The sequence below is a fragment of the Patagioenas fasciata genome, chromosome 2 (assembly GCF_037038585.1).
Source record: "Patagioenas fasciata isolate bPatFas1 chromosome 2, bPatFas1.hap1, whole genome shotgun sequence".
NCBI classification, from domain to species: Eukaryota; Metazoa; Chordata; class Aves; order Columbiformes; family Columbidae; genus Patagioenas; species Patagioenas fasciata.
Window position 1 is genome coordinate 26116436 of NC_092521.1, and position 144179 is coordinate 26260614.

Sequence of the window (144179 nt, forward strand, 5' to 3'; positions counted from 1 at the left end):
GTGGCTGTCCGTTGTCCCTGGGCCCGATTAAGCATAGCCTTTGCATGAAGTGTCTCCTTCCAGATGACATCAGTGTTGTTCCCTACAGGAGTGTACTAGGACGCTTTGGGGCACGATGACCTCTCAAGGCTCCTCCCATCACCTTGTTGCTGTATTTCTCTCCTCTGATACTCCTGTTTCCTGCCTGCTGTCTGTCTAATTTCTAGTCCCTTTTCTAATTTCAGTGTAACTCTTTTTCTATTCTTTTTGTACTAGTTCTGGTTTCCCACCACAAGTCCTTTTGTGCCAGTTTCTGTTTCAGGACATTTCTGAAACTACTTACACCTTCCTTTGTGCCAAGGAGCTGGTTGCAACATCACCCCCTGACCATGGTGAGAGGCCTAAGTGCCCTCTTATTTATTTCCCCCATGTTCCTGAAGCTTCCTCCCAGTTCAGTTTGAACAAACTTGTGACTTTGTGCATTTCACAGTCTCCAGGTTTTTCCTGTGAGTTCTGTTTCTCCCACCCTGCTTAATTCCTTTAAAGGAGGCTCTTTAATTCACCCCAATACCGCCTGCATCTCTTTTATCCTTCCCATGCAGACCTTCGGTCTGTGCCAGATCTCCCACCTGTATCACTCTTTCCATCAATGCTCATATTTTATTTCAGAACATCAGCTTTTTACAACTGGAATGGGAGAATCAGCAGAGCTGTATCATTTTGTTGGAATGTGTTAATGGTTACCACCAACTGTTTTAAAATCTAAGATTATTGCTGCTACTAACCAAATTCGGCTTTCTCCACTGTCATCAGTCAATAAATAACTCTCTACCCACACCCAAATTGTTCCCCGAAATCGTGGAACTGGTTGTGGCATTCAAACATTGCTGCTTCAACTTGCAGCAAAGAAATGCCACTGACTTGTAAGCTCAGCCATGTGCTCAAATCAATGACATTGGATTCAGAGCCACCTGAAATTGATCCTGCAAAGCTGATTCTCCTCACATCCAGAGCTGTAGCTGTTACCAGCAGGGAGGGATCCACTACAGATAAAACCATAGGGCTGGAATTCCCCCACTAGCTACTGAAGCCACTCACACTAGCTGACCTGGTTGCAATACTGTTCTAGGAGAGAAGCTGTCTGACTGGGACTGCGTTCCTCTGGCACAATGCTATGCATGACGATGCCCATGTTTGGAGCAGATCTGCAAAGCTACTCTCATATAGAAGACTCCAAAGAGCCTGTGAGCATAACCAAAATAAGACATGGCAGGTGTCACTAGCAGTTATAAGGCACTGTGCTGCTTTAGCAAAATACTTATACACTCAGGTTTTGTCTCTCTACCTACAAAATTTATATTTAATTCTAGGAATTCAGAACTGTTTATCCATCAGGGCAAGAGACGGTCCCAGCTTGGAGCAAGAATGAGAGCAGGCAAACCTGCTAGCGTGGCCAAGGAGGCCCTTTAATTATGAAGTTCTGAAATGTTTCTGTGAAAGGATTTGAAGTATTTTAACCACATCTGTTGAAACAGTATGAGGGGGCAGTACCACGTTTCCAGTGGATTTGGAAGCAATTCAGGCTGATGAGTCTCTCTGCACCTCTTCAGGTGTGCCAATAAAACTAGTTGTGGAACCACACGCTGTGGCCCAGCTCCCCAACACATGGTGTGACGACACAAACTTCCTGAACTAGTTTCACCACTGAAAATGGATATATCAAACCACACCCTTGTTTAAACTGATGCAACATTTTCATGTGAAGTCCAGCTTAGAGGTCTACTGCTCCTGGTGCAAGTGAAACTCCAGAGCACTGAGAGAGCAGCAAGCTTGCCTACCAAAACAAAAAAGTACTTGCCAATTCCTGGTGCATGCACAAAACAGCTTATTTAATTAAGAAGTTGTTCCAGAAACAAGACACAGATAATAAGGTATAATTATGACCGTTAAGGAAAGCACAGGTATGTGGCTGAGGCTCCAGCAGGCAGTTCGAGATGTCACACATCCTTTTCAAGGCTTCCTCTAAAGGCACATGGCACAGTTTTACTGTTACAGAGCTTGTACACAAACCTTGTGTAACCAAACACCGCTTGCATAAGATCAACTCCACGGGATTCTCCTTTGCCGTTGAGAAGGGCATCGGCTGGTCAACAGCAGGAGCTGCAGAAAGGCTGCAAGGACTTGTTCTACTCGTACTTGAGAGAAGCAACAATCTTTTACATCTGAAAAGGGTTAGTTTTAAATACAGAAAGGCTGCAAAAGGAATTTCTCCAGCAGGACTAAGTTCAGCTGGCGCTGAGCCGGAGTTCAAGTGTGACACCCAGCAGAAGCCGGGCAGGGAGCAACCCGAGTGGCACCCGGCCGCGTTCAGGGCGATGGACACCGAGCGGCGCCTGCGAGAGCAGTGGCAGCACCGCCGCCTGCACACGGGCTCGGCCTGCGGGCAGCAGCGCTCCCGCCGCTGCCTCCAGCGGGCAGCCTGCGGCGGGGACAGCGCCGCGAGTAGCCCGGCACCCCTCCGTGCGGGCGAGGGGACAGCAGGCTGGACGCCGCCGCCCCGGCTCTGCCACCCCTCAAAGCGCTGAAGGCGGCGGAGAAACGGCTGCAGTTCGCCTCACCGCCGCCGCCGGGTACTGCAGTGACCCGGAATCACTTGTGCTGGCGCCCGGAAGCGCTTCCCCCTCTCCCGAGCCAAGATGGCGGTGGATACCGCGACCGAGCTGCTGTTTTTAGACACGTTCAAGCACCAGAGCGCGGAGGTAACGCGGCGGGGGCGTCTGGGACCGCCGCCCCGCTCTTCTTCCCGCTGCTGCTGGCGTCCTCCTGCCCGCGCTGGGGCCTTCCCGGGCGAGGGCGGCTGCGGGGCGGGGAACGGCGTTGGGCGGGCGAGGCTGGGTAGGCCCGGCAGCGGCTCACGCCTCACCAGGGGTCTGGGCAGGAGGGAGCAGCCCCTGCGCTGGTGCTGCTGGGCGGAGATCTGCCCCTTCTCCCCACTTAGCTCAGAAACCTTTCTGAGGCCGCAGAGCCGGGCCCCGCGGTGCGCTCGGCCCTCTGTTCTGGGCTAAGAGAGGGAACGGCCACGGGCAGGAGCCAGGATTTAGAGGCAACGGTGGGGAGAACCTGGTGGGAGACTAAGAGGGTAAAACTGGTTGAAGTGCTGCATAGGGAATGAAGTCAGGCAGAGGGCCATACCCATTCCCTTGAGAAATACCGAAAGCTTTGCTGTAGTTAATGAGAAGGGTGGTATTTCTGGCCGTGTGAGACTGTAGAATGTTCCGTTAGGTTTATGCAGCGTGTGTGCATCCAGAGCAAGAGGAACATTTCCAGCCTACTTTAGCAGTGGGAGTTCATACATATGTTCTGCTTTGATGCTGTTGGGATCCTGAGCATCCTTGAAGCGGGTTTGCCTAGGGCTCTGTGTTCTTCAGGGTACAAGAAGGGGACCATGAGGGGCAAAGCAAAGTGTAGTGTCACCTGAGAAGGATGTTCAGTTCATGGACAGGTGTTAGGAAAGGCAAATGAAGTATTTTGAACTGATGTTGCAATTAAAAACAAACAGGAAGCTATTCTGCAGTTCTTTCTAGCTGTCAGGATCAAAGAGATCCACATGTCTTTTAAATTCTACTATTTAAGACAGTATTTGGCAGGACATGCTGGCCACTGCTGTTCCCCTGTGTAGGAAACCCTAGCCACTTTTTTCTGTGCCCGCCCCCCCTGGACAGTGTGTTCTCTGATTGAATGTTTTTAATTGTGTATAATGTTTTCTGGTACTTTCATTCTTGCCAGTGACATTTTCCAAACCCAAACCATACTGAATTTTTATTAAAGAAAAAGTAGTATTTTACATGCTGTAGAAAAGCCTTCTATATGTTATACTAATTCTTCAGCTAAATGGATTGTGAGTCTTGCCTTGGAACTTGGATTTCTTGAAAAGTACTGCTGAGTTTTCTAAGAAAGTTATTTGACTTAACTATGCAGTTTAATGTGTTGAGCAGTTATGTAGTAGTTTGGTTGGTTGTGTTGTGGTTTTTTTTTTTTTTTCTTTTTAATGTTTTGGAGGGAAACTGGACTGGATTCACTTGTCATCCTGATGGTGTTGCTGTCAGGGCTTAATCCCATATAATTTAAGCAGGAATTTGTCTGTCTTTGGGCAGTGCTGCTGGGAACGCAGCCCCCTCAGCAGCAGCCCTTCTTCCAGAAACCTGAGCCTCCATGTGACACATACACCTTTTTTTAAAGGCAAAGCAAAGAGTTGCCAGAGCCCTTGCTCCTCGCAGGCCACAGTCACCCTGTTCCTGTTAATAAAGCCACGATCCCTGTCGCAGCGGGTTCCTTTTGTTCTACTGCCCTCCTCGTAATACTTCATCCCTTGGGCTGAGCCATTGTGTTTGTTTGCTAAAAAGTGTTATTGTTATTAAATAACAGAAATATGTGCCCCAAAGCACACACTGAAATATTACTTTTAAAACTTGTGGCTATTTATTTGTTTATTAGTTTTCTAAAAGTCTTAGTACTTTCTTGCCTTATGCTGGTAATTTGGGGTTTCTCTTGCTTTCTGATTGTGTTGGAAGTTATATGACTTTTGGCTGCAGATCAATTTTTTTTTAAATTTTCTTTTTTTAGTTCTGTTGGTAGATAGATAGACACTTGTATCAATAGTGTTTTGGGTTTTATTTCTTGCTAGTGCAGTCTTTGCTAATCCAATTTGCTAATTGGAAACATGTAACGAGAAATCTGATTCAGAGCTGCTGTTCTAGAAAGTCTTGATATGCTTACAGTTGGACATATAGTTGATCTGTGTTTACTATTTTGGAAGTGTGTATATGATAGAGGTGATGTATAACTACAATAAGAACTAATATAGTAAATTTAGTGAGAGGAGACTTTCAGCATTAATTTGGTGGCTACTACATGAGAAATCACTATGGTGTTATGATTACTTCTTATTTTGCTCAAACATCTTTTGGGAGTGCTGAAGCATAATATGTCTTTATACTTGCTATTTCTGTGTGGTAAACAGAATGTTATTTTCAAATGGTTTTCAGATGTTTTTGCAAAATTGGAGAAATAAGTGTGGTACAGAATTTTTGTACAGGTCTAGTAAAACAGATTTTTAGTAACGTTATTTCTAATATTACACTTGAAATAGAACATTTGCTAATGTTTAAGGTTAAAACACACATTTTCTTTAATTATAATATTGATATGTTTTATTAAAAGGGAACCATATACTCAGTCTTTTTTAAGTTCCAGTTTTTACCTTTACTAACGTACTTTCTGTTAGAAATAAAGTGTTAATGTTTAAAAGATAAACGGAACCGATCATGTAAATAAACCACTAACGCTTTCTATAAAAAATAATGTTAATTATATGAAAAGTGCCAGAAGATTATAAAAATAAACATTTTCTGTTTAACAGTGTTTAACATTTTGTAGAACTGAATTTTGTAATTATTAAGATTGCAACCTTAATTTGGTTAATAAAGAACATGAGTACGTTATGTTATTTGCATTTTACATTTCTTAGAGCTTTTTTATTCTTTGTTTTGTAGCAAAGTACCAATGTAGATGTAGTTCGTTTTCCATGCGTGGTTTACATAAATGAAGTGCGTGTGATTCCTCCAGGAGTGAGAGCTCATACAAGTTTGCCTGACAACAGGGCTTATGGGTAAGTGTGAGATAGTAGGTATCTTATTCAGGAATGCCACCTTCTTATTTTTTCTTGAACTTTTATATCTCAGCAGAACTTCCTATATAAAAAGGTAAAATGCATGTATGTGTCTGCTGAACTTGTAATTATTTTTGGGAATTATTTAAACAGTATAATTTAAAGGTGTTTTGTTTCTTTTTTTTTTTTCCTCTTGTTAGTCCTACTTACTCTGATAAGCAACTTGACAGATTTAATTTTTACTTATGTTCTGTTTCCAGAGAGACATCCCCACATACGTTTCAACTGGATTTGTTTTTCAACAATGTCAGCAAGCCAAGTGCCCCTGTTTTTGATAGGCTGGGGAGGTAGGTACTTTCAAGATTAGTGCGTGACTTCGTTATCTACATTTTTTTCCTGAGAATTTTTTAATGCAGAAAATACACAATAGAAAATCTGTGTCTCCCATGATTTTCATGTTTTGTCTGGCTTTTGCTAGTTTGTGTTTTTGCCCTTTTCCTCCAATCAGTGTGGGAGTACAGAGGTTCATGCTTTAAAGAAGAAAATATTATTTTTTTTTAAATGAAAAGTATTTTTAGAAATAAGTGATTTTGCACTCTTGTTTTTGAGAGCATTTATTTGTTCAGTGTTTTATTATTGGTTTATGTGTTTAGTGCTGCTGTGTTTTATTTCTGTAAACATGCTTTATATTAATGGAAAAATAACTTTGTATATTTTACTTAACAGCCTTGAATATGATGAAAACACTTCAATTATTTTCAGACCCAATGCAAAGGTAATGCAATGTGATTTAAACTCCCTTTTCGACATGTCTGTCATTTAGGTATAAATATGGTTGCATGTGGTACATTAGCTCTGTGTAAAGCATTTATTGTTTAAGATCTTATTCTAAAACCTGCCGGTAGTTCAGGTACTGATCACTTTAGAGTCTGCATCTATAATGGCATGAGCTGTAGATTTGATGGCTCGACCATTCCCATGGAGCTTTCCAACACAGCTATCCACTGCATATGAGCAAAAATGAATCAGAGTGTTGTGGCTGCAGCCCACAGCTAAGCACATAATTTTCAGTTTACTTCATTCAGATTGTGTTTGTGTGACCCACAGTAACGTTTTTTCCGTGAATAGGCTCTAGTGGATTAGGCAATATATTGCAAAGACTTGAATGCTTTCAGAGAAAGATTATTTATTTGTTATAATGATTGAAAACGTTTCAGTTTTCAAAATGTAGGGCAAAGAGATACTTTAATGGTCGGTTTTCCTTTCTTGTTTTTATGCAGATACTGATACAGTGATATTAAAATCAAATAGCTTTTCTGAAGTTGTCTTGTGTTGTTTTTAAGTGCTTTTTCTGTTTTTAAAAAAAACAGGTCAACACGGATGGATTGGTTCTAAGAGGATGGTATAACTGTCTGACTTTGGCAATATATGGCTCAGTTGACAGGGTGATAAGCCATGAGAGAGAGTCACCTCCTCCACCCCCACCTCCACCACCACCTCCCCAGCAACAGCCTGGTTTGAAAAGAAACCCAAAACATGGTAAGGGTTGTGAGAAGATACATATTTTTTTTAATCAACAGTATAGTATCCCATCTTAACAAAAAACCGTATCTTTCACATTTGATATTTCAGTGGCTTTATGTCTTTGTCATTTAGTTTTGTATTTTGTTTTGGATTTATATTGAACGGTTTTAAGTAGATACTTTTCTAGTGCTTTTTTGAGAGTGGATAGGTATTAGAATGGCCATGAATAGAATCCATGAGCGACTTTTTGCTTCAGTCTTGCTTTTAGATTTAAAATTACAACTGTCTTGTTCAGGGCACAGCTATTGGGCTGCATAATTTGGATTCTCTGTGTAGTAAAAAATGGTTGGAAACTGCAAAAACTGTCAATTGAGATGTAAATTAAAAAAATAGCTCAGATGTTATTGTTAGGCTTATAATATTGCTAGTGCCAAAGTCAGAAATGGCAATTACCCATGTTAATTTATTAACAGTATTGATTTTTTTATATAATGCTGTATTAAAGTTTGCTTATTGATGTAGTTCTTGTTTACATCAAAAGTGACTTCAGCAAACTGCCTCATGTACTGCAGAGGCAGAATACAGATTAAATAACAGCTGGAAAATGAAGATGTTTCCTAGTCAAAAGTAGCACTGAAAAATTAAAATTTCCTGCTTCTATTCCTGCGATTTCACTAAATGCAAGTTTTTATTTTCACAATAAATATAGTTGATGGAGAGAAAGAAGACCAGTTCAATGGCAGCCCTCCAAGACCACAACCTAGGGGACCGAGGACACCTCCAGGCCCTCCTCCTCCTGATGATGATGAGGATGAACCTATGCCAGTGTCAGGTAGAATGAGAACAGGCTGTTTTATCTGCAGCACATCACTGCTTAGTGGAGGCAGAATTCTGTGTTCCTACCTGGTGTGAGGTTTTCTGTCTGCTGTTGTTCTTGCTGGACAGATTCAGTTTTAGGAAAGGGATTTGAAAGAAAATCTGTTTCCTATGTTAAATGGTATCAATTTAAAAGTTAGTAGATTTGAAAATATCAACTGTTGACCAATACACTTCTTGAACATGCTGCTCATATTTTATATAAATGTTCTATTGACTCTGCTATTCATTGTCCTTTTCCTCCATCTCTCTGCAGCATCTACTGAGTTTTGTGATCTCCTTATGGGAGAACTCTTTACATATTTCTTTATAGTCTTACTGAACTAAGTGATTGTTGCTAGTGTTCAGTCAGATCACCTGAAGATTGTCTTCAATATGCTTTTTATTGTATCTCCACTATGTGTAATGCAAAATTCTGAAACATATTCTTGAGCATTGGATATCAGAGAAGTACTCTTATTTCTTAAACTGTGTATGTTTTTAGTGGTTGGGGAAAAAGAAGATGATGTGGACCATAGGGAGGACTACTTTGAGCCCATTTCTCCTGATCGAACATCTGTTCATCAAGAAAGCCAGTATTCTGATGATGGAGAAGTGGAGGAAGATCAACCAGAAGAAGGAGAAGATGAAGATGATGTGGATGTTGAGGAAGAGGAGGATGAGGATGATGATGATGAGCAAACAGTAGACAGTATTGCTGATGATGAAGAGGATGAGGATGAGGAAGATGAAGATGAAGAAGAGGGTGAAGACGAGGAAGAAGGCGAAGGTAAGTTGTAAAAAGTTAAGAAAAAAAAATCAGGTTTATGAAATTTTGATGGCAGTACCATTATCATGACTAAGTGTGAGGAGAGTTGGATCCTGTGGTCATCTCACCATTGCCAACCTTATTTATAATGCTGACGTCTCTTGAGAACAGTATTTTGCCATGGAATATTTATTCATTTGTTCCTGTATAGTAAATCTTCCTCTTAATTTGTGTAAACAGAGGGAAATAGATACAGCTTTTATAGGTGAGAATGAACATTTGATCTTGTTGTCTTTTTTGTTTAAAAAGGTAGGAAAGTGGTGAAAGAAATTATTTCTTAATTAACAATCAAGTAAAGTTTTTTATCTAATAATGTCAGTAGTCATCTTCTTGCATTACGTAAAGTTCCCACCCATGCCTGTGCAAAATTTCAGGCTAGAAGTTTTATGATAGATGCAATCATAGGAAGAGAACTGGACAGTATTCTTGTAGTAAAGTATACCCTAGTTAAACTTGTTGCTTTATACATTCTTTTAAATGTCTCTGTTATTACATTAAAAAAAAATCTGTCAACTGAGGCTTTGACTTATATCTGGAGAGAGAAAGCTTTCTGTGTATTACTGTATGATTGTTCTATAACCAGTAATATTTGCATTAAATAAATCATTACTTTTTATTTTGAGCAGATTCTCAGCAGTTACAGGCCTGGTTTATCCATAATATATTTTATTTCATAAATGAATCTTTTTCGTTTTAGGCGATGATGGATATGAGCAGATTTCAAGTGATGAAGATGGAATTGCTGATCTGGAACGTGAAACATTTAAGTATCCAAGCTTTGATATTGAATATACTCCTGAGGATCTGGCATCTGTGCCTCCTGTGACATATGAACCTTTTGAAAGGGAGCTTGGACCTCTTTTATACTTTAGCTGCCCTTACAAGACTGTATTTGAAAATGAAGTTGGTAAAATAAAGGACCAAGACCCAGAAAAAGAAAATTCAGGGGCAGTCGAAGCCTCAGTTAAATTAACTGAACTGTTGGAATTGTATCAGGAGGAAAGGGGTGCAAAGTGGGTCACTGCATTAGAAGAAGTACCAAGTTTAATAGTAAAAGGATTGAGCTACCTGCAGGTGAAAGACACAAAGCAAGACTACATTACCCAGCTGGTAGACTGGACCCTGCAAGCTCTGAACCTTCAGGTAGCTCTCAAACAGCCCATTGCTTTGAATGTCCGACAACTCAAAGCTGGGACAAAATTGGTATCGTCTTTAGGAGAATGTGGGACTCAAGGAATAACGGCACTCTTGCAGGCAGGAGTTATTAATGTGTTATTTGAACTGTTGTTTGCAGATCATGTATCATCCTCCCTTAAACTTAATGCTTTTAAAGCTTTGGATAGTGTTATTAGTATGACTGAGGGAATGGAGATGTTCCTCAAGGGTGGTGTAGATGTACATGAAAAAAGCGGTTATCAGAAGCTCCTGGAACTCATACTCTTAGATCAGACTGTGAGAGTAGTTACTGCTGGTTCTGCAATTCTGCAGAAATGTCACTTCTATGAGATTCTGTCAGATATTAAAAAGGTGGTTGATCAGTTAGCAGAGAACACTCCTTCTCTTCCTAATCACTCGGAGACAGAACAGGACCAGGACTTGGCAGGGCTTGAAAGAACCAACCAAGAGTATGAGAATGATGTGGAGGCTCCTATGGACATGGATCATCTTTTGGAATCTTCTAATATAAGCGAAGGAGAGATGGAAAAACTTGTTAGTCTTCTTGAAGAAATCTTCCATTTGATGGAAACTGCTCCTCATACAATGATTCAGCCACCTGTGAAATCATTCCCAACGATGGCGCGCATTACAGGCCCTCCAGAAAGGGATGACCCTTACCCTGTCCTGTTCAGGTATGGCAGTTACAAGCTTGTTACAGATTTGTTTTTTTAAGGATGACCTTGCTGACTAACACTTTTCTAGATGTTTCACTTTATATTTTATTGGAGGACTCTGGATTGTGCTTGTAAAGTCTGAGAGAGTCTGATAGTTAGTGTACATGTTATTTTGTTGGCTTTCCATCAACCTAGTATGCATATAACAAGAATCAAGAATGTTAGGGATTGGAAGGGACCTCGAAAGATCATCTAGTCCAATCCCCCTGCCAGAGCAGGAGTTTACACAGGAAGGTATCCGGGTGGGTTTTGAATGTCTCCAGAGTAGGAGACTCCACAGCCTCCCTGGGCAGCCTGTTCCGGTGCTCTGTCACCCTCACTGAGAAGAAGTTTCTTCTCATATTTAAGTGGAATCTTTTGTGTTCCAGGTTGAACCCATTACCCCTTGTCCTATCATTGGTCGTCACCAAGAAGAGCCTGTATCCATCCTTGTGACACTCACCCTTTATATATTTATAAACATTAATAAGATCACCCCTCCGTCTCCTCCAAGCTAAAGAGACCCTCTTGTTATTACAGGCACTGTGCTAGCACTTCAGTTGCATTCACAGATCCCAGTCAGTTGTGCTGGTCCTGTACAAGTACATATTTGAAAATTGTTGTAGATGACGAGAGTTTTCTCTTTGTCTTGGAACACGCCTGTGCACATGGATCAAACAAGCCTGGATACCTCTTTGTGCATGCTGAGCTGGTGAGATGTGAGCCAGCCGTGCTTAGAAGTGGTGCTGTTGTGTCTGTCTGGGTCTCCTGCGTGGCGCGGGAGTCATCGAGGTCTGCCTGCCTTCAGCCATTTAAAGGATACCATGGGTTATTTCTGTTAGCAAGTTTCTGTCTAAAAAGCCTTTCTCTAAATGCTAACAGTTTTCTTTGATAGTAGTGGTGTAGGTCATGGCTGATTATAAGTATCTACATTCAGAGTCTTCAAATCACCTCTTACATATGCTGTAATGGTTGATTTCTCACCATATTTAAAACATTTAGTGCAGTGTTGATGATTCAGATACAGCAAATTTAATAAAATATAAACTCTTTGTAGATAATGTGAGGTTTTTTGGGTTATTTTTGAAGATCAGAAGTTTATATTTAGGCATTTCCTGTAAATCTTACAGCAATTATGTTCCATAAGATTAAAATTTTGTACTACTTTACGATTAGTTAGTATTTCTCATAGTCTGCAGAGCATTAAGTACTGAAGTTAGGAGGCATGTAATTTTATATAATGTTATGCAGTGTTGACAGATGATTGTAATATTACTGATTATTTTCCTGTTTGTTTTTTATTTTTCAGATATCTTCATAGTCACCATTTCTTAGAATGCATTACTTTGCTACTATCTATGCCAGTGACAGGTGCACATCCAGGTGTGCTTCAAGCTATACGAGACATACTGCGTTTCCTGGCGCAGTCACAGAAGGGTCTTCTTTTCTTTATTTCTGAGTATGAAGCAACAAACTTGTTGATTAGAGCACTTTGCCAGTTTTCTGATCCAGATCAGGAGGAAGGTCTCCAGTCAGATGGTGCCAATGAAGATACTTTTGCTCTGTGGCTCCTACATTCAACACAGACATTGCAGTGCATTTCAGAACTATTCTGCCACTTTCAGCGGTGCACAGCCAGTGAGGAGACCGACCATTCGGATCTGCTGGGAACACTTCACAACCTTTACTTGATTACCTTTAACCCTGTGGGAAGATCTGCTGTGGCTCATGTATTCAGTCTGGAGAAGAATCTCCAGTGTCTTATTACTTTAATGGAGTACTATTCCAAAGAAGCTTTAGGGTAATTTAAGCATTTACTTATATTCTTTAGGTTTTTACATTCAAAAAGTATTGTATCTTTTATGAATCAGTAAATTTAAAATATTTTTTCTTTTGGATCACGATCTTTTTGTTTAAAAACAAGACAAAAAACTTCTAAATAGAAGAATGTAATAGAAAATGAGGCTTATCATTTGTGATCAAGTACTTAAAGGCCAGAATCTGTGTAGTTCATCCACAAAGGCGTTGTGATACAGGTCAGACTTTTGGCTGTGTGAAAAACAATCAGTAAGTAGGCAGTTTTCATTCAAGCATAAAATTTGACTGAAATGAGCAAAAGATTTGAGTGTGGAAATGACAATGGACACTTCCTGGTATGGGACTCTTTCAGTTCTGTAACTTCTTAGAACTGTTAAAAACAGTCATGGTTTTCTCTGAACAGGCTCTGTTACTACTTTAGGGAACAGTGTTTTTAAAGCGAGACAAAATTTTGGAAAAATTTATTTGCTACTTCACTCCATTCACTGCTTTCAACTCTCATCTTTTTTGGGTACTCAGATAAATCTGAAGTAAATGTAAACAAAAGCTTTCCATTTATTAAAAAAAAAGGAGAACTTTTTTTGTTGTTGTTGATAATTATATGGGGCAAGCCTTGGTGAAAGTAAAAGTTCTGTAGGTGGATTTTTAGGGGTCAGAGAATGAAAATCTAACAAATATCCAGTTGCACTATTTGAGATCTAAAGCAAATCTTTCTTGTTTCAGAGACTCAAAGTCTAAGAAGTCTGTTGCTTATAATTATGCCTGCATCCTTGTTTTGCTGGTGGTTCAGTCTTCCAGTGATGTCCAAATGCTGGAACAGCACTCGGCGCCTTTGCTGAAGCTTTGTAAGGCAGACGAAAATAACACCAAATTGCAAGGTACAGTATGTGTCATTATCAACGGAATTGTTTGAATGTATAGTATAAACCTTTTATATGTGGGTGATTGATGCTTCACAATCATCTGGTTTGGATAATGTATAGAATGAAATTCCTTTTCCAGCTGCATCCGATTAGTTGAGTCACTGAGATAATGTGTAATTTTTTTCTGTTAATGAGAGTTAAAAAGGAATTCTTTAAATTATTTTTCAAGTAATATTAACTACCATGAATTTTGGATAATTACAGGAGGTTTGAAATTAGTTCTGTGTTGAAAATAGAGCAGATTTTAGTAAAACTGGACTAACAGTGAGCTGACTCTTTATTTTTGTTGTTTCCTTTAGTGATGTAACCTTATAGGATCTATATATACTAGTAAGTAATCCTGGGACCGTTTTCTTGCACCTAGGCCAACTGGCATGGAATAGTCCGTGCTACCATATTAATAAATCTTTTGACCTCCAAATTGTGTCTCGGGGTGTTCCCTGTGTTGTGTTGGCTCACAGATCAAGCCCAGGTCATTTGGAAAAGGCCTGCTGGGGACTGCTCTGACACCTGAACTGAAGCTCTGATGTGCATAGTTGTACTGTACACTGCTTAACAGACTTATGTGGACATACCAGTTATTTTTTCCAAGACTTAAATGCAGTGAAAGAATCACAGAATGTCAGGGATTGGAAGGGACCTCAAAATATCATCAAGTCCAATCCCCCTGCTGGAGCAGGAACACTTAGATGAGTTTACACAGGAATGTATCCAGGCAGGTTTTGAATGTCTCCAGAGAAAGAGACTCCACAATGTCCCTGGGCAGCCTGTTCCAGTGCTCTGTTACCCTTACTGAGAAGAAGTTTCTTCTCAAATTTAAGTGGAACCTCTTGTGTTCCAGTTTGAACCCATTACCCCTTGCCCTACCGAAATCAGAATTCTTCAAAATTTTAGTTTAATTCCCCCCTCTGCTATGGTTTTTTATCTTTTCTCCTCACCTGATCATCTGTTTCATGAGAAACGGGACTAGTTTATTAAACCAAATCATGAAATTAGTCAGAGAATAGTTGTCAGTTCACATCCAGTCGACGACCTTCAAAACTTCACATTCTTTTAAATATTTTCAGGAACAGTAGGTTTTAAAACTTTAAATCTGTTGTCCCCAAAAGTGGGGACTTTAAAGTTATTCTGGACTGAGAGACACTGTTAATCTATAAGGATTTCTAGAGAGAATGTGTGTTACTGGTGCAGAGATTGCCTACGTTTGTCTATTTATTAGGAATTTCATATTCAGTTTGTAGTAACCTGTAATGTACATTAAGGGGAACGTGCTTTGATCCTTACTCTTGGTGACTTTTTCTGTAGCTGACAATGGGGACCCATCGTATCTTTTAAAAAATGTTTAATTACAAATGATAACTTGAGAATTACTTGAGTGTTCAGGTTGACTTGAGCGAAATTTTGTCTGTGTGCATAAGCTGTATTGCCTGTTCTGAAGTTTTATTTTTGTTGATGCTTTTTATCTGGATACAGCTGCAACATATGCCTTACAAATTTCACACTTAGGCTTAGTACCCGTTGAGTACATGTAGTATATTTTTATTGCAAAATGTTTTATATTCATAAATGCACCGACATGTTACTTGATTAACTCTTTTTTTTTTCCCCTCAGAGCTCAGCAAGTGGCTTGAACCTTTGAAAAATCTTAGATTTGAAATAAATTGTATTCCAAATCTCATTGAATATATCAAACAGGTTAGTAAAATACAGGTAGATGCTTTTAGTTGTGCTCTGTAAGCTTAGACCTTTTTCTAGTTTGATATTTTATCTTAGGTATGTACTAATATATGATATTTGAAAATATGTACTATTACCCGAAGTAGATGTTTTTATTAAAGCTTATGATCTAGGCTAGTTCTTGCTGTCAGTTATTTTTATTGAAACAAAATCTAAGGTAACTACATGATGCAAAGATCCAACTATTTAAAGATTTCTTTCTTGCCATAAAACCACAGTGCAAATGTTGACCCTTGCTTTTTTGCTTCTGCCGTGTTTGTGACTGCTTTCCAAAAGGTAGAATAATTGAACTTAAATTTTGCGCAATATGTACAATAACTAAATACAGTACTTGAACACTAAGCTAGTGGTATACTTGTTGTAAAGTCCTGCCTTGTAATATGGGTTCTTTATTTTTTTGTTTCCTCTCCTCGCAAAGAATATTGATAGTTTGATGACCCCCGATGGAGTTGGTCTTCCTACTGCACTTCGTGTGCTTTGTCATGTTGCATGTCCACCACCACTGGTACAAGGTATGGTTGATGTATTTATATTGCTTGACACAGAAATCTTTGTTTTCTGAGTCTTCTACTTGAACATGTCTAACTATGATTTCCCAGGAGAAATGCAACATTTAGAAATGTTATTTCTTTTCTGTACAGGTCAACAGAAAGACCTTAAGTGGAATCTTGCAGTTATTCAGCTCTTTTCTTCTGAGGGAATGGACACTTTCATCAGGGTATTGCAGAAGCTGAACAGCGTCCTTATTCAGCCTTGGCGACTCCATGTCAACATGGGCACCACACTTCACAGAGTTACTACTGTTTCTATGGCTCGCTGTACTCTTACTCTCCTCAAAACAATGCTGACAGAACTCCTGAGGGGTGGATCTTTTGAATTCAAAGACATGCGGGTTCCATCGGCACTTGTTTCTTTACACATGCTCCTGTGTTCTATCCCTCTCTCAGGGCGCTTAGATAGCGATGAACAGAAAATTCAGAACGACATTGTTGATATCTTACTGACTTTTACACAAGGTGTTAATGAAAAACTTACCATTTCAGAAGAAACTTTGGCAAACAATACATGGTCTTTAATGCTGAAGGAAGTTCTCTCTTCAATTTTGAGAATTCCCGAAGGCTTTTTCTCTGGACTTATACTGCTTTCAGAATTGTTGCCTCTTCCACTGCCCATGCAGACGACTCAGGTATAATTTAGATTTATTTATTTTTTAAAGGATTTGAATTACATATAACCTGTAGACCATTTTCGTAGTTGTGGAAGAAAACAGGTATGTGAAAAGATGAATTAAAGCTTCTGCAAAGCATTTGTGTTCATATAGATTCTTTGAAGATACACCTTTTTCATTAGAAACAAAATTGTTCCTATTTGGAACATGTTTTTAAATTAGTGGTTGTATGTTGTTGTTTTGTTCCTTGTAAAATTATCTAGACTCCCGTTCTGTTACTTAAATGAGTTGGAGTTTGGAGTTAACCCGGAATGCCAAACTCTTGGTATATTAAGGCTTTCCTTTCTTTTGGCATGGATCTTGAATTTGTGATCTTTAATAAGTAAGCATAAAAGGCATGTGACAACCCATGGTTCTGAAGCTGGAATCGTGCCATGTCATTCGGTGTTAATGAAAATGGCTTTGTGTGTCTTCGAGGCCAGTATTAGTACTTAGTCTTTGTTTATACCTTATTGCAGAATTCAGGTTTTATGAAAAAAGTTGAAAGGGAAATCCTCCTGTTCTTCTGTTCCTGTAGGTAATTGAACCACATGATATTTCAGTGGCACTCAACACCAGGAAGCTGTGGAGTATGCATCTGCATGTTCAAGCCAAACTGATACAAGAGATAGTTCGATCTTTCTCCGGTTCATCTTGCCAACCTATTCAGCACATGTTGAGACGTATTTGTGTTCAGTTGTGTGACCTGGCTTCACCTACTGCTCTTCTTATCATGAGGACGGTATTGGATCTGATTGTAGAAGACCTACAGTGGTATCTTTGTTTTCTACTGCAAAGATTTCTTTAATGAACGATTAAATTTATCTTTCTTCTGTGCAGTACATTTAGCAGGAGGAAAATACTTTCAGAAATATTACTTATCCATGATGAACTGAATGAATTCTCAGTCCACTGCCATATGCTGTGTCCTGATAATGCTTAATGTTGCCAAGAAACTATCTCATACATTTAAGTTTTGATGTAGATGGTTTCACATTGTATGTTTATGGTAAGTATTGTAGGAAGATTTTCTCCAGGCTGTCCCTTGCCTGTGAAGAGCTTCTAAAGGATCTACCTGATATAAATAAGAAAAGTAGGGCAGCAAAGTTTGCTATTCTGGGTTTTGCATACTAACAGGAAAATGGGTAGGTGTTTGTAAGCTGGAGGAGGTTGGATACTACAAATTCAGAGGGTTTGGAAACAATGAATCTTGTTTATTTAGAATAATTATCCACAGAATTAGATACTGTTTAAATTATATAAAAGCATATTTATCCGTATACAATGAGATGCCATGTAGTGTGTTAAATGCATTGCAGATTAGTTAATTTCTGATGCAAGCAGAAGTCATTTAGTGAAAGTTGAACAGTTTTCAAAAAGTAAATTGTAATTTTAAGTATGTAAACCATTTTTTTTTAAAATGCAGAATTAGATGACTCCTGTAATGGTTGTTTTATAGTTTTTCAGATTACTTTAAAAGCTTTTTCAGAGTGCATTGATATCTTTTCAGCAACACAGAAGACAAAGAGAAACAATACACTGGGCAGACCACTCGATTGCTTGCTTTACTGGATGCCCTGGCTTCACATAAAGCTTGTAAATTGGCTATCTTGCATCTTATCAATGGAAATACTAAAGGTGATGAAAAGTACGCAGAGGTTTTCCAGGAGCTCTTGGCTTTGATGCGATCAGCTGGGGAGAACGTCACTCATCAACAGTGCGCTGAATATGTTACTTCCATTTTGCAGTCCCTCTGTGATCAGGTATTTTCTATATTTAATGCATAATGTGTGTTGATAATTGTAGGAGACAATTTAAATGAGATTATTTCCTAGGTGCTTTCTTTTTTCCAAAATAAAAAAAAAATCAACATTGTTAAAATACAGAAAGAAAAAAATGTGTATGGTTGGCTCCTTAGGTAGACTTGCTGGCTTGTTGCTCTTGAGTGTAAATCTAATTTTATGTTATCTCCCTTGCATTATGTGCACTATTCTAGTAATTCATTAGAGGCCAAGAACTGAATGGCACAAAGATTGACTTGTCCCCTCTGCTGAGAGAGGGATGTAATTTCTCCCTATGGGCCACTGACAAAACTTGAGTTGTCACTATTCACTTCTTACCCAGTTGAATAAATTTATGTATCTCTTAGCTGTCCAACTATAAAGATATATATGATATGCTGCTACCAGAAAACTTGGCCATTAAAAAAAAGAACCCTAAGTTACCAGAGCAAGGTAAGAAATGTTATCTGAAAACTGAGTCATAGACTGGCATCGGTAGTTTCTCGTTGGTTATATGCATAGATTTGCATGTCATTATTTGCTTTACTAGTTGCATGTATTTATTCGCTTTATTTTTTACCCACTTAGGCAAAAGACATTTGAGCATTGTTGGGCAGTAGAGAATAATCAGTAATTTGCATATAAACAAGAGACCTTTGCCCATGCAAATTCATTGTGAAAGTAAATATTGTTTTATTTGATATAAAATGTGGAGGAGCAGTAGATCTTAAACTTCCTAGGTGGTATCTGCAGCCTCCTAATTTTCGCAGAACCACGAGATCATAGAATACCTCAAGTTGGAAAGGCCCCATAAGCATCATTGAGTCCAGCTCCCTGCTCCTAGCAGGACTACTTAAAGTTAACCCACATGACTAAGAGCGTCATCCACTCTGTCAGGGTTGGTGCTGTGACCACATCCCTAGGGAGCCTGTTCTAGTGACCGGCCACCCTCTCTCAGTGAAGAACCTTTTCCTAATGTCCAACCCGAACTTCCATGACACAGCTTTATTCCAGTTCCTCTTGTCCTGTTGCTGGTCACCAGAGAGAGATCAGCACCTCCCCTTCACTGCTTTCCACGAGCAAGTTGTTGGCTGCTGTGGGGTCACCCCTCAGCTTTCGCTTCTCCAAGCTGAACAAGTGCAGTGAGCTAAGCTACTCCTCGTGTTTTGCTGAATGTTTTCAGATTAAGGAACGGTTTGACTACATAGGCAAGAAGCTGTATGCATATTATCCAGTGACTGTTTGGCTTCTAGTTGTGACTCTGCTATCACATTTCACCCTTAGAAGTTTTTGTGATTTAAATACCAATAATGGTTTGTAACCCTTAACAGAACCAATTTTAAAAGGATACTCTGGATAAGTATTTTATCACTCAGTAATGACTGAAATACTGAAATAAGATGAAAAAGGGGTAGTGAAAGAACCTAGTTCTTCTGTGATTTATACTTATTGCTGGTATTCTGAATGCATTTTTTTACTCTGCGTATAATAATTTTTTTATAGGATATTGCACTCATCTTACCAAGTTCATCAGAAGGCTCTGTGTCTGAATCAGAGCAGCTTTCCAACTCCTTACCAAGCAAAGAGCTAATGCCCTTAATTTGTGACTCTCTGATGGAAACATTAACTAATTCTGAGAGCAGTTACAATTGTCTGCTGACGTGTATCCGAACAATGATGTTCCTTACAGAACATGACTATGGCTTCTATCACTTAAAGAGGTATGGTATTTTAAGATACCTGTGACAACTTAAAATGATTTAAAAACTTCTTTAGTGTTAAATCATTTCTTACTTATCTAGTAGGAAATGTTGAGGATAAGGCAGCTGAACCGTCATTTCTTTGGACTTTAATGTTTTACTCAGTATTTTGGTCTTCCTTCACTTCAGGTTTTACCTCTGAATCATTTCTGCAGTATACAGACAGGAGTACTTTCTTTCAAGCTACAAACAAAGTATTGAAACAAGATTTGTACACTCTATTTCCCCACTCCAAGGCTGGAGGATTAGAATGAGAAACAGTGCTTCTGTCTTTCCCCTTGGAGTCACTCCGAGCTCTCATCTGGGACACCAGAGAGCTGTCTGTCATTCCTTCTATTTTGAGAGGATTCAGTGTACACTTCCTAGAGTTTTCTGACCTTCAGGCAGTTAAGGCTTTTGAAATAAGTGGTGTGTATTTGTGGTGGGTTTTTTTTGTTTTTTGCTACTTTTTTGGACTCAACTCCCTTTTGAGTAGAATACATACATACATTGGACAGTGCTGTGATATTTTGGCACTTAATTCCTTGTCTTGTATTTGGACCTTTTTGTGTCCACTGAAGGTGAGGTACAGACAGGCAAGAAAGTTGTGAGGTTTCCAAAGAGAAAAAGGTAGTGCCTGGAGCCCTGTCAGTGAAATGTTGTTCCAAACACTCTTCTAAGCAGAGCTGCAGAGCTACAGAACTGTGCTGCTCAGACTGCAAGAAGCGAGACAACCTGCAAATGAAAAATAAGCAGGTTAAAGATGCTGTTGTTTCTCTGATCCTATATGTCGAACTGTCAGCTTCAGTGTGCACAGCCTTGCTGGTTCTATGTTGATTATTATTTATTATTATTATACCTTTCTGGTTTGTTTCTGCAGTTAGGCATCATGGGATACAGTGAAATTGTAAAAGCAAGCATGATCCAGCTTTATACATAAGGCCCTTGTGCAAGCAAATATTTCTGTACTCCTATCCCTTTTCTGCTAAAGATGAAAGTGTAATTTCTTGCAGGTTTTAGAGGTATCACTGTAGTATGTATAGCTGCATATGTGCAGACTGAAATATCTGCAGATACCACTGATAAGAGCAATGGTCTTGTACAGAGAAAATAATGAAGCTCCAGCTTTGCAATCAGAACTCAACTCGAGAACTGTGAAATTTGCATATATGTTGTTTTCTTATAACAAGTTACAGGTCACAACATATGCACTAATAAAGTATTTTCCCTCTTTTCATAAAAACAGCTCTCTAAGAAAACACAGCAGTGCTCTATACACTGTGTTAAAGCGAGTAATAACTAGTTTTAGCAAAGACACGGGTGAACTGGCCTCGTCTTTTTTGGATTTTTTGCGACAGATCCTAAACACTGACACACTGGTAAGTGAATATGTATTGAATACTTACACAAACTCAGCTGCATGTCTCTGAAATCTGCAGTGTGAGGCATTCAGGAATAATTATTTCAGAAGGCAGTTGAATATGCAGATTGCTGTGTAAGGCAATCATCAGTAGTCCTTCACTGCTTTCCATCAGTAGTCTTAGTGCTATCTTTATCTTCAGCAGGAAGAACAGCAGATTGGTTCATGTTGATTTCTTAAGTGAATAGCAAGCTATTGTGTCTGGGTTTTAGATTCTTGGCATCCTGCTAGAGAGGTGCTGTATGGATGTGTAGTATAGAAGGAAATCTAAAATAGCTGTTAATTTTCTGATACAAACCTCAGCTTGTATAGGAAAGGATTGCATTCATTTTGATGCAGCATCTAAACTTGCCTATTGAAGTGTACATTATTAAAATATTTTTCATAATATGTTTTAAAATCAAGATATTACTCTTGTTTTGCTACATTTGCTCTAATGTACATTAGAACTCTCAGGGGTTTGCAATCCAAAAGATGAGTATTTTTGTATACTTATTTTTCACTTGTTGAATATTTCAGGGATGTTGTGGAGATGATGGAAGCCTTATGGAAGCAGATGGTTCTCATCCAGCCAGAACGCTGGGTCTGACTACTGCAGAGTTAAAACATCTACTGCAAAACAAAGAAGAAACCCCAGAAAACCTGCTGCTTGATCTGGAGAAACATGTTATGGTAAAAGAATTCAAATAATCAAGCTGCTGATGTAGTCTTCTGTCTGAATGCATTTTTAAAACAATATAGACTATACCTCCTTGATAAGAAGGGTGAGCAATTTTGTGGCTATGTTGTGGAACTGGCAATAGCTGTTACCATTGTTTTAATACTGATATCCAAAATCACCTATTCTGGTGCAGGATGGATTCTGAATTCATTGTGTTTGTTGTGGTAATGCTGAGAAGTTTTGGGTAGGTTTGGGATCCCTTTGTGCTGAGAGTATTTGCACACTTGGAGAGCACAGGCAACTGTGTGATGAAAGGCAGCAAATGTGTACAACAGAGTGCTGGATAGTGGTGAGCAGATTGTTAATGTAACACTGCCTTGCTGTGGCTTGGTGTTGCTGGTGACCAGTAACAACTGGAACACCCAGGAGCCACCAGTGGGGCTGATATTGCTGTGGCTTGGTGTTGCTGGTAACCAGTAACAAGTGGAACACCCAGGAGCCACCAGTGTGGCTGATATTGTTGGATCTTTTCATCAGGGACCTGAAGGAGGAGTATGTCTTCAGTGGATTTGTGGATGACAGTAAGCTGGGGGAGTGACTAAAGTGACAAACAGCAAAGCCTCCATCCAGAAGGACCTCAATATACCTTTTAGGATTGGTTTAGCAGAAAGCTTGTGTGGGTCTTTAGGAAAAATGCAAAGTTCTGCAGTGAGAGCAGGATAACCCCATTTCTTGATGTGGGCTGGGTGATTATGATGGATGTTAGGTGGAACAGGGGCCAACAGTGCCTGGTCACTGCAAGTGAGGCATTGTATTCTGAACTATCCTGCAAGGAGCGTGGTCTGCAGATCAAGGGACTACACTGTCTTCTCTCCCTGGGATGCTGGTGAGCTGTTATGTGGAATGCTACATTCACCTCTGGCCAGAGTTGCCCTCTTGCCAGTTCTAGAGAGATCTAGGAGAACTGAAGAGGGTTCTACCAAGGTGGTCAGGGACCTAGAGCACGTGTGCTTCAGAGAGACGAGGGAGTGGAGCTTGTTTAGTCTGGTGAAGAGTGCTTACGAGCTATCTCAGAGCTACTTACATTTTTTGGGGGAATAGTAACAAAGGCAGTGGAATCAAACAGCTTCTGGTAATTCCAGATGATAAAACAAGGGACCATGGCCCCAAGTAGTAGCTTCAGAGGTTCAGGTTGACATTGCGGGAGGAGGGGGGAATCACTGAGAGAGAAGTGCAGCACTGGAACACATTGCTCAGAGTGACTGTGGACTCTGTTACTGGAACCTTTTTCAGACATGGCCTGAGTTATGGCTGACCTGATCTGGCTTTGATGATAGTCCTGCTTTGAGCAGGGACGCATTAGACTAGAGGACATGTAGAATTCAGTAGTGACATTTCTGTGATTCTGATTGCAAACCTAACTCTGATATTCAAATCTAATCCTACATAATAATAATACAGCTGGGCAGCAGATAGCTAATTAAGAAGAGTCCATAAAAGAGCTTCTTAACAGCCTGCTGGTCACAAATGCCTTTTCTGTCCCTTCCCCAGCTGCCGACATCTGTGGCAAAAAATTAAAAGCCACAGCTGTGCTGAAGGAGAAATAGCAGACACTTGAGATGTTAGAATGCTGTAGCCCAGAGCCTGTTCATGAAAACCTGGGAGGATGCCTTCTTTGGGGCTGTGTTGTGGAGGTCATTGCATTCACTGGAAACAAAGACAGGAATGTGCATGTGGTGACATGGTGTGTTTTACAGCTTACTGAGGAGCTCTCTGCTGTTGTGTGCCTGGTTGTCTTGGTTCCACTATATTGTGGATAAATAGACTGTTTTGTGTAGTGTGTCCCCCTCTGTTGTTTAATTAACAAAAGCATGTTTTTTGCTCTGAGGAGGGGAAAAAGTTCTGACTTGTGATGTGTTGACTTAGGATCGTTCTAAGGAAGATGATGGCCTTGAATCCTTACTGGACAACATTGTTGGAGTGAGGCAGATGTTGGAATCAGCAGGTGATTCTTGTCCTCTGAGTGACCAAGATGTAGAGCCTGTTCTTTCTGCACCAGACTCTCTGCAGAATTTGTTTAACAACAGGTAAAATGGTTAAATGTTTGAGCATACTACCTGTGATTTACTTAAGAAAATACAATAATTTATGCATGAGTATATTACAAAAAGGATCTAAGCAACACTGTTGTCACTACTACTGACTAGTCCCAGTGTATTTATGTTGTGGTTTAAAGAGGCAGGCAGCTAAACACCACGCACAGCTGTACATGCTCCCCAACCCGTGGTGGGATGGGGGAGAGGATCAGGGAAAAGGTAAACCACGTGTGTTAAGATAAAGTTTAACAGGACAGAAGGGTGCTACACAATGCAGTTGTTCAGCACCCATCATACAATACCCAGCCAGATTGTGGGCAGTGGTCCCCAGCTGACTTTTCCCTGGTTTATATATTGAGCATGATTCATATGGTGTGGAATATCCCTTGGCCAGTTTGTGTCAGCTGTCCTGGCTGTGCCCCTTCCCAGCTTCTTGAGCATCACCAGCCTCCCCCCTGAAAAGTCCTTGACTTGGTATAACCAGTGCTTGGCAACAACCAAAACATCAGTGTATTATCAACACCCTGCTAAATCCGAAACACAGCACTGTACCAGCTACTAGCAAGAAAATTAACTCTATCCCAGCCAAAACCAGGACAATTTAATTTCATGCCTCAGGTTCTGTAATGCTGCATATGCTTGTAGGTAGTTGTAGTTCATAACCAATCAGGCATTTGGCATTGTTTTGTTGCAGGACTACATATGTGTTGGCAGATGTAATGGATGACCAGCTGAAGTCCATGTGGTTTTCACCCTTTCAGGCTGAAGAAATAGACACTGATCTGGATATGGTAAAAGGCTTCGTTAACATAACCGAAGTGGATTTAAAAATGAGGCTTCTGAGCTCGTAGCATCAGAAATTCATGTGGTCAAATGGTTTGTTTTCCTGACCTCACCCACATACAGAGGTTGGCATTTGTTAAAGGTTGTTGTCAAATGCCTTCAGGTTCACTCAGAAGCAGCCACAAAATTGGCACCTTCTGCAGTGCTCTAATGCAGACGTCATCTCCTTTAGAGGAGCAGTTGTTACCTGTTTTTGCATTGCTGCTCCAACATAGATAAAGAATGCGATATATTTTCTTTTTGTTGCTTGTCTTCTATCATTGCAGTAATACACAAAGAACCTGATAGTTACACTCTTTTTTTTAATCTTTGCTCTGATGTGACAGAAGTGGAACAAATGGCAGTAGTACATGAAACTACTTGCACTAAAACTTATCACAGTATTTGAAACTTGATTTTTATATTTTAAACTTTAAATGGAATTTTGAAAAATATACAATGACATTATTTCTTTTAAACTAAGCAGTTGACAGTGTCTTAATTTCTTATGTGAGAAATAATGGGTTTCTGTTGACTTCATTGCTTTCATTCTTTTTTAGTTTTATTATTTTAAAATTTAAATGGAAAGATAGTATTTTCGTTTCTTAAGCAAAACCAAAACTATTGATTCCTGTATAAAAGCAGCATGAATAAATTTATTGGACTGTGGCTTTAGCAAAAGAGTGCCTCAGTGTCAGTCATCTAGTGACAAGACAGATGTTCATACTTGACAACTCTGCCCTTGACTTAGAGATTCTGAGCCATTGAGACAATTTTGCTGCAGCTCTGCTTCTTTTTGTTTTGAGCTCACTGCTGCATTGAAAGGTAGAGGGTGGAGCTTTTTTGCTCTAGTAGAAGTACCCTCGCTGAATCTCATCCATCCTGGTGCAACATTTTTTCATCTTCAGAGGTGCTAATAATGATGGGCATGATAAAATTAAACTCTCTCATTGCAGGTAAAAGTTGACTTAATTGAACTGTCAGAGAAGGGTTGCAGTGACTTTGACTTGCAAGCTGAATTGGAAAGGTCATTTTTGTCAGAACCATCATCTCCTGGCCGCACAAAAACAACAAAAGGATTCAAACTCGGCAAGCACAAGCACGAGACCTTCATAACATCAAGGTGAGATGAGTTAAATGAGTAAACGGTGTGTTCAGCACTGTTTTGTATATTCTCAAATTATGAGATACCTTTCAAATTCTGCCTCCAATATGGAGAATGCCTTATGTTCAATATGACTTCATTTTTACGTTAACTAAATAAATCATGGTTTGTCATGACAGTGGAAAATCTGAGTACATAGAACCGGCAAAGAGAGCTCATGTTGTGCCACCACCCAGAGGAAGAGGCAGGGGAGGATTTGGACAAGGAATTCGACCACATGATATCTTCCGTCAGAGGAAACAGAACACGAGCAGGCCACCCTCCATGCACGTGGATGATTTTGTTGCTGCAGAGAGCAAAGAAGTGGTTGCTCCAGATGGGATACCACCAGCCAAAAGGCCACCAAAAGTGTCACAGAAGATTTCTTCACGTGGTGGGTTCTCGGGGAATCGTGGAGGACGAGGAGCTTTTCACAGTCAGAACAGGTTCTTTACACCACCTGCTTCAAAAGGTACGTTGTCTCCTGTATTAAAATTGGAGTAAATGAATGCTAAAAATACTTCAGTAATACTAACCCAATTTACTTGCAGTGAATCATCCCTGCTGTGAGGTGTTCCTGAAGCAGTGTTGTTTAAATAAGTTGTTGAGCACTAGAAAAGGTTCTCTTGAGTGCTGTGGAATTGAAACAAGGCTGCGAGTTCTGTGTTGCCTCTCTCTCCCTCTCTGTTACAAAAGGAGTTGGCTGTTTTCTTTGAACAACTGTTGGAGTGCTTCAGAGATGCAGTCAGAAAAATAAAAAGCTTTCTCTACCATTTGTGACATGAAATCAAGCGTCACAATACATCTCTGGGTTTAATGAGGCTTTTGAATAAAAGGCTGTAAGATCCTGACAAGAATAAGATGTAATTTTCAGTGAGCCTGGAGATTCTAGATACAGAGTGTTTATTTCATATATAGACAAGGTTGCATTCCTTTCCCTTCCATCCCATAATTAGAGCAAGTCCTTGCACAGTAGAAACAGAAAATACTTCCATTTAGTAAGGCTGTAAATATTAGGATTTACTTTACCACAAAACATTGAAGTATAGGACGTTATCTTAATATACTAGATAATGTGAATTATTTTAAACCTGTGTTCTTATCTGAAGAGTGGATATTTTCCCACAACAGTCACTTGTAGACTTTCAGTCAGAACACCGAGGGTATGTTGATGCAGAGTAGCTTTATCTGTTTGAATTATGTAAGTAGTATTATGTTTACCACCCTGAGTATTGTGAAGATTGAAATGAAGGAAAAAAACAAAGGAGTGATGTTTGCTCAACAGCGTGTGGGTTTTTCTCTCCCTATCTAGGAAGTTACAGTCGACGTGAAGGCGCTCGAGGCTCAAGTTGGAGTGCACAGAGTACGCCCAGGGGAACCTACAATGACAGTAGAGGTGGTCAAAGCAATTTTAACAGGGGTCCACTGCCACCACTGAGACCATTAAGTTCAGCAGGTACATGGTATTCATATGGGCATCGAACTATAGAAAATTCCTTGAATTTCATTTTTGCTTTACAAATGAAACCATGCAAGGATGCTGCAGACACCTTGAAATTCGGCAAATGTTTTAAGCATATATGAACAGTTGTCACTGAGACTGTGTCAAACACATGCTTTCATACGAACTGTCCTGTAATCCATAAAACTTGCTGAATTGAACACTTGATCGCAGAATCTTAATTTCGCATTCAGATTTTTGCAATTCAGTTGTCTTCGTACCTACATGGTAATTATAGAGCGAAGCAAAGCAAAAATGCTTGCCTAAAAGAGAAGTGAAAGTTAAGAGGAGAAAACAGACCCCGTTTGTGTCTCATCTTGTTTTTGTTCCTTACGCTTTCAGAGCAGCTACTACGCCTAGGGCTTCTTTTTTTTTTTTTCCTTTTTTTTTCCAACTGAGTATACTTTTCTTTGCTTTAAGGCTACCGACCGAGTCCTCGCGATCGTGCTTCCAGAGGCCGGGGTGGAATTGGACCGTCTTGGACAAGTGCTAATAGTAGTAGCAGTGGTGGCTCAAGAGGAAAGTTTGTTAGTGGAGGCAGTGGAAGAGGTCGTCATGTACGTTCCTTCACGCGGTAAAATGAGACCTAATGGAACAGCCCAACCGTGTGGACTTCTGTGAAGAAGACAAAGCAAGCGTGGCACCAAAGGACCAATTCAGAGTTACCGGGATCTGGAGGACACCAAGAGAATATTTTTGTCTGAAGAAAAGTTTTTGTTTGATACAAGACTTGAAATTTCAATAAAATTCAAGACATTTTGTGTACAATTGTAAATTTTTTTTGTTCCTTTTGAAAAAAATGTTTTAATTTTTTGTGGACTTCAGTAGACACCTCAGTAAAAAGAACCTCTTTAAGACTTGAAGGACTTCTAAAATATTCATTGTGCCAAAAGAAAGGTACAGGTGTTTTGTGTGTGACTTCTTACTGCAAGAATATTAAAAAAATATATATGTAAGGCAATTTTAGGTTTTTCTCTCAGGTTTAGAACCATTAGCCTTTTCTCGTTGTTTTGTTTTGTTTTGTTTAGCCAGTCTGAGTTATTAATGAATGAGGTCCATCTAACAGTGGTTGAAGTAGTGGGTGATATAAGATTACCTGAAATTAATTGTGAAAGAATACAAATGTGAACATCATTTATGTAGGTTTTGTTGTACATCTTTGGTAATGTGATTAGACACTTAAGATCCCACACCTGTTAAAATTAGTAGAAAATCTGTCATTGACTTCAGGCAGAATGAGACAACACTCTAGTGTTTACTTTACAACTCCAGCTCATGCATTAGGAGCACAAGAGTTACTTCATTGGAAAACAGAGAATGCTTTGAGGATAAAAGGCAAGAAACTGAACCCTTAGAGAGCCTGGAGTTAATTACTTCCCGCCTCTCTGCTGCCTGGGGTAGTTGAGGAGAAGGTCTAGAGGCAGATGTAGAAACTGAACCACCACACAGTGCAGCAGCAACGCTGAACCTTCCCTTTGAACAGATGGTTTGGATTTTTGTTTCTGTAATTAGACTGAGATATAGTGCAAAAAGAAAAACCTTGCGAAGTTGGAACTGATAAAGAAATGTTCACTAGATTCAGCACTAAATGTATTTTCATGTTAAATGCAGTGATTGAAGCCAGCTTTTTACATGTTTGTGTTCCTTTGGGCTCCATGAGATTTCGTGGAATTAACTGATTCTCAGTAGCCTGCTACTGCATTTTTGGATGGGGTGAGGAGTAGCAGCTTGTTTGAAAGGCCACGTGGAATTTTTACAAAAGCTCTGTTTTCACTGATGCTTTGGTCTCTTGACATTACAGAAGTGCTATAAAGGGGCCTTCATCTACTTAAATATGGCCCAGTTGTAATATTCTTGTTTCATGTAATGTTAACTTACTCTGGAGAGCTTGTCTGCCTAGACTTGTAAACTTTAACACCCTATTTTAAGTGTTTCTAAAGTATGGCAATACTTTAGGCTGATTTTTTTTTTTTTGGTGTTTGTTTTTTTTTTCTTTTTTTTTTTTTTTTAAGTTTTATCCTGCCTGATTAAATTAAGTAGGTTTTTATTTGGACCACAGAAGGCCCCTGTTACGTGTGCTCTTGCTGTGTGGAGATGTGGAGACCCTGGGACAGCGTCCTGCTGTTTGAGAGCCGATTACTTTGCAAAGTCAGTTGACGTAACCTATGAAAGCAGTAAACCTCTGTTAATTGACTGGGTGCAGTTAAAGGGAATAGTATCGGTTCACAAAAGTACACGCTTTAACATTGTTTAAAAGAACGTGAAAAAAGGTTTGGATTGGAAGCTGAACGATTTTCTGAGTGGTAAAATAACAGGAAGATGTAGTTTAACTAATAATGCAATTGTAATGAGTAAAATTGGTGGAGCTCTCACAGGCATGACGGGTATTAATGTTTTTTGAGGAGTGCTGCATAAATTTTTTAAAGCTGGCTGGCTCCTTTAGACCGGGTGTTTATGGTTGGTTTATTTTTTTCAGAAACTTTACTGTGTTGGAAACTAGCAGGGATATGAATCATTTGTTTTCTGTCAGGGAATTTGGAATGAAAAGTGTCAAGCATGGAATAAATATGTAAATATTCAGTAATGGTTCTTGAAAGTTTAAAATACATGGCATGTCACACTAGTCATTTTCGAACTAGGATGAAATAAAGGGTTGGTTAAATTGTTTGATGTATGAAAGCTCTGTAAATTTAATTGAAAAAGAATTATACATCTATCATGTTTTGGTTTTTCAAATGAGTTTAGTTCTGTGAGCTTTCAATGCAAAGTGGTTCCTTTCTTGGGTAAATTCAACTTGAAATAATGCTGTTTAAACCTTGGAGTTATTTGCTTTGCTCTTTTAAACTGGATTCCTTCCATGAGTAAATAACACTTTAAGCATTAAATTTTGCTTTTTATACTCTGCCCAAAAAGAAAGTTTCAAGTTTTGTTTCCTGATGGGAGCACCAGAACTCTGGAAGCAGCTCATGCTAATGACAAAATACAGTTTAATGAATCGCACACTTCCCTGATGAGCACAACGCTTGGGAGGAGCAAGTGTGGCAGAACAGACCCCAGTGCGATCCGCAGCCCCATGCTGGGTGCACGCACCGTATGCGCCCAGGGTGGGTGAGGAGAGGAGCTTCAGCCTGAAACGTGCAGGAATTGCCTCTGTTCACTGAATGTCTTGGTTAACAGATGGACAAAGGCATTCTTTGTGTGTGGGATAAGGCTGAGACAAATTCTGTGCTCTTTTTTTTTTCTTTTTACCTTCAAACTCTTCAGCAACTCTGCAGTCTTTATTGCTGTATACCAGCTGCAGACCCGATGCAGGTGGATGGGGACAGGCACATGAATGGGTTATCTGCAAGCGGGTGTGCTGCGCTCCGCAGGTGTGACATGCAGGCTGTCATGTCAGCCTTTTCACCACTGAGTAACTCCTGCCACCAGGTGCGAGAAGGTGTTTGAGCCGGTAAACACAGAGCACTGCACACAGCAAACGCGTGCTCCAGTGCCCTGTGTCCTGATTGCTCGTGTTTAAGCAAATGCACCCCTAGGTTACAACTGAACAACAACTCGCTGGTTTTCTTATTTGTTCACATGGCTTAGTGACAGTGTTAGGTTAACAGCTGGACTCTGATCGTGATAGTCTTTTCCAACCAAAATGATTCTATGATTCAAATCCCATTTGGGCTCTTGTGGGTATGAAAAACCCACATTAGGGATGAGATCCCTTCAGCTGATGGACGGTGAAGTAATTTTTCCCTTCTTGCCAGTTCATCATCCTGCCGTCTGTGCAGGACCAGAATGTCACACTCTTGGAGTCCCAGAGTTTTCAACTGCTGCCAGCTCTTCACCTTCAAAACAGCTGCTCAGCCCATTCAGAAATGCCCAGCCATGAGGCAGGAGAAAAATCCTTGAGGAAGGAATAGCATTTGACGGAATACCTGCCTTTATTGCTGTATAGTGCCTCGATTTGGCAAAATACAGCCGCACCTCCTCCAGTGCACTAACCCTACAGTGTAGTTTATTCGTGACCTCCCCCATGGTGCAGCCAGTATACCCACATTTTGCTATTTCATCTGAAGAAGAGACTCGAACTTCCCTAACAGAAAAAATTGAAACAAACTTCATTAATTATGCTAGAGACTACTTTATTAATCCAACTTTTATACAAAGTGTACTTCAAAGTGGTACAAATAGTGTTACTGTTTTACAGGCTAGAGATTAAGATCTGTTAAGCACTGTTTTATCCTTCTTGTGTATATAAAGGTAGAAAATGTAAATAAATTGGCAGTGAACCATAATGCTGGAAGACAGTTCAATGTTTATTTGTTAAGAGAAAGTTGCATAGAATTGTAGGTCTTTATAAAGGCATCTATCTCTGTGGTAAAATCTCCCTGACCTATCATACTTCACCCAACCAGCAGTATGGGAGAAAGGCAAGGCTGGTACTGCTCCACTTAAATACTGTCCAGCGCTTCCATGCAGAAAAGCACCATGCCAGAAACATCCAAGAGGACAATGCACAGAAAATGTAACTTGCAAGGCTGCCCATTTCTGTAAATCTGAGGAACTGTTTGCCACCTGGGATCAACTGATACATTACACTTCTTAAAAACACCTAAGAACAGTTGAGATAAAACCACTTTTGGCCAGTCAAAATACTTCACTATATTAGGTAATTTGTTTAACTATGTAATTCCATTCCCTTTTGTGCTGACAAGAAACACTTGTACATATGTGGTACTAAATTAACTTCCCTCATGAGACTGTTAATCTAGTACTAGAATTGTACTGAAAGCTGCCACCTTAATTAGGAAGTCCAGCAAATTTCTTCCTTGCTGCTCCTGCACTCAACTCAGATGCATCATTCTCAGTTCCACACCTTCTCTTGAAACTCATCTAAACCTACGAGAAGCTCCCTCCAAAACTTGCTGTTCCTGCTCCAGGCAAAATAATCCTAGCACCAACAATCCATACTGGCCAAGTCCATTGACAGGGTTTTGCTTTGAGAGGAGTGCAGGTGAATGAAATGCAGATTTAATGCTGAATGCCTTGAATTTGACCTCTCAAGTGGAAGAGTCAGTCTAAGGGAACTAGATTTGTAACTGGCCTCTTGTGTCTTCAGAATAAATATCTAAATGTTGATTTCTTTCAAAGGCAACCTTACCAGTTGCTTTAAAATATTTTGTAAAATATATACTTAGTATTATTTTTTTCACCCAATTTAATGTAGCAGAAGGATTTGCTCAATTGCTTGTAATACCTTGTAGTCTCACATGCTCTACTTAACAACTGGCTCTCTAGGAGTTTTGTTTGTGAATCTCCCAGGTTTGGTACTATTACATTTTGTACCCACTTAACTGTGGATAAAGATTTAATCTCCTTTTTAACTCTAATGCTGTGGTAATTGTAATGGCAGCAGCCACTGCACAGGCTGGCGCGGCTGCCCCACGGCGCTGGGGCTGAGGGAAGGCAGCCGGGCTGCACACGCTTTCTCTCCGCTCCCTTGGCTCCACAGCCTTTGCTCTCCCTCTTTCAGCTGCAAAGCGCTATTAGAAGCAACTAAAAATACAACTGTTTGCTCCGTTACTGCTCCACTTGAGTAACAGTTCCACCTGTGAGAAAACGGAACTGACTGAAGTGTGATTTAGTAGGAGAATACCAACTTAGTGCTGGAGCCCTCCTGTAATGCACTTTAAGCAGCGCCTCTCATATAATCCTAAAATATGGTCTTCACTTACACCAAGTCTACTACAATATTTAGACCCTTAGATTTTATAAAAAGGATTAACAAACTATTTGAAAGAAAGAAAGAAAAAAAATCCCTTGTTTCTGCCATCTGCTATTTAGAGCTGCATAATATAAGAGCCTGGAAAAGCTGAAAGTAGATAAAATATTATCGCAATGGGCTACTGAATTTTCACCTAGCCAGTTATAACACAGGTAAAACGATGACCACACTTCAGCAAGTGCCCCCCTGTAAGTGGTTCATCAGCAGAGGAAAATATTAAGTGCAGAACAGTTTATCAACACAGAGGAAGAGGATTAAGCTTAAATTAACGTGAGCGATCTGATGCTATTAGCTACTTTGTGCTGATTTAAAATACCTCTGCAAGGGCTTCTTGGCTGCTGAAGGAAACCAGAGCTGACAGGTCATTCCAGCAGCAGGGAGGTCCAAAGCGCTGCCGCATTTCAATGCTGAAAGTTCATACTCCAGAGCTGGCAACTAGAAGCTGCACAGACCGCAGAGCAGAAAGTCCTTCCTTACCACCTAGAAGGTGTTTTGTCCTGTAGTTTCATGTCTGTCACTTAGGGGACAGACAGCAGAGCAAATGCTAAGTAAATACAAAATAAACCCTGTTTCCTGTTCTAGAAGGAATTCAGTCATAAATATGAGAGTCAAACTCCTAAAACAAACAAACACAGAGATCCCATTATGGAGAAAGCACTTGCTTTGTCCAGTGGTCAGAACAGAGAAGATTGGGCGATCACTTCTGCCCTCCAACTTGGGAAAGATGATCCAGCTCATCTGAGTTCTACAGGATTTTGAAATTTTTTCTTCTTGCACATTAAGCAAAGCAGATCAAGTCACATCACAGAACCACACAGTTACAGTACACAGAAAAGCACCGTCTGACTCTAATAGCGTGAAATCTGGTGTTGCCAAGAGGCTTCAAAATCAGTGTGAATGCTGAAGCAGAGGCACAGACCACAGACACCAACACCTTGCTTATTTAGAACATAACATCATAAAAGCATTTTTACTTCCTACCTACAGCTTTAATATGCACACTGATACACGTGAATTGACCACTGAATGTTTAGTGCTAATGAAGGTCTTCCCAAATTATAGCTACTGTTTTACTGTTTCAGATTGTTAAATATGGCTGCTTAAAAGATGTGCTATGTCATGAGTTGGTGAGACTGCTACAGTGACCTAAATACCGCCAATGATTATAATTTGATCTTGAATATATTTGGACATAACTCTTCCTATGAATGTTTTCTTTCAGTAAAAACCAAAACAAACCAACTTTCACAGCAGAGTTATTTCCGTCAGATTTCAAATGCACAAGACCTGAACGTGTGTACATCTGCTTCAATGATAATAAAGCAGGTTAGAAGGATTTATTAATGCCTGAAATTAAGACAGCTCTGACCACAAGTCCCCATAATGCAGTGTACGTGCTAACGGAGTTGGCCGCCTCTCTCTTTGGTTACGCTGTTAGCCATAAAAGCGTTGCTCTGAGTGACAGCGAGGCATGCACAGTAATGTATTTGCTTTCTAAATGATACAATTAAGCTTATTCAGATTGTTGCACCTGCACACATTTTCCTGAAAGTTCAAAACTGATTTAGCACATTCAGTAAACAGGAGGCCAGGCTGTCCCCTAGTCACTCCACTGAAGAGCTGGAATGGAGGACAGAATATGGCTTAGCTACACCACAGAAAACACCACGGACAGGCTGTGCGAGAAGTTTAGAGAAAAGTCTTTGAACCGTACAGACTTCTTACGCAGTCCTTACGGACAAATGCCCCCTTGATTCAGTATTTATCGGTCTGTTAAAAAATCCTAGTTCTTACACAATCGCAAACTTGAGTACTAATAAAGACGTCCAGAGTCCAAGTGACTGTGCAAATATTCATCTGTTGTGGATATTAACGTTCAAGTGGCCTTAAACCTGCCAAAAGAAAATTAAGGATACTCAAGGTATTTATATATGCTTGCTGAGTATCGAATGGGCTGGTCTCAAGCTTAAAGGACTTTCACATACAAAAAGCTCCAAGTTACACATCTATTGAAAAGGTTTTAGACAACTCTGTTGCCTTGGGCTTTAGTATTAAAGTGTGTATCAGCCTGGGAAATTAGAGAAACTCTAAATTAAAAAGTCAGCCTCACCTGAAGCTGTTCCACAGCAGTTGAATTACAATTTAAAGTGCTTTCTCTCCACCTTTGAAATAGACCTTCCACAGACTGTAAGCAAGCAAAATCTACTCATTTCTATTATGGACTTACTAATTCTATTTATTCCCAAATGCCACTACTAATGATTACATTTTCTTTCTGTTCCAAGTCTAAGCATAAACTAGATTTTAAACAGACTATAATGGACTAGGAAGGAAACAAGCTTTAAGTATCTTTGACTTTAAAAGGCTCTGGCTTTCAGGATTGAAAGACTCCTATAAATAATGCACTGAAGAGACTATAAATCAAGTCTCCTTCCCCTTTTTTATAGAAACATTAGTTAAAAATGTATTTAGTTTTAATGCCCACTGTTCCCTAAGAAAAAATTTCCCCATCTGTTTTTATGCCCAAGAGGAAATAAAAGTCATAATCTAGATTTTAAAATAAATCAAGTAAATCAGAAGTGATTTACCAATTATTCATGGAAAGTAGAAAAGTTTGCCAGATGGTCCCAGAAATCAGAAGAAAATGCTTTTTGAGCTTACTTCTGTTTAGATAACTGTAACTTCCCGAGGTTTTCGTTTGACGCTCTCTAGTCGCGTCAGAGGGCGGAAATTTGTTGACTTCCTGCTTCCTTCTGTAGTAGTTAATCGACAGTCCTTCTGCAGACCCTTCAGCAGCTCCATTAACTCCCGTTTTTCCAGCTCTGCCTGCTCCAGCTCCTGGCGATGCTGTCTCTCTGCAGCCATCAGAGAGCGTACATCTGACATCATTCGTGACATCTGACTCTGAAACACAAACACAAATTTACTGCAGGAAACCAACTCTTTTCTAAGAGTGGTGGTATGAAGTCGAATTGGCAGGGTGATGGATTCTAAAGAATAAACAACACTGAAATCATTTTTGATAGTGGAACAAATGTAAATTTCAGACAGAATCCAGCATTCACCTTCAGAATGGTCTTGTTCCAAAGACTCAAAGAGAGTTTTCCTGAAAGTGCAAAAAGTTTATTCTGAAGAATAATAAACAGTGGCTTTACTCAGTTGCTGCTTGTATTTTCTATTTCAAGATCCCAACCAAAATAAGGTTTTGGTTATGTTCCAATACGTTCTTCAAGGATTTAACATCAAATCCAGTAAAAATAAAAAAGGTAAGTATAAAGCTCATCCATTGCTATGGGCTTTAGAAATCATTATTCTGTGATATAATAAGAACTGGATGAATGAAAAGATGCAGTCCTTGCACAAGGGTACCCAGGTTAGCTCCAATGCATTTGAAGCAGGTGAAGCACAGGAATACACCAGTAATCTAGATTATTCACCTGACTTCTCCCCAGAGCTGCTCAGCCTGGCAAAGGACTGTGCCAACATCTCTTCTGCTTCCCATACTTAACCTAAGTCTCATCTCTGTGAGACTATAATTAGAAAATAAGACAATACTACTGGCAAAAGCAAAAAGCTAGACTGATAGAAGGAAAAAAAGAAAACAAAATGATCATATTTACCTTTAGTTCCTCAATTTCATTTTGCAGAATACTCTCTTTTTGGACCATATGCCTTCTCTGTGAATCTAACCTCGACTCCATCTCATGTTTTGCCTCCTCCACTCTGCAGATCATTTCTGACCTAAAAGGTTTATTTCTCCTTGGTAAGTCTTGTAAGCACAGAAAATAAGAGATTTTCGAATTCCAGAAAGCCTCTACAGGACACCACTCTAGGGGCATGATAATACTATTTATTCATTTAAATAAAACTAACATAAAAAAACGCATGTGCCCAGGGGATACTAAAGTGACCACGCACAGCCTACATTTGGGACAACTGTATCATATTCTTGAAGCAATTCTATGAGCTGAAGAACATATATTTATGACTTTAAATGATTTACTGCCTTTTACCTGTAGTGTACACCTGCTTAGTATTACTAAACACATGCAGTCAAGATAAGAAGCGTGAATACTATACTATGGCTAAACATGTAATCTTGTCACTTTTATGGTGGACACTAAATGATAGTGTGCAGCAAACTATTATAACAATTCACACAGCTTCACAGTCAAAAACTTTCTCTCCCTACATTAACTTTCTGAATTCAGACACCAGGCAGCAGAATTCCTTGTGTCTCAGTGCATTAGACCAGATTTGAGCCTGACTTCCCAGCAATCTTCAAGAGCACAAGACAGACAGTGAATTGAAGGACAGAAATGGGAAGGAGCATGGGAAAACTGGAAAATCACAGAAAGCTACAAAAACATATACATGAGGAAAAAGGATGCCAGTAAGAAGAGTCATATTCACCAACTGTTATGAATCTGCCAAAATTTTAGTAAAAATTGAACATTACATCCTCAGAGGCTTAATCTACCAGTCTGTAACTGCCAAAATAGTTAGAGATCTTTATCTTCTGGATCTGTAAAAATATAAGCTAAATACAATTATTAAATAATGTGAATTTTGGTCTGTAACATGCCAGTGGAAAAATGAAATTGCCAACTTCAGTCCAGTTCTTGTTAGGTATTTCATCATTTTATATGGGCAGCTCACAGTCTTGTTCAGCAACATGAAATGGTATTTTAGGACTTATAATAACTTGGACCCACAAAAATAATAGCAAAAAAAATCAAACAGTAAGAATTTAAAGTTAAGCTGACACATGCTTTAGCCCATTAGCATCAAGTAATTAATCGACTATTTAACACATACCAAAATCCAGTGCTAGCATTTGAAGCGCTTTAAGCAGTGATCTTAGGCCCAGACTAACACAAACATCAAAGAAACAGAAGATTTGTACCGAAGTAGTTCTAACTCTGTTCTCAGCTCCGCTACACAATTATGCTGTGCGTCTTCTGCGCTGAGAATGGTGTAACCGCAACCATTGGGGCATTCACAGCTCCGATATTCGCACACTGCCAGGTGACCATCTAAGTTACGTCGTTCGATCTGAACTGTACAACCTGAACAGGGAACAGTAAGGTCAGTAAGGTAAGCCAGTCATTTACAACTAACGAAAACATTTTTATTAATTCCAAACAAAAACAAGCAAACAAGCTGCAATATCTTGAGCTAAGCAACAGTGAATCTGTTAAAACAATGAAAAACCTGATTTCTTTAGAATACAAAATGCAATAGTTTTAACACACATACTAGTAATAAAACACTCTTGCAAAGTCATATTAATATCTGTCTATTAACTGAAAATGCATATTAAAAAGTAGGTATTTTCTGTGCAGTCTTCTGCTGCTGGTCTGGCATTAAAGCAACTTCCATAATGACAACAGTGATGCCAAGCTAAGACTCTAGCAGCTTGTCTGCACTTCTACCACAAATCGCAATGACTGGAATTGAAGAAGAATGCACATGTGTAAAAACAAGTTATGTACCACATCTAGAAAAAAAGTCCAAGGACATGTAGCAAAACGGCAGGTGAGATGGAATGTAACCTTGTTTTTCTCAACATTGGTTGGTCCTGCGTGTAACATACCAGAGCACATAAATAAACAAGAACATCCATCTATGAACATTTAATAACTGAACATTTCCACAGAAATTCTAGGATACAAACTTTACAAATCTGTAGTGATTAAAACCTAGGGAACCAAAAATGAACACTATATAAATTCTTGTCACATTTAACACTCTAAACTTGAAGTTTGTATTCTTAACATTTAATCTTTGAAGCACTGTTTGCTGTAAAACACACTTATATTTAATTTGAAGATGAAATTGAAGTGAGAAAATGGAAACAATGGAACAGTGAAACTTGCCAACAAACCACACCAGGAAATTGCAAAAGACAGCCCTTTAGAAGAGCTTTACTAATAAATATAATGATTTGTAATTGAGATACTCAAAATACACTCTGCTGGATTCTTGAGGAAGAATTCAAGAACTGTAAGAGTCCTCACAGGCTGCACGGCAGACAGCAGAGACAAGGTTCCTAACTCTGTAAATGCTGCTGCTGTGGTAGGAAGAAAAACAGGTGAATCTGAAGCATCTGCAGGAGTCACTTACTGCTGAGAGGAAGAGTAACTTCCAGTAGAGCAACTCTAGCACCTTGATCTTCTTATAATTGATTACAATGGCAGACTTGACTATGCCCTTAGCATCATTAATTAGAAATTAAATTTGTCTAAGAACATACAACATTTTGAATAAAATTGACTGGGAAATTTTACCAGGATGTTCCTTTTTAGCTGTATGTTTCTTCCTCAGGAGGTGTAGGTTTGTTTTAAATAAAAATCTTAACATGAACACAACATCTCTAACCGTAGTTCAGCTTAAAACAATTCTTATTTCCAATATATGTTTTTGTTAAAACCGCAAGAGAGCATGAGTGGCTGCACATGCAGCAGGTAACTGGATGTTTTATCAATAAAGTGTGACCCACTAGTGTTCTGTAGGTGCTGTGACTTGATTGCAGCATCAAAATGAGCAGTCAAAATTGAAAGACAACCTCATAACTTGACAGAAACCAAAACACACACTCTCCTGTATTTTCAGAAATTTGAAGTCCATCATACTCATTCATTTTGGTTAGTTCTTAGATAAAAAAACGTAGCTAATGAACATAATTGCCATAAATTGGTGATACATTTTGTTCAAAAAGACTGCTGTAAAGATCAAGCCAAAGCTTTGAATTTCTGTTTGTTAATAACAGCCATTATTGCCATTCTGTTGACAAAAAGATGACAAACACATGTTTTCTGAATATAAAGGACTCAACTTCTTTGAATGTCACTCACCGGCATTGGAGCAACGTATCTGACTGTATTCACACTCCCTTTCATGCCTGTCTATAGACTCCAGAGAACAAATCATTTCACAGCCGTACTCTCTGTTTTTGCAATGCAGCTGAAGACGGTTTAAATCATTTTTCATATACCTACATGCAATAAAAAGGAAATGTTATTAAATCTGGGAACATTATTGAAAAATTTGTATTTTCAGCTTTTGGCAAAAGAAAGTAAGATTCTAATCTCTGTTAGGATAAATTGTGAATAACATTTAATTTTATTTTTTTTAGAATTTGAGGGACTATATTGGAAAAGAACCGGCTTAAAAACCCCAATGTTAATGGAAAATTCAGTCTCCAAAATTAAATGTGCAAATGAAATCTTCATTTTTGAATAATTTTTTAACTGTGACCTTTCACTAGCTCAGCAGGTATTACCACGAATAAACACTAGGGCTACTTGTTCATCATTTAAGTTTTGCGTTTCTAAATATGTCAAACCAAACCGACTACAGTGAGTCCAGACAGAACTATCTATAAATTAAACTCCAGGGTTCTGTTTACCCTGTACCTCATCTTTCCACACAGTAAAATCTCATTATTAACAAAACCACTGGAGTACTAATGGAGTTAATTCAACGTCTGTGGCTGAAGGTTTTAGACACATAACTGTTAATCTGAGCAAGATTAGACAATGCTGGGGTTAATCAGCAAGCAGCATCTACTGGCGAAACTCTGTGCTGGCAAGAAATACGGAAGACACTCATGGAAACAGCCTGCTTTACATGACAAGGTGGTGCAAGCCAGGTATTTTACAGCTAAAGACCTTTCTAAAAAAGTATTTGAAGGCGAGAGGTTTGGTTCACCTGTACAGGAATTCTTCATTACAAACCCCACTACAGTATCTAGGTAAGACTGAAAAGAAAACCAGAAGATATACAGTGTTCAGTGACTGTTGTCAATAGTTGCTTTGCCTGCTTTCTCTAACAAAGTATGGGAAAGTTTTGGTGCTGTAGCAGACCTGCATTCAGAATAATATCCAGACAGATATCCAAAACCAGCATTCAAGATATAAAAAGGTGGAGAACAAATAAAGTGGTCTTTCTCTTTTGAAATCTTAATACCTTGAAAGTCAGTTATAATAAATAGAAAATGCTAATACTTTCATGCAAGTTTCTGCCATAGGCATACTGGATAAAGACAATTTGAATGACAGTAAATGACAATAGATGAAACTGTACAAGCAAGGTGAGATATCCTAAATTTGTGCAATTTCAACATACAGCAAGATTATTGTATACCTGTAGAGAGGTCGTAGCAAAGATACATCAACCATTTGTCTGTCTTCAGGGCAGTTGCTGTGATGAGTCAGCCATCCATGTATACAAGCAGTACAGAAAGCATGTTCACAAGGAGCCTGTAATGGATCTTCTAACACATCACGGCAGATGGAGCATAATAGGCCTTCATTGACGTAGCCAACGAAACGCTCAATATCATAACCCATGCTCTCCACACACCTTCAACCTGTTAAAACGACACAGAGAAATAAAGCAGTCTGTCCTCAATCTGTGTGGCTAGATTCACAAACAAGCCGGGAAGCAGTTCTAGAAATACAGAGAACGTGAATAAAGAACTTCACAGACGAGAATGCAAACACTTACTTTGGAGATTTAAGTAAGAATTTGGAGGTTGTACTGCTGGATGTCGGAATTCAATTTTTGTATCAAGATTCTCTGAATTCTGAAGGTAAAGATTTTAGCAGACAGTTGAGCTGTTACTGAACATAGTTCTAGCAGTCACTGTGAAACATCCAGTTTCTATTGACTTGAATTCTACCTGAAGCAGAAACATCATAGAAGTTCAAATGCAAATGTCTGTTTTCCAGTTTCATGTCTTATATAGTGTGTAACAAACTTCCAAAACAGTGTCCTTACAGACAATAGCTGCGGCACTTTCAGCCAGCAGATTTTGTATTTATGAACTACACATTGAAAAAAAGGCTAAGATTCTTGACTCATTGTAGACTTCCATTCCAGAGGGAACAGCATGAAATCTCCACATGTCTAGGGAAATACTTAATATTCACAAAGAAAAAGATGCCAGAACTGCAGCTAACCCTGAAATCATGAGGAGCTACTGTCTTCTCCTACATGGTCTATTTTATAAAACTCAGTAGCCTTTAAATGGATTTGAAAGCTTTGTGAAGAACTAACAGGCAATCCGCCTTCACCAAAATCCTATAATGAAAATCCTAGTAGAATTTGGTAAGACTCCACAGAACTCACTTAGAAGAATACAGTTTAGGCTTCACATTCCTCAACATACAAAATTACATTTTTAACCTTACTGAGACTCATGAGAGAGGTTTTTGTTTGTTATGAGGTTTTCTAAATAAAACAGAAAATGAAGATATCCTACCTTTTTAGATTTTAGTACATATACATATAGTTTATCCAAATACTTCAGAAACCGTTTTGTCATCAGTAAGACATGTAGTATTTCCTTCAGTTTCTCTTCACTGCTTTATTATGCCTATGAGAAAAATTAGAAAGAAAAAGGCTCAGTAGTGTTTCCTAAGTTACCGAGTCTATGTCTAACCAGCCAGCTGCTGAATAGATACTGTCCTAACAGCCCATTAAAACAAAGCTTTCCAAAGCTGGCCACTGAAAAAGCTACAAGTGAACACAACAGAACTGACTAGATTAGAGGGAAATAAAGCCCCATCAGTCTCTCTTTCAATTATTACTGATGCAGATATTTATCTCAAAACTGAACACCCTGCTGCTCTTTAATTTTGAAGCCTTCTGCCTAGGTTCGTAACATTGAAGACAAAAGAATTCAATATTATTTAAAAGAAGGAACTGAAACCTGGTAAAACTATATTCCTTAAAAAGATGAAAGTTTCTTATCTAACCTGGTTTTATCTGGGCATGATATGCAGTTTATTTTTAAAACAACGCTATCACAGTCAAGTTCATTGTATTGACAAATACCATTGCTCTGATACATAGCATAGCTAAGGTTGTTTACTTAAAACAAAAAATTTAAAATTATGTCATCACTTAAATCCCTGAAGTTGATATCTAGCAATTGCAATATGACATTCAAAGAGAATCCCAGTCTTAAGTGGAACTGTGTCAGAACAATAATGATCTCTAAGAACTAATGTAAAATTTTGCTTTTAAGGGAAAAAAAACTTTGCAATTCCTCTACATTAATACAAAATAAACCTGGAATTTATATCTTATATTTCTCTGAGTATCAAAGCAGATCTTTCCCAGTTATGAAAGGTGCTTGTGTTAGAAGGGTATTTGCTAAAATTAAAGTTAGTAAAACCTGTAATGAGAGCACACATAACAGAAGCAAACAGGCATATACCCAAATGCAAAAGACATCACCTGCTACATGGTTTCCATATCGTGCTTTGTTTCTACTGGCATTTTTATTACACAGTCAACACCAGGGCTTGCCAAGATGCCTGAGCTGCCTTTAGATAAGCTGGGACACGGACCAGCTGGGTGACCTAGTGACAGCGTTGCCACAGTAGCAGGGAGTGCAATCCACACAGGCTCCTGACAAGGTCTCAGGCAGACTTCACACACTGCATTTACCTCTGTGCTTCTGTGGCTACGTTGTCATCAACACAGAAACTAAATTTACAAGTATCTGGGATATGCTATTCCTTCAGCCACAGCATTGACATTCTAGGTCCTAAAAGAGTCTGCTCAAGAAAATATCATATTATGAAGATGATAATGATTTTTACACTGTTGTTTCCTTTTATGTTTTCAGAGGTCTTCAACAAAGACAAGAAATTCAAGACTTTGGTAATTCAGTGTGAACACAACGAGCATTGTTTGCACAAAGCTGTGATTGTAAGGACATCAAGGACCACAATGGAAGGTTTAAAAAGTAGCTGACTTCACATTCTGCTACTGATAATTGGCATTGTTGTGTACTATTTCCCAATGCTGATGAAAGCGTTGAAACATATGTTTATGCTGGAGGACTGTTAAACAATACAGATAAGTACTATGATTTGAAGTGTTAGCCTAAAATTTTGAATTGGCTTGGTGGATCCCAGAGGACTCAGATTTTACAAAACCTTCATCGAGATACAAGACACGTCAACAAAACTGAGTGTTTTTGCTGTCCTAGGGTTTCTGTTTTACTGAAACTGCAGATGCTATAAGCTACATATTGCACACAAGTTGCTGATCCATGAGCACTAAGTCTTCAAGACACTTTTTGCTGTATTTTAGCAAGTTCGAAGTCTATCAGAATGCAGTAAAGAGTATTTTTATCAAGTGTCAAACAAAAACTTTACTCGTGCCTGACAGAAAAATTTAGTGCAACAAATCTATCTATCTAAAGCCCCAACCTAAATGAGAGTTCAAATGGGAAGTGGATGGGCACTTTGAAGCAAAAAATACAATCAAGGCAGTTTCTGATGAGACCTTCAGTATGCTTTCAAGACTGATGTTGAAGCAGCACCATCCCACAGTGTCAGAATCCTTGTTGCTTTGAGTCTGAGACCTACGACAATGACTGTCCCTGAAGTCCAGGACTTCTTCCAGCAGAAATTTCCTGACCTGACAAACTACAGCTGTTTTACCTTCTGACAACTTCAAGAGACGCACTTCAGTCAACGGATAAGCAGATGGATAGCACTGGATGAATGCCACGCACTCTAGCAGTACAGATCATTTTCCTCAGTACTTACACCATGAAATGACATAATTTTCAACTTCTGCTCTTCCCCAGAAACTTCTATCTTCTTGACTATTACAATTCACTGATTGTCACACTTCTTTTTTGTTTGCACCTACAAACGACATAATTTATCACTGCTTTCCCACATTCAACTAACATCTCAAATCTTGCCTTGTCTTTGGTTTCTCTGGTCCAGAATTTTGCCTATCACCTGGCCACTATCAGCGACACTGTACACAAGGATATCTGGAACTTCTGGGTGACAAATCTGGAAGGCAGAAAAAACACAAACTATTACATGCTATTTGCTTTCCATTGTTTCACATATATTTCATTTCTCCCCATAGTTTTTGACAAGCAAAAATCTCCTCCAGAATTCACAGGTAAAATACCATTTTTAGTAGCTGCCATTCCACTTTGTTTGCGAGGCCCACATCTAAAACCAGCTTCGAGCTATGCACTGCGCTGCCTTCAAACACAGATTTTGTGTGGGTACATGGTGAAGACTGATGGGAGGTAGTTCCCAACAATATAATGGCATCGCTTGCTACATGTCTTGACATCAATCAATGCTATTCCATTGTAAAAAACAGGACACTGAGATCAGATGAGTGACTTGCATTTATTCATCAGCAGTAGTCTCTGGTTTTTAAAAACTGTTTATTTTCGACGTAACAAAACAAAGCATAACTGCTTGAATAGCTGCAGTGAATCATAACAGAACTACAGATGTGCATCACTATGACAGCACTTTCAGAAGTGTCCTGCGGCTGGAAAACAAACAATTTATGCAAGGTCTGGGGATGAGGTAACTGTAAAAACACTTGTTTCAGTTTCTATCTTCATGAAGATACACTGTACTTTAAATCCTGCTATACAGAAGCAATGTTTTAGGATGTCTTACGTCACTCTGCTACAGTCACCTTAAGCCACCTTCAACCCAGCATTAATGTCCAAAGATGCAGATTCACCCCTTCAACTGTGACAGTACAAGCTGCTTCTACAGTGGTAGTGATGTATCATACTGGGTAAATGACCTGTGTCAAAACTGAACTGGAAAAAAAATCTTTGACAGTTGAACTACGGTGGTCCAAGTCAATCTATCTGCTAATTAATGGCCCCCTAGCCTCCCTCTACTTCTTTCCTTGAATCAGTTAGAACACTTCATTTGGCCCTTTCCTGAACTACGACTTGGCTATTTGCTAGGCTAGATGTTCTTGTAGATGGCTCAGCAGAAGCTCCAGTGACTAAGGAAGAAGGGCAAGACAGGTAATGACAAACCGCAGCCAGGGCAGAAAGGACAGAAGGCCACAGCGGTGGCGGAGGTTCAGGCTGCCATAGAGCTATGCCCTCAGATCAGCTCCCCAGACTGGTACACTGTGGAGTCTCACAAACATTTGTGTCAGAGAACGGGAACAGAAGAGGATAACAATGAAGGGACAGTTAACACCAGTTTACACTGATGTAAAAAACTGACTTAACAAAAGCTTCAATAATAACCAGCACAAGATATACAATTAGTTTAAGTCCTATGCCTTTACCAGGAACCACCTAAGAAATCGGAAACAACTTTGACAAAGAACATTTTTACATAACCCTTCCACTTGCTGTCTTGCTGCAAAACCTACTGAAAACGGAGCGACACAAACACCCATCTCCCGGACCAGCTGCTGGGCTCCCAGGGACTGGACTTGCTGCACAGCGCCGAGCCCCAGGGCAGGAGCGCTCCCCAGAGGCTCCGCTGTGGACGGGGCTCTGCACAGGCCCTAGGTCGGGCCTGGGTGGGCTCTTCGGGAATGGCCAACGATCGCGGTCACAAAGAACGAAACCGGCCTGGAAGCCCCTGGAGCAGCAACGTAAGGCCGAGCAGCCGCCCCCAACTGCTCACTGGGGCGGCAAAGCCACCGTCGGGCCTGCCGACAGCGGGCGACCCCTGACAAGCGGCAAGATCCCCGGGCAAGGTCTCCCACTGCACGGTCCCGCTCCGCACAGTCGTCCGCCCCGGCCCCACTACCGCCGGCAGGCGGCTCCAGCCCAGCCCGGCCCGACCGAGCCCGCAGGTGGCCGCAGTCACCCGCTCGCCCCGCTCACCCCGCCCGGCGCCGCCTCGCCCCGCCGCCGCTCGCTGTCGCGAAGTCGAGGTTACTTTTGCGGCCACTCTCGCTTGACGGCCGCGCGGCGCGCGGCACGCGGCAGGAACGCAGCCTCTCCGCCATGCTGTGTGTGGCAGAACGGCCTCGCGCATGCGCAGCTCTCAACGACGCCAAGAACCTCTCGCATGTCCGTGCCGCGCACGCGCACCTCAACGCTTCCCCGGCGGAGGGATTGGGTGTGCGCACGCGTGCTTGGAGGGAATGCCGCCTTCGGCACATGCGCGGGGCGGGCTGAACGGGAGCGGCGGGACAGTTGAGTGTCCGCGCGGCGGGGCTGGGCTGAGCGAGGTACGGGCGGGCCGGGCCGGGCCGTTTGAATAGCACTGCTTGTTGTACCGGCTTCAAATCCTTACGCTTTCTACTCATTTGGAGGTTGGTTTTTTTTTTTTTTTTTACATTATTTTTTCACTAATATTGATATTCAAGGGGATGCACTCGCGTTCTGCAGTTTAACTAAGTGAAAGTTAGTCGTCGCGTCTTTGCAATTGCTCACAAGCCCCATTTCACTTCGTCACCTGTGCCGGGAACGTCTCTTCGTACTTTCCAGAGAGCAGCTTGTTGAGTTTGTGCCAGGATGGGAAACGAAACCGCCTTTACCAGGGCTCTGTGCTCGCCGAGTTGAGCTGAACGTGTGACGCTTTGAGACAGTCTTTGTGTTTCATTTTCATGCAGCTGCTAAGATGCTTTTAAGGAGAAAAATGCAACCGAATTCAATGCTTCTGAAGCCGGATGCGTTCACGAGATGCTTTAGGCTGTGGTTTCACGGTACGCTTAATTTGGTGAAGCCGGGTTGCTAATTAAAGGCAGGAGCGGGGGTTTTGCCGTTGCTTCCAGCTGTTCCCGCAGCCTCACCTGGCGGTGCTGCGGGCACCGGCGATCCAGCAGGGTGGTGCCTGTCCCACAGGAAAGGGCCTCGTTTGCTTGTCAAGTGATTCAGTTGTAATGTGGAGCTATTCCTTGCCCCTGCTACACCTGCTCTGGTTCCATCTAAAAGATCTAGTGTGAGTCCCTTGTTGCACATCCATAACAGTCTTTTTTTTGTATACTACTGTAAAGATGCAAAACACAAACCTTTTATTAGCTTTTGTATTTTTTTTTGTATTTCATAAAAGCTTAATTTTAAAGACACAGAGATGCATTGTTGGAAGCAATGATACATTTTAAAAAACACAAACCCCTAATGGTTAGTCTGGTTGCAAGTAGGTAATACTGGTAATATTCTTAAATGTTCTTAAGTTTAATGAGAGTGAAGTTACTGAGTTATCAAGGGTCATATCTTTAAATTTCTTATTAACTTGTGAATCTCTTAATGAGTCTGGTTTTGTGGTTTAAGACCAAATGAAGGTGCAAAGTCCAAATGGATTTGGAAACCAAACCACTTTAACCACAGATATGTGCAATTTATGAATTGCTTAGCTCCCCTGTTCCACAGGGGACGTGACAAGCCCTGCGAGTGAAGTGGGCAGGGTTGGTGTAGCAGTTCAGCTGTGCTGTGCAGGGTCCTCATGCAGAGTTGTGGGGTGTCCTGGGTTGTCTTCCTGAGGGTGACCATGCAATGTAGGGTTGGGTAGAGAACTTGTTCTGGTTCACATGGTACCTGAGGCTGGCTGTGGTCAGTGCAGGCACTCCCTGACTGCTCCTCTGGAAGGCTCTTGACACCTTTGCATGTTTCACAGTGACTGCTAATTGTTTACACTACAGGTACTCCTGTTGCAATAACCAAGTTACTCCACTATTGTGAAGGTTTAACTGAAGTTCATGTGCTCACCCTGATGTTATGTAGGTCTAACTTATGTGAACTGCTGCTGGCACAGCTGGAGACCTCTTTCCTTGTATTTTTAATAACAGCTACAGTGGAAGTAATAACAGTTCAGGCCATTTTGCCATTTTTAAGTTTAGTAACAGCATCATATATATGCTATCTGTTCAGAAATGAAGGAGAGTGTCTGCATGTTTACAAAGTATTTGGAGACCACTCCCTTACTACTGTGCACATCTCGGAAAGAAAGGTTGTTGTGCCCTAGTACGCCACTGGAGTGCAGAGTAGCGTCAAAAAAGTGCAGAAACACACTGGCTGTTGCAACAGGATGCAAACACACCTGCTTTCAAGATGACAGAGAAGTTTGTGTCTGCAGTCTTTATTATGGTTTACTTTTACCTAATAGCTGGGAGGATCAATTAAAATAAACAGGCCATGTAGGAATGGAGAATTAAACCAAAATATGTTCTGTAAATTGCTGTACCATGCTTGTCTTCATCATTCTAGCTACTGGATTATTCTTCTGGAATTTTCTTGTTTTGTTTCTACTACTTTGAAGTATTTGGACTCTAACTTCTTATTCTAGTGGTTGTAAAAATGCTTTGTCACATTAACATTGGTGTATGCTTGATTTTGTCCTGAGGTCATTTATGTCTTATATTTTGAGGGGAAACCTTTAATACATTCCTTACACTGTTCAAGTGGACATAACATGGAGTGATAAACTCCACGGTGATTTTGAGATAATTTTCTGCTGAATTCTAATACTGTTATAATGAATCTGAATTACCAATATAATTGAATGTGTAATGCAAGATACTACTCCCAGATATGAAACATACCTTTAACATTTGTTGTGCACTAATGGGCTCTTCAAAATTAAAAGTGTTTAGAACAGTTAGTTCTCTTTCCAGTTGTCTTTCTTTTTATAAACTGGTGTTTGTTAAGTAGCCCTACATTGTACATCTCCAGGGCATTTCTTGCTATTGAGACCTGCATTTTTGGCTTTTCAAATGAAAAAGGAAGAGTGAAAAATTCTTTTTTTGAGAGTTTCCAAATAAAAAAAAAAGAGTGAAAAAAATGAAAAACTGCAAAATTTGCTGTAGTTGATCTTTCTTTGTATTTAATGCATTGCAATGATGCTGCTTGTTCTGAAGTTGTATTATGCTTGTGAAGTAAGATTAATATTTGAAAATCTTTTAGATTATCTTTTATTTTGTTTTTAAATAATGCTTATGTTGCTATCTGTAGATATATTTTTCTATTTAAAGCCTGTTCTGACTACAGTTGATTTTATCTGCTTCTTTCCTTCCTTCCTTCCTTCCTTCCTTCCCCTCCACACTCCAGAACAGCACAACCAAATATGAGGCGATCAGCAGCTCCAAGTCAAGCACTGGGAAATGTAGCTAAAAAACCAAGGTTTATACCACCAGGAAAAAGTAACACAATTTGTCTCAAGACTGAAACTAAGATGGACCAAGGAATGAAATTAAAGGAGGTAAACATAACAGTGCACTAAAAAGTATACTTGTTTGTACAATATTGTTACTAAAAGATAGCATCTGAGCTCACCACAATCAATCTCTGCTAAAATAATCAGTCTGTTCAGAATAGATTTTGATACCTTTGCTCTTGGTACATTTCATCTTGTTTCTCAGGTAGGCTTCTCTCACTCTGTGAACTAGATGCAGAAAAATGTTTTCAAATAAATAAAACTAATCAGTATTGAGCCCAAATACAATTCTCAGTGTAGCTGAGGTATGGATTGCATCTTTGTTGGATTCAAATGTTTGAAATGCTTTGGCAAAAACAGTTAAAAAAACAAAGATACTTAATAATGAAAGGTCAGTACATTAAGTTGGAGTTTTGCTGCAAGGAATTTTCTCTAAACCTGTAATATCAACCAAGAAGGCATTCCAATAGTTATTGATTTTATCTACAGAAGACTTCTATTAAATTAAATTTATAAACTACTTGCACAAGTGGTGTTTGATATCATATGCACGTGCTTTTTTTTGCGAACACTGGGATGCATATATTTGTGTAGTCATGTATGTGTTTATGTAGACAGTTTGATAATAAGGATTAGTATCTATGAAGATCCTTTTCTCATTGCTCTTTTCTCCATTTCTCAATTTCATGAAGGAAATGCTATTGTGAATTTGTTTCTCTTTTGCAGATGGATGAGAAAGAGGGAAGCGCTTCTTTACTTTCTAAAATACATGGCCAGAATCAAAATGAAAATTTTACACAGTCTGTGGAGTCAGCTGGAAAAGTAAAGACTACAAAAGCATGTTTCAGCGTTAATAAGTGTAGCAAGGTGGAAATGAAAACACTAAATATGCCGAAAGCTGGTAAGACGCTCTTTTTTATTTACTGCCATGTATCATAAGAGAATTTTAAAGCTTATGAATGATATGCTACTTACTAAACTTCTGTGAAATACTAATACAAGGATCATGCATCAGTGACATTATTTGGTGTTCTATTGGGTAGAGAGCAAAAGACAAAAACATTAAATGATTCTTTTAAATGGAAAAGCAAAGGATGTTGATGATTTAGAAGCCAGTTGGTAGTGCTGCTATTCCGTCTGTCTTCCAAAGGAGTACTACAGTCAACTCACTCTAATCCAGAGTAATATCAAGATGAGAGTCAGGATATCCTAAACAGTGGAAAAGTCCTGTAATTTTGAGACCTTGTTGGTCTCATGCAGAGAATGGTAACTGTTTGGAGTGGATTCACATTTTTCAGAATTCATGAGGGTTTCTTCAGTGCAAGATCTGAGCTGTTTTCTTCAGTGTCTCCAGTGGGCACTCAAGGTCCAAGTCTGGGCTGCTCGGATACCCTGGTACCCCGATACTTAGTACCCCCGTAATTAATATTACTTCAAAAAGCTTGGTAGTAAACACTGCAAAGGTACTGAGGTATCTGAACTGTAGCAAATGCACTTTGATGGACCAGAATGACTCTGTGGAGTTGAGTGTTGTAATTTCTTGCTCTTCACATGCCCTGATCACAAACAAAGGAACGTCCTGCGTTGTGTGAACGCAGGTGTACAATCTCAGGAGCCGAGTGCATCTTGCAAGTGTTGCACTTGAACTGGGTTACCAACCCTGCTGGATGAAAATCACTCCTCTTGGAGTCAGCTCTGGCATTTCAACATCTGTCTATGAGGAAACAACAGTGAGTTAACTCTAAATTACATTGATAATGATCTTTCTCTTTGTCTTTGGGTTCATTTAATTGATAGTACTTTGTGTAATGAGTGGAGTTAATTGATAGTACTTCGTGTAATGAATAGAGTTTTCAAAGAGCATTTCATGACTGCTTATCACCTTGATTCCATAATGGTTGGAATTATAATTCAGAAGGCTTTAACAAAGTTATATTTGATTTTGTGATAAAAGCTGCTAAATCTAGAAGCCAAATAGAAGGAAGCCATAGCTTCGTGTCCTAAGGTCCAGCCAATAGTGAGGCTGAGCATGTATGTCCAATAGGCACACTTATGTACAATACATATACACATACACACGTGGCTGGTAACACAGGCAACACAGAGAACATGGCACTCAGGGGAACACAAGCAGTTCCCTTCTCTGGATGATTAGGGTGAAAGCCTGTCTGTGGAAAATAAATGAATATGTCTATATATAGATACACACACAGAGCAAATATAGATTCCTCCAGTAACTGACCTTATGCACTCAGTCTGTTCAGTAACTGTCTCCTTGATTTGTTGGACACCCCAGCTGCAGGCACGTAGGCATATGAATCACAGAGGCCCCACAGCTCCCAGTCCAGCTGCTGGCACTCTGACCTGCGCTCCCACAGGTAAAAACACACTAGAGGTCCCTCCAGTAATTTGCCTTAGACACTCTGTCTACTTAGTGGTGGGCTCCTGGAGCCACTGGTGTCCTGGCTGCCTTGTGTACAAGAAATGCAAATGTACAAACACGAATAGCCAACCCCCAGATGTCCTGGTCTCTCCAGTAACTCACTTGGACTTCCCAGTCCTTCCAGTAGCCAACTCTCAGACCTACTGGTCTCTCCAGTATCTGATCAAGCCTCTTACCCTACTTGGCAGCTACTCCAGCCCAGTGTTTGTGGTGATCACACAGTGACACATGCACCCAGGCAACGTGCATGGGCTCTGGCCTCACCATTTGCTGGCACATCATGTAGCTGGGCCCCATGACCTGTGCGTGGTCCAGCTCCAGCTGCTGACATGTGCACTTCCATGCACACACACGCAGAATAGCTCCCCTTTACTCAGGAAAATATTTAGAAATGTAGTTTAATAAGAAGATGGGACAGACTGTGGCAATAGGAAACAGTGTGTTGCTGGACAAGCACACTGACCAGTCATTTGTTTGAAGGTGGTCGCTTTTTTCCCATTATTTTTATGTGCTTGTTCCTCCCTGAATGACCTTTGTCTGGCCTTTTTTGTTGTCCTTGTTTTTTTCCCTTCAAAAATCTCATTATAAGCCTCATGTAATCTCCAGATGCCCTTTCTAGCATCTTATGAATTTCACACCCCAGTCAGCAGCAGCCCCCTTCATTCTGTAAGGTGCTCTGGAGAGCTCTTTCCATCAACTCTTCTCTTCTTGGGTTTTACTCCCAGAAAATGGGGGTTGATCAGTTCCCTGTGATAGCCCTGAGAGGATGCTGCCATTATCACATTATGTGACCCACAGTATATGCACTCTGTGTGGCAGAGCTAAGGTGGGAAAATTCAGCCTCCTTGCATATCTGAAGTCTTTATGGTCTTATGGCTTTTGTGTTTATCTGCTGCAGGCTGTAACTTCCAGTTCTTCTGACAAAGTTCATGCTTTAAAAAAATTTACAGTGTGTTTGCGACAAGTTGTTTATGTGGTCCTGCTGCCCTATAGGTACTTCTGCAAAAATTTGTGTCTGCTGTTTCTGTCTGGCAGTGCACTTGAAATATAACTCATGGATTTATTTCCAAAATAATCTGAGAGATCAGCAGCACAACGAAAGTGTTGTGAAGTGGAAAACACACCAAATGCCTTTTCAGTATCATGTATTCTGGGTGCAGCTGGTGTAGGTTCTCTGTGATGCCTTTAGAAAAATAACCAAAATGATGTGGAGTGAGATGGAGTGAGCTGTTTCTGTGGTCGTCGTGGTGATACCTGAGTGACTGAACAAGCTGTTTTGTGCCAAAGTCTTTCTATGTCTGTAGAAGGGGACTAACCCTGCAAGTCTTCGTAAAGCTACAGTGAAATGTGGTATAAATAATGTCAGTGTTGGTTATGGTCATCAGGTTCACTGGTGGTGCAAGCACTGTACTGTGGAAACAATCCTGCATCAAGGTGCTGTTAAATCCTAAGTAATTTCTTAATAACTTAGATTTTCCAAGACAACTTCAGCCCTTTACGTCATTTTCGCCTGCTACTAATTAGAGCTAATGTAGTAATTACATAGATTGTGTAAACCATAACCTCCTTTGTAGTATGAAATGAAATTTTTTTGTCAAAGCTGTTTTTGATATGAAATTCAAAAGTAATGGAAACCAATTGTGAAAGCCAGAGTCAGTTTGTGTTTTTTATTATTACTAATATTGTAATGGAATTATATCTGACTGCCAGTCTTTGCCGCCAAAGAACACTTCGCTGTTAAAGGGGCATTGAAGTAAAGAAAAAGTCTGTGTGTATGCATTATTTTGGCTTATTGTCTCCATATCATTTAATGCAGATAATAAACTGTTTGTTAGCTTTAAATCATGCTCAAAGCTGCTGTGTTTGGGTTTCCAGTGCAGTAGTGGAATGTGTAAATAAATACCCCAGTTTCCATTGGAATTCTTGTGAAACACCTGTGGACCATTGGACAACTGCGCTGTTCATAGAGCTAATCTTTCGAAACCCAGCCCTGAAAATGCTGCACATTCTTTCAAAAAGACTTGTGATCTGACACATGGGGTTAATTTCCTGGAGAAGTAAGGATTTGATTTGATAGCATCAATCTAAAAATTATGAGTATCTGGCTTAAAAAATACTTGCTTTTCTAGGCTTCTTCTCAAAATAAACTTTTTCCTAAAATTACACTAATACAAGTGTAAAGGACTCTGAAATTCTACGAGATGAGATTATTCCTAAAGACTTTTTAATAAGACTGTAGTAACTGTTGTTGAGTGAAAAATACCTATGTATTGTAATTTTAAGACAGTTTTAATTCTAAGATATTGAATGTGCTGTTCAACAGGCACTTTACTGATGGTGATTATGACTTATGAATATTGCAAAATGATATTTTCCCATAAATACTATCTTTGTAGGAAAATGGACTTTACTATTGCTTTATGAATCAGAGTTTGCTTGGTTTTAACAGACAAATAGCATGAGAATTTTTTTGGTACCTTTGTTTTGTATTCTGAATATAGTACTTGTTGACACTGACAGAGGATGTGTGGAGGGCAGGTAACTTATTTTACTTCGTCATTAGTGCTTTTTCTCACATGCCTCTAGAGAATTCTATCTGCACACTCTTTAAAAAATGGAAGTTACTTTAGCATTCCTAAACTATTTAACAGTAATTGAAAACAAAATCATACATGTGTTTGGAAGGATATTATTTCAGCTCTTAGAAGTGCTTGGTTTCTATTTGTCCTCATTACATTCTGAGGACCTATAAGCAATAACAAAAAAAATACAAATACTTTGAATTTGAAGAAACAATGCACGGGCAGATCTCTGAACTATACGTAGTGTCTCCTCAGTGTTGCTAATAAACTGGATTGGCCAGAACTGAAGTTTTTACCTACATTGTCTTCTTCAACTTAACGTTTTTAGTACATATTACTTTATTTATATAAAACATATATAATGAATTTATGTTTATTATCCAAGTTTGCAACTTGCTTTCTGTTGTTATTTTTGATCTACGAGTGTGTTGCTCTGTTTTTTCCTTTGGGCTCGCTCTACCTTGCGTGGAAATGAGTTGCTCTTTCACCTGCATATTTAAACACAAGATTCTAATTGGACTGAGATTTCATTGTTTGAATCTCATGTAGATGAAAAGAAAAGCTAGATATAGAGTTTTATTCTGTTCACCTCCTGTTTGGTTTTTGGTTCAGGAGTACTTTGTCCTTCATGCATCACTAACACCTGTTAATGGGTCTTCCAAGAGGAACTTTGTCAGAAGTCACACTCAAATACTGTCTTTGAGCTCACAATGAAGACAGGTTGTAACTGTATTTCATAACAGTGTTAATGTGCTCACCCTGTGTTTCTTGACAGATGTGGATGAAAGTTTTTCATGCCTATGATATTAACTGTATTTATTATTTGTTTATAGTTTTGATTAGATTTTTCTCTATCTTCTCTTGAATGTTATCTATAGGGTTTAGACTCTTTGCTCATTTAAAGTCAGTTTTATTTCATAATAGGAATGTCCATTAACTCCTTCAGCTTTATAGAACATTGTTACAGGTTAGTCTAATAACTCTTGTCACTTGACATGAATGAAAACCCTCTTAACCAATTAATTTGAATTTATAAGCAAAAATTCACTTTTAATTCTGTTATTACAGTAGTAATTGATTGCCTATCACTTTTAATCAGAGGATTAAAAAAGTTATTTTCAGGATTTGTCATATTGTCCGATTTCAGTCTAACTGCCTACTTGTGGGTTCTAGATAACACAACTAAAAACATTCAGGCCTGACATATCATAATGAAGCATATTATTGCTAAAATTACTTCGATATCTGCAAAAGCAGAAGTATTTATTGTAATTTCTGTTATTTAATTCACTTCTATTATTGCACTTCACAGACTGAACTGGAAAAGGTATTCCAGTCAGAAGTATTTTTACTGTCTATTTTAGTGGTGCAGCTGCATATAGCTGCAGTTCAGTGGGACCTTCAAATGTTTTTATAAACAGCTGGTAAAGCAGTTCAGTCTTTGGGTAAAAGATACTGCATGAACATCTGTAGCTCTTAATAATTACCAAGTACACCTTTGTACAACTAAGGTGTTCCTGGATGCCGGAGTGCAAATAACTTATTACTGCATTGTTTGCAAGTCAGATTTTACAAGTTTGTAAATTTCATTATACTTGATTCTTCAAAATAGTATCAAATTATTTTGGTAGCTCTTTATGATTTCAAGTGATCTTCTTCTCCCTGCGATGTTATAGACAGAATAGTTTGTGAGAGTGAATAGACAAATGTATAGACGAGCTATTTCTCATTTCAGGATAGTTTCTTTACTGTTTAGGTGTCATCTGTACATGTTTGATCAGTTAATCTCAGGAGATGGGGACTGGTAAAGAAAACTAGATTGATGTAAGTGTATCAGAAGGGAAATTGTTCACATCTCTGATCTGACACTGTTTATATAAGTATTCATTTATACATCAGTCATGGTGGGTATACACACAAATTGTCACCTGTTGTCCCAGTACCCCACTGCCCAGCAGTCACTGTGTTGCAGGTAGACTTGCCACTGAATCTTCTGTGATTACTTAGTCCTAGATAGCTCGTGTTTTCTGGTCTGCAGCTCTGGGGCTCTCTGGCATCTCCTGATGACACCTTTTGCTTGGTGTCCTTCCATGGGACGCGAGAGGATGTTTTCTATTCTGCTGCTACATAAAACCTTCCCTGGCATTTCCCCAGCTGGTTATGCACAGAGTTCCCCTTGGTTGTAGTCATGCGTTGTGTACAGTTATGCATGGAGATAGTACAATACTAAAGCTGGGAACAGCATTTTAGCAAAGTAACTTTACTACTCTAATCTTAAAGTGTTCAAAACTCTCAGGACTTTAAAGAAAAAAAAAAAGATAAGAGGTCTGACATTGCTTGTTCTCATGACCCTTGAGGGTTTTTTTTTTTTTTTTTTCCTCTTTCTCTTCCTATAGATTCATCATGTTCTGTGTGGCAGTGACCAGAACTACATACTGAGCAGAACACTGTCCTCAAGGGCGTCTATTTCTGTGCTCAGCAGGACCAAACGCAGCAGCCATGAATTCCCTACTTCTTTAAAGTTTGTCAGGGAGAAACCATTGTTGGGTTGTATCAATAGTCAGATAACATGGAGTCAGCGGCCACAGGCAGAAAGCAAGCAAAGGGATATAGTGTGCTGATGTGATACCCTAGCCTGTTGAGGAAGTCACAACCATAACCAGGGTTACTCATCTTGATTTTGGGCTGCCCACTAGCTGACTGAGAATACACACTGTGGTAGTAGAATTAGGAACCAAGATTGAGAGGGGAAGAATGAACTAAAACCAGCTTTACCACCAAAGGCAACATATTGTATAACGTTCAGTGACCACAAAGCTGCGATCCTGGACAGAGTGACCCTTTGCAGTGCAGTATTAATGGGCTGCTGTAAAACAAAACCAGGCTTGCATAATTCTACTGTTAGTACAACATAATTTATAATTCGATATGATCATATCTTGCTGTTATGTGAACAACTAGGCTTTATGTAATGGCAAATGATATAACCAGGATATTCACACATTTGAGAAAAGAGCAGTGAATTGACAGTGAAATATACTTTTCATTTGTCCTAGTTAAGTGTGCTCTGGTATGTGTATTTGAACTAAAGTAGATAATGGAGGGGAGAAAACCAGAAACCAGACTGGTATTACATGGACAGAAAATACAGAAAAGCAGAGCTATATTAGATGTAAGATATTCGACGTTTTCCAAAAAAATCATGGGGTTAGAGTGGAAGTTTTGCAGTAGTAACTTACCTATTGACTGGAATGGAACTGTTATGGCTTCTTTATAATGAAAAAAATATAAATTGCTACGTTCTTTAATTTTCAGTAGTGAAACATCTACTACTGAAGAGAGTTGCACTACATGTAAAGATCTTTTATGCATTTTAGTTTAATTTGTTAAGTTAGTGAAAATTAAGGTTTGTAAACAAGGAAAAAAAAAGACTTAAATACTCTTTCTTGTGCAGTGACAGAGACTTAATTTTGAAACTGCATATATAAAGGAAACTCCCCTTTCCAGGTGGTGGTGGAGGATGTGTTGAGAAATGAATTTACTATTCCAATACATTTATTAGAACTTAGCTCCTGGGAGTTGCATGCGAACCCAAGGCATATAGTCTGCAACACAAAGAAAACTAAATTATCTAATACTGTAACTTTAAAAATTAGGAAATACTCTGTATAGAGACTATTTTCAAGGATTCAGGTTTAGCAGTAATAATTCTTTCCGTTTCCTTATCCTGAGGGAAGTTGTAGACATAGTTTCTTCTTATTTTATTCTTATCAAAATGTATTTTCAGGCTGTGTGTGTGTGAGGAGTGAAGATGGGCAAAAGAGGAATACATGGTCTTTCTGAATTCCTCCGATGTTTTTCTTTTCCTCTCTCCCACTCTTTGGAAAGCCCTAATTTGGGGCATGGGAGTTGGGTTGGTTGGTTTGTTTTTTGCTCCCTCAGCCCACCTGTCTCCAACACATATGAAGGTGGATTTAAGGAAAGATGGAGAGAATTTAGCTATGAGATGGAGGGACAAGAAATGCCTTATTGAAGGGAATGGGAAGGCTTTTTGAGCTATCATGAGTATTATTACAGACTTGGCTTGGATCCCTCCAAAGATAGTCGCCAAATCTTTCTGTGGTTTTCGTGGCAGGATGCGAACCCCCCTCTCTCCCCCCACTTCAGTATGGAAGGAGTAGGCACATCTCCCTCTCTCTCTGCTGTTTGAGGCTAACAGCTTCTTTTGTTTGGCCCCAGAGCACCCAGGCCAGGGCCATTAGGAGAAGGGATTGCCGAGGCGCCAGTGAGCCGCTGGGCACCTGTGGCCAGTGTGGGGGATGTTTCGAGGCTTCAGGGGCACCCCGCAGCTCGTGTGGGGTTGCAGAGAAGCTTCTAGAATGCCTACAGTCAGGTCTGATCAGCCAGTATAAAAACGGGACTCTTGTTGAGACTCCGCCCATTGTCATGGGTCTCTCGGAGCACGAGCAAGATGCTGTCACCGAGAGTCGCCCTCCCCGGGATGGAGACTCCGCTTGCCTTGCTGCCACGGGTGTGAGTAAAACTTCTCGCAGGATTGCGAGTGTATTTATCCTTTCCGTGCACATACGCACGTGTAACTTTCCGTGCTTAATACAAGCACGTGTACTTCCTGTGCACATTTGCATGTGTACTTTAAATTATTTCCTTGCACAATCGTGAGTGTATTTTCCTCCCGTGCTTCCACATAAGCACGCATAAGTAAATTAACCCTCGCAGGATTGCGAGTGTATAATAAATTTACCCTCGCAGAATTGCGAGTGTACACTTTCCGTACTCACTACGAGTACGTGTATCTCTTTAAGAATAATCCCGCACCGTGTTCAGGTAAGTGTGCACTCCTCCCGGACTCAGAGACTGTTCCGGCATTGTTTTGGGTGAAGCCAAGTGCATGCACTCTGTAGACCGCCTGTTGTATTAGTTGCTGCCCCTTGATAATTTTCCTCAACTGATATCCGAACCTGTATTTAAGTCACTTTTGGAGTGCTAAAACTCTGTTTCTCACCGATAAAAATTGTTTTGGACCCTGTTGTCCCTTAAACTAATCTTGGGGTGCCTCTCTGACAGTTGTGCTCACAGAGCCAGGCCAGCATAACTGGAGTTCAGCCCCAGCTTTTGGCTTCAGGCCTTAATTTTTCCTCTGAAACAAGCTTTGTCACAATATGACTTTCCTAAAATCAAAAAGATAGTGGTAAGATGGTTCTCACTGTCCTCAAAATTTCTGTTTAGAATGGAAAAAGCTACTCCTATGTCAAATGCAGGACACAGTCCATGGGGGAAGTATTTTGAGGTTAGTGTTTAAAAGCATAATCTCAAAAATTTTTATCTCTATGAAAGATGGGAGAATATCAGAAACTTGGGTTCTCTTACACTGTTTCTTTTCCTAGAGGGTATTTTGCTCATGGGGATTTAAGAATTTAAGCAAAATACCCTGAGAAAATCATATGTTCAAATCTTTTTGTATTTCTCAGCTGCTTCTGATCAGTCATCAAAAAGCTTGTTGGAAGAGAGGATCAGAGAAGATACAAGCATGTATTAGGAACTGAATTTGTAAAGAATAGTTCTCTTAGCTTTTTTTAAGGACTGGATTTATAAATGGAAGAGTTAATTCATAGTACTGTATAGTCACTTGGTATTATAATTTACGATCTTTAAGCCAAACTTAGTATGAAGGATGGTTACAGATCTGAATGTGTGGACCTTGGAATGTCATGCTGAGATGAAGATAAATTCTTTAAAATTGGGGCAGGGGGGAGGGGGCATTTTAATTGTCTAATTAGAGTATTGCCCATTTCAGTAGGCTAAATGTTGAGAGAATACACTTCGAACCCCTGTGCTGATGTAAGGCAGTCAGCTTTTTTGCTTGGAATTTTAGCTGGTAAGAGCTCTAGACTAGGCCATGTGTAATTCAGGATAGTTTCAAGAGAGTGGTGTGAAAGTAATAATTACATGGTTAATGTCTGTGTTTTCTGTGCTTGTCAGGAGATACATCCACCCTCATTCTTGTAGCTGTTGCAAGAACTGTTAGCAGTTTAAATGTGCTAGATGGTGATCACAGAAATAGATGCAGGGAAAAAAAAAAGGTAAAAGTTCCCCTTGTTCTCCCCACCCCCAGTGCAGGACACAGGTGTAGAAATGTTCAGAAATAATTGTGCAGGAGAAAAGAAAGGAGTGGTCTGAGAGGTTCAGGCACAGCATGGATAAGAACAAGAAAGTGCAAAGTTCATGGTGAAAGTGTTGATGAAGATGAGGAAAAACAATTAAGTGAAATGAGAAAGCTATCTGAAACACAAATGATCTAAAAGTATTTTTGAGAAGTCTGGTGAGAATGTATTTAAGCACCGTAACTTCCAGGTGAAGTCGTCTTGCAACTTTTGGCTCCCAAAACTTTGTCATACTCAACCTTCTCCGTAAAGTTTTGGAAATTATGCATGAAACAACTGTCCCTATGAGAGATCTTTGGAGTTGAAAACTTTGTCACCCACCCTTTGCTGCAGCAGGCAGATCAAATGACACGGCACTCTCTTGCTGTCGTGTCAGTAAAGAGGACTATATGATGACCTAATGGAACTTTTGCAGCCCTTACTACCTATAGACACTCTCAAGTCATCTTATGCAGCTGCCAAATTCATTTGCAAGAGTGAGCAACTGCCTCAACACTTGCCAAATGTTTCCGCTGCCAGTATACCCAGTATATTCAGTGATGTGTAACGTGCCCCCCATCATAGCTGCTGAATTTTCTTACAGTTTCTCGTAAACGCAGGGGCATCAGGGTTTCACTTCAGCTTTGATTCAAATCTTGCCATCGTCCTCCTGTTCTTATGATTTTCAGGTTCCTAGGTGATTGCACATGCTAAACCCAGGTCTCTGCAGAGCTAGTTGGCTTGCATATCATTAAATAAGAACAGATGTCCTTCAGACTTATTCTGGGGCTACTACTTCATGGGCAAAGCACCTTCGCAGTGTTTATTGATCCTTTAACTGCTGATTTGATATTTTTTTCACCAGAAGGTCCCAGCTTGAATAATTTAAGCCAGTGTCATTTCCCGTCAAGTTTGCTGTCTGATCCAAACTACGTATTTCAAGATATATTCTTTCTTAGGGCATCCTTAATTCTTTCAGATGATTTTTTGACTTTGAATCATGTACTTTACAGTGATTTATTTAAAAGTCTGTTGTGGAGAGATTCTTCCTCAGTTCTGTGTGACAAAAGACCCTTCCTCTCCCTCCACCCAAGATGCCCACCTGATTTAAGACAATCTCCTTTACAGGGTGTTCAGTCTCATAATGTGCCTAAATTTAAATGAGCCGCTTTATGCAGTAATTGGCCATGATACAAATCTGTCACTTGTAAAATTTGGGCCCATTGAGCTTTTTCAGCAGTTCATAGTCATTTGGGTACTTAAATCCCTGACTGTATTATAGCTGTGATTCACTCATCTCTTGATAGCAGTCCAGGATGAACTATTTGTATAATTTTTTGGTATTAATGGTAGACTTTTCCACAGCAAAACCCCCAACTTAGCTGTTACCTGTAGTTTTGAGTCTTACTTCCCAGCTGATGAAGTTTTGCAACCTTAGCAAGGGGCTGTTGCTCAGTTTTTGAAGCATCATGCTGATTTTCCTTTCCCTAGAAAAATACTCTGATCTCTTCTCACAGCTCCCATTTCTCATGAACTTCCAAATACAAATATTTCATCCATTTGAAAACTGGATTTTAAAATATTAATATTTAAATTGGGAAGCATCTGTTTTGTTTAAAGGAAAGAATCAAGCAAATTAAAAAAATGCTGAATCCAAGACTTGTTTCTTTTTAGAATTTTGAGCAAATTAGTGAATTCCACCTTGAAAATATGAAGGAAAAATAAGCTGTACCTAGTGCATAGCATTAAAACAGGAGGTATAGAAGGTGGTGAAGTGACGTGAGGGGTTCATGTATGGCTATTTTCTTCATCAGTGACCAGAATTTCCTCCCTGCTATCTGTGGTTTGCTGTCCCTGCAGTTATGCTAATACAAGTTTTTGTGGGGTGCATTGCAAACCATATTCCTAAAACGATCCAGATAGAGTCTGAAGAAGCTTTTTCAATGTATTTCTTTTGTGAGAGTTATTTGTCCTGTGGCATACTGGAGAACTGCTGGTGGTTAAAACTAACCCAGCTCAGAAAAAATGATTAATTTGCAAACAAATTGGTTCCCTGATCTGACTTGCCCAGTAGATTTGTGAGTGCTCGTATCAGTGAAGGGGCAGGAACATAGTTGGGGGTAAGCAGAAATTCCTGTTTTGGCAATGTCTCACATTTATGTTGACTTAACCCAGTTATTAAACTCTATGCTTGCCAAAAAAGGAAAAAAAAAAAAATGGCTAGCCTGTAGCTGGATCATCTCCCTGAACTGGCTGTGCGCTGTGCTGTGTAAGTGCTGGTGTTGGTGGAAGGTGTAGGGCGAAGGGTGGACTGCTGCAGCATTCCTTCTTTTGTAATTGTCTTCGAACTACACCTATTGTTTTAGTTCAAAGAAGTCTATATGGGACATTAATATCCAGGCTTCTCACCTGTTCTGATTTCTCATCCAAGTACTGATATGACCTTAGGCTGATAAGCAGAGCTATTTAAAAAAAAAAAAAAAAATAAATAAAAGAAGGAAAAAATCTTGGTTGGCAGCCAGCTTTGTTTTTACAAGGGTTATTTTACACTCTTGCAGAACAATATGTAATTCAGGCTGATTTCTTCAGGCACTTGCTCAAAAGAAATCTTTGTAGCGGTATCTCACTATAATTGCATTAGTGTGGAAACCTGGTCTACCTAGCAACATGAAGCTGTAAGGTGATCGAGTAATACAAGTTCAGATAGGTCTGTGCTAGGAGCTGCTGCATCTGGTAGCCCAGGGCAGAGGTGACTGCTGCAATTCCTTGTGACCAGGTCCACAAGGATGTATTCCCAAGAGGCAGCACATGAACATGTGTACATACTATATGTATATATATGGCCTGCCACACAGAAAATGTGGCACTTGCACAAACGCAAGCAGGATCAGTGGCCTCATCCTTTCCTTTTGCTGGCAGACTGGGATGAAAGCCTGTTTGTGGGAAATACATACATGTATGATAGGGATCCTTCCAGCAAGTGGCCTCAGGCTCTTACTGTGCTCAGCAGCTGGTCCCTGGATCCCATGGACTCCCAGTTCCTTACAGACCTGCACTGGGTCTCTGGCAGCTGGTCCAGCTTGGTGACCTTACCAGTGGTCAGTCCCCAGGTGTTCTGGCCCCTCTAGCAGCCTGATCTCAGACCTTCTGGTCTCTCCAGAGTCATGGCTGCTCCAAGTCTTGGCTCTCATGCCACTTGTTGGCTGCTCTGGCATGGTGTTTGCCAGAGGTGACACACTGACACAGGAGCCAGCAGCACACATGGGCTCTGGCCTCTGCTTGCTGCACCCCAAGCACCCCTGTGACCTGTGGCAGCACTGTGGCTGCTGTGATGTGCACTGCCATGCACAGTCACACAGCAGAAGTTCCCCTCACCCGAGAAATCAGATACAAATGTAGTTTAACAAGCAGGTGGAACAAACTGCAGTGATCAGGCACAGGGCATGGCTGGACAACCCTACTGAGCAGCCACCTGTTTACATGCATCTCTCTTTTTATGCCTTTTTCCCCAAGTGTTTTCCTATGCTTGTTCTGTCCCAAATCACTTTCTGTCCCTTTTCTTGCCTTTGGTTCTTCATGGACTTGGTCTGTCCAGGTCTGATCCCCAGCCCAATGGGCTGCCTGTGCTTCCTACAGCCCCGTGAGCAAACAGACTGAGGACTCTATTTCTTTCATTTGGGTTACCGGGGTTCCTCTGCTTGACACTGTTCATCTGAGCTCCCTGTGCCTGTGGGGGCGAGCTTTTAATCACAGAACCTGACACTGAATTCTTTCTTTTTGTCACTAAAAAGTCAAGAGACTGGGCAGCGCACAACTGCTTCCAGAGCAGAGGGTATGGTGTAGGCTCGCCTCTGACCCCTCAGTTCTCATACTGCCAGAGCCTAAGCTATCTGTGGCACATTCTACTTTTTTTTTCAGTTACTGAAGAAGAACCAAGTGCATAAATTACCAAAACCAACCAACCAAAACAAAACCCCACCAGCTTTCTGTGCTTAGTATTAGTGAAGTGCAAAGTGTGGGGAAATAGGGATGGATTAGGTGTTTAAAAGTGATGTTTTTCAAACAGTGCTTCTAACCACATAAGTATATTTTTTCTCAAATTGTAGTGTAATGGGCTTCAGACTATAAAATGCTTTATTTAACCTTGGCTTGAAAGCGATTCCAGCAAAGTGGACTGGTTGCAATTTTGTTAGGTAGTATGGACAAGCCAAGTCTCAGAAACGGTTCCAAAAGTGCTTCTTATTCTAAATGCTAATTGATTTTTAGCGGTTAAAAGTCTTCCTTTGTTTAGTTTGAATTTGTTTTGAATACGGCTTGTGTTTTTGTTGCTTTTTCCACACCCCCCCCACCCCGCCTTGGAGGAAACAAGTTTATACCTAGATCTTTATAGCCTTAAGATATTTTAAACTATAATTAGATTTCTCTTTCCTTAACCCCCTTCCAGGCTCCCTTGTTTCAAGGCTGGACATGTTAAGCTTGAGAAGCTTCGTAGTCTCAAATGGTGTTTATTTCCACCCCTTTGACTTTTTCAGTCATGCACGTCATTTTTCAAACTTGGCTTTTGCTTTTTGTGTTTGAGAGCACCTTTCCTTACATCGACAGGTTTTTCTCTGATTTGTTAATTTAGACTACAGAAACGTAAAACCCGGCACGTGTTTTTATGTGAAGACTTGGCATCAGGTGATACGTTTTTGAGGAAACGTTATAAACGTATGAAAAAAAAATATTTTTATCCCTGAAGAACGCCTGGAAGCATTGTTATGAAGTAGGCTGTTTCCTGGTGGATATGATGAAAATCCCGGTATGCACAGCCCATAATGCCGCCAGTGAATGCCTCCGGACCGCCGGGGCCTCCCCTGCGCGCAACGCCGCGTTGTACGCGCCGCTCCCGGCGGCCCCGGGGCCGCGGACACCGGCGCTGCAGGCCCGGCCCAGCCCAGCCCGGCGGGCGCGGCTGCGGGACCAAGCGCAAACAAAAAGGCGCTTCGGTGCTGGCGCGGCGGCTCTGGGGACTCACTCCCTCGCATTCCGCCGCGGTTCCCGCTGGCGGGGGGAGCGGCCTCTTTAAGAAGCCCCCGTGTCGGCAGCCGCAGCGGGCGGCCGAGTGCAGGAGAAGCTCAGCTTTACTGCGAGCCCGCGCCTGAGTGTAACCTACCCGGCTGGAGCAGGCGCCGCCCCTGAGTGACAGCAGGACCAGCACTATGCAAATGGCGGCGGGCTCAGGGCGGCTGGGGGCTCTGCCACGGAGCTCCCCGCACACGCCGCGCCCCGCAGCGCCCCGTGCCTCGCATAAAGCAGTTGTTGCTTTTTTGGGGGGACACCGTTACGTGTAAAATCATCTCGAGCGCGGTTTCAGTTTGAGATGTGTGTGAGGTTGCTGGGGAGATGTGTCAGAGCTTGTTACTCAAGCTAAATTAGGTAATTTTTAGCTGGGTAACGTGCTAATCTTTAAACCTTTATGTTTGTAAATCCCGCGTATGTCTGGTCTCTTCATACAAAAGTGTATTTTGCTTGTTTCTTCTCGTCTTCTTCAGTCTGAAGCCTTATGTAGGTCAGGCTTGGCTTAAGCAGATTTCCTGAACCTGCGTCAGCTTAAGCTGAAGGAATTTTAATAAACCCTCCCTTGTAGGCGTGGGCCTAAATGAGACTAGCCTAGTTAAGCCTGATCTTTTTCTGTTTGTGAAAAAGAGCTGAGCAGAGCTAGGGACTGCATGGTGGCTTCAGCAACGGCTTCCTTAATTCAAAGCTAACAATGGTTGGGAAGGCCAGATCTTCTAATTTCACCTTATCTGAAAAGCTTGATTTGCTAAAACTCGTGAAGCCGTACGTTAAAATTCTCGAGGAACATACCAATAAGCATTCTGTAATAGTGGAAAAAAACAAATGCTGGGATATCATAGCTGATAACTACAATGCCATCGGAGTAGATCGCCCTCCTCGCACTGCACAGGGCCTGCGCACGCTGTACAAGAGGCTCAAAGAATATGCCAAGCAGGAGCTATTGCAGCAAAAGGAGACTCACTCAGACTGTAAAAGCAGCATTTCCGAGCCAACCAAGAAAGTTGTGGAGATGATTCCACAGATTTCCAATGTGTGTTTAAGAGACAGGAGCGGTGTTCAAAGGTGAGACAATTCTTTTTATTTTGTTACTGAATGAAAGTTACGGCGCCTCCTATCTATGGTGTAACGCTTTGCTTGTGGTCAGGCTCTCCTAAAGGAAATGTTTATCAGAGAAATTCCCAAAATGGGGAAACAATGACAAAATAATATTGCTTTTTTTTTAATGGGAAGCTGTATGGTGACTTAGCACTGCATTCATTTTTTCAACTCTCTCTCAAAGCCTGTTTCAGAGTCTTTGTCATACTCTGGAAAGTGAGGGTTAAGAGGGAATCAAAGAGAAATAGTAGCTCCAACCTCTACCCCTCCCCTACCTTTTAATAGGCAGATTATTCCAACGCTGGCAAAGTGATGGCTATTCTCCTCCATTTAAGGTAATACTGCAGTCATTTTGCAACATATGGAACTATTACCAGTTTATATAGGGTTTGTAATAAAGTTAGTTCACAGAGCTGAGAAACCTTAGTCATAAACTTTATTTCTCTCGTTTACTCTGATGTTTCTGTGTTATGTTTTAACTGATCCCAATCATTAAAAAAAAAAAAAAAAATTGGAGTCCTCACACCACAGTGCCTTTGTGAGTGCAAATGATTTTTAAATTATACTTTTTGTGCATTGACGGTAATTCCCTGAAACTGGAGCAAAGCTAATTGCAGTCTAAACTCCAAGCAGTTCTGTATCGTACATTAGGTAGTTCAAATACAGGGAGAAACTGAGAGGTACAGTGCTAGAAGTTTTCTTTTATTTGTAGTTTGTTTTTTTTTGTTGTTGTTGTTTGATTTTTTTTTTTACTACTCAGTAAAGTGAGACACACTGTCTAGATTTGAGCCAGACATAATACAGGCAGCCAGCATGCAGGCTTTCTCCCACAGCTGGCTAATACCCCTCATATCTGACTTGCAACACTTTGCTGGTTCTGTGTTGGTCCTTTAGGGATCAAAAAATGCCTGGGTCAGATTTTGGTTCCTCCAGGTACAAAAAGCAAGCTAGGGAGGAGGGGGAAAAAAGTCAAGTAACTCTGCAGCAACCTGGAAAAAGCTCTTTTCTTGATTTCCCAAGCAGATTAATGGGAAGTGAACTTTCCGTATTTTAATCAGATATACCGATAACCGGTGCAGCAGCGTAACGCTCTAAGAAAAGCTGGCATGCGCGCACACGCTGAATTGGATTCATGGTGCCACTGGTTGAACTGAATGGTAACAATTGTCTAAATCCCAACATGCCAGATGCTCTAAAAATATGCTGTTGTGGGTCCTTTGCGTAAAGAAGTCTGAAGCAACTGGGCTGTGCTGCTGCTCCTGGTGAATGCCCCTGGAGGAACTGTTCCAAAGAATTCTCTGGAACAAAAGGAGGCTTTTAATTGCACTAATAAAGGTTGCAGTGTCTTGACTACCAACTTTTGTAAGGAGGAAAAAAAAATAGTGTGAGAACTTTGGTTTGTAGATCGGCTTATAGAAAGCACTGACGCTTTTTGTGAATGATTAAGAGCTAATGATCTCCATAGTTTGTCTCCTATAATTTAAATATTTTTTGCAGTCCCTTATGGATATGAGAACATTGACTTTATTACTGCTTATCCAAAATGGTTCCTAGGAACAGCCAGTGCACTGTGTGCTGGAGGAGAAGAATATAATTTAAAAGATTTTTTTTTTTCCTTGTCAAAATACATCATTATTTGATAGTTCTAATTTTAACTGTGAGTTGCGTTTTACCCTAATTTTCAACACCCTGTATTGGGTTTTAACTCGCCAGGATATGGCACAGGTTTTGTAGGAGGGAATACAGCTTATTATGAATCCAAATTCTTAATCGCACCTTTAAGCAATTTCTAGCTTGCTGTGATTAAACAAAACCTGGTGAATCATGGGTGCCTGCAGGGTTATAAACACCATCCCCCAATTGTGGTAACTGTTGTTTGTCTTTCAGTCAAGTTGTCAGAAACATTAGTAACCACCATGCAGGCGGCTCTTTTGTTTCTCCTTTCTTTCTCTCTTTGCTGTCTATATTGTTTTCCTTTTAAGAGACTCACTCTAAGGGAAAAAAACCAAACGAGTTACCTGAAGATTTGGTGATTTTCTAGTTCTGTGTGGATTATGCTCAGGAGATGGATTTTTCAGTGTTCGGAGGCTCTAGTCTGTGTTAGACTAAATTTTACCTGTCTTTCTTCTCTTTAACCTCTCTCACTTTCTCTTTCTGCTCTGTCTCTGCTTCCTTTTGTCAGGATGACCTGCTTCTCCTGCTGGTTGTTTCCACTTTTCTCGGGCTAGAAGCTGGCCAGGAGCCAGCAAATAAGGAGAAGGGAAACTGTGCTAGAAGCTGTGGTTGTGAAGGGGGGGAAACCCGGAATTACAGTCAGCACTGAGGAACACAAGTGAAAATTTGTGTGCAGGATAATACTTCTGATGCTTCATGAGAGGAGGAAGAGGAATGTGAGAAGGGGGTATGTAGGAAAAGGTGAAGCTTTGTGACGTGAGGAGGAGGGAGTAAGGTGATGTAATTGATACTCTATAGGCAGCTCAGGTAACAGTCAATGGAATTAGGAGTATCCTGGCGTTTTCTTCAGGGAATAAATGAAAGGTCTATTTTCAATACCTGCTACAGATGAACCTTTTTTTTTTCTTTTTGATCTTTAGTGAAAATAGTTAGGGAGGTTGACAGGATTAATTTTTGGAAAATATATTGCTCTGACCCTGTTGAACGTTGTTACAATTGAGTTATAGACAAGCTTTCATTCTTTTATTCTAGAAAGTGCACTTTCGTGGTAATGGATGGCAGGCTAGACAGTGGTCTTTTGGAAATTACAAGCGTGATTGCTTATTTATTTTAAACCAAGAGTTCTGAAGACTGTAGGCAGTGCAGAAGAGATCATCATGCCACTTTTGATTAAGGAGTTAGTGCATTCACACAAGAAATAGGAGGTACAAGTTAAACTTCTCCTTTGCTTCTGAGAATTTGAATCTGCATCTAATGCTAACCAGGACAGTGTTTTAGTAATCAGATAGTGTTTCTCAGTTTGTGGATTGTAGGGCTTACACAAGGAGTTTAAAAGGTGTAAACAAGCACCTTCCACCCCCAAAATAAATAGACAGCAACTCAAGTCCTTCAGGGTTGGGGAGCATCCATGAGTGTTACAGTAATCACAGATCCACTTGCTGCCTCTAGCTGCCAGCACCAGCTCAGTTCTTCAAAGGTTGGGGAATGTCTCATCTCTGCAACCACTAGTTACAGCCCCTGTTTTAGGCATTCATGGCCATGATGATGCACTGCCTTTGGTATCGGTACCAAGTTAATATGTTCTGGTTCCCATGTTACATTATACTGCCTTCCCAGTCGTGCTGAAAGGATTCTTTGTTGATCTGTACTGTAAAATAGATCAAGAAGCTGATCTGGCTTAAAGCGTTGCCTGAATAGCAGACTGATGTGCAGAAGTGTAGGGTTTCAGGCACAACTGATGGTTGAGAAGTGGCAGGAACAGCTTGAGCCATTATTGATATCAAAGCTTATGTGATGTCAGATCACAATTTGAGGTGCTGCTGACTCAGGGGTTTACACAAACAAAGATGTGGGGGTGTACTTTCGAAAAGAAATGCACAGCCATATAGGCTGTTCTTAATGGAAACATTTCTGTGTCTTCTCTTGAAGCTTCAGAAAAATATTGAGATCATGGATTCAAACAGGAGGAGCCAGGATTAGCTTTATTCCCTAATTTACTGACAGGATCATCATTTGGGCTCTGGTTTCTTCGCCCAAGGCTCTTTGTGTAATTTTATTCAGTGATTGTTTTACATTAAAAAAATCCAAATACTTGGGTGCATGAATCAGAAACAGGGAACACATTAGAACAGGAGGAGGTAAGTTTGGGACATGGAAATGTTTCTGCCACAGTCTCTACCCAACCTAAATTAATGCCATTTTGAAATCACATTATGTATCACGTAAACTCTTTCCTCTGTCACTTGCATGACTTGCTGCTGCTGCTTGGTTTTTATCTCCAGTGTCCCAAGAAGGGCCTGCAGGATAGTTGTGTGTTGGCTGCGCTGCCTTTCTGGCAGTAGCATCTCTGTGAGCCAGGGCTGTACGCGTGTAGTGGAAGGAACAAAGGCGTCCAGTGATGTTCACATAGTGGAGTCCCAGGCATGGATAGCAGAGCAGCATTTCAAATGCAGCTTTGGTTACTTACAGCTACACCTTTTAAAAATAGTTTTTAATGCATTATTTAAATATTATTTTGTGTGTTCTAGTGCTAGTATCGATAAAGAAACAATTGCTGGTACCAGTTCACCACAGGCAATGCTGGATCACCATCCCGCGGCAGTCATGATGGACTTGCAATCAGAAGAGGATGTCAAACCTCCTCCTTCTTTGATTATAGACTCGCATCAAAATGAGAGCTTAGAACAAGAGGAAGAACACCAGCTGGTGCATATTATGGAAAGGTCTCCTTCAACATCAGTATCTTCAGTTGACATGAGAGTGATGATGTCTCCCTCTCCTGTACCAAGAAGAGATGATTTTTTTAGGCTTGAGGTTGGAGAGCGCTTTAGACCGATGTGTGCGTATGACCCACAAATGTTACAAATGCTGAAAGAAGAGCATCAAATAATATTAGAAAATCAAAGAAAAATAGGTCTTTATGTCCAAGAGAAAAGGGATGGTTTGAAAAGAAAGCAGCAACTGGAAGAAGAACTGTTGCGAACGAAAATCAAAGTAGAGAAGCTTAAGGCAATACGACTACGCCATGATCTGCCGGAGTACAGCAATATCTAAATATTTTATTACTCCTGTCATATTCTTTGAAATACTTAATAATAAATGCTGTCGCCCTAGCAAAATTGTTCCCTATGTTAATATGGATGGATCAAAATCGGGGCTTGAGAGATGAAAGTGTATTTTCTATGTTGTTGTTTAGGTATCTTAGAAAAATACCTTGTATGGGTTTGAATGCACCAGCTCTTCTGGTCTGAAGTATAATCAAATCCTGTATATTTAAGTGTTTAGGTTGATAAAAATCCAAACATTAAGATTATTTTCACTCTATTATAGTTGTGATGAGCTACTGGCAGTTTAGCTCAGCTCTTTTTAAAAATTTTGATCCAATGCATTATTTTATTCTAATAATTACCTGTTCTTTAATATCTTATTGAGGTTGTAGGTCAATACATATAAAAAGGAGGAACAAGATTCTGTGTTTAAATGTCTTATTCTTTTCAGGTTGGTAAATCTTGTGACAGCGAGATTTTGCTGATATATCAGCTTAGAAAACAAAATTACTGGATTGTTATATTTTTTTGATGTTCAGTAGACAGTTGAATAACTGTACATATTTTAAAATGTTAATACTTTTTATTTTTTCCAGTGGAGGAGTGTTTCCATAGGATGTTACCAGAATAGAGACAACGAATGCAACGCTTGGTTTTTAAAACTGCATGCGTGTGTAATTGGTGTGTACAGTTACCATGATCGTATATTCAGTTATAGTGATTATACTGGTGATCAACCACAAAAATGTCTAATTTCCTCATTTGCATGCATAATTACTACAGTGCATGTGCAACCAAGACAGTTGCAGGTGCCTTTGATCATTATCACTATGACTATAAGCTACGGAAATGAAATAGTTTCTGTATGTAAGTAACATGACTTGAAATTAACAGAAGATTCTTTGTTATTCTGGGTACCTTTTATAAATGCTGTTGTTCTGGTCTTTTGATTAGGTTCAAATAAAACGCTCAAAATGAAAAAGAAATTGATTCTTTTGTCTGTCCTAGTAGCAGCTGTTTCCTCTGCAGTCATGATCAACATTCATAACTGGAAGAAAAATACCTGGAAAGCATAAGTCCCAGATGATTCATTTCTTCATGATTTGTAGTCTCCTGCCTGTGAGGAATGAACCCACAGCTGCCTTAGACCTCTGGCTCCCTGTTCCCTGGAACAATACTTTCTCCTTTCTCTAACCTTTAGCACAAGAAAAGGAAATGAAGCACTGCATCAAGGAACAAAGGAGATGTAATTTCTCCTGTTCTTCCCGTCTCAGAGGGCCCCAACAACAGAAAGAACAAAAGCAATAGGAAGGAGAATATTTCTTCCTGCAGCTGCTTAGAACTGTTGCTCCTGTCACCACTGTTTTTCCAAATTTACTTCTTTCTCTATCCGTGCAGAACCTCAGCCTGTGAGCACAGGGCGCTGGTCTGCACCAGCAGACTCTGGATGAGGTAAGCCTTGACACCTCCTTCTCGGTCTTCTGACTGAATCTGGTTACCTTTGTAGCCACAGGGGTAAACGCTTATTAAAAACTGAAGGCTGGAAGCATAGTAGTTTAATTGAGAGGCGAGTGGAGCTTAAAGAATTGTAGTTAAAATTTTATAATAGTGATACGAGAAGCAATTTTGACTGTTGGTGCCCAGGGTAACTTTAGCAGGTTACAGGTGGAAAGGGTAGAGGAAGCAAGTCTTCTGTTTACAAACCGAGGAAAAATGCAGCCGGTGAAAACACATGTCATCAACATGGAGTTTCCCAATAGTTTTCCAGTTGTTTTGTAGAGAAGAGAGCACTGTAAGTGTTTGTTCTGTCAGGACTTTTTGCATGTGCTGAAAATGATGATGCCTGAATAAGTGGCCTCTGTTTCTCTGCGGTTCTTGGCTTTCTGCTGTATTTTTCAGTTCAAGGGTATTGATCTGGTTTCGCATAGCTGGAAAAACTTCAATGAGATACTCACTTCCCTGAGTTTACAAGAGTCAAAATATTTGCTTTAATAAATAAATAAGGTTTTTATTTGTTCTACTTTGCCATCTGAAATACGACTTCTCAGAAATGGGAAACAGAACTAAATTCTCTGCACTTGTCTTAGTTTGGAGTACCCAATTTTATCCTTTGAGTTGCAAATCAGAATTCTAATTTCCAGTGGTAAGGAATTAATTTCTCCATGTTGTTTCTGTCCATACATATTGTGCAAATGAAGAAGTTTTTAATAGTTCAGAAAATAATTCGTATGTCGTTCATCGTTTTGCAGTGGTTTTGAATTACAGCTGCTCTTATGTTAGCCATGAAAATGCTCTGGAGACTTAAGAACATTTTCTGTTGAATTCTCCATTCTTCTTGACCTAGATGAAGAGGTGACCTCCAGGGTTTCTGTCAATGTGGTATTTTTATTTTAAGGACTAGAACCAGAGGAATTTCCAGGCTTTATAAGCTTGCAGCCCTTTCTGAATTGAAAGACAATGTAGATGCAAAAATAAGACTCTGAGTAGATCAAAGTCTACCTTGTGTTTTTGATATTGGAAGGGAAGGATGCAAATGAGTAAGGAAATAATAGAACACAGTGGCCTGGTCAGAGCTGTCTCCCTGTAACCAGTGTTCTGCCATGTCTGCTTGTTCTGACTTTTTCTCATTTTTTAGTGGAAGGCTTTTCATTCCTATCTGCAGACAGTGCCTCTAGTTCAGAGATGGTTCTCTTTCCTTTGTTCTCAGTTATTTCTTTCGTTTTTTTTGGGAGCTTGTGGGGTGGGAGGAAGAATTTCTTGAGTCCCTGTGTCTCTCGTGTCTCTTTCAGTGACATGAGCTGGCAGTGTGCGCTTGCTGCTCAGAAACCAGTTCTATCTTGGGCTGCATCAAAAGCAGCATGACCAGCAGGTCAAGGGAGGTGCTTCTGCCCCTTTGCTCTGCTCTGGTGAGACCCTGCCTGGAATCCTATGTCCATTTCTATACTTTTCAGTACAGGAAAGACATGGACCTGTTGGAGAGGATCCACAGGAGGCCACAAAGATGATCAGAGGGATGGAACAGCTCTCTTGTGAGAACAAACTGAGAGAGTTGGGGTTGTTTAGCCTAGAGAAGGCTTCAGGGAGACCTTATAGCAGCTTTTCAGTACCTAACAGGAACCTACGAGAAAGCTGGAGAGAGACTTTTTACAAGGGCATGTAGCAATAGGGCAAGGGGTAGTGGCTTTAAAGTGAAGGAGGATAGATTTAGATTAGATATGAGGAAGAAATTCTTCACCAGTGGTGAGGCACTGGAACAGGCTGCCCAGAGAAGCTGTGGATGCCCCATCCCTGGAAGTGTTCAAAGCCAGGTTAGATGGAACTTTGAGCAACTGGTTTATTGGAAGGTGTCCCTGCCCATGGCAGGGGGTTTGGAACTAGGCGACCTTCAAAGATCCCATCCAACCCAAACCATTCTATGATTTTGTCTTCTTTCACTACAGAAATGTTCCTTCAGTGACGTTGTATTGCTCCATCAGTGCAGTATGGTGCTGACTATATATGATACGCCTTCATGCTGGCGGATCTGTATTTCTTTCTTTGCCCACATCTGCTTTACAGTATTAGGTTATCTGTCTGAGTCAGACTTCTCAGTGCCTGTTCCTGTTTTTTCCCCTATATTCCTAATGTGCTTACATGCACCACAGCTGTGGCTAGTTCTTCTAGACCTGAAAGTACTATGAATTTTTACTGTTCCAGCAAATGAGATTTCATTAGCATGTGTGAAAGGGATGGTAGGAAGCCTTTCCCTCCTTCACCCGCATTCTTGTCCTCTTACTCCCTTCAGTACATTTGGCAGTGCCATTCCCTGTCTGCATGTTTGTAACATATGTAGTACAAGCAGAGTAATTTTGGGCAAGGACGGATTTCTACCACATGTTCGTGTCCTTCTGCTAAGAGAGTTGAAATAAACGGGCTCCAGGAGTAATTTAATTCCCAACATCTAATGGACTTATGTTTAGAATTAGAGTAAAAAAACTAACTATGATAACTTTGTGATAGTTGTGATGACATTTTGTGTAACTTCATCTGAGTAACTGTCTAATGATCAGTCTATAAGGTTGTTGATTGCTCCCTAATTATATTGCTTCTTTTGTCCCTCCTCACTTCCCCAGTAAGCTTTTGACTCCTGGGGAATCTTCTCAGTTGTGGTGCTTCCCTTAGGTCAGAATTCTTATCAGGTAAAAATGATAGGAGAGAGTTGTAGTCCAAGATGAGGAGAAATTACTCATAGCTAATCTCATGTATCATATTCCTGTTTTCTTTCACCCTCCACCTCACTGGCTTCAATTCCTTTCTTTCATTTACATTTCTACACATTTTATGGCTTGGGATTTTTTCCCCTTATACAATGAAAATGCATTGACTGGAGCTTGCATACTATCTTCTTTGGGCAGACTTCATGTCCACTGGATTTCCAATAGGCAAAGCCATTAAGTTGCTAATAATTAAAAGAGAGTTGTTTCTCCATGGGAGGAGCAAATAGAGAATTGTGGTACTCAGGCTGGCTGATTAAGCTGTCTTTTAAAATTACTTGTATCTTATTTTTGAGGGCTTTAGGATGGTTCCATATGAGTTTTAACTTTGGTAAAATCATAAAAAGCTTACTCATGAAGATGATAAAGTGCTGTTTTCCTAGGATGTTGATTACTTTTCTGTTTTGCACGTGAAAATAAAGAGAAGCCTTTGAAAATAATGCCTTTTAGCATTTGTCAAGGTTTTAAAATACATGAAACATAGCTTCTCGGTGTTTGTTCCTAATAAGTCATGCTTTTATTCTGGTTTCAAATATCCAGGTCTTAAATCATGTGAGAAATCTCATTATCTAGGTCTTAGATTAAAAAAAAAGTGTGATGTCTACAGTAGTAGCTAGGTGTCTAACACATGACTAAATTCCAGTAATTCTGTGACCTATGTTTCTATGTTTTATCTCTGCTAAAAATGAAAGCATTCGCCTCGGTGTCAGCCAAGTGGCGTGTGTAGTGATGGTTGCTCTTAAATGGCATCCAGTTCGTCTGGGCAAAATTCCCTCCATGATAAAGATATAATTTCCTGAAATTTTATTGAAGGCTAACCAACAAAATTGGTCTCTGTGGATCCTTTCCTGTAAAGCCTACAGTTGTTCAGTGCAAGTGGTTGAAACCTTGTTTGTGCTTCATGTGTAAGGGGGGGCGGATGAGGGTCAGAGCTTGGCGCTCCCGCCGCCCTGCCTTTCTTCTGTGCCGTGGGATTTCACACTGTTTCATCCTGGTGATCGCACAGAACGATTTGTTGATGTACCCAGACATGTCTGAGTGAACATAACGCCTTGTTGACTCTGTATTATCCACACAAGAAGAATACAATACGATTTTCATTAAATACTTGATCAGTTACTCCACGTGATTTATAATTTCTATTTGCTGTTTAGCAAACTGAAGGCTTGAAAATCCTACTTATTTTTTTTGTATTTTATGTATGCAAGTATAATTTTTTAAAGAAGAAGTCATTGTTTCCTGGCCATTTCCTGATGGCTCTTGATTTTCATCTATAGTTAGCATAATCACAATAATTAGTATAATTTAACATAAATGTCAGCTAAAAAATAATTCCTCTGGATTATGGTGCCCCCTCCATACTTAGTTGATGTCAGGACCCAGTTTGGTTAAGGGCCAGTCATTTTGTTTACAGTATTCTGTGTGTTGCCATTTGCTTACTTTGTATGATCCTTTTCTGTATTGCTAATGCTTTCTCAAAAATGTCTGTTTTTAAAGCTCAGAATTTTCTGCATGCTTGAAATAAGTAAATCAATTTATAAATTACTTTTTTTTTTCTTTAACAGTGAAACAATAGGAAAAAATGTTTATCTAGTTTAAGGATAGGGAGGAGGAATTTTGGGCTGCCTGTGGTTAGTTACTGCATTTATTTCCTCTGTTGTATCAGATAAAATCTGTTGCATTAGTCTCACATCGTATCTATTATTCATCACTGAAAATGTGAAAGTAATTTATCATAACTCAGCAGCAGTTTGGAGGTAAATTTTACTTAGCCCACTTGTCGATACTGTTAAGAATACCATTCTGTGGAGTCATGTACTAAAAATACAGAAGTAAAATTTGGTATGTATAACATTGCTATTTGGGTTGATACATTCACTGTCATGACATTCACTTAGGGGTGCACAAATAGGCCAAAACCAATTATTTTTGACTTGTAAACTCTGCATGTTTCACTGAGGTGATATTTTTGTTGTTTTGCATTATAAGGAAGCTTTGCCAGTAGGTTGAACATCATGATGGATTTCCAGGTGCCATTGGTAGCTTCAATTACCAGTTTGGCCAAACCACTTTATGCTGGGTTACTTCCTCTCAGGCTGTAATATGTGTATTCTATATATACATTTGTGTTTGTTTATGTCTTTTTGAAGTAGCTCAGCTTTTTTTCTGTGAACCAGATTGAGGGGAGAATACACTGATTTGGATGCATTGAATTTTTATGATCTTTCCTTTGTAGTGTTCTAGTTTCGCTGTGCTTTTGAAAAAGTATTTGAAATTTGGCACCATTGGTTTTTGGCCATTCCCCTAAAACCTCACTCAGGTTTTTCTAATTCATAAGTCATTGGCAAACACAGAATTTGGTAATTTCTTTTTGTACAGGTTCGTTATACTTCAGGTGTAGTCCCTAACTGAACTCATAGAAGAGCCTGTCCAACCTGGGCACGTTGCAGTCCTGAGAGGAGAGCAGTGATTTCTCAGCTGTGAGCAACCCCTTGAATGAAAGCAAGGAAACGTGTCCCTACTTTTGGCACTAGCAGGCCAGGCTGCCTCAGTGAGGAAGCCACGTTGTTTAGATCCAGAGAGGGTGGCAGATGACAACAGGAACCTCGAGCAGTTCTGCTCTTCATTTGTGGTGATAAGGATTTCAGAGCTCTTGGGCTATACAGCTGGATAGGTAAGGGCCCAATTCTTCTGCGAAAATACCAGAAATAGCCTTGAAAATATAGTTTGTAGCTCTGTGATTCAGGGTGCTGCGTAGTGGGTGTGCAGAAGAGAACTGAACGGAGCTTGCTTAGGGAATTTAGCCGTTGCTGGTTGTTACAATTATTTCTGCTCGATAAAATCTGTTCCTTTCAGAAGAGGCTTTGTAATATAACTGTATCTGCTAATTTTCTGTAGTTGAGATTTGAAAAGACGTGATTCCTAAGTGATCTTCAAAGATGGTACTAAAGATGTTTTTCAACGGTCCAGAAGTTAAATATATTTTGAGAGTTTCAGTTACTTTAGCTCTGACGATATAGTGGCCATCTGTAAAGATTGTTTTCAGATTAAATATGGTAGAGATAAATTTGATTTTTTTTTTTTTTTTTTTTTTTTTTAATCTCATCTTTTTCTGATGAGTATGTACATGTATAGCAAGATGGGCCACCAAGATGATCAGTGGGCTGGAACAGCTCTCCTATGAGGACAGGCTGAGAGGGTAGGGATTGTTCAGCCTGGAGAAGAGAAGGCTCCAGGGAGACCTTATTGTTGCCTTTAGTACTTAAAAGGGGCCTATAAGAAAGATGGGGACAGACTTTTTAGAAGGGCGTGTTATGACAGGACAAGGGGTGATGGTTTTAAACTGAAGGAGGGGAGATTCAGGTTAGATGGGAGGAAGAAATTTTTTACAGTGATGATAGTGAAACACTGACACAGGTTGTCCAGAGAGGTGTTAGATGCCCCATCCTTGGAAACATTCAAGCCCAGGCTGGACGGGGCTCTGAGCAACCTGATCTGGTTGAAGATGTCCCTGCTTGTTGCAGGGGGCTGGACTGGGTGGCCTTTGAAGGTCCCTTCCAACCCAAACCATTCTGTGATTCTATGTACATATGTAGGTATGCACACATAATCAATGAGATACACATGTGGCAGGTTGACCAGAAGAGCCTTGTGTGCTGTGTGGGCTTTCAGGTGCTATCAAAGGTTGAAGCAGCCCCTTGGGAACAGCAAGTGGACCCAGGCTGCTGGTGGAAAACTGTCACATCTCCATGTCTTCTGGCGTTTCCTTACGTAAGTGGTCAGCTCCTGACCAAAAATAGGCAGGCCTGACACAAAGTAGGCTCTGTTAAAGGCATCCTGAATTTACAGCTCCCTGCGTGGAAGCATCTCTTATTAATTTGCAAAGGAATTTCTGTGCAATTTAAACTGTATTCAATTTTCTTACATCCAGAATGAGCAAAGGCAGCACAGTAAGCACCGCATAACTCTACAAGAATGAATTTCTCCTCTTCCCTCTTCTTCCCTGTTCCAGTTTTGCTTTACTAGTAAGAACTACAACTATAAGTCTAGGTTTTTGTGCTTGGACCATATATATTAGTTTTCTGCTTGGACTACTGAATGGATTGCATGTATGTACATCAAAGTTACGTAGCTTGATTTCGAAAGATTACTCTTTCCCTTTCCAAATATTCCATCAGCCACTCTGCAAGTAATCATTGCTGCGTAACACAAGAAAATTCTCAAAAAATGACTCATGCTTGGTGTGCTCCTTTCTGGGGTAATGTCATAAATTTTAAACAGTCCTGTTTAAATAATTTAGGATAGGAATATATTGTGTTTCATGCTTATGACAGTGGGCATGAATTTTATTGATTATTTTTATTTTAATGACTCTTTATTGTAATCCAGGGAAGTCAAACATAGTCATTAACAAACACAAACAGTACATTAAAAATGTTTTTCCTTCCAGTATGTGCTAAAACAGATGTTAATGTGAAGGATATGTAATCTTAATAAATCCCTTCCTGCTTGCTTGCTGTTTGTTACAGATCTAAAAGTATTTGCATTTTAGGAACAGAGATGTTGTGCATTGCAGAAATATAGTTTTATTTTTAATAAAAAACAGTAGAAGTAATAGCAAATGCTTAGAGAATGCCAGACTATGTATTTTCAAAATACCGCATGTGGATTTAGCCGTGTACCTTCCATTAACATTTAAACACTAAAGGATGCATACTTCTGTGCAAACTGCTTGAAACATGGACTGCTTTTTCAGATGGCTACAATTAGCCTGTGAGTGTTTAATGGTCTAAAAATGATTTCTCACTAATTTGGATTTTTTTGGTAATTGAAATATTTGGAATTTTCCCACTTGTATCCCTTTTAGACTATCATTTCTTGCAATAACATTCAACATTTACAGAACCCAAGTATAAGTGTCACTTTCTGACATAATTTTTGCATTTACATTTTGGAGTAAAAGAGCCTTTACTTGACAAACTAATCAAAACAACTTTCCGTGTGGAAGGCAGTATTAAGAACTGTAGTAAACAGTCAGTTTGGATGGCATTTGATGGGCTTCAACATTTTAACTGAGCTGATCTGGCTCAGTGCACTGAATGATGCCTGCAGCCTTTCAGAATTCTCAATGATGCTGCTTTTTCCTTTGATAATAGGACTTGCACATCTATTTCTGTGGACTTGACAGAAGCTTTCAGCTTAGTTCATTAAATTTTTACAGTGGAAGCTGGAGTCAGTTGGATTTTTAGGCAGTTGAGAGGTTTAGGAAGAACAGTTTCCTGACATGGAGCTATAAATTTGGAAGTGTGTGCTCTCCTTCCTCCCTTCTCTGGAGCTGATACCCTTAAGAGGTAAATGTTTCATTAAATAGTGATGAGAGGATTGCTCCTGCTTGTTCAAATTAAGTACATCTACCATCTCTATTACTGTATGTAGAAGGTTCCTGTTTGAAAATAAAATTAAAGTTACAAACTCAAGTACCTCAAAACTTGCAAATACGTGCAACCTGAATCCAGCCTTCTCATGCTGTTGGCTATAGTAATTCATTACACGATTACGGATTGTATTTCTGTAGGCTTCCTTGCCCGTTCCAGTTCACAGAATGGACTGTGTATGTCCACTTAGCCACTATTCAGTATTTTCTTTCCACCTCTTTGTTCAGTTACAGATTTATGCTTTGTTTTCAGCACACTATTCAGACTACTCTGAATTAATTAACTAACGTGCTTTTTTTCTCTGGTGCCCATCATGGTAGCATCTGAGTGCTTCACAGATGTGATGACGTTTCACAACATCCTTGTGAGATATGAGGTTGGTATAATCTGCACTTTCTAGGAGATAATGCAGGAGCTGAGGGACAGAGAGAATAAAACCAAAAAGCCCCGTTATTTCTGAAGGTGCAGCCTGAATCAGCTAGGACTACATTATCTCAGTGCTGTAGTATACTATACAGTTAATATTTCCAAACCGCAACTTCAGTTTGCACACGTGAGTGTTCACTGTTACTACAAATGAGACCGAATTGCCAAGCAGGTGCTCAGAGAAATGCTTACTGCTGGTAAGTTGGGGTTAAATGACTTTCCTTACATCACAGAGGGGCTCTAGAAGACGTGCAAGTGAAATCTGGTTCTCTAAGGGACTGCTGAGCTTATCTAACCACAAGGGCGGACTTTCTGTCCTTGCGGTCTCGGCCTCCTTCCTCACACACCTTTGGCAGCTGAGGGGTCATGGAGGCAGCAGCTGCCCCTTTGCTCCTGCCGCTGCCCAGCAGCTCAGTTCTCTGCCCCGACTGAGAAAGAGGTGCTGCCGCGATGTAGTGCAGCATGTTTTCTGTGGAGAGTTTATCACTAATGCATATGCACAATGGAGCAGATCAGGTCACTGGAACAGTCTTATTTTTGACATCTCCAAACTTTGCTCAACTTCACAACCTTAAAACCATTCACTTAATGGAAGCTGGGGTCTAGGGGATGGGGTGGGAGCGTGACATAGTTTTGTACCAAAGGGCTGTAGATGTTAATCTTTCGGCTTTTAGAGCAAATTAACATTTCTAAACAGATTATTCCATATAATTTGATGTTTTCATCTACGTGAGGCAGGCAAGGTTGAAGGTCTTATCTTTAGCCTGTGGGATAATAAAGTGAATGACTACCTTAAGAGGTCACTAAACTCATTGTAGACCATTACTATAGTGGCATGCAGTGTTTTGCCCAATGACTTTTGCATGTGTTTGCTGACAGCAAGGAAACTGAAAGACTGAAAATTTTTCAGGCTGAAGAGCAGAAAGTACCAAAGAGACTTCAGGGAAAATGGTACAATGATCCAAGCCTTAGTTCCTGCTTTGTCTTTGCTGACTTGTCCACTAAAAAGTATTATTTGCCTGATTTTGGGTCCTCCACTAGTCCTAAACTCAGAGTTGATTTGTGTTTGTCTTGCAGGGTGTGATCAGTCAAACAGATCCAGTTCAAAAGCTTAATTGCCTCCATGTCTTTTGTTCCTCCTAAATCTCTCCTTGCCCCAGTACTACCCACATGGAGAACAGTTGCTAAATCCCATTCTGTAAAATTCTATGGAACAGCATAACAATTATAGTAGTTTTATGTTGACTATCTTTAAGACTACCTCAGTAGTCTTAAAATTGGAATTAGTAAAAAAGTTCAACTAGAAGGATGTGGGAAAAGGAGTGAGCTCTGTTTTCCAAGAGGTTGGGTTGTTCTGAGTGCTCTTATGGGCTCACCTGCTTGGCATCTCTAATGTTGCAATGCCTTGTTGTTGTTAGCTCGTTTATTCCACTGTGACTTTTCACTTAATTTGATTAAGGAACTTTTTGTTGCTTCCTGTGCTCAGAAGGTGGAGATGAGGCTGGCTTTGCAGAGCGAATGGACGCAGGCGTGGGGGGTGGCTGCAGCAGAGCGCTGCCACCGAGCTTCGGCTGTGACTCATTCAGAGCCCAACTTTCCTTCTACCTCAGGCCCGAGTTTTGGCTCTGCCTACTTCTCTTTTTAATTCTTTAACACCATAAAGCACAACTTGAATCAAAGTTGTCTTCTCTAGATTACAATGTTTGCATTTCAACAGTGCTTTTTACTCAGCGGATTCAGAGCAGTTGAGGGAAATGTGTCATTCATTCCATACTCACAATGTGGAAGCTGAGCTGTGGAGGTGTGGAGTAGCTTGACAGGTCCCTTGGTTTTAAAATCACCCCAACCTAACAGGAGCTACCACAAAAAGCGGGGCAGCCTCCCCGTCTCCTTGTTCCAGACTCCACCTATCCCTTGCCTGCACTCACTCTAGTTTCAGATGGAATTCACTGAGCTGGCTTGTCTGCATCTGGCGGATGAGAAGCAGAGGGGAAGAGGGAAGGAAAAGCGAGCTCAGAGGGAAGGAAAGGTGAGCCTGTGGGCTTTGGCAGCAACCTGCAGCTGGATGGGGTCAGCCCACCCATGAACTGTACCTCAGGCCAGGGCCACTGGTGTCCTGCTCACCAGAGCATAGAGTCATAGAATCATTTCAGTTGGAAGAGACCCTCAAGATCATCGAGTCCAACCATAACCTAACTCTAGCACTAAACCATGTCCCCAAGATCCTCATCTAAACACCTTTTAAACACCTCCAGAGATGGTGAGTCTGCCACCTCCCTGGGCAGCCTGTTCCTGACAACCCTCTCCATGAAGAATTTTTTCCTAATATCCAATCTGAACTTGCACTGGTGCTACCCAAGGACATTTCCTCTCATTCTATCACTTGCTACTTGGGAGACCAACGCCCCCCATGCTACAACCTCCTTTCAGGTAGTTGCAGACATTGATAAGGTCTCAGCCGTCTTTTCTCCAGGCTGAACAACCCCAGTTCCCTCAGCTGCTCCTCATCAGACTTGTGCCCCAGACCCTTCACCAGCTTCGTTGCCCTTCTCTGAACTCTCTCCAGCACCTGAATGTCCTTCTGATGATAAGGGGCCCAAAACTGAACACAGTATTCGAGGTGCAGCCTCACCAGTGCTGAGTACAGTGTCACAGTCACTTCCCTAGTCCTGCTGGCCACAGTATTCCTGATACAAGCCAGGATGCTGTTGGCCTTTTTGGCACACTGCTGGCTCGTACCTATACATACCGTGCTGCAAGCTACAGTGTTCAGTCTACTCAAATGCACATTTGAATTACCTTTTGTAATCTTTCATAACACAGCTGCTTTTCTGGTGCACTGGCAGTAACCTAATGCACTTAATGACTAAATGATGCATTTTCTCTAAATCCTGCCCATCAGAAACTGGTTAAACTAGTTTGCCATTGGATCACTCCACCGTCCCTTCTCCTGGATCTTGTTCCACTTTCTGTAAATCATCACCTTCCTGAGGCTGCTGAAACTTCTCATCTCAACTAGGTTATGCTTTATATCTTGAAACTTAAGCCCTTGCTTTCTCAACCAGCAAGAGAAAGCTTTTTTTATTTGTGGAAACTTTTCAAAGCCTTATTAGCCATGTCTTTGAAGTCCCCAAGCCCTTCATTCTGGGAGGAAACACATGCTGCTTGGTGGAGTTTCTTCATGGTTAAGAAAACCGCACTCCCAGGCTGGGCGGTTTGCTGTTTGGGGGAGAAATGAGTGGGCACGCTTTCCTGATCTTTCTCATACCGTGGTGTACACATTGTTCCTGTTACTTATTATTGTCAGTCCCAACTGATTAACTGCAGAGCTCAGAATTTACAATTGCACTTTATCTTCCAGGGTCTCAGCAAACCCAGCTCTACTTAAGCCACTGTCTACAGTCAGTGAGCAGCAAGGGCTTTATTGTTGACACCATTGCTCTCTGTACCCTCGTATCAAACACTGAACTTAATCCCCATGCGTAACAATACCCGCCTCATTTCAATTCTGAAATTTCCTGACACTGAATTTATCAAATTTGGATATTCTGCTATTGCACTGGAATAAATCTCTGAAGTTAAATAGGTGTGATGCTGAATTATATATATATATATATATATATATATATAAAAGATAAAAAGAAGACTGAATGCAAGTACCTAATCAGCATTGTTGGTGAACAGATTTAGGTTTTCTATTCAAGGCAATTCTATGGAAAATAATTTTGAGAGGATGTAATTATTTTTACATAAAAATGTTTAATTTTTTAAAAAAGGAAAGTACATTAACACTTTTATCTGAGACTATTCTGTAGTTACAAGCAAAAAGAAATACTTTATGTGGCATACAAACAAAATGTTATTGGATATTTTTATAAACAGAAATTATAATTCAGAAGATAAATTGAGAGAAGAAATGTGAGTATCGCAGAGGCTGTTGTTTTCCTTTTTTCCCATAGGAACATGATGGTATTGTATGGAAAGTTGGTGCCCAGCTTGCTTCTCACTGGAGGCAGGTTGCCTTGGAAATCCTTTTCGGCAAAAGTTGCTATTACAAAATGCTAGCAGTTTCCAGATCTGCTTCTGAGCTATTGGTTTTCTTATTATTTTAAATGAAGTGGGGGATAATAAAAGTTTGAAGGGTTGTTATTGACCTGAAAGTTAACCTACTGTGCTTCAAACACCACCACGCCGGACTCCCTGAGTAAAAGAGCAATGACCATAAAACAGATCTCAGGGATCACTAAACCCATGTGGGAGGTCAGTGGAGGAGACGAGGAAGTGGTTTTTTGTTCATGGAGGGCTGTCCTTCAGGAGAGAAGAAGGAAGTCCTGCAATGAGGTCACCAGTTCTTGCGGTAACAGTTGCTTAAAATCTTAGTACGAGCAAAGAAATTGCTGATTAAGAGAATCAGTTTGAAAAGCAAACAGAAAAGAATCTTGTATTTATTTTGTTAAATCAGTTTACAATTAGAAACTCAATGTAAAATCAAATTAGTCTATTGTATTTTTAGCAGAGTACAAGTTTTCTTTCTTTCCCACCCGCCCTTCACTCCTCTTAATCTTACTGCTTGTGGTTACTGAAGATCCACTAGAGCCCTTGTACCTTTTTGCAAAACTGTAAGGATTTATTCTTGCTTTCTGGCTGGTTTCCCAGGTTTCATCTACAAAGAATCCCCTACATTTCAAAAAGAGCTGCTCTGTTCCATTTTCTCATCCCTCTGGGCTGCACCAGTGTTCAGGAGCTGCCCTGTTACCCCTTAGAGATGGGGCATCTGTCACATGAAACACTACAGATGTTCCAGGCTGATACCCTGAGGAAACATCCACCTATGGAAAATCCCATCTACATTAGGCACTGTGTTAGCACAGAGTTCTATACAGATAATAAGTCTTTTAGAGAGCTTTGGGAAGAAAATCCTATTCAATAAATAAAGCATTTTTCACTTAAATACTACCTTTTTAGTAAATGCTAGTCTGAAAAATTGTGCTTATTTTAGGCATGTAACTGATGAGTGTTTCACTGTTTTAAGAATATGTAGAGTTGATGTATAAGTGATAAAGTTGCCTCTTTATTGGACCATTATTGTGAGCAAAAACTTACTCTTGCTGCTTGTCCTTTAAATACCAACACACTTGCAAATTTTGGAAAGGTTAGTCAGTGGCATAAGCACTATTTTGTAACAGATTTGTATAGTGTTGAATCCCAGATGGAATCTAAGGAGCAAACCGATTTAAGCCTTCAACAGCATGCAAGGGCATTTTAATGAAAATTAGTCTGATTCTCCCTTTGAAGCTGTGCATGTGCGGAAAAGGAATGCTACAGATATTCCTTTAGGTAATGCTGAGGACTTATCTACCATTACTTATGTCAGATGGCTAACTCTTGAAAGCATGTGTTTATTCTTAATCAATAGTATAGTCAACTGCTGTCTGTTCTATTCTGATTTCTTAACCTTATGAACTCAAGTATTTCCTATTACTATTTACATCTGTGATACTTATGATTAGGTAACTGCTGACAAATCTAAATCTATCTAAGCTTAGTAACAGCATTGCTGCAAACTCAAGAGATGGTTTGTTTCAAGATTTGCACAATTACTTATTTTTAAAGGGTATAAGGAAAAGAGTTGAAATAATCTTTTGCATTATTACGATTATGGTTATTCTGCAACTTAGTGCTAATGATTTCAGTCTCAGATCTGGTTCCTGGCCTCCTTTGCCCCCTTTCCCAAGCTTTATATTCCTGTCCTTGCTTCCAGAACATTGCCCAGAGCCATCTCACCAGGACCCTGTTTTCAGTTTCTCCTGTGGTCTTTCTTTTTTTCCTCAGCCTTTCCTTGTATTCTTTCTCCACACTCATCCCCTTGTATGTCAAATCAGGAGCTCACTCATGTAGCAAGCAATGCGCTTTTCCTGGAAGTGCATAGTTTCCAAAAACAATTTAATGGTTCCTATTTCAGGATGAGTCCTTACGTGTTGTTCTGTCTCAGTTCAAACTTATCATCAGCAGGACAGGAAAGACACCACTTTGTTTATATAAGATGAAATGCATAGATTGTCCTTGATTTGTTTGAAATGCAAATGACTGTATAGTTTGCCAAGAGAATCTGAGATGTTCTTTGTTATTTTCTTTTCCTTTTAGATGGATTGTATTTGCCAGCATCAGGGACAGCAAAGGAAGCAGCAGCTCAGGAAGAACCTGAGTGCCTTGTGAAATATTTCAGTGTTGTGTGGTGTAAGGCATCAAAGAAAAAGCACAAGAAGTGGGAAGGTGATGCAGTTCTTATTACAAAAGGAAAGTCAGTAATATTGAAAGATATGGAAGGCAAAGACATTGGAAGAGGTACTGTAGATTTGCATACTTGTTAAGTGAACAATGGGCTTAAAATTATTGTGCTTTGAATAACAGAGACACAACTTTTTAGATAATTTAGAGTTCTCCATACCAATGTCAACCACAGAATGAGGAAAAGGTTGTTTTTTTAGAGGGGACTGCGAGGAGACCACAAGAAAGCTGTATCTTTCTTACATGTAAGGCAGATGCATGGGGGAGGCTGGAGCAGGCTGAATAACATTATTCACAGAAACACCAACTACTAATCCAAGGAGAGATCTGGAAATGAACGGCTGTACTAACTCAGCAGAGGTGCCAAATGAGGGATGAGTAGTTGCTTTTGGTTGCTCACACAGTGCATTGGAGCAGGTGTTAAAATTATGGGAAAATATGCAGGTAAGTTCCTTGTAGATATTCCAGTGAGTAGTATGGCAGCCAGGAATGTCAGAACTTGGGTCTTTACCTTTCAGCCAAACAGCTAAAAATATTATCTTTGTTGGAAAGACAAGCAAGTAGCAACATTTTCCAGCCAAGCCAAAGTCAACTGTGTAGCAATTTTTAGTCTTGTAGTTTTAGCAGCAGCTGCTGCTGTAAGACTCAGTTTGGGTTGCTATCAGAGTTAAAAATAAGACTTGCAAACTATAGGCTGCAGTGAGCTTGAAGCAGTCATTTTTTACTGAAAGCAAAGCAAGAATTAGCTTTGCAAACTGAGCCAAAGGTGTTTTGTAAGTGAGCAGGATTGGACAATGTTGCTACAAAAATATAATTTTATTGATTTTAGGGCTAAGATGGCTTCTCTGTTGTTACAATTGTGGCATTGTGAGCTTGTTAGGACCAGGCAGTTTTGATTTGCAAATCAGTCTGTGACTTAGAAGTTAATTTGAATTTATTTATAGCAAAGCAATGTATGTATAGGCTTGCTTGTTTTTGAAAAAGGCAGAGAGAAAGAGAGTAATGCCTGGAATGCATCTGCCACTACTCTGTTCTTGTGTCTTTTTCTAGTCCTGTCTTCCTGAATTAGCAGAAAACACAGTAGAGAAATGGCTGTTCTGATTTTTGCTGATAAAACTATATATATTTGTATATATTTGTATATATTTGCTGTGTTTGGTGGTGTCAGGGAGCACAATGATACCAGTGTTGGTGCTAACTTGCCCATCCAGAGTTGCTTTCAATGCATGTTGGTTCTAAGAAAATAATAAATTGATCAACTTAAGCACTGTAAGTTTTAAATTTCTGCAATTATTCTATAAGCCCATTGAGTGAGAAGGGAAGGTCTGGTAGTGGTGCTTACCTCCAGAATTGCATTTAATACTAGGAAGTTTACACTGAATGTGAATGAGCATGAAGGATTATTATTTTTAAATGGGAAAAAAAGGCAAAGATAGATATTTTTTTTTCCTTAGATCCAGGGCTGGATCTAAGAAGGGGCATGAGAACCTAAAACCACCATAGGCTGTAGCTTGTTTTCAAGGCAGCAGAACATCCTGCTTTTTTCCCCTACAAATGTCCTAATTCCTTAATAATGTATTACAGAGAATTTAGGAAGCACTCTCTTGTTTCTTAGTTTATGTTATGAAACAGTTATTTCTGGCAGCTGCTTAAACATTTGAGCTTTGAAGGTTTGCCTTTTGCCTTTCCTAAGTTCCCGTCTACCATTAAAGCCCATCCTATCTTGGAATTAGAGTCTTCAGAGTGGAATTTGAAAGATCCTGCACGGGCATACACCTGTATTCAGTATGCTCAGATTGAAGCTATGCAGGGGCAGTAACAGAAAACAAAAATACAGAGCAAAGGAGAGGTCATAAATGCCCTTTCCAGGCACCTGATTTAGGAAGGCATGTGCATTTTCTTGTGTTCTGGCATCTTTAACCTTTTCCTGAAAGCAAGTGTTCTGTCAAAATAAGGATCACAGTGTGCTTTTTCATGCATTTAGGGGAGGGGAAGAAAAATATCCCCTTTCCCTTTTGGCCAGGCTATTTTTCAGTAGTTGCTTGGACCATGAAACACCTCAGTAAATGTATTCTCTTAAAGGAATTCAAATCCAGATCTCCACACTCCAACTCCTTGCAAAAGGCACATTCCTGGAAATGGGAGACCTGAGCGTTGCAAACAGCTCCCAGCAGTATTTATGTGTAGTGTTTGTTGGATAAAATATGTGTAAAACCTTGGAGAGTTTTGCCTCTTTCACAGGTGCTTTAGCTGCTGGTCTACACAGTCATGCTTTTTATGTTTTGGCCCAACTAAGGATCCAATCCTGTTTATTCAAACTGGCACAAGTTCAACAACTGGGGTAAAGAGCATTCCTGCTTCTAATTTTGGTGTAGAAATGTGGCTTTGACCTCCCAGCGTTTAGTAAAGAAGCTATATGTCTCCCATTTCTTATGTGAGAGCTTCACCCACTAGAATGCTGTTTAAAAGAAGGAACCACCATTCTTTCCTACATCTTTATCTTAAGAGAAAGTTGCAGCTGCAGCTCTATTTTGTAGTGAGACCAATAGTACGTGGTAGCTGCTCTGAGAATGCCCACCTGATGGAGTCCCTAAGGGGAACCATTGTGTTGATAGATAAATCCTGGCAAAAATCAGACATATATGTTTCAGAGCATATGTAGAAGTAAAGATTTCAGATACATATGAGTCCTTAATTGTAAAAAGCTAATTTAGAATTATTTTAAAATATAATATTCTGTCTAGATCAGCAGCCAAAGAGGCTAGTGTTGTTCATGTCAGGCCAGGAAAGGCAGGAAAATGAACCCAGAATGATCATTAGTTTTGAGCAAGTTTAAAAGTAAAGCGAACTGCTAGGTTGTATGATATGGGGCTGTTTCTGGAATTTCTCTTAAATGGATATTTGACATTCACTAGAACTGATTGTGGGTGATGGTGATAGAATATTTGATGGCATATTCTGGTATCTAATTGTGATTATTAGCACTGAGATGTCAAGCTCTATTAAGGAGGGGAAAGGCTTTTGGGTTCGTATGTGTACCAATACAAATGCTTAAGAATCAAATACCTGTTGGCAGTTTTGTTTATTCTTCCTGCAGATGTTAAGGAAGTAGTATTTGCTGTGTTGTCCTAATTGCTAATTTTTTATATTATTTTAGGTACTGGATATAAATCTAAAGAGCTAGACAGTCTTGATGAAGGCCAGACACTGATGGTTGGAGGAAAAGAAATTGAAGTGATGGGTGTAATTTCAGCAGATGACTTCAGCAGTGGCAGGTGTTTTCAGGCTGGAATAGGGACTCTTTACACAGACCAAACTTCTTTATCTCAAACTAACATGAAACCATTCTGTAAACCATTCAAAAGTGTCTGTCAACCCAAAACTAAAGAGAATATGCTCAAAGATTCTCAAAGCTGCAAACCTCGCCACGATCCAAATGCTTCAAGTAAGATTCAGATTTTTAAGTTTCTTTAAGCTTCCTCTGGCTCTCAAAAAAAAAATCGAATGTGCAATCAAAATTTTCTTGTTCCGCAATATATTACTAAAGTAATTCTGACATATGGTTCTCGTGTTTCTATCAATATCATGTTAGGATTTTATCATGTGTGTTTCTAACAAGTGAAATGCTCTACACTGCATAAAATTTCTCGTTGTTACAGATGTCTGTAGAAACAAGTTAGGGTGGTTTCTGAGAATTTTGCTGAAAAAAAATGAGTATATTGATCAGAGAAACAGTCTGACACATGCTGAAAGTTCTAGGTGAGTTCCAGCTTCCCACTGGGGTCAGTGAAGCACTGACATGATATGACAGCACGGTAATTACAGTGCAGGATCAGTAATAGAGAGGTTAAACCAGATTCAAAGAATTGCTTCTGACAGCGCCTGATCCTGCACAGCCAGCGAGTGGAACTACGCTGCCCAAACCTAACCAGATGCATTTCGGAATAAAAGTTTTGTTTTATGATACTTGAAGTACTGTGTACTGAAGAGCCGTGAGAGTTCACAAATTGCATAGAAACAGGCTGGTTAAGCAGTTGTACAAGAGGGTTCCTGTAAACGTTTGGTAGCTGCAGGAAGTGGCTTTGCTTATCTGAATATGAAGCGCTCTCTGGTCTGTCAATAACAAACCATTTAGGAGTTATATTCTGCTGATGCTTCTATCTTTCAGATGGAAGATAGACATGAGTTTAAAAAAATGTTACTAAACAGAGCAATGCATATTAAAAAAAATACAAGTTTGTTTTATTTTCTTACTATAGTTACACCTCCATTCTACTTCTTACCTCATATCCTGAGACTATGGGACTTTCAAAAGCTGCTACCTGGCTGCTATGTAAATAAACAATGAAATCTCAATGAAGTGGTAATTAGTGATATCATTGGGCTTTTTGTAAGAGCAACCTTATAAACACCAGCTTCTGGTCTGAATTCAACTTATGTTGTATCTAAGATTGTTCCTGTGGTTGCAAGATGATACTGCCTTAGCTTCCTAATGTAAGATCTGGCAAAGACCTGATATATTCAATGCTCAGATTAACTTTGTTGTTTTCGCACTAGTCTGTCAAAAAGCTCTGGGTTATTTTATTTCTCTTCTGATGGATCTAAGTACCTTTTATGAGATTTCCCTACATTGCCTGACATGAAGAACCCTCAACACATCAGTAGGTTGTGCTCTCACTCATTAGTGTTGCCCACATGGGAGAATTGCGTAGTTTATTTAATACCTTGTTGCATAAGCTCTTTCAGAAGTAATGGAGATACTTTCCTAGACCTGGGCCTTGGAACTGGAGCATTCAGAGGTTTTCATGTTGAGGTCTATGCCAACAGCTGGTTGAACTGCAGGTTCTTCAAAATGGGAAGCCATTTATCCTTGTGCTCAACAGAACAGGGCACAGTGACAAAGATGTAAATCTTCTACGTCTGATTTCTAAGCTCATCATTGCTCTTCTGAGCCTTGTTTCTTCCCCATCTCCGAGGCTGCAAAATTTTGTCAGAAAAGTTACCTTTTTGTCACCACTGGCTCTCATCTGTACAGGCATGTGATTTGATATAATTTATCAGAACTCAGCCCTTTGTCAGTAGGATACAAAATCTCCCTGAATGATACAAGCCATCAACCAACATATTCCCATGAATAAATTATCAGTATAGATCTGCTCTGGTGACATAGCAATACCAGCAGCTATGCATTGCTCTCTCATTCTGTCCGCTGACAATACAAGTTTTCAGTGAGGATATGTGGCATCAATATAAGCAACACAGTATGGACAGTGTCTGGCGAAATGATGGCATTAGAGTTTGTAAACAAATTATGGCAAGCAAAAATATCATTTAGATGTAGCCAAAGAATATATCCCAAACTTCATGCTCTCTGTCTCTGTATGTCTTCAACCTGTCAGCTTCCTTTATTGATGCACTGTGGCAGCCTTTGTCAGCTCACTCACAGTGCTTCCCTATTTTTTTTTTAACAGATTCTTGTCTTTTTATCTGTGTTTCTCAGGCAGAGAAGTGTTTCTGGGCAGCTACAAGAGTATCCCCTTGAAATGTAGTGTCTAGACTTTATGTAGGTCATTGTTTATGTTCTTTTTCTTAAACTTTCCTTTAATAAGCCTTTTAGAACTTCCTCTGATTTAACTCTATGCATTCAAAGTCATCTTGCAACATTCATTAGGTAGGCAGTTTCACCTCGTGTTAAAATATACTGAGATTTCTCAGTTTTTCACCTTCACCTTTGACGAAAATGCAGACTATTTGGGAACCCTCTGTGAAAGGATTTTTTATTTAGAAAGCTATCTAGATGCTCCATTGGTAAATCCATTTTCTGTCTGGGAATGATAAGTATATTAAACAGTATATTTAACAGTCATTAGATCATTGACTTTACTCTCTAGCTGAGTTATAGAAATTATAATCTTTGTTAACAGACTAAAAATAGTGATTTTGTGCAATACTTGCATATGTTTTGAACTTCAAGATTCTCTGGTTATGCCAAGACCAAATGCAAGTCATCAGTGGACGTTCAATAAGGCTGGTTTACCTGTGGTGGATGTAGTTGTGGATCCATACATTGCAAATAATCTACGACCGCATCAGAGAGAAGGAATTATATTTCTATATGAATGTGTAATAGGAATGAGGTAAGACAATAATTATCCTTTTGGCTTTCAATACCTGTGGTATTTTCATACCCATGTTCTAAATTAAACAATTTGAATAGGAAGATTTGAGCAATTATTCAGTTAATTAATAATAGTAATTTTCCCCCAGTAAAGGTTGTTTTTTGTGACCTGTATGTAGCATAATGCTTGCTGTGATTTTGCCAGATGTGATGAGAAGCTGCTGCACCAAAAGGCCTGTCAGTTCTACTGCAAACACTAAGTCTTGTGAACATGGATTACAATCTAACCTGTGCTAAAGCACACTGCTTTCTGGGATTTATAATTCATATAATTCATACTTATTCATATAATTTATAGTTCAGGCGTTTAGGATAAAGAAGCTGCTGTACGAGCCTGCTGATAGAATACAGTAGTATTTTCAAAATAATTTTACCAAATAATAGATTAGTATTCAAAGGTATATTCGAATTTTAAAAATATTAGATAATATTTATATATAGTTTATTTGGTTTCCGAGGACTAAAGCATTAACCTAGAAAGTGATGAATTTTACTCTAAGGTCTTCTGGTATAACTGAATGAAAACCTACAGTAGAGCATAAGTATAAATAGGCTCTTTATGCTTCAGAAAACAACTACAAGAAGCAATTGCCTAAACCAGTTGTGAATAATTATAGATATGTCTTTTAAATTGTGACCACCACCTAATTATATCTTACAGAGTCAGTGGCAGATTTGGAGCTATTCTTGCTGATGAAATGGGCTTAGGAAAAACATTGCAATGCATTGCGCTTGTCTGGACTCTTCTGCGTCAAGGGGTCTATGGGTGCAAACCTGTACTAAAGCGAGTGCTGATTGTCACCCCTGGGAGTTTGGTAAAAAACTGGCAAAAAGAATTTCAGAAATGGTTGGGAAGTGAAAGGATCAAAGTCTTTACAGTTGATCAGGTAAGATTTATTTCCGAAAGGGGATTAGGTCATATTTGGCTCAGAGTATTGGATTTGTGATTTTTTTTCCTTTTTTTTTTTTTTTTTTTAGTTTTAAAACCAGAGACCAAAACTAGTAATTCTCTATTAATATTTATTTACAATATTTATTTCTCCTTCAGGTAATTGTCTATATGGGCATTTAGCTCTCAGTAGCCAGGTCCTAACTCAAGCTCATCTGCCTGTGTAGCATATGTCTGTCTTATCTTCCCTCGGCCTTGACCTTTTAAGATATAAGAGGTGACACCTGCTCCATGTGCCTCTTCAGTTCAAGGAAGAGCTTTCTGCTGTCTATCAAAGTGTCCACCTTCCCTGCTTTATGTACCGGAGCATCTACCTTGACTGACTTGTACTCTGTTTCTCTGGTAGTTGCTTCTGTTCTGTACTGAAAAATTTTTCCTCTTTGTTTTATCTGTGTGTTTCAGGTTACTCCAGAAAGTTACTCCTTCTACTGTCACTGTCAATGATTAGGTTTATGTCAGGATAATTTAAGGTCGTGTGAGTTACCAAGCCTAGAGGCTCAGTGTTAGATAATGTGAATATCTCTTGTCTCTAGAAGAAAGCAGGCATTTACAAATCTTAATAAAGAAGCCGATGATGCTGATCCCTTTTGCTTTTATAGTGGAGCTGTTCCCAGTGGTGATGGCATTCCCAGGTTGCTGTAGGGCCTGGATGAATCCCATGTGCTGACAAAGTATTTTATCTCTTAATCTCCTTGTTATACCTTTAGGGTTTTGTCTTTGGTTTTGAAAATATATTTATTTTCCAAAATTATTTTTAACCTAATAGTTCCATACAAGTAGACTGAAGAAACAAATTGTATTTCATTCTGAAGATAACTTGATTCTTACATAAACCAGATTTGCCTTTAGTTTCTTTCATTATCCTTATTATCTGTATGGAAGAGCGAATATTTCAGATGAAATGGAAGTTTTCAGACTGTTTTTAAACTCTTTTTTAGAGTGCATGAAATTTTGTAACAATCATTATTTCTTTGAATTCCACTCATTATTTCCAAACCCTTGAAATTGCTGAACCTACTCACCTTCCACTGAGGACAATCTACATGTAATAGGTGCTCTTTCCATCATTTGCTTTTTGTAGTTACTTGTTCAAGATGTGGAAATGAAGCGAACTGACTTGTCAGGAACTAGAGTGTAATATAGGTTAGGATGAGAATTATGGAAGGTTTTAAAAGAAATGGACACAAGGCAAAATATTATATGGCAACATTTTACCTGACAAGATAGCTAGAAATAATTGAACATCTTCTTGCAGTTTTTATGAATAATCTTGGGAGGATAAAACCTGAATTTGCTGGCAGTTACTATGACCCAAAATATCAGTAGCTTTCTTTTTCTTTTAATTTAAATAACTGATGTTCTTACTCATCTCATTGGAGACACTTGGATTGAGATCACTCAGCAGCTTCTAAGATTTTTCCCAAATAACAAGGGAACATTGTCATGCAAAAGGAAGACACAATATGACTTGCCTGGGGTACAATGAGGTATTTCAAAATAATTTACTGTCTGTCATCTCTGGAAAAACAGCAATTACCATACTGCTATTTCTCCCTATAACTTAAAAGGAAGAGCTTGTCTCAAAGGTTTTTTCTATTCTTGCCTGGAAGGAATACATTCAAAGAACTGGCAAACTTTTAAAAGTGTGTTGGGTATGTTTTCCTCACTTTCACACTGAAGCACCTCTAACTGATTCTACCTCTTTAGTAACAGACTCTTTAAAAGGCAGGACATTATTAAATACTTCTGTTAAAATGCAAAAGTCATATAGAGGGTGTTGCTTTTAAAATGAAGACATCCTCACAAAGGTTGCATTTAGGTCTCGTTAATGCATGTTATCAGCATTTGAGATGTGTTTGAGAGAATAACTCCTTTATCTGTTTGCAGAATATCACTTCTACTGGGGTTGTTCTGGTTTGATTTTTAAGTAAAAATATCTGGAGAATTAATTAAATCATGGTTTACATTGCTTCATGGTTCAGCCTTTAATTTACGCTCTACCAGCTATATTGGATTTGGACTAGTGCAAAGAAGGGTCTGTTCGAAGAGTAAGTCTGGGACATTATGGAGCTCTAATACTGATTGACAATTTCTCCATATGTAGCTTCTGGCAACTCACTTAAACCTGTCAAGTCACTTTGAGTAGCTGTGAAAATGGAGGCTATAATACATATATATCTTGCAACCAGTTAAGAGGATAAATTAATTACTTTAAATTAGCTTGTAAATTTATTTTAATTTTTAGTCCATCATCCACTGCTGTTATTATATACGGCAGTGGATATATTACGTTTAGCTCCAGGGGGCTTATAATATGTCAAGACTCTCCTGTGTTTTTTAAGGGGTCCAGAAGAGTTGATGTTTTACCAGGGGAGGGTTGTTGGAGACAGTTCCCCAGTGGCCCCATCACTTTCCCCGTAGTTTCAGCTTACACCCAGCAAGTGTAGGAAAACAAAATGATTTATGAACCCCGGACATCTTCTGATCTTGACTATCCCAACAGAAGGTCAGAGAAGCATCGCGTCTGTCTGCAGGACTGCAATGTGGAGCTTGAATACTGGGCAGGGACAACGTTGGGTGTTGCCTACAGGGATCCTCTCTGTCTCTCTTTCTGTGTTGGGAAATTTACTGCTCCTGTTTTGAAACTGGTAGTTAACTACAGAAAAAACAGGAATGCTCGGGCCCCATCCAGACACCTGGGGAAATAGGTGCCTGCCCTTGTTTCCTGCTCCTCACTGTTCCTTGCTTCCACCAGCGTGTGCTGGGCTTCATCCTGAGCAGCATGTGGGGACTGATCTACCACAAGGTACTTTGTGAGATTAATGTGCCAGATTCGGCCCACAGATTCATCTCAATTACCTGCTAGGAGGCTCTAAAGGTTGTGATAATTAAGTGGTGCTGCTTTTACAGTGTATTACACCATCTGGCTCCAGACTTAGTTGTCTGTGTTTGGTAACTGATCTTGTTTGGAAATAAAAATACCTTCTTAGTCTCTAGCTTGATTTGCTTTCACAATTAAAGAGGTTTTGCAGCTTGTCCAAAGGGTCCATAGCTTACTTAGTGAGCATCGTTAGGAAACAGGAAGGAGCATGCAGGGAGTAAGTGGCTGGAGCTGAGCGCACGCACCCACAGTACATTTTTCCATTTTTATGCACAATTGCAAGACAAGTAAGCAATACTAGTACATTCACAAGTTTGTACAGAGATGTAAGTATTTCTAGGAAAATTTTTTGGAAGAAGCTCCCCATCACATTACAGTGACCTTTTCATTTATTGTGTCTCTTTTTAAAGCTGGTTTTGTCTCTAAGGACTGGAACTCTGCAAGTCCTGTTCTGCTCAGACTCAAGTGCAATCATATGGGCAGCTCCTGTTGGTTTTCCTTATCATCACATTTGGTAACAAGCAAGCAGACTTTGTTCTGGTTATTTAATTTAGGAGTTCAACAAAAGTCTTGATGTCTCTTGCAGGAAGAGGGTTTGAAGGGTTTGTAAGGGTAAAGAGGCTCACAACCATTTTCTGACCACCGATAGAGGGTTTAGAAATCAATTGCATTTATTTACCAATATACAGGTCCTGGTTTTGGGGCTTGTTTTGGGCTTTGTTTTTGGAGTCCCAAGTTGCCCTTATTTGTTGGCCAACCCATAAATGTTAAGGGCTTTTAAAAAAGTTAATACTGTATTCAGTTCAAAACTACAAGACAAGTTGTAGGTCGGTGGAATGTGGTAACTTCCTACTGGACCACATGACTGCACCCTTCAGCTTGAGATCACAAAGCGAAGGTACTGGTACCTGCTTCTGTCTCTTTGTTGTCTTGGCTTTAACTATTCATTTGAAGCTTCCCTTAATGCTGGAACTGGGGACCTGTTACAGGGAACCTGTGCTTTTCACTGTCGCAGTAATGTGACCCAAAGGATTTGAAGGCCTAAAAGAATAATACATTTTCTTTTAATGAGGTGGTAAAAGTCTAAATTGCTGTATCAGATCCCATATTTCCTTTGCAAATTAGGAAAGAAGCAATAATCCAGGCTCCTGGAGGAGATAGTAGATGTCTTGTGTCATGCTAGAAAAATTTCTGTAGGCACTGGATGTTTAAGGAATATGATGAGAGATCTCAAAAGATATAGTTGTATGATATGTTCTCTTTTATACCTGCAGGACCACAAAGTAGAAGAATTCATTGGTTCACCACTTTATTCAGTTTTGATAATAAGTTACGAGATGCTACTCCGCTCTTTGGATCAAATTCAGGCTATAGAATTTAATCTCCTAATATGTGATGAAGGACATCGTCTGAAAAATAGCTCTATTAAGACAACTACAGCCCTCACAAGTCTGTCTTGTGAGAGGAGAATTATCCTTACTGGTTAGTATCTGTAACTACTTTTGGTATTTAGCTATGCTAATAGTATTAGGTTGGGGTAAAGGAAAAAGCTATTTTAAATATGACAGGAGCACAGCATACATTTTGGCAATAGATATTAAATGCACAAATCTGGGGTCTTGAAAAAGCAGAGTATTTACTTTTTTTTTTTTTTTAAATAAATGCAAAATTTGTGCAACTTCAGGGACAGGCAGGGAGCATGGGAACTTCTCTAAGGGAATCAGGACTCTGTTTACATGTACTCAATGTTTTCCTTTGCAGTTATTTAGTAAAATTGATTTAGAACTTGACTTTATAAATTCCTTTGTCAAAACCATTACATGTGCAGTCAGCTTAGTTGGGGGGACAGTAGTTTATTAATCATGATAAAGTTCTACATTAATTCAGTACTCTGAGTAATTGAAGCAAAACATCTGTTTTCAGGATGTGTTCTCAACATTAAACCCCATGTTCGGTGATTTTACTTCTGTCATTTTCAAGAAAAAGTTATCAAATGCAAAATTATTTTTTTCTTTCCAGGTACTCCAATCCAAAATGACTTGCAAGAATTTTATGCATTAATAGAGTTTGTGAATCCAGGAATACTTGGTTCTTTATCCACATATAGAAAGATATATGAGGAACCGATTGTCAGGTCTAGAGAACCTTCAGCAACAGAGGTATATTATTGAAAAAACGCAGTTATAAAAGAAAATTCACAGACAGCACTGTGAAATTTGCTTTCTATGGAATAAAATAAAGTTCAAGACTAATAGCAGCAAAAGCTTTTCAGCTTCCTGCTTGAAATAAAATCTATTGTTCTCCAAAGGGAGCTGGAGGAATACATGCACATTGAGATCTCAGCATTTCAGCTGCCTATTAATTATCAGGGAAAAATTGTTCTCCCATCACCTTGCATTCCCAAGAATGCCATGTGAATTACCATATGATGATACTTTATTCATTCTTTGTTTCTCCATGGTACTGCAAAATTTACATCTGTCAAGAAATTCTAAAATATAATCCGAACCCTGGGTGTCTTCTGGGACATTATCTTTCTTTGCATAAGACTTTAGAAACCAGACCTAGAACTAAGATGATGCAGTAGTATTAATTGGAGAAGAATGGATCATTATAGTCCCATGTTAGAAAATGGTATCACACATTTAACATATTCTTTAACTACCCTAATTAAAATCATACAGAAAATTATTGTGATGAAATGCAAGACTGTCATTAATTTTGTGCTTTGTTGGTTTAGGAGGAAAAGGAATTAGGAGAAAAAAGAGCAGCAGAACTCACGCGTCTCACTGGACTCTTTATTCTTAGGAGAACTCAGGAGGTTATAAACAAATTTCTGCCCCCCAAAAAGGAGAGCATAATCTTCTGCCGACCAACAGTGCTGCAACTTGAATTGTATCGAAAACTGCTTAATTCTCAAGTTATTAGGTTCTGCTTACAAGGCAGACTGGAAAACAGCCCTCACCTCATATGTATAGGAGCTTTGAAAAAACTTTGCAATCATCCATGTCTTCTGTTTAAAGCTATAAAGGTATCTATTTGTGTGGGAGTGGGTGCCTGCAATTAGTCATTTCAGCAGACAAAGGTCACTGAAACTATGTTATGGTCAATGTGCCTGTTACTTAAGGTCATTTCCATACTCTCTTCTCAAATACACCTTCCTTTAGATCTGCTTTCAAAAACATAAATGTTAGGAAATCTGAATGTACTCAGGGAAGGTATCTCACCAGTTTCCCGTTGCCTTATGGTATTTTCTTGTTCTTTGTTTATTTTCCATCTTGATCTTTTCTCTGCATATTTGTAAAAATTTATATAAATGTGAATTTTACAAAGAAGACTGTTAGCTAGAGGTTATTCTGTGTACTCTGTTTGCTGATTCCTCTGAAACCTCCCTGTCCACATGATCATTTCACTCTCTCGAGCTCAGTGACTCTGGGAGCTTCAGGCTCAAGATGCCCATGATACCAGGTGTCTCCATGTCCCCTTCTTCTGGGATCCTGTCACTATATACATCTTGTTATTTCTATAGAAGTATTCTCATTCCTATAGGTAAATAATGTGATAGTTAGAATTTGGTAATACTAACTTCTGTGGCCACTAAAATTCCAAGTAAGGTGAGAGGAAATGTAAATCTTAAAAGATGTTCTTTGTGACTTGTCGGAATGTCCACAGCAAAGACCTCCCTGTAACTTTCCACTCTGCCAAGTAAAGTTCATTGCCTTTACTTCAAACTATAAGCATTAGGAATTGTTTGTACGTGAAAATGTAATGCTTTAGAAACTATAGGGATGGAAAGGACTATATGTGCCAGTCATTTATTACTGTTGTGGTTTTGACATTTGAGTAGTTTGTCTTTTTCCTCCCTGTGAAACATTTTTTGTCAAACTACAGCAAAACAGTACCTTTATTTCTTGTATTTTATTGTTTTTACTTGATAGCTTTTCTTCATTTCCACATGCATAACTGAATCTTAATGACAGCATCTTCCTAAAAAAAGTAAATGACTGGGAAGTTCCATAATAAGGTATTATGAAATTGAGAAAGAATAAACAGAGTATTATTTTTTCCCCAAAGTTTTAGATATGGCTTTGTTGTGGATGTACGTCTGTGTGGTTGTTTATGTAGAGAAGTAGAAATAAAACACATTTTTCAGTTTTAAGTATTTCAGCTTTCTGCTCAGCTGAAAACAACGTCTTAGATTAGAGGTTGTAAACCAAAATAAGTGCTATCAGTATTTTAAAACTGTGCCTTCAATCCAGTATTGGGAGGTTGTCATGCTTACATGATACACTACTTCATGGTAGCTTTTGATGCCTCCTTTTGTCTTTGTAAGAAAAATATAGCAGACTTTAAAAAATCCCTGAAACATGTTAGAGGGGATATAGAGCTTAAATCCTTTTATTTTCAATAGGAAAAAAGCTGTGACTGTATGTCTGATGAACATGATGAATCCAGTCTCTACGAAGGTCTGATAGATGTCTTTCCCCAAGATTATACTTCAGATTCTTTCTCTGAAACGGACTCAGGAAAATTGCAGGTGCTGGTGAAGTTGTTAGCAGCAATCCATGAGCTCAACCCTTCTGAGAGGCAAGTGTAAAAGAGAGATAAAAGGGAGATAATGGGATATTGTTTTGCTTTTCTAATGCATGGGGGTGTAATATTCAAAATAAAGGTGTTGTAGCTCTTTGCAGAGGTACCAAGAATGTTTATACATTGTACTCCAGGCTCTTCCTTGTTCAATTACTAAACTAGGACTTGTAGGTGACATAATTTCAAAGTTACTCTTCATGTTTTTTCCAGATAAAAATCCTTGTATTTTTCATACGGACTTCCAGCAACTAAATTTGCTACAACCCCTGTACTATGATGTTCTGTCTTTACTTGCAAAGACTTTCCAATGCTTTGTATCTCCTTGAGAAGCTGTATTCATGTATTAAATATTTTAAATTGCACTAAAGTGTTTTTAATTACCAGATTATAAATTATTTCCTCTTTAATCACATTTAAGTGTTTAGTGCTTGCTACCTCTTCTGTTCAGGGCAACCAGATGCAACAGGTGAACCTGCACAGCAACTGCTCATTTCCCCCATGGTAAAAGCCACTGATATGTAGGAAAACCTGTGTTTATCATGGGGTCATAGGATGCACGTGGTTTGTTACTATAGAATTGCTGACTCATGGAAATCTCACATGACCTTGTATCCCATGATGACTTTTTTACATACTCATGCCTTAAAGCTGAGCTATTCCAAAAGTATTTAGCTTTTAACTTTTATTTAAACTGATGCTTAAACAGGACATGCTGTAATTCAGTAGCAGGAAGTAACAGCAGATCTCTTCACACTGATGTAACGGAGTTTGTTTTTTCCTGATGCTCTCTTTACAAATCAGAAAGCTGAGCCTATCTTTGGAATTTATATGCCTAACATTCACTGAAACCAGTGACAGCTAAATATAGAAATGCGCTGCCTTTGTTTCTTGTCGGTCAAAAGAAGCAGGGGGATCGGGAAAAAGCACCTTTGCCTGTATCAGTGCTATAGGAGCTACTGAGCTACAGCTGGTGTTGAGGCATAATTTTACATCTTTAAAAGTCCGTTACTTTAATTCAGTGCTGATCATGTTTCTTCTTCTTTTGTTTATCTGCTCACATTAGTACTAAATAGTTTTTGCTACATACAGACTCAATTCCAGTCCTGTTATAAAGCTTATGTTCTTATTTTGAGTAAAAAGTGTGAGTTTGGGGTTGATTGACAAAAATTCAGTCTTGCAAAGTCTTTACAGACAAGTCTTGGATGTAGTTTGATTGTAGAGTCAACTGTAATAATAAAAATACTTTAAAACCATTTAAAAATATTAATTTGCCAGATTTTCCCTGAAATTATTTGTCCAGTTCTTCGGTACTTGTTTTAGATCAAAAGTTGTTCTAAAAAATGGAGCAGCTTTGATGGAATTTTGTACATTTAGTTTAGATTATTACAGACCTCCAAACAAGATCTAGCAGAAAATGCCCTAACTGTGCTTATTATTTTATTTGTGCCTTAAATTCAAATTATCTTTCTTTGTCCCTTCAGTAGAATAATTCTTATTGTCTGGGAAGACAGAAATTCTGGATTTGTACAACTCTGAAACTTATTTAGTAAAAATTTTAGAGAAAAAACACTGACATAATGTAGGTCATTAGTGTAAAGGATCAGGAGACTGATTTTGCTTAAAAAAATAACAATGACAAAAGTTCAGACCATATTTTTTGTGATATCTTTCAGCATCCTTCATCCCAGTTTTTTCAGTCATAAGATGTAGGAAAGAGTCATAGAATCATAGAATCGTAGAAGTAATTGCTTTTGTATTTGACTGTCATGATTTTGTTTATTAGAATTTTCTGAGGTTGTCTATAGCAGTTCACAGTATCTTTTTCAGTAAGTAGAGTCATATATGCATATTATTTATTAGCTGATGCAACATCCTCACCCTCTACAAATGATGCCTTAACAGCAGCTATTTTGTATAAATAGATATATATATATATATTTATATTTAAAAAAACCCGGATCTCTGTGCTGGTTCTGAATCCCCGCAGTCTGTGCATTAAGCCAAATTCTTTTGCAAAGAAAGCATTCATTATTTAGCGTTTGAATGTTTGACAATAGGTACAATGTATCCAAATCTAGAATATGCTTCAAATTAATTGGAAATGTTCTGTTTCTTAGGAAATATGAGTGACCTCAGGTTGCTATGTGATTTTTACTTGACTCGTAATTTTATTTTCTTCGATGTCTTCAGTAATTTATCATTGGACTTTAACAAGGTCTAAGATGATAAGGTAACTTTGTTTTGCTCTTTGACAGAGTCGTGCTGGTATCCAATTACACTCAGACATTAAACGTATTACAAGAGACATGCAAACGTTATGGATACTCTTATACTAGACTTGATGGAAACACTCCTGTTTCCCAACGGCAACAGATTGTTGATAATTTTAATAGCAAATTCAGTCCAGCTTTTATCTTTTTGCTGAGTTCAAAGGCCGGCGGAGTAGGACTCAATCTGGTTGGAGCATCTCATTTGGTCCTGTATGATATCGACTGGAATCCGGCTACCGATATTCAGGTCTGATACAACCATGTACATGGGGATTGGGGTGGGCTTCAAATGAGATGTTGATTTTAGGCTTTGCATCTCTTATTGCTACCCAACTATCACATTGCATCTGGACAGGTATATTGCTGGAGGAAAACTGTCTGAGAAGAAATGAAGAAACATTTTTTTGTCATGTTATGTATGTTGGTATCATTAGGGTTACTATCAATTTGCAGTACCTGAGAAAAAGGGAGAGGTTCTGGTCAGAATTAAGAGAATGAGAAAATCATGTGGCAATGATGCCAGAAGAAAGAAAACAAAGCCAGTTCAGTGCTATTCTTGTAATGGTACTGTTGGACTCCAGGTATTATTTAGTTGGCATAAATGTTCACTTAAAATCGTCCTTAATTATGACAATTCTAAAAAAATCTTTTTATAAATGCAATAAGAAACTTTTTATTGTTGAGTAGTACTGTATGCTTAATACTGGAAGTCAACTCTGATCCTTGGCCCTGCTTCTGTTTTAAGTGTGAATTAGTACCCTCATGTGGTCATTTCTCTTGCTGTGTGAAACAGTCTGCTGGGTCAGGCAGAATGGCTACAGGTTGCCAAAGAGCACAGGCCACGCTGTGGGTACTTGTACCCGATATGTATGTGTAACCCTTATGTTTTTGACAAAAATCATGTAACAGTACTCAGTTACATTTTGTTTGTTTAAGAATTAAAGGGTGCGTGAAACACTAATTTTACAGTTTTAAAAGAAATTGGAATGTCATTTTTAAAGCTGTATTGTAGCAAAAAAACACTTGGAGATGGTGAACAATGACGAGTGTTTAGGGACATGGTCTAGTGCTAGAGTTAGGTTATGGTTGGACTCGATCCTGAGGGTCTCTTCCAACCAAAATGATTCTGTGATTCTATTCTCTGAAATATAAAACAGCTGCTAATGCTTGGAAAACGGGATTTCTGGCAAGAAGGAGGTGAAACCCCTACCTTCCTACTACTCTACACAGAAAGAAGGGAGGCTAAATGGCAGAAAGCAAATTATGTTTTCAAAATTGTTTACAGTTAATAACAGAAAATTGTAAAAACAGCCAAGGGCTGTTACTGAGGAATACTTTCTTGGGACAACATCTTTTCAGTGAGGTAGCAGAACTGGTAATTTTGATCAGTGGAGGCCACAAGTTCTAGCTGAAATACTATAATACAGAAGGTTGTTAATGCTCTTCCTCTTTTTTTTTTTTTTCCTCAGGCAATGGCCAGAGTGTGGAGAGATGGTCAGAAACACACTGTACATATCTACAGACTGCTAACCACAGGTCAGAGGTGATGCTCAAACTTACTCCAGAGTAAGACAGCTGTTGAAATTTTGCAGTAGAAGAGAGGGACAGAGTGTTCTTGGAAATAATTTGCTCTTTAAAACTGTATAAAATTTGTTCTGAATTCAGTTAAAACAGAAATATCACATTGATTCATTTAGCTTTGCTTCTGCTTTAGTAACAGAAGAAAAAGGTGATTTAGCAGTTCATATGAATATTTTAATAAAGAAGTAGATTTGACTTTTCTTCTTTACAATACTGGTCAAAAATTATCTCAGTGTAGGTATTTTTCTTTTTTTTTTTTTTTTTTTTTCCAATACAGGCTCAATAGAAGAAAAGATTTATCAAAGACAGATCAGCAAACAGGACCTTTCTGGGGCAGTTGTAGACCTTTCCAAGACATCTGAACACATCCATTTTTCCATAGAGGAGCTTCGAAATCTCTTTACTCTTCATGAAGATTCCAGCTGTGTTACTCATGACTTGCTGGAGTGCGACTGTATGGGAAATAAAGACCATCAAAGTGAGTTTTTTTTGTATCTCAGGCCATTGCTGAAGTAGTACGTCCATTCTGAGTATATGGTCTGTTGCTGGAGAAAATCGTGATGCTCAGTAAAATAGAATTGAAGTAACGATGTTAACTGTGGAATCATCCAGATGATACGTGAAGAGGAGAAAAGATTCATTCCTTGCAGTAACAACCAGTTCATATATCATGCCTCTTAATTCCTTGAATTAGCTATGGCCAGCTCAACTACTGTTTTGTTACAACCAAATGACACTATATGGTATTTTGTTAGTACATATTAAAGAACAGTGATGAACAGCTGGTAGGGGTTAGTTCAGAAGCTGTTTATTTGCGGACGGGTATACCAGCCAGTACCGCATGAAGGTCTAAGTAACGATACACCGAATCTCTGGATATAACCCTTCAGTTCACAGTTATTAACCAAAGCTCATGCAGAATAATTCAAATAGGTATTTGAAAAATATTGGAACATCTTCTGGCAGTTGTAAACACAAGTCACATCCATCCTTTCTGAAGGAATCTGTCTCTCATGTTCTTTCGACTTACCAAAATTGTTTTAATACCTTGCTGCATACACATATGTAGGTGTAAGTTAGGAGCAGGATTAAAAAAGAATAATTATTTTATGTTTACATTTCATCCATTTTGATTTTATAACTCATCTAGTTTCTTAAAGGGAGGAGTGTCTATTCCCCTCGTATGTTTCTTTCTTTTGGGCATGAAATATCTATATGCAGTATTCACAGATGTGATAAGGAGGTACCAAGACTGATATCTTCTAAGTGGGCACCGATACCACAGTAAAAAGATCCAAAGAAATTGCTGCAAGAGTGCATGTGCTCAACAGACCCAATTAGACTATTTTGCTTGATGTTTTTCATGTCTCCAGGTAGTAGGCTAGAGTTGGATTCCTTTTTCATCGCGTTTTATGAAAAATGGGAAGGAGTTGGGTAGTGAAAGCACAGTGCTTCTGTAACCATGAGAATTTGAATTTGTCCTTTAATTTTGCTCCACATACTGATTTAATTGCATTTGTATCTTTCTTAATGACTGAAAAATTAGACCACCTGTTTTTACATGACTTGAGTGATGTTCTAAAGTAAGTGATGTCTGCACTAAGGTAATGTTGCAGGATCTGTGTGGAAAAAGCACCTTTAGTGTTAAATGTTAGCCACATTTTCTCACTGATGTGCAGTGCAGCAGGTAGAGTTCCTGGGATGCAAAAATCCAGAGAAATTTTATAATGCTACTATGATGAACACTGAAGCGTATAATTTTATTTAGGATTTTGCAATTGTCTTAATACTCTTGAATTATTATCTTAAGATTCGAACACATACTACATAGTCACAGAATGGTTGGGGTTGGAAGGGACCTCTGGAGATCATCTAGTCCAACCCACCTGCTAGAGCACGTTCACTCAGAGCAGATTGCACAGGAATGTGTCCAGGTGGGTTTTGAATGTCTCCAGAGAAGGAGACTCCACAGTCTCTCTGAGCAGCCTGTTCCAGTGCTCCACTGGTTCCATTGATTCAACCACAACAACAGCCTCTTGGATCTCATGGCAGTGAATGCAACCAGGACTTCCTCGAGGGTAATGATATCTTGATCCCAGTGAACAGAACCTTTTTGGCAGTAAATCAAGGAAAAACCTGAAGGTCATTCTTAGACTTAAGTGGTGGGAATGACAGAACAAGGGGAAGATTTGATTTCCTAAAGAGGATACTGGGGATAGACAGTGGTGCACAGAAAAGGCCAAGAACTTTCACTCTTTTGTCTCTGCCTTTTTTGACAAGTATGATTCAAAAGATAGACTAAAGAGGAGCCAAACAATATAATACAGGCTTCACAATACATGAACTTTTCATAGTGATCTCCATTAGATATAACAATGAGAGTGAGTATTCTTGACCAAGCTCCTGTTGTCCACTTACGCTAGGGCCATCTTTAGGAAACAACACAGTCTTGAAAGGAAGCAGGTAACTGTGCATGGATCATGCAGCTGGGTTACTTGCTATTCTGCTGGCTTCAGATCAGCTACAGAGTGTAAATCTATTGTTTTACCTGATCATGGTGCCATTAATGGAAATATGAATGCAGAAATCTCTAAGGGGCCCCAGGCCTTGGGAACAAACACAGACCCACTGTCAGTGAAGTGATTTTTTTCTATCCAAGATGATTTCATTTATCACATGCATCAGATGAATCATGAAGCCAGCAATGTGTGATATCCCCTGCCATGACCTGGTACTGTTTGGGGCTTTAGGATCCTTTGTCAAAAGTGAATTCCTGCCTTTGTGCTTAAGAGGCAATCATCTTTTCCTTACTGTGATCTACAGTATACTTTATACACAATGTATTTTGTATATTGAACCAGTTGGCATAATTTGGATATACAGAATGAACAGCTCTGTTGTGCTGAGTCAGTGAAATATAATAGCTATTTGAACTATTCTTAGCTGTTTGGAATGGCTCCTCTGGGAGGAAATAGAAGCTAGCATTAATTTTGCTGCAACTTACTTCTAGATTCAGACTTACTTAAAGAATGGGAGTGACCAAAATGTCAGAGAATTAGGAAGACAGAAGAAAGGAAATTGCCAGAGAACATATTTCTTTTCCCATCCATGTATAAAAGGATTTGTCTTTATGCTAGCATATGGTGATTTTGATAAACTCAATCAATGACCAAGAAACAGCCTTTCTCCTCTTACATTTATTTATTATGTTATATTCCCCTCATACATATGTTTGGGTTTCAAAGACATAGAAGGATTATATATGCTGTCCTATTTTCTCTCTTGTTATCACTAACTGGTTTATTGATTCAGACTTAGATTTTCTGTCCTAGTTTTCTCTGATTAGTTTACTGCATCTTTTTTTCCCAGGTTCTACCTCAGATAAGCCTTCTGTATCTAGAAGTTGCCAGCTTGGCCAAAACCATGGGAAGCCTAATTCAAAGAAACCACTCTCCATGTCACAGTTGATGCAATGGAAACATTTCTCTGGGGAACATCACACTCTAGCTGATCCTTTCCTTGAAAGGATAAAAGAGAATGTTTCTTTCATTTTCCAGAATGTAACCAGTCCAACATCCTCCACCTAATAAAACTGAAGTGTCTTTCCTACCACTTACATCCTGCTCTTCATAGGTAAACAACTGATGGGCACTTACCTTCTGTTCTTTTGCCAAGTTCTGTTTTGTGTTTTTCTGACAAGGTTTCTGGGTAAATGTGATTACTGGTGTTTATACAAAGTTACAGTTATTACTAAGTTAATCATACTTACCATAATTATAATATAGATTTTTAAAATTAACTTTGCTTTCCAGTCTTCTGTTGATATAATAATTAGTAAGATTGTTTTTATGCACATTCCTGTGTATGTCTACTTTGGATTATAGTTTTCATTTGATCATAAAGATTTATTGCTTGTAAAGCTGGCAGCTCTTGAGCCAAAACTGATCAGATTAAGCGATGCTATAGACATGCGAATGCTGTTAACAAGACTCTGGTTGGATTTTTGTTTTGACAATGGAAAGTTATATATCTGTATAACTGCAGCTTTATAACAAGGTAGGCGTTTGTTCCCTTGAATTTACCATTTAATAAAACTCAGAGCAAAATCCAGTGAGATCCAAAATTCTGACACCACAGCTTGATACTGTGTCAAAATATTCTGGAATTCAACTATTGCTTTTCCTTGAAAAAATAAACTTTATTTCTCAGATGTACAAAGTACAGGCTTATCTATATTTAGCTGCTCCTTCTAAGGACACTCTTAGCCAAACACAGGAGTAATGAGCATATTTTCATGGTATATTTTTCTGTTACTTTGTCTTCCTTCTTCTTTGAAGGCATGGAAGTTTGAAATCAGTTTACAGCTTTTAAGTGAAGTACTTTGAAAGGCCAAGAAGAGCAGAAGATTGGATAGTTTTCAGAAATACTGCAAACTTACAGAATTTGAAAGACCTTGAGCATGAATAGGGCTCCATTGTGGTAGTCCTGTGTTGTGCCACATGATGTACAACTTCTGGATATTGGGTACATGTTGTGATAGCAGTTCCTAAAACCCAACCAGCTTGCGGAAAACAGGTTGGTTTTTTTTCCTCCATGTTACAACAGTTAGTGGTCTGTCTTTCCCTAGACTGTCGCTGAGTTCACAGTTCATCCTAACCTATCAGCAAACATTTTCCTTGCGTTTTGTTGCAGTTTGGGAATGGAAGGCTATGTGCACTGACCTTTCTTCCCCATCCACGTTTATTTCAGGGGTATTTTTGAGTTTCCTTTGACCCTAAATGCTAAACGATGCCACATAGTAATGAAAACCAAAGTGAAAGAATTATTGAGAAATTCATCAATTCCGCACATCTCTTTGGCATGCAAATTATGTTCTTGGTCACAATTAGAATTGTGCTAACAGGTAGAAATTACTTCTGTAACCTTTCAGGCTGGCTGTTAAAGAGCGTGTTCTTCACCCTGCTCATTGATTGATTTGAGGATGGTCGAAATATGAGCTCTACTCCAAAAATAAGCATTAGTTACGGTTCATAAAAAAGTCAATTTAAATGGTGTCCAGGCAGCTGTGCATGTAAAAAAGTAATAAGTTTTGGGGTAAAAAATAATATAAAACCCTGTCCTATTTTTGGGGAAACAGGGTAGAAACCAGAATGAATTTTGCTGCAACATACTTCTAGATTCAGAATTACTTACAGAATGAGAGCGACCAAAATGTCACAGAATTAGGGAGACAGAAGAAAGGAAATTGCCAGATAAGATATTTATTTTCCCATCCATGTATAAAAGGATTTGTCTTTATGCTAGCATATGGTGATTTTGATAAACTTGATCAATGTGCAAAGGTGGAGCCTGGTGGTGCTGTGCTGCTCTGCTGCCCATTTGCTGTCAGACAAAGGCTGTCTGTCATCTTACAGCTTGCACAGCTTATTTTAATTAGCCAGGGCAAGGTTTGCCTGCAGCTTTGCAACTCAAGAAAGAGATTCTAGCCAATCTGTGTAGTAAGGATTATTGTAATTAATAATTATCTGAGACTGATCATGCTTAGATCTGCGCTGCCCGTAAGTTTCTGTAAGTTGTGCTGAGGTACCTGTTGGTAGGAAGCACACCAGCATTCTCTGCTGATGCCGATCTCATGTGTGGTTTCTTGCGTTTGCATGAACAAGTAGATGCCAGTTTGATTCTATTGCTGGTTTGTTTCTGGGGTCCTGGTCATCTCCACTGCACTCGCATGAGCCCACTCTGGTTTGGAGCAAACCCCCTGGCAGGGCCACTGAGGAAACCTGGGCATGTAAGAGAAGGACGTTTGCTCCAGGATCCACACCGTGCCATGTTTCATCTTCTCTGCCTAAGGCAGTCATAGAATCATAGAATCATTTTGGTTGGAGGAGACCCTCAAAATCATGGAGTCCAACCGTTAACCTAACTCTGGCACTAAACCACATCCCTGAGAACCTCATCTACATGTTTTTAAACACCTCCAGGGATGGTGATTCTGCTGCTTCCCTGGGCAGCCTATTCCAATACCTGACAGCCCTTTCCATGAAGAATTTTTTCTAATATCCAATCTGAACCTCCCCTGGTGCAACTTGAGGCCATTTCCTCTTGTCCTATCACTTGTTACCTGGGAGAAGAGACCAACACCCTCCTTTCAGGTAGTTGTAGACAGTGATAAGGTCTCAGCCTCCTTTTCTCCAGGCTAAACAGCTCCGGTTCCCTCAGCTGCTTCTCATCAGACTTGTGTTCCAGGCCCGTCACCAGCTTCGTTGCCATTCTCTGAACTCTCTCCAGCATCTCCATGTCTTTCTTGCAGTGAGGAGCCCAAAACTGAACACAGTTTTTGAGGTGGGGCCTCACCAGTGCCGAGTACAGGGGGACAGTCCCTCCAGGGGACCTCAGCAGGCCTCACCCCACCTGCTGAGTCCCGTCCTCAGACCATGCTACTTCTGTCACGTCATGCACCACCCCGCACAACACAGCTGTAGCTGCATGCTGGCAGAACGCAGGTCTGGCAGGGAAGCCCTTTTATTGTTGGGCCTCCAGAGTAGTTTTATTTTGGCACTTTTGAAATAAATAAAGTAAAAGCTGATACTGGACCAGCACGGAGCTCTCGGGAGCCCAGCGGAGATGAGCCCCCGGGCAGATACTGCTGTATGCATGAAGGTGATCCGGGCTTCAGTCATTGTTCTGGGAGGGATTTCTGGCAGATGGGCTCTCGCACAGAGTAATGTTACTCCAAGGTTAAGAAGCCCAAAGGAGTCTGTACAAACACACAGTGCCAGTTCCAGCTGCAGAAGGACTCCCTGTCTGTGCCCTGCTACGCCAAGCTGCCCCAGGTCTCTGGCAGTGGCAGCACATGGTGATGCTCAGTGGAAGGCTCCTCTAGCATCCATCCAGCCCACCAAATGTATGCTCCTCATTAACCCTTCATGACTTTTGGGCATGATGGAAGTATGCATTTGCTTCTTGGTTGTTGGGCTAAGATGATGCTACCCAAATAACAGGTTTCACAAGGCATTACACATGATGCAGATGGAAAATCTGAGTCTGAAATTTGCTGTATCCTGGAAACTTATATTTCTCACTGGAAGAATAGGTTGTAGAAAGTATAGGAAGCATGAATATAGACACTAAATTATTATGCCATCTGCGATTCTCCCACAGTAGTTTACACCAGCCTGCAAAATGAGACTTGCCCACCCTGCTCACATAGTCATAGTATAATAATCAGTGTTTTCATACAGAGTGCAGCTTGTGGACATGTGAATTTATTCACATGTACCTGAGAAATGTCTACTAGGAAAACTCCCTGTGGTGCATTTACCCTGACCTGACTGTTGACTGATAAGGTATAGCAAGGATTTCAAGTCTCTACAAGGTCATGTTGCCCCTTATCTTAACAACTGTGAAACCTTAGAGGATGGGGAAGGTGGCTGGTGCTGAAAGGCAAGTATCAGGTCCTAGCAGATGGCTTCAGGTGTGGCTTCTGGATTCACTGTCAGTCATGCTGGCTGTAAAGCATTAGGCAGTTCATGCTGCCTGGTCACACCAGTCAGTTCTAGTCTCCTGCAGAAAGCAGGGGGGGAAAGCGCTATTGAAGCCATGGCTGTGATCTAGCGCAATACTTGAAATACAAGGTGCTGATTAATGCACTTGGCCTCCTTTTCGACTTTTTGAAGGATGCAAGCATTCATCCACCAAGTGGTTGTTCTTATGGATCTATGCCAAAGAATAAGGCAAGTCTGCCTAACAATAGATCTGGAACAGTGTCGTCTTCAATGCAGCATGAAGAGCAGCAGAAACTACAGGTGTAAGCACTATGGCAAGCAGTGAGTGTATTTTTTCAACAAATGCTAAACAAATATTGCCAGTATTTGACATTTATTAGGGCTACAGAATCAGGAAAAATCCATAGAGATATGTCCAAGGCAACAAGCAGCAAGTGCAGTGCCAGCTACACATCCCGGTGCTTCTGTAGGTGTGAGATGCTGACAGTTATGCAGTGAGGGTGAGCTCCACCTGAGCCCTGACATGCCATAGGGCACCGCAGTGAATGGTACCAACGTGAACTGAGTGCTCACCCTGCCAGGAGATCAGACCACAGAGACATGTGCTCTTAGGGCATGCTCTGTTTTCTTAGAACAGCTACTGCAGGACTCTGAATCACGCTGGTCAGGGAGGGTTGTCAACCAGCCCTCAGATTTAGCAATCAGCATCGTGTTCCTTGCCAGCTCCGAGCTGGGAGGAGGGGATTTCAGAGAAATTCTGTTACTTCTGGTATAGGGCATACTGCCAAAGAGATAAGAGTACTGCATGTTCTTGACTGAGACCAACCCTGATTTTAAAAAGCAGAATGGGTGGTGTTTTATTTGTTTTTGTATGTTGCAGCAAAGGTTTGTGGGTTTTTTTTGTTTTTTTTTTTTTTTTTTTACTAGTTTCATATGACTTTTTTTGTTGATTCAGTTTTTATCAGTCCTGGCTCAGGGTTTTTTTTGTGATTGAGATGGTGATCCCATATAATTGTAATAGCAATCTGAATTATAACTATTCACTTACCAACAGACAAGGAACCGCATAACAAGCTTTGGGTGTCAAACAGGTTTGTATGGCAACTGCAGTAGGTATGTTTTGCATTCTGACAAGAGGTTGACATCAAGTCTGGTTAAGAGTCTGCCTATTTCAGAGATCATGAAGCTCTTTGACCCGTCATCTGGTGCAAAAAAGGTCATGAATAGTGACTGCATGATTTCGTAATGGAATAAACTCATGGGAATTTCTTAAAATACCAAATATGGAACAAGCATTGACAACTGCATGGGGTTACCACCAGGAATTTGCAGAGACGCTCAAGCCCTTGCAGGCAAGTAACACGCAGAAGGAAAGTAGTCTTTTCACGTGCTTTCCATTGAATGAGAAGTTGACGTAAATCATGATTGTTTATGTGTGGCTTAAATAAATGATGTGTTTGTGGCTAGACTATCTGGGAAGGCTATAAAGAACAATGAGGAAAACCACTTTTGGCTTTATAGAGTAACTGAAGGATAAGCTGAATTGAAATCTGGTTTTGACAAGGCTTTCTGTGCTATTACTTAGTACAAAAGCAAGGCTGCTTTTGGAGACATAGGTACTTAGAGGACTTATAACATAGGACGCAGTGTACCACTCGAGGGACAATACATGTTTGCACAAGCAGCACGAGCCAGGAGCCAGATAAGGAACGCTGAATGCTGCAACCAGCTTGTGGGTGTTCTGCTAGGAAGTTCCCTGGTTGGGTACTTGGGTTGCTGCTGCCTTTCACCTGGCTTTTCATCCACATGTGGAAAACTAAGCTGATTTGAGGAAAATATGTCTGTCTAAAAGCATCTGTGGCCATTGCTGCTTCCAGCGTCTCCTCCTCTCTCATCCTGGATGTCAGCCTGAGTTCTCCACGTGCTCCTTTGTTTGCTTAGTTTGATTTACACTCGCTTGACAACACACACTCTTCATTTTCCTGTGATGCATTTCATTCCAAATAGGCGAAGTGTCAGCCACTGTGACAAAAGCCCATGCCCCTGCAAGCTAGCTTTTTGGGTGTTTTCTGTCAATTAGCCACAGATCTTTTCCCTCTCTTCATTATGACTGCCTTGGCCTAGGCTTTATTTTTCTAGAGTGTGATTTATGACATTTAACACCGAGCTCCCTCATGACCATTGACTTTTCAAGGTTCCTGCTGAAGGGATGGAGTTTGCCCAGCAATAGAAGTGCAGCCTGAAACCTCCTTCCTCCAGTTGGAATGTGTTGCTTTTGATGGGTTTTTCCTCCTGTCCTGTAGCTGGTTTGGACACACAGGTCTCTGCAGCCTCGTTGAGTCAACAGAGCTCTGTGCAGGAGTCAAGGTTTATCCAAAACCTTGCAGACCTGGGATCTGGATTACATGCCCAAATCATTGAGTTGAGTAGATGAACCTTTGTGGGTTACTCATACTAATGTTGTATTTGATATATATACTACAAATGCAGAAGGGGTTTGCAGTACTTCCTAACACTAAAGCTGGACAGAACTTCCTGCTGTACAGCACTTTTCTCATTTGTTTGTTAGCTTTAAACTTTTCTGGTTTGGACTAAATTTTTACCCCATCAATTTTCTGCTGCCAGGCTGCTGTAAGTTAATCTTGGGTCAAACGCTTCAGCAAAAATGGCTGATCAGTTCCTAAGACTGTGGGTAGGAGAAAACAGTTTGTTCTGTCCTTATTCCAGAACTGGAAACCCTTGTGCTGAAATGCCTTCTTGCCTTCATATTTTGGATTAGGACTTAAAATAGAGGTGGGAAGAGATGGGAGGAAATAGCATGACTTCTATATATCATGTTTTTCACTGTTCCCCTTAGAATCTGCACAGGTTTATAAATATTTGCAAGAAAAAAAAACAGTAGGAATATATATGGTAAAGACATTTTTTTCTTTTGAGCAGCTAAAATGTCTCCTGATTTCTTGCACACCAGGCTTGTATGAGACTCAGCACTGCCAGGTTTTGCCAGTTTGAGCAAGTTGCATTCCCTCAGAACTTTAGCAGGGTGCCTAAATGCAGTCTGACCCGAGCTGTTTCAGGGGATTCTTCATGTAATTCTCATGTGCAGTTTCTCTCTGCTGGGCAGGACACAAATGCAGCAGCTGACAACAAGGAACTGTCTCATCTGTGTGCTAAATCAACCTACCAACATCCCATCCACCTGAAGGAGGACAAAGGACAAGGTCAGAACAGTAAAACAAGACCCAAGGTGATATGGGCTAAAGAAACCAGTGAGATTGGGTTTGTCACAGAGAGAGAAAAGAAGTGAAGGGGACTGAGGGGAGCAAGGAGATGGAGAGGTGGGAGGAAGGGCTGAGACTGGGCAGACAATGGCCAGGATGGGGTCCTGCTGAGTGAACTGGATGGGTGGGGATGAGATGGTGAAGAAATCAAGCCTGAAACCAGATACCACTCCTGAAAAAAAAAGAAAGAAACATTGGGTTTCGTGAAAAGAAGGAGAACACTTTCCTCCAGACCCTGTAATGCAGGGATGTCAAACTCATTTTCACTGGGGGCCACATCAACTTCGTGGTGGCCTTGAAAGGAGTGAATGTAGTTTTAGGACTGTAAAAATGTAACTGGTCCTTGAAGGCCACTATGAGGCTGATGTGGCCCCTGGTGGAAATGACTTCAACGCCCCTGCAATGGACCCCACGATTACTGAGTCTTACCATTCTCCTGCTCTTGCTAATGTCCATTGTGGTGAGTTGACCTTGGCCAGGTGCCCACCAAAGCCGCTCCGTCACTCTGCTCCTCAATGGACAGAGGAGAGGAAATATGACAAAAGGCTCATGGGCTGAGATAAAGACAGGGAGATCACTTAGCAATTACCATCTCAGGCAAAACGGACTCGACTTAGGGAGATTAATTTATTACAAATCAAAATCAGCTTAAGATAATGACAAATAAGAACAAATCTAAACCAACCTTCCTCCCACCTGTCCCTTCTTCCCAGGCTCAACTTCACTCCAGATTTCTCTCCCTCCTCACCTCCAGCAGCATAGGGTGATGAGGAATGGGGCTTGTGGTCAGTTCATCACATCCTCTCTCTGCCGCTCCTTCCTCCTCACTCTTTTCCTGCTCCAGCATGAGGAAAGACTCCTCTGTGAACTTCTCCAACGTGGGTTCTTCCCATGGGCTGCAGTTCTTCATTAACTGCTCCAGCTTGGGTCACTTCTGCAGTCCTTCAGGAACAATGAGATTTTAAAAACTGATATGATGAAAGAATCCAAGAGTCCCACTTTGTTGAGGGAAACTTAGTAGCACCAGTATGAAATCATCAGCCTGGAAAGGGTTGTGAGATCTTCTACTAACTGCGTTTTGGCAGCTCCAGAAGCCAGTGTTAACTAAGGAGCCTGCGGCACACAGATGAACAGTGGAAGGCTGGCCAAACCTGAGAGCCGCTTGGAATTGTGGCACCAGCTTTCCTCAAGCTGCTTTTAGCAATGACTTTACTCTTAGTCTAGTCATTGAGTCTCTCTGTATGTTATTCTGCATAGCTGTACAATAAAAAACAAAACCAAAACAACATAAAAGCAACAGTAATCTGTATCTCCCCTCCCAAAGATGTTGCAAGATTTAATGGCCTGAAAAGCTCTTTAAGAAACAGCTAAAGTGTTGCAAGTTCTGAAATAGCAACTTTGATTTGAAAGTGAAACACAGCCCAGAAATCGCCTTACTAGAGCTTTTCTTCCCAGGCAGCTATGATGGGCTCAGAATCCAAAAGACAAAATATTAGGAGGGAAGAACATGCTGAAGTAGAAGATATTGCACTCTTATGAACAAAACTGGTTTGGATAATAATTTCTACTTGCTCCCTAGTTCAGCATGCAAACAGCCTCTGGAAAGAATCTTCCAAGAAAAATCCTTATCACCAGCAGTAGCCTTGAGCGTACATTGACATAAAATTCCCACCAGGACACAGCTTATTTAGTTCTGCACTTATATGTGCCAATGAAAGTGATCTCCCAACAATTAGTTTTCCTCTCCCGAGGAGAATTACGGAATTATTGCAAAGGTGAAAAGATGATAGGTATAGCAGGAGAGCAATAGGAACAAAGATTTTTTTGCCCACCTTCAAATTGTTTTTTTGTGTGTGTGTGACTGGCTGGGCAGTAAAAGCCAACCCCCTGGCTACTAAGGGCTGGCAGAAGCACGGTTTGCTCCGCTGAGCTCATCCCTCCTCCTGTAGCACAACGGCCCTGGAAGCAAGCGACACCGTCTGCCTTCAGAGCAACACCCACCTCCCGCACAGGCAGTTTTTACCCCATTGCTATCTCATCTAATCTCAACTGCGTCAAGACCTGTGCCCCTCAGCTGGTATAAGTTACTGTAGGTGGTGCGTGGTGGTATAAACATAAGCAAAACACTTGTTAGAGAGCAATTAAGATTGCTGGATGCAGCACTCTTTTCCAGCCTTGGCCACAGCTGCAAGCACACTGTTAACTGCTGGGAAAGAGGAGTGGGAGGGTGGGAGCATCCAAATCCGGCTGGGAATTTACCTGGGGCTTTGGAAGTGGGGAACTGAGGTGACTTAAGGCCAGCTCCTTCTTTGGCTCTGGTTTCCAGTTTCCCTCTTGCTGTTCCACCCCTTGCAGGTAACACGTTCCCAGGGTGGGTGCAGCTTGTTTTGAACTTCTTGTTCCTGCAGGCCTGGCGCAGCTGCTGGGCGGGTTGCCCAGATGTTCTGGGTTCGGAAGTTTTCGGATGGCAGAGCTGAGGCATCGCGCAGCAGAGAGGGAGCGTGTGTTGCTCCCTGGCTGCAGCGTCATCCCTGGACCTGAAACCTCAGATGTTTGAAGGGACTGTGGCCCTGAGGTCCTCCTGCACCTATGCCATTGCGTCAGAGCTGCCTCTGCTACTGCTCTTACATGAGCATTTGAGATTAAAAACCTTGACTAACCCACGGGAAGCAGTGTAAGATCCCAATAACGTGCAAGAATCTTAACATCCAGCAGCTCTGCTGAGTTTGCTTTGAGTTGTTCGTTGCAGAGAGTATACAGCATGGGATGAGAGCGAGGTTTTACGGAAGGGTGACCTGAGGGTGGCAGTAGCTGCTCACAGGACCGTGGGGCCGGACTGTGCAGGGCTGAAGTGTCTGTACCCGGGTGTGAGGAGGCTGCAGAGCCCTGCAGCGCAGAGCACCGAGTTACAGAGACCTCGAAGGTAAAGATGACGCAGGTTCTGGAGTGCCTGTGACCAGGAAGGAGACTTTGCTACAAAGGAGACCTTGTGTGAACCTGGTTGCTGCTGCCAGACAGAAGCAAGGCACAATCTCTCTATTGCTATATGGAAACTGGTGGAGTACACATCGGTCGGGTGACCAGCCCTGTACTAAGTGACTGATGATGGGATTATACCTTCAGCAAAGAAAGGGCAAGCGTGCGGCTTTATAACTGATGTAAAAGGCCACCTGATTGTGGGTGTCTGACAGCCCAAGGACGAGAGTGCAGGCACTACGGGTTACCACAGCAGAGGGATCTGGGTACCCAAGTGCCATCCTAGTGCAGGCACCTAAAAACCTGGAGTGCTGAAATCCCTCTGCAGTGGCAGGCTGAGCTGTGAAATACCTAACACACTAAACACCTACCTGAACCAATAAACTCCCTGAGGGTAATCTCAGGTAAGTCTTCTGTTGCCAAAGGCTTGCCACCATGATTAAAAAGCTGGGAACGCCCTTGCATCTTTCTTCCAATGCTATAGACATCTGTGGACCCGAGTTGAGGTACTCAGCTCTCCCCAAGCGTTGCAGAGTGTGCCTGTGCACCTAACTCAGGGCTGTGGTTTCTGAACACGGGAGAAGCACTGAAAGGCTTGGTGTTGTAATGCCAAGTTTCAGAGCACCTGTGTGTCTGCAAATCTGGCTGATGCCGGTGTCTTCTCCAAGGCTTGCTTACACGCCAAGAGGGAAAAGCAGAAATGACTGCATAGAACTGCTCTGTTCTTTTCCAGGGCCAGCAGAAGACAGTAGGATCTTGTAAGTAACTTAAGGCAGCCTGAGGACTTCTCTAAATTACAATGCTTGGTAACAGTTCAAAGAGGTTGCTCCATCACAATCCATAATAACCTTCAGACGTGCCCTCAGTGGTGGTTAAGACCACGGAAGGTTCCAACTCTATCCATTACCAAATTTGGCCACTTTGCATCATGCTATTGGGATCCAGGATCTTGGTGTTTCATTTGGGAGGGCCATAGTCCCATGGGACAGAATTAATTCTTACTGCATTACAATTAGGCAATAAAATCTTGAGACCACACACAAATTTTTTTTTCAGGCTACACTTCTAAATTCCTTGAATAAGAATTCAGCAGGAGAGGAACAATGCTTCAAGTTGGGCCCTTTATTTTTTTCCAAATCATGAATGTGCTCAAAGCCAGTCCAAGCAAGCCTGGTATCCTCCAGCTGCTTTTCCCTGATGCCCATGATCCATCGTACCTTAAGAGTGCTCAGCTGCAGACAGAACGGAGTTTAAGATACAGAGGGCTGACATGCTAAGGAAAGTATCTGAAACCGCTGTGTCTTGCTCATTTTCTCTCTCAGATATGACAGCTTCTACTCCATCTGCAGGTGCTCCCTGTGTCAACAGTATACGTCTCACTGAGATATATCTGTTACGGTATCCAAGCCAAGCCTGGCTGGGTTGATTCCAGTGTGGTGACATCTGAAGCGCATTCCCAAGAACCAAGACAGTACCAACTGAGAAAGGCCATGGGGAAAAGTCTGGTAAAATGTAAGGAAACATTTGTTTGCACCACTGTCTGTCAAAATGGATGTCGCTTCCATTTCTCTCTGCAATTTGCTGGGCAGAGAGCTTCAGCTGACCAGAAATCCCCTGTAGAAATTGTTCACTTTTTAGCCAAAACTATTTGCTGCTTTGTTTTTCACAGATCCAGGAGAACCTCCTGAGCCTCCTGGAGATGGAACTGACGAGAGTTCATGTCTGAACGAGTACAGCTTTTAAACATTTTCTGCCAAAGGGGCTGATACACAGACAGGTTTAATGACAAGTTAAAAATAATTACTCAATGTACAGCCCCTGGCTGCTACCAGTTGTCAGCAGCAGGTCCTGCTTTGGGGTGGCTGAGGACAGTTGTGGTGCCAGCTGGAATGAAATGAAGTCCTTCTGAACCTGAGCTCAGATGCTGTCCTGGAGACTCCATGCAGGGAGTCTGCAAGTGGGACCTGATTATTACCTGGATGGTCCCTTGGCAGATTTTCTCCTGGGGAGACATAAAAGGGGCAATCATTAGAGGGGGTGCTCCAACCCACAGTGCAGTCACCTGTTTAAGCCTGTTGTGAGTCCCCACTGTGTTTTGAAATCAGTGGGACGTTTGGCTGCTCACATGAGCAGTCTGGCTGGACAACCTTGCAGAGGTCGCTCCCACCTTTCCCAGACATGAGATGCTGCCGTACTCTGTAGCTGGGAAAGGGAGGCTTCCCTGGGCATGCTGGCTCCACCTGAAGTGCCTGCTGGGTCCTGGCAGGTTCCAGGTCTGGAGCCACTATGGGCTTCCACTGAGCCCTGCAGGATGTCTGCGTTGTGAGCCCTTTCTCTCCAAATAGTAGACTGCACCTCTTAGAATAAGATGCACACTCCGTTACTGCACTGTGGTCATGGGGCATGTACAGCAAAATGGGTCAGGAAGCAAAAAAGACAGGAGCTGGGGAAGGAGGATGAGAAGTTACAGTGAGCAGCCTCTGAGGCTGGAAAAAAGGTTCCTGGAAATAATGCATTTGCAGTGCTGAGCTGCTTTGACCCTCCCTGGTTCGTCCCCTGGCCGTGGATCACCCCTCCTGTTTGCGTCTGTGGCCAGTGATGGGCTGCAGTCGGGTGAGGGTCAGGGGGTGTGAATGGCAGGGTGGAAGGGTAATGGCTTTCTTTCAACCAGGTGATATCCGAAGTTGTTTCTGCTTCTTTATCTCCCCACATATTTTGCAAACCCAGGAAACATATGGCCCTTTGTTCTTACCATGTCTCATTTAGAGACACGTGATTTGCAACAAATGACAATTGTGCCAGTGAGTTGTGCCGATAAGAAGCGCTGGTCTTTGCGCTGCCTTGGAGAGAAGGCAGCTGTCTCCTGTCCTCCAGCCCAGCTCCCCAGTGGTGTCCTGGTGTTCTGTGGCTGTGACTGGGTATTCGGAGGCAGCATGGGGTTGCTGCCAGCGAGACCCCAGCCCAGCTGTAGTGGCTCGTTTGCTGATGCTTTCTGACAGCCCCTGGGCCTGGCATGAGCCCACCTGAGTATCTTCCCACCACCACAAGATTCCCACCTAACGCTGCTGTGAGTGATTGGGCTTGAGGAGGAACACCTTTCAGCAGTGGTTTGGCAGGCCATCACTGGTAAAGCGTCTCTCTGTTCTTTTTAGGATGGGAGTCACACATTTGTGGCACTGGAAATGTGTGTGAGAGAAGGGTTGCAGAGAAGATGCTATTGTGCTTACTGATGGGACATGCTGCTCAGAGGAGGAAAGTCTGGTGAGGAACCATCCCCAATGTCCTAAGTGGGTAACACAGAGCTGCCCAAAGAGAGGAGCACGAGCATTTCCCAGATCACTTTGGCATACCTCTTGATACCAGCAAAGGATTTGATGAGAATAAAATGCATGTTATGATGCTAAAATACAGAATTTTTAAAAAAGAGTTTCTAGAGTTCAAAAAAATTAGTTACAATGTTAAAACAGAAACATGCATTTTTATTTATAGCACTGATAACGGTGCAGACTCCTGAGGTGCCTCTCTGAGCACTCTGGGCTAGTAGAACTACTCTGCAGCTGCTAAGGTTGTCCCAGTCCACAAAGTGCACCTTCATGCTGCAATATGTGAATCCAGGCAGGGCCCTTAATCCTGAATTTTCTCTCTTTGTGTATATCCTTATTTGCTGGAGATTCACTGGTTATAAACACACCTTGGGCTTCCTGGTGATGTAGCACATTGAAAATTAATTAATTATGATATAAATTTCTGCTCCTCATGTTAATTAATTTCAGCAAAGGGCTTGTACACTGACCTCCTGTGGCTGGTGAAGCACAGCAGATGGGTATGCATTTCAATGTAAAGCAGTTGCTGGAGGTAAATCAACTGCATTGATTGCAGTCTCTGGTTTGTCTCAAGTGTAAGTGTTGGAGCTAGTTACTTTTCTCCTCACGCTTCAGGATGGCTGAGATGATTCTTCTAGCTTTGCTTGGATAAGATTTTCTAGTAAAAGATGCATCTTAACACAAGGTTACAGACATAGCGAAGTGACACCTTAAAAACCTGTCAAGGCCAAATCAGGTGGAAGGATTTAACGTAAACAGTTGTAAGGGTGGGATGCCATGTTACACTTGCTAGTAGATCTGGGAAGCTTCAGTGCTGGCGGCTGCGGTGTTGCTTTCGCACAGATAGCATGTCAGCGTGTCAAGAACTTGCGAAAGTTGTGAATTTCCCTACATCCCAGATGGGCATGTCTTGTGTTGTTTATCAACACTTGATGCTGTACAAGCTTAGTGACACAAGTTCAGTGTTTTAGGTGCCTTCCAGAAAGGCATCAATTTCATGCTCTGAAATTCCTTGTAATTTGTTGTAGTGGACACATTCGGAGCCAAGGCCTGACTGGGTGGCTTCATCAGCCTTTTGGGACAACGGAAGTTGCTAATTGTAACTCCATATTCTGGCACCAGACCTTCTATTCTTGCCTGCTGAGATTAGCCTGTCCGTTGGTCGCGCCGTCTGTCCAGCCACGCATCTCAGAGAAAGCGTTGAGGTAGGTAACGTTTCCTTTAAAGACTTGTGAGCTCATGAGAATGAGATAGTGCATTCCCATGTGGTTAAATTATACTCTTGCAAGTCCCAGCTAGAAGTGTTAGGAAAACAACCTCTGGTTGCTAGGAGGTGCTGTATGGGGATTAATTAATCAGGATGGTTGTGCCTTCTGTTTGCTATCATTGCTGATATAAAAGAAAGGTTTCCAAAGCTGAAAGTTGTGATGAACTCTTGTTGGGCTGAGAGCTTTACATATAGAAACACACACACTAAGACAGTTGTGGCAAATGTTAGTCATTACAAAATACTGCACAGAACAAATTTAAACTGTGGGGCCCACAAGAGGTGCTCAGGCTCCATCTGCTCTGTCAAAGCTGTTCCTCTGTCCATGCTGTTCTGGGCAGCAGCGACACAGAAACAGCTAAGCCTACTGGTACAAAAGATTTTCCTCTTCCACTAAATGAGGAAAAGAGGCTGATATAGCTCAAAAATTTTTGGCCTGGTTCTGAAGTGATATGCTAAACTTTCTGAATGCACAAGTAAGAGATTTGTCTTACCCCTTGCAGGAGCAGGGAATGCTACCACAGGTTGCAGCTCCCTTACTGTAGCTGTTTGAGCTGCCCAGATGATCACTTTCTGATGTATGTCCATCAATATGGCTTAAATTAAGCAAAACAGATGTGGAAGTAGATGAGACCAGTCAGTGGGCAAAACAGAAAAGCTATGAGGAGGGTGGTAAAACCTAATAGAGCTTGGAGCAGTCTCTTTGACTGGATGATGGTGTGTGCCCAAAGCCCCAGACTGTGGCAGACACAAGGTAGACTTGACTACACTCATACACAGAGGACTGAATCCACACAACTTTAAAATGCTTTTAGACATTAAACTTGTTGGACAAGCGAGCTTGCTGCTGGTTGGCTCCATGCATCTGTTCCCTTGGAGGTACTAGCCAAACAAAAATATCCAATGTGCCCTGAGCCAGGGATGGGTGCCCTAATTCTACACCAGTGGGGCTAATCCTCCTGGAGGTCAATTCACATTAAGTGCTGTGTACGGCTGGGATTCAGAGCCCCCGACCAGCCTTGTGTGGTGCTTGAGCTGTTTGGTGGGTGTAATCACAACAGCATGTCCAGCACTTGTTGAGGGTTGTCAGGAAGACAGAAGACTAGGTCAGAAAACGACCATATGAGCTCTTCTGATGCAATGTAGTTGAAACATGGGGTCTAACCTTACAGAGGAAGCTGCAAAATCACACCTAACCCCTGCGTGCACCCAAGAGGTATTTCTGTTTGTCTCTTTTGGCCTTGGAAACAGGAGCCTTCACAGAAAGTAAGGCAACATTTTGTGTAGCAGTCAGATCCTTACACTGCTCCTCTATAGGGAAGGTCCATATCCTGGAGGAATTCAGCTCTGTGGCTTCCTCTTCTCAGAGGCATGCCTGAGCTCCTAGTTTATAGAGAACTGCAGGTGAAAGGGAGCAACTTCTTGCCAAAACTGACACACTGGGATGAATAATATTCATGGTAATGGTCTAACATATAAAAGCAGGAATGTAGCCTAGCAGTTAAAAGATTCAGTTTGGAGGGACAGGCTTGGTCTTCAGCCTGGGCTCTGTGTTGGTTCCTTGGGGGTACATTGCAGCACCAGCCCAGGGAGTGTATGACTCCCAATCTCTTCCAGGGGAAGAAGGAGTAAATACTGCTTCCCTGTTTCCTGCATGAGTGCTCTATCCACAAGGCTGCTATGAAAAACTTGTTGGAATTCATCCTCTAGCTATTTGGGGATGGAAATGACTGCTGTTTGGGATGTTTTTTGTTTGATTGTGTTTAGCTAAATAGATATTGCTGAATACTTCAGGTATGCGCTGGGAATCCCTAAGTGACCAGGCTGTCATGACAGAGCAGTTTGTGAATCTCAGCAGAAGAGTTATGATAATCTTTGCCACAGCAGTGGCAGCTGAGGGCATGCACAGTGCAGAATTTTAAGCACCTGAAAACATCATTTGGCAAAATGCTATGTGCCTGTATGGTGTCAGGTGTGCTGCTAGACTAGGTGGGGTTTGGTAGCTTGTTTCATTAGTGTTAATCCCCCAAATGCCCCCTTGCATAGAACTTCAAATCTCATGCACACGTTTTCACTCCTCTGTGACCTTTGCATGAGTGCTAGACATGAGGACTGATGCAGTCACTGCCTTTTCTAAACTCACAGTAACATATAGACACCTATACAGGTGCTAGAAATGATTATAGACCCTGCCTTCTCCTATAGGCTGTGTGCTTCCTTGCTAACTTCAGCACAGAAGACCCCATCGCCACAGCAGAGAAGGTGTAAGACTGGGCAGTTTGCCTCCTCTGGGCAACAGGATGTTTCCTCCGAGGGTTCCAGCCTGGGCACTGAAGCATCATGATCCCAGCACTGCCCTCACTGCTCTGTGGCACTGGAGTATCCAAGCGTTGCTCACGTTGTAAGCTGTTTTGCAGCCTGCAGCGACAACTATCTGCTGTTTATGATGAACAGGATTGCTGAAATACTGCAAGATAGCAGCCAATGGACTTGCTGTGCAAGCGGTGGAGCTACGGTAAATCAGGCTGTGGAGTTCCCCGTGCACTTCCAGAAAAGGAAGGTTATGCTGCTGCAGGAATAACACATTTTGCCACTGGTCCTGGGACCTCTCTTTGGGCAATGTAGCTTCTAGCAAAAGGTTTGCATGAAAGAGTGGTTACCGTGCAAGCCTGTATTTCTTACCTGTGGTTACCTACATCTTCTGGTATCAAGTGCTTGTTGTCTCACACCCACCTGTGTTCATAGGTAAAGCAATGATCTGGTTGCACCCCAGCATCTGTGGCACAGTGCTGGGGTCTGCAGAACCCCTCCTGCTGCTGCTGCTTTCTTTTAGTCACTCTTAACAGTAGCTTGTAATGCTGCCAGGTACAAACTGGTTTTTACTTTGTACCTCTTGGGTGAGGGATCATGGCCCTGATTCTGCACATTTTTTAGGTTCCTGCTACTGAAATCAGTGGGGATGGGATATCTAAATATTTCTCAGAATGTGGGACCTGTGGGCCTGTTCTGCCTGCTGCAATTCAAATGCATGGAAGGATCCCTATAAATATTTCATTGCCTCGGGGACAAGCTGTGATGTGGCTGCAATACTGGGCACAAATATGCTTCCAGAAGAATAACCACATTGCAGTGGCAATGGAGAAACCCTGCTCCTAATCTGTCAGTACTTATAGCTAGCAGATGCAGAAAGACAAAGTATAGTTAATGTTTTAGAAATAGGCTTTGCACCAACGTGGGTTTTCAGTTTTCAATATGTCTTTCAAATGAAGCAGAAATTACATGCCTATCTGCCCTCAGATTTTCCTCATTAGCATTAATCAAGCACACTTGACTCACAGATGAATATGATTAGGATCATGTATACTCTTAGGAACTAAAAATAATGAATCATGACTTGAGTGTACGTGCTGTTGCAGCCAGTGTTGCTGTTTAGTATCTGCTGCAGCAGTGAACTAAAAGAAAACTCAGAACTAGAATCCAAACTGTTGGCAACAGGAGACAATAAATGGCATGTACGAAATAAAGAAAGCAAGACCACAAAAACATGGAAAAGCTATAAAGTGCATTGTTATTGAAATGACTATACAATTGGTTGAACTATATTTTCGGACATAGAAAGAGCTATAAGGGAAAACTTAGCTCTGTCTATCTGCATGCACAAATACTTTTGCAGCATATGTTCCAGTCTGTGGCCCACAATGTGTAGCTGTTAGATCTGTGAGCTCACTTACCCTACTTGTTTTATAATGCCAACAGATTTTTCTGTTCACAGTCTTTTTGCACTGAAGAAAAATAGATGTCTTCCAGAAAAAAAAAACCACCAAAAACAAGCATTTGAGCTGAGTGTCCCTCTGCACATAGCATGGTGTAGCGCTGTGAACAGATCATGTTTTATGGACTCACTGCTGCACATGTAAATTCATGCAAAGCCCACATACACAAGCATCAGACAAGAAGCTGGCAGGGGATGCAGCATGGCACTGCCTGCAAAACTGTTGCTCAAAAGAAAAATGGAGAAGGGAAGAAAGTGTTTCTGTTTTGACAGTTTATTGATATTCCACATAAATTATTCTGACCTTCTGTCATCCTCCTTTGTTTCTTTCTTTTACAGTTAGTTTTATTGTGCAGTAATCCTTATTCATACTCATCTCACCAGCAAGGTCCATAAGGACTGTCTGTGTGACAAAAGGATGCCAGACGATGTATTGTCTATTGTCCCTATTATCATGACAACTGCCTGGGCCTTTGACAGATCTGAGATCTGAATCACCTAAGTGCCAGAAAATGTCTGTAAGAGGAGAAGCAGACATATGAAAATGGAATAATACGTAAAGAAACATCTGCATTGTGATAATTTGTCATTTTTTGAAAGGTCTTGGAGAACAATACATACATTTGGTAGAGCATCATGCTCACGACACTACAGGTCTTTTATTTTACTGGCAGGCCTTATCTGAACTGCAGTAGCAGGTAAGACTGAAAAAGAAAGGTATATTGAGCTTTTATCCTGTTTGTAAGATCCCTGCTTTGTGTGCTGGCTGCAGAGCCCTCCCTGACTCTACCCAGTTCTTGCGTTAGGGTAGTGCTTAAAAACTAGGTGGCACAGCCGGCAGGGAGTGCCCAGGCTGTTTTTGCTGCAGACTCAGCCAAGGGTGACTTTGCCCGGCGCTCTGCCATCACAATGACATCCTGCGCCCTCAGATCCTCCAAAGCGTGCTTTGAGAACCACCTCACTGGGAACAAAAACTGCCTGTGCCAATATATGCAACAACCAGAGCAGGTAACTGTGCTGCCAAGGAGCAAGAGGATGCCCTGGGAGTGAGTGTCAGTAAAGAGTTTCCACATTAATTCAAATCCCTGTGTGGGACTTGCAGTCACCTTGAATTCTCTCCCACTGCTTTTATAACAGCACTAGATGCATGTAACACGGTGTTGCACAACTTGTCACAAGATAAAATGCACAGCTTGGGAGTCACCTTGGAGGAGAACTGGTGAGACAGCATCTTAATCGGCCAGTGGGTGCGGGCTGGTGTTGGAACTCCCGCGCTTCCGCTCTTCGCTGGTTTATAAAACATCAGAACTGCCTTGGGGGTTGCTCAATAGCAAATATTGAGCTAATAGGCAAATACACAAAGAAAGGAAAGTTAGAAAAGCAGAAACATATTTCAGACAATGTTTTTATAGACTTCAAGTGCAGATGTGCCAAAATGTTTCCACTGGAAACTTTATATAAGATGATTAATGTAAAGGGGTTCTGCATCCTGGCATCCCGCTCCCAAGAGTCGTCATGGCTCGTGACAGCTCTGTTCTGTGCACTGGAAACATCAGCAGCTGGAAACTGTAATTTGTTAGTCTTAGACTTATTGTAGCTCCTTTCAGAGACTCTACTGGTAATTAGGGCTCTTGCCCTTTTACCTTCAGCATGGCTTGGAATTCCTCTTGGAGGGCCAGAAATCACTCAAGCATCAAATTTATAACAAGCAAAAAAAAAATATTCAGGCCTATTCTGGGCATTCCTGAAATTCCCTCAAAGGACAGTCAGAGAGACAAATGTGTCATTGCAGCTCTGGGCTCTCTTTAACCACTGCTTTGCTATTGTGTGACACTCTTCTTAACACCTCCTCCTTGTTTTTCCACTCTTCTTTGCCTTTCTAAGGATTTTACCCAGGGCTTTTCAAATGCCTTGTGCTTATGGTGAGTTTTTAACCTCAGGGCTCTGTAATAAAATCCTGTCCTTTCCTTGCAGGGCTGGGCTGCTGCTGCAGGTCTGACTGTCCTTGGCTGCTCACTGCAGGTCCTCAGCTGTGGTCTCCTGTTTCGGCGGCCACGTGCTGGAAGGAATCTTTCCCCAAAGAGGAGGAGACTGGGGATCTGTGAGTTTGGGAAACACAGTCTCCCAGGGCTTCTGATATAGTGGATTTTGGGCCATTTGTTTTGATGACTCCTTTACTGTAATGTCAAGCTGTGCAAGACAGAGGGTTTTCCTGGTGGCTATTTGCCTTCTCAGGAAGGTGGGAGGAGTATAAGTTTTTTCTTCTCTGGATCACATGAACTATTTCCATGAAAAGGCTGAGATGAACTGAATCCATACATAGTAACCAGAGAGACTGCAGTGATGGTGTCAGTCCTACTCTGCCAGTGTTCCCTGTCTGTCAGAGGAGTTCTTGGAGTAAACAGAGTGAAATAGAAAAAGCCGTCAGCTACAGACACTGACAGCCAGCAAGGTGGCCCTGCTTTCCTCACCTTCCTCGGACCGTCATGTTTGCTCCCCCTCCCAATGCCCGTGTCTGTGCTCTCGAGCCGCGCAGCATCCTGAGCTCCTTGTCCCCCAGATGTTTGAACCCAGGACCCACTGTGGCTCGTGCCTGTCTCTGTGCTGGCATCTTCTTCCAGAGGATGGGCGTTCCTGGCTTGTCCTCAGGATGTGACCAGTGTGCTCGCTCTGCCCGTGGGACAGCAGTGAGGTGGCACCACCAGCTGGGACCCCGCTGTCACCAAGACCCCCTTTGCTAGGCAGTTCTAACTCAGCCATTTCTCCTACTGAAGCCAAGGGTGCCTGTTAAAGGAGCAAATAAATCTGCCACAGGAATCTCCTGTGTTGGGATTGCATGTGCTATTAATAAAAACTGCCTTCTGCTTCTAAACTGAGGCACTTAAAACCCACAATGAATGCATTCTGCATTAATGAAAAAAACCACGAGCTTTTTTTGTTGAAATTTATATAGACTCATGAACTTTTGTATCATGCGTGCTATTTTAAAATTGTAAATCTATTCCACTTTTTCCATTCTGGTTGTTTTCATATTTCATTACGTTCTTACATAGGCAAGTCTTTGGTCTTTTAATATAAAGGATTTTACATGTCCGGACAAAGATTTTCATGCCCAGCTCAACAGGCTTGGTAATACCCTAATTTTCAGACACTCTTTTTCCTATGATACGAGATTAAAAAAGGGAGTTGAAGAAAGTAGTAAGGCACCAAGGCATCAAGAAATTATTGCTGACTTCTGGAAATTTAGATTAAGAGGTGCTAACATTTTTTTAAATGAAAAAATGAGAAAACTTAAATATGGCCAAATAAATTATTTTCTGTAATTTCTGTTTTTGAGGAAATGAAGCAGGACTCAAGACCAACAGGCTGTTTAAGGCCAAATGTTGTGTTCTGTTGTAGATTATGAACATGGCCCGAAACTGGATGATAAATTCTATAGGGAATGTAAAGGCATGCTGAAAGCCTCAAAGGTATTTAGAATTCTGACAGAAAATGTACTGTGCTCCAAAGAAAACCTCTCTCTTTTCCAGAGCAATGAAGGAGAATTTATCTACAGTTTCCACTCTTCCATACTTTTTCCTGTGCTGTCCCCTGTGCCTAGAAGATCCCTTACATACCACGGAGATATTTCATTCTCTTTTAAAGTCTGCATAAAACTGTTCTTTGATTATTCTGCAAATATTTGATGTCTGTTGTGATGCTGACTTGCTCTGGCCATTGACGTTCCTGTTGACCAGTGCTTACTCTTTGTTTCCTTCTGTTTTCCACGTCTCTAGTTTAATAATGAGGCTGACAGTTGTCTGGGACAAGGGCTGTATTTTTGATGTATGTTTGTATAGTGCTTGGCATGATGGACCCTGGTTTCCGACTGTGTGTGTCAAATAATAATGATGTTGTTTCCAATTCTTTCAACCCCCAGCTCTGTAACCATTTTAGAAGTTCTCTTTTAAACAGTTAGAAGCAAATTATTATTTTAGCAATATTTTCCACATCAGATATGATTTCTTTTAATAATCTAAGTGCTTTTTCCAGTGTTCCTCACAAGCGCTGTGTTATGTGCATATCATTTTACTAATTTAAAGCCCAAGACCTAAGGGTTTGGAAATCTGCTCCAGATGTCTGAAAAAACCTGCATAGCACAAGCACTGAAACCCAAGTGCTCCTGCTCTGGAGGGAGCGCCCTGCTAAACGAGAGGCAGGGCAGGGAGTACAACACACACCATCTAATACCTGGCATATGCCCTCAGTGTCAGCAGTAATTTAATCTTTAGTGTTATTCCCTTGGCGTATTTACCTGTGTCATAATACTTAAGGGATACCCTTGTCTTAGCATCGGAAGTGACATAAACATCAGAGGCGTCAGACCTCTCTCATCAATAAACATCTTTAATTAGTGAAACCCACTATGTGCTGGTTCGTCACTGTGTTTGAGCTCTATTATTATAGTCACGTTAATCTCTTTCTATTTCCTAAGTGGTCTGTCAGGATCTACTTCTGTATTAAGCCAGTCTCTAATCCTTGTACCCAGCTAAACATAACCACAACCTATTTATGTATTGGGCTATCCCCAATTAAACTGAAAAATGCTATAACCTAGTTCAGCCATTGGGTAACACTGAGTATTAACGGTGCCTATTTATATCGTTAAGATGTTTCAGACTTGCTGTGTTAAATAAAATCTTGGGCTAAGCTTTTTAATGCTTGCTGTCACGGCCACATGGGCTTGAACATGTAACAATGTGATGACCCCCAAGTTTTCTGGGCTGGGCTGGCTCAGCTGTGATCTCCTGCAGGTTCCCCAGCTGGGGTGGCAGCTGAAGTCCCTGCCTTACCCAAGCCCTCAGGAGGCAGCTCCTATGGCAGCCCTGAGTGTTTTGATGTGTATTTGAACTTGGCAGCTCCTTTCCTCTGCTGTAGCTGGCAAGGTGACAGCAAGCAGGAGGGTCTGTTCAGTCTGCTCAGGAATTTCTCCGTGTATGTTGGTGCTTGATGGATCAGTTTTCCCCCAAATGCAATAAGCACAGTTTGTGCATTTAAACAGGTGGTTTTTGGGAACTTAGTGCACCGTTTGCAAGGAAGTGCACACTCCACAAGTGCATCATGGAAAGACAATAACTAAAGTAGTGACGCAGACTTTAAATAAATAAAATGTTACTGCTACGTGATTTCTGCAGCTCTAACAAAATTAGTAATTAATATTGCAGACAGTGCATTGTATTTGACTCTGCAAGGCACTATATCTTTATCACATCTGAGCCTGGGGTTGTTCTGTCTTTTGCTTTGTCACAGCATGCAGCGAGCTGGTGTGGCTGCTGGTCTTCAGTCATGGCTATATTTGTCACTGTCACTGTTGTTTGTTAGTTTTTTATTTTTTAAAAAAGGATATATCTGTGATAGCTACTTCCATTGCTTTTATACCAAGCTATGGCTGTGCAGCTGAGTTTCTTCCACTGGGGGATGCTAATCTGGTGAAGGTGAAGCAGCATCTTCAGCAGGGGACTATGCTACGTGCAGCTGCCACTGAGAAATCACTGGCATGGCCTGGAGGTGAAACTAGAGTTGTGAGGCCAATACCAGAGTGTTGCCAAGCACATTCAAGGTGTGAAGCAACCCCATGAAATAGCTCATTACCCAGACATTGTGTGTTAAGAATCTGTCCTTTCACTTCATGGCTTTTTTGTCTCACTTTTCGAAAATTTAGGAACTTTTCCTCTCACTGTGAAAAGTCCCTTCCAGTGCTTTTTAGAAATGGAAACTAAAATAAACTGAAAAGCAGATGCTTGCAAGCCAGGTATGTCCTCCAGAGAAAGTTACATGTCTGATACCTTCAGAACTTGACTGGTTCCTGGCTAGGGAGGAAGTAATTTTATATTATCTCATCTTGTCTGATCTTATCTCACCCGATCTCATCTCATTTCTTCTCTCATCATTGATAAAATGTTTTTAATGTAACCTGTCCTCACTTCCACGTGCTCACTTTCTCCCAGTTTTAACAGACCTTGGGCCTGAAGTTGATCCAAAATGCAGGTTCCCTTTTTTGTTGAATTTGAACAAGGACTGCTCATGAGTTTGTGTATTTTCTCCACAGCTTCCAGTGTGAATGGAACAGCTGATACACCCTTTCTGGTAGAGCTGCAAGCATTTTGGAGTAAGGCAGTGTTAGGGTACCCATGAGGTAACTGATGATTTTTCAGGAAGCTGGAGAAAGACCTCCCCTGCCTGTAGGCTAGGTAAAAGTCCATGTTGGGCACTGTCATGTTAGCGATGGTTGAGGAAGGCTTTGAAAAGCCAAAGCGATGGAACTCTCAGGTCTGTCCTAGTTGGTTTGGGCTGAAAAGTCTTGGCTTAATACAGTCGCATTACTGTAAGCAATATGAGACTAAGACATTGGGAGCTGGGAGTCTAAGGGCTTCCAAAGAGAACATGTTCCTGGGATGCTGGCAATAAAAAAAGCCCCACAACACTCTGCAAATGATATAACACCTTCAAATAAAGGACAGTGCTTGAAACTGCATGAAGTCAAGATGACTGTTCTGAGGATAGGACATCTCTCTGTCTTTCTGTTGCTGTCTTTTCTTCCTTGCCTTCTCACTTTCTCTTTACTTTTTATTCAGATAAAAGGGACAATGTTAATTATATGGTTAATCAGAAAACAATCCAAAGGTGTTGTTGAAGGTCTCCTGTGATGTGATAGTGGAGATCAAGGGACTTTGTCCTTTGTGCAGGGAGAATCTGGGGTAACAAAGGCAGTAGACAGGGTCTGTCTTTTAGTGTGAAGTGTGGGAAGTATCCAAGCACGTGTGTTCTACAGGTTTTGCTGAACCAGGAAAGTGCAGGTGTAGGAGGCATGAGGTGTTCATACCCCGGTGGAACATGTGAACTTTCGCTGCTGTTTACCTTTTATATATTTTGAACAGGTTTATAAATCTCAGTTATGCTTCATTTTAAGTTACCTTAAGGGTAATTTCTGATATATACCAGTATGAGAGAAGAAGGAGGCATAAGAGAAGATATTTGAAGATGTTCGGGTAAGCTGTTAGACAGAGCTTTTCTGTGTGATCCTCCAATTAAACTTTTTGTTCCCTAAGGATGGTGCTTATTTTAGCTTCATCTTCTCCCTAAGCTGTGAGTAAGGGGGAGCGTGGGAGGCAATTCAGCACCTGAACCTTCCTTAGCTGCTCTGCCGTCCCTTCTGAAGGAGCCCATTTCCCTCCCCTGACTCACTGAGCCAAGGTTGTCCTTGTGAATACCCTTCTAATGAGACAAAGAGCTTTTGGAGGCAGTGTTATACTGCCCAGCAGCTGTGATGTAATTGTGAGCAGATCAGTCTTGGGTCAGAAGTCAAACAGGAGTGGGCTTGTAACTAAGAGATCAAAATATTTTCTCTGCCTTTTGCCGTGGGATGTGTCCGTATTGCTCCCCCTCATGTCTCTCTTTGTTCGCTATGATACGTTTTGTCATCTCAGCTCATGTTTGTGGTACGTTGGGTCTTATTTTACAGTACAACAGAATTGTTTTAAATCCGTCAGGCCGTGGTTGTAGAGGGCACGCAGTGGGCTGGGAAGGAGAGCGTGGCTGTGTGGCCAGATTGCTCGCTTGCTCCGCTGGACAAATTGTGAGTTACGTAGAACTGAGGTCTGTAAAGCATCACCAATCAGATCCAGTTTATGTGTTGGACTAGAATTATGTTCCTTGAGTTTGTGACTTTGAATTAGCTATTTTTCTTTTGGCTTCTAAATCTGCCAGGCTGGCCATTGATTAAGCTTCCAGCAACACAGAGAATTTATGAAAACCAGGGCTGTGGCTACTTCCACAGGCTCAAGAAATCAAAGTTTTTTCATACCATTTGCTCTAATTTTGTCATTTGCAGGAATGGTGCATGTCAGGCACGCAGCCCCGGAGCAGCTCACCTGAGAAATGTGCTTGAGCAACCGATGGTCATTCCCTTTTCTAGCCACCCACATCTTTGAACCAGTAGAATGCTCACTGTCCTTGGCTTCATGAGGACAGGCCCTCCCTTATTAATGTGAAACTTTAGTAGCTTTCAGTGTAAAAAATGTTCATAAAGCATTAAAGAACATACTAATTACCATGAAGAAGGAAAAAATGTGTATGATATAGACCTTGCAGTTCATCAGTTCTGAAAAGGACAGTGTTGTCTCACACATTATCAGGTAGAGGTGCATTTTGCAGATGCATGATTTGCACTGGAGGATAATGCAGTGGAAGCATTAAACATTCGGCTAATCATCAAAATGATTGATTTTAGTTATTAATGATGGCTTCTTAACTATGACCAGCTCCTGTGTTTACTGCCTGCTTTCAAAATGAATGTATTTTATGAAAATAATAGAGACAAAGTGAAAGACAAACAGGTGGTGGTTGCCGGAGGTCAGCCAGCAGCTTGAGCATAGATACACGTGTGTGCACACATCCCAGCTTGAGGGCTTGAGAAGATCCTGCTGTAGCTCTGCCACCCCTTTCTGGCTCCTCCAGGAACGTGACAGCCTTCAGTTCCAAGGAACTGGCTTTATAAAGTAAGATTGAAGCTGACAGCACTGTAACTGCTGGTATTTTATTTTCCCAGTAAAACGTGCTGACTGTGATCCTCCTTTTTGCAGGAGGCTGGCTGGCTGGAGCAGGCCGTGTCCGCCGTGATGCATGGTGACAGCACACGCTGGCTTGCAGAAGCAAGGCAGAAAACAGCCACCACCAGCCATGTGCCACATGTCAGAGACTGTGAAGAAAAAGCAGCTGGAGCTTGGTCAGTGTGGATGGCAACCAAAGTAATCCATAGAATCAGAATAGTTTGGGTTGGAAGGGACCTTAAAGATCATCTAGTTCTAATCCTCCTGCCATGGGCAAGGACACCTTCCACTAGGCCAGGTTGCTCAAGACCCTATCCAGCCTGGCCTGAATACTTCCAGGGATGGGGCATCCACAGCTTCTCTGGACAGCCTGTTCCAGTGCTTCACCACCCACATGGTGAAGAATTTCTTAAATTCTTAAATCCTTATGTTCTGTAGGGTCTTTTTTCTTCCCCTCCCATAAAAGCCTGTGCTGGCAAAAGTCCTTCTCTCTTTCCTTTGGAGCCGGCCTGTCTGAAGTCATGTCTTGCTGAAGAGGTAATAATTCATTCTGATTTTCAGGGTGCATCAGATTATACTAAAACTGGTTAATCTCAGAGTTTGTCTTTTGTCTCACTTGGTACCTGACAGCATATAAACGTGCAGACAAATATCACACAGAGGAGAAAGAGATTGATGTGGGGGGACAAATGATGAATTCACACAATGACTTGACTTTGTGCAATAAACCTGGAATCTGGGTGGTGAAGCCACGCACAGCAGAGTATTCCTCCCCAGAAGAATCCCAGTAGCTGCTGAGAAAAGACTCGTGTTGCCATCCACACTGAACATGCCACATGTATCTGTTTCTACAGTTACTAGCCAAGCTGTCTGTGTATTTATGCATCTGTTGTACTACAGCAGGATAGTTTTATTCACTGTTGCATATATAACAATTACATCTTAAACCTTGTCTTACTTATTGTCCATCTGAGAAGGCACTGGTAAAAATTAGCCTTTAAGATGCTAGAGGTTGCTTTCTTTCACTTCATTTGACTGGCGGTCCAGCTTTCAGACTGTGCATTTTAAGGCTGGTGTTGGTGCAGAGAGACTCATCTCCCTGAGGTCCCTCTGTTGTCAGTGGGGAGAGGCATCTCCAGGGATGATTCATGCAACCTATGTTAGATGCATGACCCTGGACCTGCCTGGTTAACCCTATCTGGCTCCCTCTGGGAACCAAGGCAAGTAGTTTAAATGAGGTGAAGTGAATCCTACCTGCAGGGCCTGGTGCTCAGTTGTCCTGACATGAACACAGTACAATAGAGAATTAGATCTTCAAAAAGAAAATAAACAACGTATCTTCACTTATGTGTTCATTTTCACATCTTCCATTTTAGAAAAGTGGAAAGTGCATGCTGAAAGACATGGGAGTAAAGCTGTGTAAATAAAAGAGGTGCCTTTGTTCAATTAAATAGACATTAATTACGCCTGACCGTGTAGAGCATCTTGCTTAAAGGCATTTTGTATGGCTCCAATCTGCTTACAGCCTGACGCTGTAGAGAGCGTGTGTTTTGCTGATAAACACAAGCCCAGGAGCCTGAAAATCCAAACACAGCCGTGAATCACCGAGCAATCACATGCACCATCACTTCAGTAGGTGCTGGTGCAGCGGGCGCCAAAGCAGGAGCACCAGATGGACAATACTGTAAAGGGGGAAAGGTGAGAGCCCTTGGCTCCTTCCAAGCAGACCATGTTTAGCTGTGGTTTTGTTCCTGCTAGTTGTCTGTGCAGTAAAGAGAGAGCTGGGGAGGGATGAGGTGCCCAGACGCCATACTCCAGCTGTGGCCTCATTCCCTTTTGGAAGAAGGAGGTAGCTGGTTTAGCCACCATGTGCCATGCATTTTTACACGTCACCTTTCTCCTGGTGCAGATGTAATTAACAGCCCTGGCACGACCTAGACTGACACTGTCCTGGCTGAACTGAGCTCTGCCTCAGCTGAACCTCAACCATGTGCCACCACACTTCCTCAAGGCTTGAGACAAGTGGGTGCTGGAGCCCTCAGGGCACCCACAGCCCTGCCTGCCCCCCAGGGCTCCCCAACCCTGCCTAGGACCCCATGTCAGCCCCTGGCCCAGTGGTGGGATTCCTCTAGCCAAACAGCGAGCCCAAAACACCCTTTAATGATGTGAGACCAGGGAAGTTTTGCAAGCCAAGGTGGGTTGGAGAGCTCAGTGGCGCACTCTTCCCACCCCAGACAGGCTTGTCATGGAGATAAATGCAATCAGCACCTGAAAGTCAAGCTCTGGCCACCACATGGAATATATTTGAAATAAATTTGCTTTCGTTGGCAGGATTTTGAGGTCTTGCTCCATGTTTTTGTGTGAGTTGAAATAGTATAACGCAGCCCCTTCCCTGAATACTGGTAGTTACCATTGATTGCACTTGGTGTAAGAATCTTGGGCACCATGGTGAAGAAGAAATTGCGTTAGGAGCAAAAGACCTTTTTCTGGATCTCCCTTCAACAATTCTGAAGACTGGAGGCCCAGATTATTCTACTGAAGTTTCTAACCTAGCCTTTGCTGGTGCAGAAGTTGCCTGTTGTTAAATTACCGCTGACTTAATGCTTTAAAACCAAGCTATTGAAATCTGTGAATCCTGCAGCTGCAAAGGAGGTTGTGCCTCCTAAACCTGATTGCACTGAGGACTGTGACATGGTACATAGATCCCAGCTGCAAAAAATGGCCTGTGCTGGTGCCATTTGTCTGCAGGTTTTTTTAGCTCAGTATTCGAAGAAATTTATGGCTAGCTCACATCCTACTATTATTAGTATATTATGATTTTTTATTTGCATTTATTCTATTTGAAAAACACATTTATTAATGTCATACATGACTTAATCCAGTTCCCTAGACAATTATCGGCAGAACTCTTTAACGTCATTCAGTGCAAGGGTGGGAAATAGGCAGTCCTTTTTCTAAGTAACTCTTATGGAAATAATCCCTTTTGCCATTTGCTCTTTATATATACATTTTTTTCCCCCACAACTGATAGTTGTTTTAGTGTTTTTGGTTTTTTTTCCCTGTTAACTAGACTAAAAAGTAACTTGTATTTTATTATGAACTGAACTGCATTACTTCCTCTGGCTACTTATTTCTCACTTTCTGCTGAGTATTTGACTGTGCTGGCTTAAGGTATTAATGGGCAAAATACCTTTTGGATGCCCGTTACAGTCACCGAGGCTTTGCAGTGCATGGATATGGGGCATACCTCCTTTTGGTGTATCAAAATCCAGATTATCTGCCAGTAATAGACTAAAGAGGTGCTCTCTAGTGAGACAGCTGATTAAAGACAATTCTATTCCCTGAGAGCTCTAATGTTGGCTTTTACTGCTGTCTTGTGTACAAGGAGTAAAGATCAGTGCTTTTTCTCTATCCTTATGCTCCATCACCAAAGGATCATGTTCTGTTTTAAGTACTCAGTTAAAGAATTTTAAAAATGCTGCTGTGGTGTGGGAGAACAGAAGGTGGTAGAACAAATTCAGTATCCCCTGCAAGCAATTGCTGGGAACAACGCCTACCCAATCTACTCCTCTGAAGGGGGCAGTGGCTTTCTTTTTTTAGACGAGGGGCACTTTGAGGTACTCCTGATTATGTTACCCTAAAAATAAAAGTCTTATTATTCCTTAATTTCTGAGAGTCTTTCTCTGCTCTGTCTCTTGCTTAAGACCCCCAGTAGCTTTCCTCCAGCTCATAGTCCTTCATTTCCCTGCCTCATCCCTCCCAGTTTCAGAGTATTTGATCCCCGGTACCTTTCTCACTCAGCATGAAACTTCTTACCGAGTCATTGGAGGGAAAGCAGGAAAGACAAAGGCAAAGCTGTGAGTATGAATTGATGTAAATAAGCTAACAGTCCCATTGCTATGGGCCTGATGCAGCTTCATCACACATGTATTTTTGATTTTTGTTCTACATGTGCTCACTGAGCTGATGTGGCCCACTGTGCTGCAGGAATGGGTAGTGACACTGGAGCATCTCTCCTGACATGTACAGTAACTGAGGGTACTCCTGGTATGTCTGGCATTATCCAGCACAGCATTGTGTCTAGACCCAAATTCAGCACTGTCCATTGGTGACATGGTGGCTAATGCCATTGGTGGGGTAGAGAACTGCTGAAGGCCAGCCGGCACTAAGGGATGTAAGAAGAAGAGCAAAATGTGAACTGCCACAATGGTGTGGAGGAAAGGAAGGCAGTGGGCTTCATTCACTGCCTTCGCAGGCAATGAGATGTTAGGAACACAGTCTGCTAAGTTAGGTCTGTCCTCTGAGGGCAAAAATGAAGATGTACGCTACTGCTAAATGTATAAGGAGAAAGTGCTCTTTCAGACACCCTGCATACTATTTTTATTCAAATAGATCTGAACATTGCTTTTCCTGCTTTTTATTTTTTTTGAGTTTTTTCCTCCCTTGCATTTCCCTCCTCCTCCAAATTGATTCAGGTTGTCTGTACTCATGACCCCCATGCCAGAAGGTGATTTGAGGAACTACTTCTGCCTTCATATACATAAATACAAAAGGCCTAATTGTCATCTAAAAAGCACTGCTGTTTTATATCTAATGGAAAATTTCTGCCTAATTGCTTTGGGCATCACCTGGTCTAATTGTAAGTGGCTGGAGAAGAATTTCAGAGCTGCTACTCTGCAAAGTTTACTTCATCCTCGCTGCAGAGAGCATTCCTTTAAGATGTGATTATTGAAGCACAGAATGGATAAGGTGGGTGAAAAGCACTCACTCTGAGTTTTAATATTGCACCAGATGGTAGCACCTGAGCGCTCATGTGTGTCACGACAGCACCAGGCCTCGTGGTTCATCTCTTCTTGTGCTGGTACCTCAGGCAGTTTGAGTTGCAGAAGTGTTGACCAGGGAAGAGTGCAAGAGGGCTGAGCAGTCTAGAACTGTGTCAGACTCCATCCATCTATGACAGGGTGTCAAACTGTGGGCCACCTCAGCCTCACGGGTGCCCTCAAAGGGCTGAATGTAATTTTAGGACTGTATAAATGTAGAAGTAGTTATGGCATTCCCTGAGGAAGAAGAGCTCTTCATTGCGTGGAGGCAGACAGTAGTACAGAACAGCATCTGGAGAGTTAATTGTCCAGTTGGAAAATCAGAACAGGATCGCAAGAGACAGTGCAATGGAAAACACACATGCAGTTTTCCCAAGCTTTGTGTCACGGTTGGGACAACCATTATGGATGGGTTTATATAAGAGATATATAGTGTGGTTGATGTAGAGCTGTGTTTTCTTTGTCTGCCTTGAATTTTATGAAAAGGATATGGAAGATGATGTCTAGCAATTCCCCATATAACACTAACCATAACTAAACATGAAGGCTTTTCTGACTTTGGTTTATTTTTGCTGTTTGTGCTTTCTACTATGATATACGTTAAACGTTGGGTTGAGACGTTAGAGCCTACAGTTCTGCTGACATCAGTCTGGCCATAAATCTCTCCAGCCCTGCGGTGGACAGGACTTCTACTTGCATTGACAAATTACAGACAACTTAAAGAGAGCCACCCACGCCATAAACCTTTCCTGGCAGAGATGTTGTTTCATTTTGTACAGTCAGTATCAGCAGCCACTCTCTACCTCCTATAAAGAGGGACGTGCCTCTCTGTGATCTTTGGGATTATCACACAGCACAGAGACTTGGCGTCTGCTGTGTTAGGGACGGGTGAGGTGGAGATGCAGGACCTGGGGCCAGTTCAGCTGCTGCCAAGGAGCAAAATGCAGGTGAAGGAAAATCAGGACATGTTTTTGATCCAGTTCTCCCATCAGTAGATTTGAATAATTTCTATGTAAATTGATGAGAGCATATTTCTTTGGGAAATGCTCTTGGCTCTTTAAGCTTGAGAATGGGCTCAGGAGAGCCCTGAAAATCCTCATAAAAGACACAGGAATGCAATAAAGCTGAAGGGGGAAAAAGCAAGCAGATTTCAACTGAAGAATTTTGTAAAAGTCTGCTTTTTCAGGGGAAAAATAAACAATTATACAGTGGAGGAATATAAAATAAGTGCTAGGCTGCAATCATAGCAATAAATACTCTTTTCTGCATGTCACTATTCCCTTTAACAAAGATATGTTGTCAGTTAAAACCTTGCTTCTCCGTAACTGAGAAGAATGGGCTCATTCTTGCTCCTGTTCAGCAGTGAAGTTTTTCAAACTTCAGACGTGTAGGATAAGCATCAGTCACCTGTTGGTTTCAGAGGCTGATAAAGTAGCTAGGAGGTTGTAAATACA

General features: G+C 40.7%; 4 protein-coding genes across 9 annotated transcripts; 3 read left to right on the forward strand and 1 right to left on the reverse strand.

Moving 5' to 3' along the window:
* The first annotated feature begins 2608 nt into the window (after nt 1-2608).
* VIRMA (vir like m6A methyltransferase associated) lies at nt 2609-28350 on the forward strand. Its single transcript, XM_065830949.2, has 24 exons — nt 2609-2738; nt 5532-5647; nt 5908-5994; nt 6374-6422; nt 7018-7186; nt 7881-8003; nt 8532-8816; nt 9553-10705; nt 12036-12527; nt 13268-13422; nt 15080-15162; nt 15623-15716; nt 15846-16390; nt 16950-17185; nt 17922-18174; nt 19696-19913; nt 21178-21310; nt 21871-22023; nt 23939-24099; nt 24803-24899; nt 25887-26053; nt 26215-26546; nt 27387-27530; nt 27996-28350. Exons 1-24 carry the CDS (start codon nt 2676-2678, stop codon nt 28151-28153), a joined length of 5466 nt encoding a protein of 1821 aa, XP_065687021.1. The 5' UTR covers nt 2609-2675; the 3' UTR covers nt 28154-28350.
* A 3341-nt stretch (nt 28351-31691) lies between these two features.
* LOC136097906 (RING finger protein 151-like) lies at nt 31692-47163 on the reverse strand. Of its 5 annotated transcripts, XM_065830802.2 has the most exons (10): nt 47006-47162; nt 44925-45182; nt 42620-42733; nt 41863-42037; nt 41500-41725; nt 40209-40348; nt 38258-38420; nt 36972-37092; nt 36013-36255; nt 31692-35243 (listed from the first exon to the last, which is right to left on the reverse strand). In XM_065830802.2, the coding sequence occupies exons 5-9, from the start codon at nt 41703-41705 to the stop codon at nt 36019-36021; spliced, it is 867 nt and encodes a 288-aa protein (XP_065686874.1). In that variant the 5' UTR covers nt 41706-41725; nt 41863-42037; nt 42620-42733; nt 44925-45182; nt 47006-47162; the 3' UTR covers nt 31692-35243; nt 36013-36018. The 5 variants fall into 5 exon arrangements, with proteins under 5 accessions (XP_065686874.1, XP_065686871.1, XP_065686869.1 ...); XM_065830799.2 differs by having other exon boundaries at nt 31692-36255; nt 45072-45182; XM_065830797.2 differs by having other exon boundaries at nt 31692-36255.
* Nucleotides 47164-47902: 739 nt separating this feature from the next.
* On the forward strand, nt 47903-111411 carry RAD54B (RAD54 homolog B). Of its 2 annotated transcripts, XM_071803945.1 has the most exons (15): nt 47903-48068; nt 50174-50324; nt 51006-51180; nt 88601-88801; nt 91902-92189; nt 94719-94881; nt 95584-95809; nt 100027-100234; nt 100772-100911; nt 101493-101783; nt 103164-103339; nt 105598-105859; nt 107082-107148; nt 107471-107671; nt 110563-111411. In XM_071803945.1, exons 1-15 carry the CDS (start codon nt 48010-48012, stop codon nt 110778-110780), a joined length of 2826 nt encoding a protein of 941 aa, XP_071660046.1. In that variant the 5' UTR covers nt 47903-48009; the 3' UTR covers nt 110781-111411. The 2 variants fall into 2 exon arrangements, with proteins under 2 accessions (XP_071660046.1, XP_071660047.1); XM_071803946.1 differs by lacking the exons at nt 47903-48068; nt 50174-50324; nt 51006-51180 and adding an exon at nt 86744-86813.
* On the forward strand, nt 66716-72349 carry FSBP (fibrinogen silencer binding protein). Its single transcript, XM_065832175.2, has 2 exons — nt 66716-67588; nt 71824-72349. The coding sequence occupies exons 1-2, from the start codon at nt 67218-67220 to the stop codon at nt 72347-72349; spliced, it is 897 nt and encodes a 298-aa protein (XP_065688247.1). The 5' UTR covers nt 66716-67217.
* Nucleotides 111412-144179: the final 32768 nt, after the last annotated feature.

Coding starts and splice junctions, on each gene's coding strand:
- VIRMA (XM_065830949.2), top strand. CDS start 2,676: ATGGCGGTGGATACCGCGACCGAGCTGCTGTTTTTAGACACGTTCAAG. Junction 8,004..8,531: donor TGAACCTATGCCAGTGTCAG/GTAGAATGAGAA, acceptor GTATGTTTTTAG/TGGTTGGGGAAAAAGAAGAT. Junction 12,528..13,267: donor TATTCCAAAGAAGCTTTAGG/GTAATTTAAGCA, acceptor TTCTTGTTTCAG/AGACTCAAAGTCTAAGAAGT.
- LOC136097906 (XM_071803947.1), bottom strand. CDS start 41,705: ATGGGTTATGATATTGAGCGTTTCGTTGGCTACGTCAATGAAGGCCTA. Junction 40,349..41,499: donor TTGCTACGACCTCTCTACAG/GTATACAATAAT, acceptor TATTGCATGTAG/GTATATGAAAAATGATTTAA. Junction 36,256..36,971: donor ATGAAATTGAGGAACTAAAG/GTAAATATGATC, acceptor TTTGTGTTTCAG/AGTCAGATGTCACGAATGAT.
- RAD54B (XM_071803945.1), top strand. CDS start 48,010: ATGTGGAGCTATTCCTTGCCCCTGCTACACCTGCTCTGGTTCCATCTA. Junction 50,325..51,005: donor AAGGAATGAAATTAAAGGAG/GTAAACATAACA, acceptor TCTCTTTTGCAG/ATGGATGAGAAAGAGGGAAG. Junction 51,181..88,600: donor ACTAAATATGCCGAAAGCTG/GTAAGACGCTCT, acceptor TTTTCCTTTTAG/ATGGATTGTATTTGCCAGCA.
- FSBP (XM_065832175.2), top strand. CDS start 67,218: ATGGTTGGGAAGGCCAGATCTTCTAATTTCACCTTATCTGAAAAGCTT. Junction 67,589..71,823: donor GACAGGAGCGGTGTTCAAAG/GTGAGACAATTC, acceptor TGTGTGTTCTAG/TGCTAGTATCGATAAAGAAA.